Source organism: Dreissena polymorpha, chromosome 4 (genome assembly GCF_020536995.1).
Source record: "Dreissena polymorpha isolate Duluth1 chromosome 4, UMN_Dpol_1.0, whole genome shotgun sequence".
In the NCBI taxonomy this organism is placed as follows: domain Eukaryota; kingdom Metazoa; phylum Mollusca; class Bivalvia; order Myida; family Dreissenidae; genus Dreissena; species Dreissena polymorpha.
The window spans coordinates 109,100,818-109,225,334 of NC_068358.1; the positions used below are offsets into that span (position 1 = coordinate 109,100,818).

The window sequence follows — 124,517 nt, forward strand, 5'->3', positions numbered from 1 at the left end:
TCCACCCCGTGGTATAGCCATATAAGGATAACTTCCCCGCTACCTGTCGGCAATGTTTTTCAACAGACCGGAACCATTTTCGAACTCATCTAAGATATCATTAAAAACAAATACTCTGACCAAGAGTGTAAACAAGATTTTATTATAGTCATGTGCATATAAAGAAAAATGCCCCGCCCCCTGGTGGCCATGTTTATCAACCAAACTGAACCAGTTTGAGGTCGCCGTGGTGTAATGGATACGGTGACTGCCTAGCGACCCGGTGGTCACAGGTTCGATCCCCACAATAGGAGCGTTCTTTATATTCCCCCCCCCCAAAGACACCAAGTACTGGTTCTAGGCCCCCAAAAGGACTCGAGAGCGTTTCAATAAGCCTGAGGCTTTCGTTGCAATCGAGCTAAAATAAATAGGTTTAAACTAAACTGAACCATTGCCTCTAGAGTGTTAACAAGGATTTACTATGGCCATATAAGGAAAAATGCCCCGCCCCCTGGCGGCCATGTTTTTCAACAGACCAGAACCATTTTTGAACTCATCCAAGAAATCGTTCGAACAAATGTTCTGATCAAGTTTCATGATGTTTGGACTATAAATTTGACTTTTAAAGTGTTTACAAGTTTTTTACTATAGCCATACAAGGAATAATGCCCCGTCTCCTGACTGCCACGTTTTTCAACCAACTGGAACCAGTTTCGAACTCATTCAAGATATCATTGGGACAAATCATCTGACCAAGTTTCATGATGACCGGAAAATAAATGTTGTCTCTAGAGTATTAACATGGTTTTATAAAAGCCATATATAGCCAAATAAGGAAAATGCTTCGCCACCCGGCGGCCATGTTTTTCAAGCAACCGCAACAATTTTCGAAATCGTCCATGTAATCATTGGGACAAATCTTCTGACAAAGTTTCATAATAATCGGGCAATAAATGTGGCCTCTAGAGTGTAAAAAAAGGTTTTAGTCTAGCCATTTAAGGAAAAAATGCTTTGCCCCCTGGCGGCCATGTTTTTCAACCAACCTAAACCATAATCGAAGGCGTCCAAGATATCATCGGCAACAATGTTCTGACAAAATTTCATGCAGATCCAGGCCCGTAGTCAGGGTTTTGAAAAGGGGGTGCGATTTTTTCCATTGACGATTGTAATTGAGCCACGAAGTGGCGAAGCGGTAGGTATGGGAGGTGGTGTCACCCTCCTGCAATCGGAGGGTTTGGAGGTCCTCATTATAGAAAATTTTGAAAATAAAACGTACAATCCTGCATTCTACAGACTGAAGTTATAGAGCATTTTCATATGAATTTCACTTTCATTGACCATACTCAGTGACTGATCGACATGAATATGATATAACATACATGTATTCCCCACTACCGTTTTTCAATAACCACCTTTTTCGATCAGTCACGGAAATACATGATTTTATACGGTGTTCAGCCCGACACTAGTATGCAGGGTTGGCACCAATCGACCGCCCCCGGTTTTAACCGGCGGATTTTACCGGTTAAAACCGCCCGGTCAATACTCCCGAAGTGGTCATTACTGGTCAATACTGGTCGATTGAACTATACCCCCAATTTTGATTAATATTCCATGCTTAATTAAACAATATTGATAATATAAATTAAACAGACCAGTTGCCAATAATGTCTTAAGCTATTAATACCCACTATTTTATACCTGTTCATGCAATTTGTAGGACAATCTCTCAAAATTTTGCAAATAAGTCAAAGTTGGTCAATGGGATTTTTCTATTCGATTGAACTTTTTTTCAATTCTAATAAATTATGAATGTTCAGATAATTCTGTGCTTGATTCAACAAGAACCTGTCAATTACTGTGTATCAGTTGTTTCTCATGCCCACTGTCCCCACAGTCTTCTCACTGTCTTTTCACCTATACAGGTTGGGGCACCCAAAACAGATAATAGGGCCTTAAATGGCACCTTTTTTACACAAACCTTACTTGTCATGTGTTCTTGCCTAGATTTCTTTAAGTACTTTTTAAACAAAATAGTGAAAAACTATTTTATTTTCCATTGATATAAAAATAAAAAAACATAATAAGAAATAATTATTAAAAGAAATAAATAATTGAAAAGAAGAGTCTAGAGTAGACCCACAATTGGAAAACATAATTAATTTTTGTTGTTGGCAAAATTAAAAACTTGTATTGCTTATTCATTTGAAGACCAATTGAACTTTTAAATATGAAATGAAAAAACACCCTATTAATACAGAAAGGAGACAAGTTAGAAGTAACTATTAAATTAATAGCAAGTTATTTTCTGTGAGTAAAATGAAATAGCCTAAGGGCAGATTTGCTTCATTGTCAATATCAGAGACATAACACTGCATGCATTTTATTACCAATTAAGGCTTAGGGGCCAGATTTATGACCCTAGAAAACACAGCAGTTCTGTTTGTCCATCTGCATATCAAATAGATATATCAATAGATCAGTGAAATACTATGGTAACTACAATAGTAATAAAACTTTAGTAAAAGATGTGATACACTGAGATAAAGATATTGCCTTAGTCCTTATGTATTTGAAGCCGTTTCCATAAATAATAATGAAGTAATTTTTTTACAGCTTTAAAGATTTTTATGTACCCCACTATAGCAGTGGGGGACATATTGTTTTTGCCCTGTCTGTTGGTTGGTCTGTTCGTCTGTTGGTTGGTTGGTTGGTTTGCGCCAACTTTAACATTTGCAATAACTTTTGCAATATTGAAGATAGCAACTTGATATTTGGCATGCATATGTATCTCATGGAGCTGCACATTTTGAGCGGAAAAAGTTCAAGGTCATCCTTCAAGGTCAAAGGTCAAATATATGTGTCAAAATCGGTCATTTAATGTACACTTTTGCAGTATTTCAATATTCAAGATAGCAACTTGATATTTGGCATGCATGTGTATCTCATGGAGCTGCACATTTTGAGTGGTAAAAGGTCAAGGTCAAGGTCATCCTTCAAGGTCAGATGTCAAATATATGTGGCCAAAATCGCTCATTTTATGAGTACTTTTGCAATATTGAAGATAGCAACTTGATATTTGGCATGCATGTGTATCTCATGGAGCTGCACATTTTGAGTGGTGAAAGGTCAAGGTCATCCTTCAAGGTCAGAGTTCAAATATATGTGGCCCAAATCGCTTATTTTATTAATACTTTTGCAATATCAAAGATAGAAACTTGATATTTGGCATGCATGTGTATCTCATTGAGCTGCACATTTTGAGTGGTGAAAGGTCAAGGTCATCCTTCAAGGTCAAATATATGGGTCAAAATTGCTCATGTCACTTCTGCAATATTGAAGCTAGCAATTTTATATTTGAAATGCATGTGTATCTCATGGAGCTGCACATTTTGAGTGGTGAAGGGTCAAGGTCAAGGTCATCCTTCAAGGTCAAACATCATATAGGGGTCAAGGTCATCCTTCAAGGTTAAACATCATATAGGGGGACATTGTGTTTCACAAACACATCTTGTTTTAACAATAAAAAACTCAAAAGAAGTTTATCAATTACAGAATAATGATTGATTTAATAAAGAATAGCTTAAAGTCTTCCTTTGTGATGTTTAAATTCTACAATTTTCAATCGACCAGTATTGACCAATAATGACCAGTATTGACCGGTTTTAACCAGGTATTGACCGCCGGCCCGGTCAATACTCAATTGACCGGTCAATATGCCAACCATGCTAGTATGCGCGCACACACTTTGTTTACATATGCAACAACAAATTTATAGAATGTAAAATCAACAATCAAAACGGTATAAAATATCATTATTTATTGGAATCTTAAAATCTTGATAAAATTGCATGGTGTACTTTACCATTCCAAAATTCTACCATTCAAAAATCAAGCAAATTTAAAGGAATTATTTGACTTTCTTTCAAAACGATTGTTTTTTCTGCTACTATGGATAGTACCAATGACCTAACATTGCTCTCAACGTGCTTATATAGTGTATTGTACATTAAACACTGATCAAAGTGATATTATGGTTATCTAACAGTATATAGGTGTCTATCGCAACCGTTGTTTATTTTTGGTGTGTTCACTTCATATACACTTATATTTGTTAATGCAGCATCAACATACTAAAATTGAATAATAAAAAAAATAAACATACTTAAACAATATCCCGGAAAGAGAAAACTAATCCATTTGAATATCAACCGTACTTTCGTTATGACAACTGAAGACAGAAATGATTCGATGTACGATGTGAGTCTAAATGTAGTTTTCATGAAGATTCGTTCATACGACACAAAGACACATTTTTGTTTTACGGATCATCTCGGCTTACAAAACTGGACGAGTCATGTAAAATATCGAATATAATATTTTTTTTTATAAAAAACTGGTAGCCAGATGAGTTGTAGATAATTGGTCAGTTATCACATTTTAACTAATTCTTTTGACCTGTTAATTCTTTTCAGCTCAATTCAACAGTGAAAAATGCCCATTATATCACTTTAACAAAACTAGGTTTCTCTAATATGCATCAATACTAAACAGAAATCAACATGGTATAACTGGTTACTTAAAAAAAGTTTTTTTAACAAATTAGTTATCTTTTTCTAAACGAATTTCAGAAACATATAACAATTAGGTCTTCATTAAGACCCTATAACCACAAACTTCTGGCCCTATGGTCTCTTATAAAAATTAGTTATCAATTGAAATGCTATATTTAACCTATGGATAACCCATTAAAGGGATCTTTTCACGCTTTGGTAAATTGACAAAATTGAAAAAAGTTGTTTCAGATTCGCAAATTTTCGTTTTAGGTATGATATTTGTGAGGAAACAGTAATACTGAACATTAACCATGCTCTTATATAGCCATTATATGCATCTTTTGACGATTTGAAAACCTAAAAATTATAAAGCGTTGCAACGCGAAACGATTGAATAATTTGGAGAGTTCTGTTTGTGTCGTTAAATTTTGTGAAACTACGAAGATTGCTTATATAAGGTATAAAATACACCAAGCATGTATACTTGGCGGAATAGCTCAGTTTTTACTTCAGGACTCTGGCAGGACTCCAGGGGTCACTGGTTCGAAACCTGCTCCGGGCAATGTTCCTTTCCTTTTTTAAATTTTATTCTTGATTTTTTACTGGAGCTTTTACGATCCAATGTTTACATTTATCAATATATAGCATTTAATGAATAAGTTAAAAAATGCCAAAATCTGTGAAAAGGCCCCTTTAAGCTAAAAGCTTATTGCCAATGGGGTCCATTAAAAGTACGCGAAAAAAAAGATCAAGTTGTTATATGATCTAACTTACACACATATACTTTGGTGTTTGATTGAGAGAAAACATATGAATAAACTAGCGTTTTGTCTCAATCCGACAACTAAACCAATGTTAACAAAAGATGAAAAACATTACCAAACATGAGGCTTAACTAAATACAGATTATTGCAAATATGGAAACATTTCAATTCAAATAGTTTATACATCAAAATAAATGCCTCAAGCCTTTTAAAAACGCGCACCCGCATCCCTTAGTTCTGTAAATCGAAATATTAAGTAAAACGTACACTCGTGAACCGCTTAGACTCCTCCCATTTCATCTGATTTTTTATGAATATTCAACACATGACGTAAAATAGTTCACGGGATCAATGTTTAAATTAGCAGTTTATACACTTACAGTGCATTCGGAATACACGTTTTTGTTTGCTTCGAATAAACAAAATCAACAATTCCATTTTAACCCATCGTTGAAGAAAGTCCAGAGTAACGCAATACTACATATCGATAAAAAGAAAAGTTTCACGTCGATAAAAATAGCACAGTGTTTAATTATTTCCGTTCGTGCAGCTCTGCATGAAAAACAACAACACAGGCACGAATAAAATGACTTTCAGTAATAAAGCCTCATACAATGCAGAGACTACTTATTAAAGTGGGATATTTAATTGTTTAAATTAACATCTAATGCTCTTGATGAAACAATATTGTAATTATAGATTCGCATGTCCGGGTCCAATGTCAATGTCGATACAGGCAAATATGACGAAAACTGTTTCTTGTGTTGCACATTTGAATTATTATTGATATTTTAACACAATAGGAAATGTAAGTAGCAATGTTATTATATTTTTTTTCCCTATAATTAATTAATTCATTGTGGATTGTGGTCCATGATTGAATTAAAAGTATAAATGTTTGTGACATGTTATTTCGGATAAAATGTTCGGATATTTTAGGTTGTGTAACAGCATCAGGGTCAAATAACGTCTTGATATCTTTATAAGACGTAGAGTTAAAAGATAAACATATGGATTTTGTTATGTTTTGTTTGCGACCAACACAAGTGAGGGATAGTGTGTGAGAAGGGCTTATTTTGCGCTTGATGAAAAATGACTTTTTTTAGATTTAAGTATTTTTAGATCGGATTTTTAGATGCATGGCTTGTTTCTATTTTTAGATATAGGAGGTTTTGGGGATTCCGATAATAATGTCACGTTTGCGCATGCTCAAATTTTGGCCCTCAAAACTGCGGCCATTCTGCTATTGTTTGCATTGATGAAGCGCATCGTGATAAGGTTACAAACATATTCGCGACCCTTTTGAAGAACAAAAAATACTCAGAAATTGAAATTCTTTCAGATTAAATTGAATGAATGAACGAAAACAAATAAGGACGAAAACAAACAACAAATTGATTGATTTTATGAAATCAACATATAGAAACTGATTTGAACCTATTTGTCTGTAAAAACTTACCTTGTTACAGATTAACTAAATCCTCTTGATAAATGTTAATGTTTTTTATTTAATTGTTCACACCAATTTTGACACTCTTTGTTTCAGCATTTTAACCCAATGTTTAATTGCCCCTTTCTTTATCACAAACCAATTATCTCGATATGATCTGATACTGGCCAGACAATTACTAAGAAAACAGTGTGTCATAAACCCAGGGACCTATACTTGTATGACTCTGTATGGGGTCTCTGTATGGGGTCTCTGCATAAACCACATGTGTCTGGTCATTAAACACAATTTATGATACCTCCATGTCATCTCTCTGCATATTAAGTCAAAAACTTACAAGTTGCTTTAATAAAATATTTGAACATATTTAAAAATAGACATTTGTCCGAAATGGATTAACAGCTAGGAACTATTAAGTATATATATTAGCCAGTTTAAACATAATAATAAAGTGTTTACTTACTATACATTTAAAATATGGTACACATTTACTGCTACACAATTAACGTATTTAATGGGTACCTGCAAATGTAAACTCTGCTATAATGTGTAAAGATCGTGCGTTACTGCAGTGTTCGAAACATCATAATGAAAAGTTAACAAGCAATCATGTTTGGTCATTATAGGGATATAAAATACTTGCGTTAAAAAATTAAATGTGTAGATTAATGGTATCAAAAAATGCTAGATTTGTATCGCTCATTATCACTACAGACGAGTTTTCAATATACGTGTACATGCAAAGACAGTTCAATTTGCAAAATATGCAGGTGTTTTTTCAGTTTGAATGCTTAAATTTATTAATATTTTCATTCAATGTTGACGAAACGAAAATTAATTCAATGTAAAAGAAAATTAAAAATACATTTCAAGATTAAAATTTATTGAGCTATGTTAGGGCTTTGTTTTATAACTGATTCAATGCACCCCTTACACTAAATTTCAATCGCGGATGAAAAATAACACTATCGCATCCACACCACTTATAATAATATTCAAAATATTATGTTTTATTATTTTTGAAATATCATTTATTAAATTCTTATTTAAAAAAAGAATATGAGTATTTAAAGTTTTGTTTTGTGAAATTGTAAGTATTAAGTCTTCCGTCGACCTTTACTCTGATACAATGGGCCGCGATCAAGAAGTTGACGGCCAATCTATTTTTAGTAACGTAAAAGCCCTTTTGTGACGTCACACAAAAACCTCCTATAGTAATACTTGGAATTTTTTTGCAGGAAAATGTCATTTTTAATAAATGAAATTGAAATATTTATTTAAGTTTTTCTTCTTAATTTGTAAATACCATGGCAAGTTAAAAGTTTAAATTAATGAATGAAATCTGAATACTGTTAAAACATGTTTTTTCTGCAGATTAATAACGATGTAATAAAATAAACAGATTAACTGTTTAAATGTATTTGATAAAAAATAAAATATTCTTACCAAAATCATAATGAGTTTTGCCATTATTTCTTTAGATTGTCAAAGCCATCACAATGTTACAAAGATTATTCCGTGCCCATGGAGAGTTCTGTGCCTCTCATCCTCTGGAAATTGTGATGGCGGCACTAACAATCATAATCAGTCTGATGTCTATGGGGTCAGTGTTTGCAGTGGATAAGGACAGAGTGTGTGGTTGGAACTATGAATGCGCTAAAGCTCAGGTGAGTTTTTAATCAAGGTCTAAAACTCAGCCCTGTTTTGCGGCATAAATATTATAATTTTTAATCAATGTTGTCATTAAATTTTCCCAGCAATTTGATCATTATTTGGTTTTTGTTAAAATCCCACTCAAGTACAGTAAATTTTCATCTAACACAGTTTATATATAATCTTATTTTTAGTAATCATCAGTACTTGATCACTCCATTTTATAGATAAAAAAAAGGATGAAACACAGTTCAAGGTTCTGTTGTGAAAACCCCCCACAATTTTGCCATCTGAAGTGCCTATCTTTCTATCAAAGGTGAAAAGCAATGATAGTTTTAGTGTTATTTAGACTTTTCTGTCTCATTCTTCTATAGTTGTAAAGACATGATATATCGTCTACGGAATGTAATAAGTCATACAACTGACATTTTTATGCATGTTTTTTTGTTTATTAGGTAACACACATCAGCTTTTAAAATATGAAGAAAATGTTTTTGGTAAAAAGTAATGAAACTGACATTTTTTTAAATTGTCAGGAGAATAAAAAACTGTTTTATTAAAATAATTAACATTTTTCAGTATTCGAACCTTCTGATTACCAGTATTATTATAATAAAATTTGAAAACCGAAACAAAACTCCAAATTGAGATGTCATTTTTAAAACAATAAATAATGAAGAAAGGAGCAGTTACCATTAATTTAACGCTGTAATTTTTTTAATGCAAAAATAATGTACGTCCTCATGAAGCATTTTAGGAAATATGTCCTCCAGAATTATTTGAGTCACGTTCTGAGAAAACTGGGCATAATGCATGTGCGTAAAGTGTTTTCTCAGATTAGCCTGTGCAGTCCACACAGGCTAAACAGGGACAACACTTTCCGCCTAAATTGGATTTTTGCTTCATTTTAACGAAAAAATGTCATAAAAGCAGAAAGTGTCGTCCCTGATTGGCCTGTATGGACTGCACAGGCTAATCTGGGACGACACTTTACGCACATTCATTTAACCCCCTTTTAACAGAACACGGCCCATTTTTAAATTGCCAGTTACGCAAGTTAATTTCATTTAAAAGAGGATATACATGTATAGTCAGGCTGGTGAAATTATGCCATAATATGACATAATTATGATGTTAGAAATGTTCAAAGCTGTTCCTTTTTGCATCATTCAACCCATCAATTCATTGATATTCTTGATTTAAAACTAAATAGATGTTTCTTTAAATGTGCACTATTAACATGCGTTAAATGTTACATGAACACAGATTTTGTTACTCATTTTTATATCAATTTCATCATCCTTTACAATGAGTTTTTAAGTAACATTACTTGGTACTACTTTATTATTGTTCATTTTTATGTCCCCCACCACTATAGTGGGGGACATATTATTTTTGCCCTGTCTGTTGGTTGGTTGGTTGGTTGGTTTGTTTGTTTGTTTGTTTGTTTGTTTGCTCCAACTTTAACATTTTGCCATAACTTTTGCAATATTGAAGATAGCAACTTCATATTTGGCATGCATGTGTATCACATGGAGCAGCACATTTTGAGTGGTGAAAGGTCAAGGTCATCTTTCAAGGTCAAAGGTCTAATATATAGCTTCAAAGCTGCGCAATAGAGGACATAGAGTTTCTGACAAACACATATCTTGTTGTTTTTAAATTTCAGACACAGAAAAAATCTGATGTAATTTTGCTGTCCTTTGCCAGATGTGTGGCTCTCGTGTACATCTATATGCAATTCAGAAATCTAAGACGGGTTGGATCAAAGCATTTGCTAGGTATATTTTGTTCAAAATGTTTTATTAAGAAAGATGACATGTTTTTTGGTATGTCGTATTATGTACATGAAATGATTTGTACAAACATTTTTTGAAAACAACCTGCAATTTTTATAATACCTGGTATTTCTTCTCCAGAAAGTACATAAGAATTTATGTTTAAAATTTATATCGACCATGCCATCAAATATTATTGTGGTGTTGTTATTTTGTGTGTTCAATATTTGCTATAGGCTGTGACACAAGTTGTCATTTTAAAGTTAATTTTAATCACATCTTGGAAAAAGTGGGCTAAACGCATGTATGTCAAGTGCCATACAGGAATTATCAGGGACAACACTGTTCACTTTTATAGTATCAGTGCTCCAGCTAGGTCTAATTGGAAGGGCGCCCAACCTTCCCTTTCGACGCCCAGCCCTGCCCTTCAGAGACCCCGCCCTGCCCTTTTATTTACATAAAAAAAATACTTTTTTTTTGACCTATGATAATTAATTTATAAATCTCTTGTTATATTGTAATTTATTTTTTCCTCATTGTGTATATTTCATTTGAATGGCTTATTAATAATGAGAATAATATATTCTAACAATTTTTAATGACATATAAATTAATATACAACAGGGAGCATTCCAGATACGCATGCGCACTCGGAAGTGCCCTTTTGATAAAAACTGCGAGTCAAAACTGCCCTTTTGACAAAAAAGCCTCCCGTGCCCTTTAAAAATCCTAGCTGGAGCACTGAGTATTGTTCATTTAAAGGAACCCTCTTCTTATCGAGAATCAAGTTTAGGCTTATAGTCTCCTCCCGGATAAGCAGTACAGACTGCACAGGCTAATTCTGGCCGACACTATGCACATGCGTTAAGCCCCGTTTTCCCAGAATGAGGCTCAGTATATTAATCAATTATCAATGAGACATTTTGTTGGAAAGCAATATTTCAACAGTTTTAAGAGACTTGTTCACATAATAACTATGTTTCCTGAAGTTTGTAAGTAAATTCATTATTTTATTGATTATATTTAAAGATGTTTTAAAGTTGATTTTAAGCTCGGCTGTTTTCGGAGAAAACCCGAGGTATTGTCATAGCCAGCTCGTTTTTCGCCGTAGGTGTTGTGCTTAAACCATATCAACAAATCAGTTCGTATTTGGATGGAGGATTAGCCAGTAGAATGTTCATTTGGTATTGTGAATTTTCACTTGTTCTGCAACCCTTCAAAATAACCAACAACAAAGTCAACATGTATTATCAATGTATATAACTTATAATCTCCAAAATGATGTCATGTGATTTTTTTCATTCAATCCAAAAATGTCCAATATAGAGCTTAAAATATTTTTATACAAAAACCTGATTACTATTTAATATATTAAAAATGCTTGTATTACATGGGAAACATTATCTAATGATTATTTTTTTATATAGTTTAAGTATGTTTTTTATTATTATCTTTAGAATGAATAGCTTTGTTTTACATGTTACATGTAATCTTCAGTTTTATGAAACAAAGTTTGCAAGGAATGTATATTTTCATTACAGGAATATCCGGTGTATTCACCATCTTCTCCAGTTTTGTTTTCTGCATTGCGTTTGTGAAGATGTTTGGCAATACAATATCAGGACTTTAGTAAGTAAAATGTTTGTTTTTAAAGATTATTTAAGGTCGCCCTACCTCAAAGGTCAAGGTCACTCTTAAAGTTTAAAGGTCATATTTTGCCAGACAAAAGCTTGAAAATTCTTGTTTCAATTACAACGTTGCAATATATTGAGGAATTTTGAAATAATTTGGCTCAAAAGCAAACCATCATATTAACAATCTGTTGCGGCTCTCTCTATCTCTAAGGGAAAGGCTTTATGTATTGGTCAAAGTCTAATTTGTCCATAAAACAGCAAGATAATTCCAGATCTCCAAAATATTTTACATACACTCAATGAGGTAAATTTGGATTAATGTATTGCACTTTAATATGTTTGAAGGTTGCTTAAATGCAAAATGCTTAGTATTGCAGTTGGGCAAGTCAGGTCAAGCCTGAAGGTCATAGTCAATGTAACTAAAAATAGAAGATGTTTTTAGTGAATAACTTGAGTGAGGATGATCACACACTTAAATTTTGTGTGTAGTTTACTTACATGCAGACCTAGCACGGTCTGACCTAGTACATTGAGGACCAGTCCGGTGAAGGATAATGCAATTTTTACTTACAAGAGATAGCTTAGCATTACATTTTGCAATGACTTCAGAACAGTTATTATCAAGTTACTGTGACTTAAAATAGAAAATCTGTTTTGCTGAACAAGTTGAGTTTTAATGATGATATTGAACTGCTATTTCTCGTGTAGGTATCGGACATGCAGCCTTAGCCTGGGTTTTCATAACTATTGGAAATAAATTACATGTAGTAATTAGATGTTTTTTGTAGTGTTGCCTTGTTTTTGTTGCTGCCAAATTTAAATTAAACAAAAACATTGATTGAAATAAGCATAAGCCTTCTATATGGGCATGTACTATTTTAATGTAATAACATATGGGTCGTGCTATGTGAAAAGGGGGTTTAATGCATGTCTGTAAAGTGCCGTCCCAGGCTAATCAGGGATGACACTTTCCGCTTGAACTGTTTTTTTACTAAGAAGAGACTTTCTTTAAACGAAAAATATAAAAGTGGAAAGTGTTGTCCCTAATTAATCTGGGACAACACTTTATGCACATACATTAAACCCCCTTTTCACAGAGCATGGCTCATATTTGAACCTCTGCCATGGCGTAGTAGATACAGTGTCTGCCTAGAGATCAGGAGGTCACAGGTTCGAAGCCCGATATTTGGAGTGTTCTTTAGACCTCCCCCAAAGACACCAAGTACTAGTTCTGATCCTAGGAAAAGGACTCAAGGGTGCTTCAAATAAGTCTAGGTTTTGATGCAATCAAGCTTAAATAAATAGGTTAAAAAAATGGCCATAACGAAGATCAGGGATGGTGTACTGGAATAACCATGGATTTCTGTTTGTTTAATGGTCTGTATGTAGACGCAATCTTGTCCACAGAAATTCTCCTTAACTTGTTTATGTACCATAATTAAATAATGTTCTTATTGATATGGACTGATGTATCAGCATAAGCCTTTTTTATATTAGCCCCTTTTTAAAAAAACAGGACGTATTATAGTTTCACCTTGGCGGCGGGTGGGCAGGCAGGCGGCGTCCACAGCAGTTTCCGCTCTCTAATTCAAATAGTTTTTATCCGATCTTTACCAAACTTGGTCAGAAGTTGTATCTAGACAATATCTAGGTCAATTTCGAATATGGGTCATGCCGGGTCAAAAACTAGGTCACAGGGTCACTTAGTGCATTTCAAGCATTTAGCATGGTGTCCGCTCTCTAATTGAAGTAGTTTTCATCCGATCTTCACCAAACTTGGTCAGAAGTAGTATCTAGTCAATATTTAGGTCAAGTTCGAATATGGGTCATGGCGGGTCAAAAACTAGGTCACAGGGTCACTTAAACCATTTCAAGCATTGAGCATGGTGTCCACTCTCTAATTGAAGTAGTTTTCATCCGATCTTCACCAAATTTAGTCAGAAGTTGTGTCTAGACAATATCTACATGTTGGTCAAGTTCAAATATCGGTCATGCCAGGTTAAAAACTAGGTCAAGAGGTCACTTAGTGCATTTCAAGCATTAAGCATGGTGTCCGCTCTCTAATTGTAGTAGTTTTCATCAGATCTTCATCAACTTTGGTCAGAAGTTGTGTCTAGATGATATGTAGGTCAAGTGCAAATATTGGTCATGGTAAAGTTATCAAGTTGTCCAAAGCCTTAAAATGGGCGTATCTTGTGACAGTTTGGCACTCTTGTTGTTCATGCATTTTAAAAAAACTTAAGTTTGGCTTATTTTTAGCTCACCTGATCACAACATGCTCAATGGTGAGCTTTTGTGATCACCTTTTGTCCGTCATCAGTCGTGCGCTGTCAACATTTGCCGTGTTAACACTCTTGTGGCCTCATTTATTGTCCAATCATTATCAAACTTGGTCAGAAGATTTGTCCCAATGATATCTTGAACAGGTTCAAAAATGGTTCCTGTTGGTTGAAAAACATGGCCGCCTGGGGATGGGGCATTTTTTCTTATATTGCTGTATATTGCTTATTGCTGTAGAAAAGCCTTGTTAACACTCTAGTGGCCACATTTATTGTCATATCTTCATGAAACTTGGTCAGAAAATTTGTCCCAATGATATCTTGGATAAGTTGAAAAACATGGCCACCAGGGGGCAGGGCATTTTTACTTATATGTCTATGGTATATATTGCTTCAGTAAAACCTTGTTAACGCTCTTCAGGCCACATTTATTATCTGATCTTCATGATACTTGGTCAGGAGATTTTGGTCAGGAGATTTTTCCCAATGATATCTTGGATGAGGTCGTAAATGGTTCCAGTTTGTTGACAAATATGGCCGCCAGGAGGCGGGGCATTCATCCTTATATGTTTATATTTAAAACTTATTAACACTCCTTAAGTCACATTTAATGTTCAATCTTCATGAAACTTGGTCAGAACATTTGTTTTTATAATATCTTGGATGAGTTCGAAAATGGTTCTGGTCTGTTGGAAAACATGGCCGCCAGAGGCTGGGGCATTTTTCCTGATATGGCTTTAGTAAAACCTTGTTAACACTCTTTAGAGGCCACATTTATTGTCTGATCTTCATGAAACTTGGTCGGAACTTTTTTCCAATGATATTTGGACGAGTTTAAAAATGGTTCTGGTTGGTTGAAAAACATGGCCACCAGATGGCGGGCATATTTCCTCATATGGCTTTAGTAAAACCTTGTTAACACTCTAGAAAAAAAATACCGGTATATAGTCCAATCTTCATGAACTTGGTCAGAACATATGTTTTAATACTATTTTAAATGAGTTCGAAAATGGTTACGGTTGCTTGAAAAATATGGCCACCAGAGGATGGGGCAGTTATCCTAATATGGCTATAGTAAAACCTTGTATACACTCACATTTATTGTTCAATCTTTATGAAACTTGGTCATAACTTTTGTTATAATTATGTCTTGGGCTGCACAAAACAGGCCAGTTCATTAGCATTTCAGGCCATTTTGTTTAACTTATACATTCTATAAGGGATGGGGTTATTGTTTTGTCAATGTAGTGACACATTCTAGTATTTTGATATGCCTTATCAACCTGCAAATGTGAGTAACTGCTCAGAATGTGCTTATTTTTTGTAGCGAGGTGCTTCCATTTTTCCTATTCTTGATTGACCTTACAAAAGCCAGTACGCTGGCAGTGTTTGCCCTGAGTTCCACAAGCCGTGAGGAGATTGTACACAATATAGGCACTGGTCTTGAGCTTCTGGGCCCTGCAATCACGCTTGATGCAGTTGTTGAAACTCTTGCTATTGGGCTGGGAACCATCTCAGGTAGGAATCTCTTGCTTTTGAGCTGGGAGCCATCTCAGGTAGGTAAAGGTTGGATGTAAAAGTTAAAAGCTTAAAGTTCGGGTTTATAAAATAGTCCATTTTTGTTCTTCTTCAGCTTCATTTACATCAACCCACTGATCACTGGGATATGAGTCATCAATTTATACTCTACACTACCGTTACTAAGGAATGCTGGTAATCAGCAATGATTAAAATCAGCCCAGACTTGTGCTCTGAACTGTTTAATTGCTATTGAGGATAACGTAGACATTTAGGTGGGCTTGTAACATTTTCAAGTTGTAAAATATAATAATACAAGAGTTTGAGCCTGCTTATTTTGCAATCTGGAATCCCACTGTCCAAAGCGTTCAGATTGCTTATTTTGATGACCGCCTGGAATGCACTTACCCATGGAATGTTGGGAACATATCTTGCTTATATCATCCAAAAATTTAATTCAGCCCATTTAATGTTTTGAAGCTTTTGTAAAATGAACTTGACTTCTCAGCTTTGTTTTAGGAATCATCTTTTTACTTTAAAGCATTACAAAACATCCGGAAAAACAATCTGAAACAGCAATCTAAGATGTTCGCTATTTGTCATGTTACATTTTATAGTGCTCGATAGCAAATTTGTTCAATGCATGCCCCTGGAACTTAAACTGGAAAGTACATTTTAAAATCTGCTGCTCATAAAGGCCCAGAGGTTTGTTATTTGGGATGAAACATTCTATTGTGGTATTTTTTTCCCAAATTTATTGTAATATTGTGAACAACATTGGCTCTGCCCTGCTGGTTAAAGTTTTTCCTTATTGTACCTTGTGAAAAAATATTCTATCTAAGATTACAGATGTAGAATTATTGCCCCTTTATGAAATATATATAGTGGAGCTATCCTACTCACCCCGGCCTCGGCGTGCCGTTTCCGTTTCCGTTAGCGTTAGCGTGCAAATGTTAAAGTTTTCATACTACCCCAATTATTTTCATTGTCCCTTGACATATTGCTTTCATATTTTGCATACTTGTTTACCAACATGACCTCAACCTATAAACAAGAGCAGACAACTCGATCAAGCATTTTTTCATAATTATGGCCCCTTTTCCACTTAGAATATGCAGCAAATGTTAAAGTTTGCGTACTACCCCAAATATTTTAAATGTCCCTTGACATATTGCTTTAATATTTTGCATACTTGTTAACCATCATGACCCCAACCTATAAACAAGAGCAGACAACCGTATCAAGCATTTTAACAGAATTATGGCCCCTTTTATACTTAGAATATGCATATTATTGATAATCTATGTTAAAGTTTGTGTACTACCCCAAATATTTCCTGTGTCCCTTGACATATTGCTTTCATATTTTGCATACTTGTTAACCATCATGACCCCAACCTACAAAGAAGAGCAGACAACTGTATCAAGCATTTTGACAGAATTATTGCCCCTTTATGCATATTATTGATAAATCTATGTTAATAAAGTTTGCGTACTACCCCAAATATTTCCTGTGTCCCTTGACATATTGCTTTCATATTTTGCATACTTGTTAACCATCATGACCCCAACCTACAAACAAGAGCAGACAACTGTATCAAGCATTTTGACAGAATTATTGCCCCTTTATGCATATTATTGATAAATCTATGTTAATAAAGTTTGCGTACTACCCCAAATATTTCCTGTGTCTCTTGACATATTGCTTTCATATTTTGCATACTTGTTTACCAAGACTATTATATATGAAATATATATAGTGGAGCTATCCTACTCACCCCGGCGTTTGTGTTTCCGTTAGCGTAAGCGTGCAAATATTAAAGTTTTCGTACTACCCCAATTATTTTTATTGTCCCTTGACATATTGCTTTCATATTTTGCATACATGTTTACCAACATTACTCCAACCTATAAACAAGAGCAGACAACTCTATCAAGCATTTTTTCATAATTATGGCCCCTTTTCCACTAGAATATGCAGCAAATGTTAAAGTTTGCGTACTACCCCAAATATTTTCAATGTCCCTTGACATATTGCTTTCATATTTTCCACACTTGTTTACCATCATGACCCCAACCTATAAACAAGAGCAAACAACTATATCAAGCATTTTGACAGAATTATGGCCCCTTTTATACTTAGAATATGCATATTATTGATAAATCAATGTTAAAGTTTGCATACTACCCCAAATATTTCCTGTGTTCCTTGACATATTGCTTTCATATTTTGCATACTTGTTTACCAACATGACCGCAACCTATAAACAAGAGCAGACAACTGTATCAAGCATTCTGACAGAATTATGGCCCCTTATTTACTTAGATAATTGAACATTTTGCTTAAATTGCCATAACTTCTTTATTTATGATCAGATTTTTATTAAAGTCACTATCACGCTCACCAATACACACGGCTACTGTATTATGCTATATAAAAACATTCGACAACAAGTAGTACCATACGATGGTTAATTACAATAGGAAGACCCTAAAAACAAGTAACATTGATGTAAAAACGTTATATTACAAGCATTCGGCAAGTTTTAAGCATCTTAATATCTAAATATCGTTCTACGATGTAATCTACTTTCATTTTCGAGTCAGGATCGGATTCATTCGGGTTGCGTTCATTTGCATAATTTATACAAGCCATTTTCGCATTCGCTAAGTTCCAGTTACCCAGAATTCATTTTGATTTCACAGAATGATTATTCATGAGAGCTTCGTCATGCTTCCGACGCTTACCGTATCCAATCTCGTGTTCGCCCGTAAATGGGAGATATGAATGGAATTATTTTTGGCCACAAAAAAATAAAAACGAGCATTTTGTATCTCGTTAAATCAATTCTACCAGACAACATCTAACGTTGAAATTTTGCATTTTGCTAAAAGGAACATCGATTTTTTATGGGTTAGCTTTATTTAACGAAATATTTGATATTTTTGAGCGTGATTGTTACTTTAATACTTTGACAAAACAACACTTACCTGAATACCACAATGGATTCCACCCAAACAATACTCCACGCCCCAACCCAGAATCCCTGCCCCCCCCACCCCCCCCCCCCAATTTTTTTTCCCCCTTTTTTTCTATTTTTGAAAGATCAACTTATAAATGACCACACCCCACATTATACCCCCTTCTCACCCCCCTCCCCCCCCAAATGTTTTTTTATTTTTGTTCCTTTTTTTTTTTAAAGAACGTCTAATAAATGACAACACCCCACATTATACCCCCCCTTTCAACCCCCCCCCCCCCCCCAAAAAAAAAAAAATAAAAAATATTATTTTTTTTCCTTTTTTTATTTTTGAAAGATCGTCTAATAAATTATTGAAATGAACAATTTCCCCATGATGGCTTACGTTATACTGTCAAGCACTCGAATAGTCGAGCGCACTGTCCTATGACAGCTCTTGTTAGAAAGTTTAGTTGAAAGGAAATAAAATAGACCTGTAAGAAAGAAACATCTATGAAAACAATGACTTATTCTGATGAAATATTTATCACGACCAGTGAATTCCAAAATTATTTCTCATTTCTTACTTTGCGCGGCTGCATTTCAAATTTGCATTAATCCATTGTTTATACACATTTAAAATCAAAAACTGCCTATCCGAAGGTAAAGCCGCGTCATTTCTGATGATGACCGAGTGAGGCATTTGTTTTCAATGTTTTTTATCCCCCGCCATAGGCTGAGGGATATTGTTTTGGCGTTGTCCGTCCAGAGCCATATCTTGGAAGTGCTTTGGCAGATTTCAATGAAACTTGGTATGAGTATGTATATGGATAAGATGATGATGCACGCCAAATGGCATTGTACACCATCAGTTAATAACAGAGTTATGGCCCTTTGTATCTTGAAAAAAATGCTTTTTTGAGTGTCAAATATAATACTTTTGTGTCCAGAAGCATATTGGCGGGGGATATCAATTCAACGAATTTGCTTGTTTAATTTATTTTGGTATGTGTGATTTGTTTATGCACTAATAGCAAAAAAGCACATTTTCGCGCACTCGGGCAGGAACGGATTTTTCGAGCCCCCGCAGATAATCATGCCCTCGAAAAACATGTATTATCCCTATATTGCAACACAGTACATGTATTTGCAGGAGTGGACCAACTGAATACCATGTGCAGTTTTGGATGCCTGTCAGTGGTGGCAAACTATGTAGCGTTTATGACCTTCTACCCAGCCTGCCTTGCTCTTGTGCTAGAGGTATACATTGTTCATGCATATGCGGAAAGTGTCGTCCCATTTTAGCCTGTGCCGTCTGCACAGGCTTGTCATGGACGACACTCTCTGCTTATAAGGATTTTTCAGTTTAGGCAGAAAGTGTCGTTCCTGTTTCATCATCATAATCATCATTCCCTTTACTGGTACGCCGTTGGGGTGAAATGATTATCATGTGCAAAGTATACAGGCTTTTGTTGACTGCTCAGGATAATCTGGGACGACACTTTATGCATATGCACTAATCCAAGTTTTCCTACAGTGTGCCTCACTTGAATTTTTTTGCTGGTTTAAACAATATACGTTGTTAAATACTTCAAACATTGTGTACTGTTCTGCATAACAAAGCTGTAAGGGTGGTATACTGGTTTCTGCTGACTGTCAAATACGTGGGTTAAATACGTATCTGAGTGGTGAAGGGTTAAATACATATCTAAGTGGTAAAGGGTTCAATACGTATCTAAGTGGTTAAGGGTTAGTATACGTATTTAAGTGGTAAAGCGTTAACTACTGGTTTGATCTCGCTAAAACTTTCACTGTTAATTGACTTTAATTATGTAGATGATCATTAAGAAAGACACTTTTTGCTTCGGCAAGATGAGGCAGAATTGATACCCTGTCTTTGCTTTTATGTTACCATGAATTGTACTTGTTCGTCTGTGTGTATGTATGTATGCTTGCAATTTGCACGTATGTCATAAACCCTGTCTTTTGAACTTCTGTGTAACTACAGGGCGATCTGGCTTAAACTTTCACAGTTGAATAATCATTATGTTAACCCTATCTCATCAGAAGCAAAGTGAAAATGGCTTTTGCAACCAGCATAAAACCACAATAGCCTGCTAGTTAATCAAAGTCTGTTCAGATTTTATGCTGTTTTCTGCTCATCAGTATCCAATGGTTGGAAAGAAGCCATTAAAACTTGAATCTTGTAAGAAAGGTCTTTAATTAAATTGAACTTTCTAAGGGACTACAAATGCGTCAAAAAATGTATATAAGGTGTAAAGGGTTGAGGCAATTGTAAAGAAAGGATCCTGTATTTTCTGTGATGTAGATGTTTGTTGAAAATGCTGCACTGTGAAATATTGAAATACAATCACCTTATTAATTGTTACCTCAACATAAACATTATTTGAATGCAGTGTTATTAGCAAACAACAACAATTATGATAGATATCAATATTTACATTATTTTGCTTATACTGGTTTGCTTGTTTATAATTTGATGGGATTTTGCTCTATTCACATTTGTTTATTTAAAAAAAATTAAATTAGTATTTTAACACAATTTCTGAATATGATCTTTTATTTTCATGCATTGGTGTTTCGATGTTTTGGGGAAATCTTGTAAAAAAAGGTCTTATTATTTAGACTCCTCAGCCTTGTTATCATCAACAGTTTTAGTTTTCTTTTAACCTTTTCCCGCTCATGACGCAAAGTGAAAAGGGCTAACGGTATGTGCAATTGGGAATTTTGTAATTTTTTCTCGGTTTTGAAAGGTGTTTACCTTTACTTCATAAAGAAGGAAAACAAACACTTATCTAATTTGTAAGAACTCAACTCTACTGTACATAACCATGCCAATACATGTGTTTCCTTAAATCTGTCATTCAGTTGTCCATGGAGATTGGCCGGTTCCAGCATTCAGCCCGTGACTTCAGGGACATGGTGGTTGAGATGAAGCTTGGGCAGGGAGCCAACAAGCCCAACCCTGTCATCCAGAGGGTCAAACTCATCATGGTACTCCTCAAAGCAATTGAGCCTTGTTCTGGGAAAACTGGGCATAATGCATGTGCATAAAGTGTCGTCCCAGATTAGCCTGTGCAGTCCGCACAGGCTAATCAGGGACGACACTTTTCGCTTTTATGGTATTTTTAGGTGGCATAGAGTTTTTAGCTTGGCTGTTTTCGGAGGTATTGTCATAGCCAGCTCTTTGTGTCGTGTCGTCCACGTCATGCCAAAACCTTTACATTTTGTCAAGGTTTTGAACATTGGCTTTAAAATCAAAGTGCTTCAACCTACAACTTTGAAACTTGGTATGTAGCACCCATTTTTGGTCACTAGATCAAAGGTCAAGGTCACTGTGACCTCTTAAAAAAAAAAATTCTGACAAGCTTTCATTTATTCACAACTGAACGGGCAGCCGAGCGTGGCACCCGTTATGCGGTGCTCTTGTTTGACTGTCCGTCAGTCCGTCCGTCCTTCTGTCTGTCCGTCCGTCAGTCTGTCCGTCCGTCTGAAAACTTTATCATTGGTCTTAACTTTTGCAATATTGAAGATAGCAACTTGATATTTGGCATACATGTGTATCTCATGGAGCATTTTGAGTGGTGAAAGGTCAAGGTCACCCTTCAAGGTCAAAGGTCAAATATATGGCTTAAAAGCAGCGCAGAAGGTGGCATTGTGTTTCTCACAAACACATCTTTTGTTTAACCAGGTTTTTAACCAGGTTTTCCGAAGGAAAAAACTGGTTATTAGATGGGCGAATGTCAGCGGGTGTGTGGGCAGGGCGGTCCGAACAAACTTGTCTGGGCCATAGCTATGTTGATCATTGTGAGATTTAAAAATCATTTGGCAAATTTGTTCACCATCATTGGATTGTGTGTCATGCGAAAGAATTACGTCAATATCTGCAATGTCAAGGTTACACTTTGAGTTCAAAGATAAAAAATGGCCATAAATGATCTTGTCTTTGACATTACTATGTCACTCATTATGAGAATTTAAAATTACTTGGTACATTTGTTCACAATCATTGGGTGGTGTGTCATGCGAAAGAATTACGCTGATATCTCCAAGGTCAAGGTCGCCATGACTAAAAATAGATTGAATTTGACACAAAGGGGGTAACTAGAAACAATCAGTAACAATGCACATTTTGAATTGTCTCCCTTTCTCATACTTTTTTTTCATATTGAAATCAAGGTTGCCACAACAAAAAATGAATTGAATTTGATACAAAGGGGATAACTAGGAACAATCAGTAACCCTCTCCCCCCCCCCCCCCCCCGAATTTCACTCTATTTTGACATTGTATTAAGCGACTTTTGTCTTACGCGCCCAGCGACCGCTAAATTTTGAGTATTTTGATAACCAAACATTCCATTTAGTGACCACCTGGTGATAAATTATGAAAATCTGTTTATCAGTATAGGAAAAACTTGATCGCAGAGTCATCGTCAGTTTGACATAAGCGAAGGAAAGCCGCTTCCAGTCAAGAAGCCATAAAACAACACTTTCTCGTCGATAGAATTTGCTTCCTTTGTCTTATTCAACATGCTAATCCAAATGTGAAATAGCACGCCCATAGCTTCGCCTTTTGAATGTTTTACTGAGAATGAAGGTAGAGGTAACTGTTAAGAGCTCTAACAGATGCGGTTAAGAGCTCTAACAGATGCGTTGATATTGATCACGTGATTTACGCATGTTCAGTCCCAATTATTTGCAAGCGTATTTATTCAGCATACGCTTTGAAACAATGAATACATTTGTCTTGGCTTTCAGCTAAATGCAGAGTAGTTCTGAAAAACCAACTTCCTGTACATTTAAAAAAAAAGGCGAACGTTTGTGTTTACGAAATTCTTAAAGCACATTTATTGTCAAAAACTGCTTAATAATAGTTATAAAAGTGCGAGGTAATGATATGTTTTAATTCACTGATATGTGGATTATTTCATATAATTTAAACATTCAACACGATTGTTGTGTCACAGAATCGGTCAGTGAATTTGATATTGACAATTATTTTACTTTTGTCCAGAACGGTCTTTTTTTTAAAGACTATTTTATTAAGAGAACACTTTTGCTTACTCCTTTTTGTGGTCTCTTAAAACAAGATTGACTGTATTTAATTTTATGTTGAACATGCCTTAGTAAAAAATTGAATTTCATGCATTATGAACACTTGTTTGCTTGTCTTATTTGTGCAGAGTGCGGGACTAGCTGTAGTTCATTTGCATAGCAGACTGGTTTCACGGAAGTCAGTACTGGATACAACCAGTCTGTTTGAGGAGCACATGGAATACAAGCAACCAGAAATGTCACTGGTGCAGTTTTATTTGTACAGGTAAGATTGTGAAAATACATGCTTTGTCATGATGTTGTTTTCAGGTTTATGTGAAAGTATACAAATCACTTCAGATGGGAACAGATGTTTAAGTAGATTCGGTTGAACATAATATCCCATAGTTGCAATTATCTAGAGTAGTTATGTATCCTAAGTCTGTGATTATTTCAAATTATTCACAGTTTAAATAAAATATTGTTATTTTTTGTTTATTATAGATCATTAATGTATTATATAATTATTGTTTTAAAAGTTTATTTTATATAATCCAAGTATTAAATAAAGATTGTTTTGTTATTTAAAAGTTCAATAATCATAGAGAACATGTCCTTAGTAATTTGTTTTCTATAAAATGTACATGTATGTGGTACATTAATTTTTTTTTAACAGCTCACAGACTTAAGTGAAGTTTATGAATTACTGTCTGCTAGACTGTTAAAATGTGCTTTAACCGTTGACCACCTAGAAGCAATGCAGAAAAGGCTTTGTGCAAATAGCATAAAACCAGAACAGCCTGTGAGTAACTCGCAGTCTGTTCTGGTTTGATGCTTTTTGCTGCTCATCAGTTTATTTAGTTTGGAGATGAAGCCTTAAAAACTTGAATCTATTAAGAAAGGTCTTAAATTAAATATAACATTCTAAGGGACTACTAATGCGTGAAAATACATATCTAAGCCGTAAAGGGTTAATGTAGAGATTATAAATTAAATTCTATGATACTGTTGAAGATATAGTTTAATGAAGAGTTTATGAATAAGTGTCTGTTAAACTGTTTATGTCCCCCCAGTCTATACTGGGGGGCATATTGTTTTTGCGCTGTCTGATTGTTTGTTATTTTGTTTGTTGGTTTGTTTGCGTCAAACTTTTACATTGGCCATAACTTTTGCAATATTGAAGATAGCAACTTGATATTTGGCATGCATGTGTATCTCATGGAGCTGCACATTTTGAGTGTGAAAGGTCAAGGTCATCCTTCAAGGTCAAAGGTCAAATATATGGGGAGGGACATAGTGCTTACAAACACATCTTGTTAAGATATAATTTTAAGCAGAGCCCATTAATAACTGTCTTCTAGACTGATCAGGATTAGTTTAGAAGAATAGCTAATGAAGTAGATATGAATCTTGCTTATAAATTTACAGCATTTGGCAATTTGTTTCACAGATATAGTTATGAATCATGTTTATAAATGAATGGCATTTGCCAAATGTTGCACAGATATAAATATGAATCTTGTTTATAAATAACAGCATTTTTCCATTTGTTTCACAGACTGTTTGCAGTCCACGCAGACTATGGGCTGACATTGCTGTTGGGGGTTGCCCTGCTGGTGAAGTACGTGTTCATTGATCGCCATAATGACCTCCTGGACATACAACAGACCCTGATGATCCAGAAAACCCTCAGTTCCAGCCCTGTGGCCACTCAGACCGAGCTTGAGAGAGGTAAATAGCAGTCTTTCTATGGGAAAATAGGGCTTAATGCATGTGCGTCAATGCATCGTCCCAGATAAGCCAGATAAGCCTCTGCTATTTGCACAGGCTAATAAGGGACTGCACTTTCTGCTGTTATGGTATTTTTCGTTTAAAGGAAGCGCTTTTTGGCAAAATGCAGTTTAAGGCAGACAGTGTTGTACCTGATATTAGTCTGTATGGACTGCACATTCTAATCTTGAAAAACTCTTAATGCATACAAGTCTTGTTCTGAGAAAACTAGGCATAATGCAAGTTCGTAAAGTGTCGTCCCAGATTAGCCTGTGCAGTCCGCCACATTCCGCCTAAATTGGATTTTGCTAAGAAGAGGCTTCATTGAAACGAAAACTGTCATAAAGCGGAAAGTGTCGTCCCTTATTAGCCTGTGCGAACTGCACAGGCTAATCTGAGACAACACTTTACGCACATGCATCATGCATAGTTTCTCAGAACGCGACTCATATGCATAAATCCCAGCTTTTCAAGAACGAGGCGCAAATAGTGTGCATTATGAATGTAAATCACATATTTATACTATTATGTTGAAATGTTCATATTACAGCTGACGGTGCTCAATATTAAACATAATTCTATTATCCCCTGGACTTAATTAAGTGAAGCTTGAATATATTTTAAGCATCATCTGTTATGGTTGTGTTTTAGTTGAATTAATGTACTGAACATTTTGTTTTAGAATATTTATTTAATGCTTTTTGTGGTTAATAGGGTAATATCAGAGACTTAAAATTGATAGAGAAAAATCAGTCAGACTTAAAATTGATATTTCACTGTTTGAAACTGTGAAGAATTACATCGAAAATTATTACTATATTTCACTGTTTTGCTGTAAAGTGATGTTGATTTTTTACATAATGACTATCATTCCAGCGAATTGCATCTACTGTACTGTTTAAAATGTAAATAAACAGTAACAAAAAGGAGTAAATAAATATATTTGTTGTTGTTGGTAGATTCTTGATTTTTATTCAAACTTGATCATAGCAAACACATGTTTTCACTCTTGGTTGCTATCACTTGTGAAATGAAATGGATGATCTAAAACCAACCATTACCCTGTATATGTTGTACTTTTTAGCTCGACTATTATATATGAAATATATATAGTGTCGGCGTTGGCGTGAGCATGATCGTTAGCGTGCAAATGTTAAAGTTTGCGTACCACCCAAAATATTTCCTATGTCCCTCGACATATTGCTTTCATATTTTGCATACTTCTTTACCAACATGACCACAACCTATAAACAAGAGCAGACAACTGTATCAAGCATTTTGTAAGAATTATGGCCCTTTTTCCACTTAGAATATGCATATTATTGATAACTCTATGATAAAGTTTGTGTACCACCTCAAATATTTTCAATGTCCCTTGACATGTGACCGTGTGATGTCCGGCGTCCGTTGTGCATCCGTGTGTGAGTGTGTCTGTCAACAATTTGTTTGTGTAGACAGTAGAGGTCACAGTTTTCATTCAATCTTTATGAAATTTGGTCAGAATGTTTATCTTGATGAAATCTGGGGTGGGATTGTATTTGGGTCATCTGGAGTCAAATACTAGGTCACTAGGTTAAATAATAGAAAAACCTTGTGTAGACAATAGAGGTCACAGTTTTCATGCAATCTTCATGAAATTTGGTCAGAATGTTAATCTTGATGAAATCTGGGTTGAGATTGTATTTAGGTCATCTGGGTTAAAAAACTAGGTCACTATTTCAAATAATAGAAATACCTTGTGTGGACAATAGAGGTCACAGTTTTCATCCAATCTTTATGAAATTTGGTCAGAATGTTAATCATGATGAAATCTGGGTTGGGATTGTATTTAGGTCATCTGGGGTCAAAAACTAGGTCACTAGGTCAAATAATAGAAAAACATTGTGTAGACAATAGAGGTCACAGTTTTCATCCAATCTTTATGAAATTTTATCAGATTGTTTATCTTGATGAAATCTGGGTTGGGATTGTATTTGGGTCATCTGGGGTCAAAAACTAGGTCACTAGGTCAAATAATAGAAAAACCTTGTGTAGACAATAGAGGTCACAGTTTTCATTCAATCTTTATGAAGTTTTGTCAGAATGTTTATCTTGATAAAATCTGGGTTGGGATACTAGGTCAAATAATAGAAAAACCTTGTGTAGACAATAGAGGTTACAGTTTTCATTCAATCTTTATGAAATTTGGTCAGAATGTTTATCTTGATAAAATCTGGGTTGGGATTGTATTTGGGTCATCTGGGGTCAATAACTAGGTCACATGGTCAAATATTAGAAAAACCTTGTGTAGACAATAGAGGAAACAGTTTTCATCCAATCTTCAAGAAATTTGGTCAGAATGTTAATCTTGATGAAATCTGGGTTGGGATTGTATTTGGGTCATCTGTGGTCAAAAACTAGGACACTAGGTCAAATCATAGAAAAACCTTGTGTAGACAATAGAGGTCATAGTTTTCCTCTGATGTTAATGAAATGTGGTCAGAATGTTTATCTTGATAATATCTGATTTTGGATCGTATATGGGTAATCTGGGGTAAAAAAATAGGTCATCGGGCCAATTCTAGTAAAACCTTGTGTAGATGAAAGAGGTCACAGTTTTCATCACATCTTAATGAAATTTTGTCAGAATGTATTAATTGATGAAATCTGGCTAGGGATTGTATATGGGTCTGACAGAATTTAAGTTGATGAAGCGAGGTTAGTCAGGTGAGCGATTCAGGGCCATCATGGCCCTCTTGTTTGTCTTTGGAACTTTGAATATTTTGTTAAATTTTGTGTTTATATCCACTTTACTTCTTAAGTATTAAGGCTATTGCTTTCAAACTTCAAATACTTTCTTACCATCATGATGTTACTGTACCTGGCAAGTTGAATTTGACCTTGACCTTTGAATGACCTTGACTCTCAAGGTCAGATTAATAAATTTTGCTTAAATTGCCATAACTTCTTTATTTAAGATCAGATTTGATTCATACTTTGACAAAACAACACTTACCTGACATACCACCCAAACTATCCCCCACGCCCCACCCCAGAATCCCCCCCAAATCTTTTTTTTTTCTTTTTTATGCCCCCTTTTGAAGAAAAGGGGGCATATAGTGATCGGACTGTCCGTCTGTCTGTCCGCCTTTCCATCACACTTTGCGTTTAGGTTTCGAAAAATGCTCATAACTTCTATGTCCCTTGAGATATAACCTTCATATTTGGTATGCATGTGTATATTGACAAGGCCTTTCCATACGCACAAAAATTGTTACCCCTGTGACCTTGACCTTGAACTTAGGGTCCGGGTTTAGGTTTCGAAATCTGCGTTTAGGTTTCGAAAAATGCTCATAACTTCTATGTCCCTTGAGATATAACCTTCATACTTGGTATGCATGTGTATATGGACAAGGCCTTTCCATACACACACAATTTTTTACCCCTGTGACCTTGACCTTGAACTTGGGGTCCGCGTTTAGGTTTCGAAATCTGCGTTTAGGTTTTGAAAAAAGCTCATAACTTGTCCCTTAAGATATAACCTTTATATTTGGTATGCCTGTGTATATTGGCAAGGCCTTTCCATTCGCACAAAAATGTTTAACCCTGTGACCTTGACCTTGAAGTTAGGGTCCGCGTTTAGGTTTCAAAATCTGCGTTTAGGTTTTGAAAAAAGCTCATAACTTGTATGTCCCTTAAGATATAACCTTCATATTTGGTATGCACGTGTATACGGACAAGGCCTTTCCATCCGCACACAAATTTTGACCCCTGTGACCTTGACCTTGAACGTAGGGTCCGCGTTTAGGTTTCGAAATCTGTGTTTAGGTTTCGAAAAAGCTCATAACTAATATCAAGCGTTTATAGGGGGCATAAGTCATCCTATAGTGACAGCTCTTGTTGAATCATTTTTTTTTTATTCACTATTTACAGAGGACGACCTATGTACTTCATTTTCCATCGGAGATGAGAGTGATGAAGATTGCATGCCAAGGGAAAACACCAGTGTACAGACCAACACCATTCCAGGGTTGTCCCCCTTACGTCATCTGGTCAGCCTTCAAGAGCCACGTTCCATGGAGTACTGTCTAGAGATGCTTAAATCAGATGTAAGGAATGAGATATTGGATATTTGTTGGATTTAGTGGAATATCAATTTTAATTCACGAGTGATCTCAGAAAATGATTATATATTTTTTATATGATCATGAGTGAATTAAAATCGATATTCCATCAAATCCAACAATATTTTTTTAATTTTATGCCTACAAATGATTATTTGTGTATTTTTGCCATTGAAAGCGAAACTGCTTTATAACTGTTCCGACATTATGTCAATGACACGTGACAATCTTTATTTAAATAGAGAATATTATGTGAATTTTGGATAAAGATCAAGTTTATCATGCGAGACTCAGAACCGGCCGAGCGCTAGCATGGTTCGAGTCAAGCATGATAAACTTGATGTTTATTTATCATATTATTTCCTCCCTATTTTCCATTAATAATTATCAAATATTGCATTGTTGACGATTTTGTTTTTCCGTAGTTGAAAAAAACAGATGGTCCAATTTTTGGAAAAACCCAAGTCTGATAAAAAAATGATGACTGTATAAAGCTCTAGTTTATACCATCGTTGTTATACTATTGATTTTCATCTGGTAATAGGATAAATATTCATCCCAAATCAATGAATGTAATACGAACTGTCGGATTTACTGAATGAAAGAGATGCACAAGTAGACAACTGTTTTACGATTCTATTGTTGATAAAGTCATAGATTTAGTTTAAAAACAGTTATAAAATTAAATCAATTTACAAGACATTATTCTGTATTATTTAATTTGAATTATTTATGTTATTATGCTAAGTTATCGGAAATGAGCCTTTGTTTTACAATTAGTGCGAACAACTGGGTGGGGTAATGAGATTACAATACTACCAACTGACCAACCGGGGTAATGAGATTACAATACTACCAACTAACCAATCATCTAAAAGTGGTGATCCGAGATCTCTAGTCCACAAAAGTCACTTTTGCCATTTCCCTTGACTGACTACTGTTCTCAGTTTTAACTGTATTTCTAAAAACATTTTAACTCTTAAAGGGTCTGGCAAGTTTTTAAGTCAATTTTTCTTGCTGTAGTCAAAAAATGGGTTGTTAACTACAAGCCTGATATAACGCTAATGTTTCTTTTGTGATGCAGGGTGGAATAAGTGAACTTACGGATGAAGAAATCAAGATACTGGTTGCAGCTAAGCACATCCCCTCGTATAAGTTAGAAGGGCTGCTCGGTGATTATGAAAGGGGCGTGTCCATTAGACGACAGCTGGTCCTAGAGGAGACCCACACTGAGGACGCCCTCGATAAACTGCCCTTCTCAGACTATGATTATTCTTTTGTAAGTTGGAGTTCAAGTCTCACTTCTTGACTTGTCAATTTTGCTTTACCCCTTAACATTCAGATACGTTTTTTGATGCATTTGTAGTCCCTTAGAGAGTTAAATTTTATTAAAGGCCTTTCTTCAAAGGTTTCAGTTCCAACCCTTAGATAATGATGAGCAGCAAACAGCATAAAACCTGAACAGACTGCCAGTTACTCGCAGGCTGTTCTGGTTTTATGCTGTTTGCACATAGCCATTTTCACTATGCTTCTTATGGGGGAAAGGGTTTAACTCAGGATTTCTTAATTCAATTTATCTAATATTTTAATTCTATTCATATTTGAATTCATATTGAACATTTGAATAATATTCTTTAAATGTGCTTTTAATTATGTATATTGGTAGAAGTTAATGCAGATTATCAAGATGCAATCAAATAATTTTACTTTTATTGCTATTTATCTCTTTTTATTTTCGTGTTTTGCTTGATTTACTTCAAATTTATTTATATAAAAGCAGCATGAAATTAAATGTTGTTTTATTAGCTCGGCTGTTTTCGGAGAAAACCCGAGGTATTTTCATAGCCAGCTCGCCATCCGGTGTCCGCTGTCCGGCGTCCGCAGTGCTAAAACCTTGACATTTTCCTCTTATATTAAAGTGCTTCAACCTACAAATTTGAAACTTCATATGTGATGCACCTTGATGAGTTCTACACGCCACACACATTTTTGGGTCACTAGGTCAAAGGTCACTGTGACCTCTTAAAAAAAAAAAACAAAAAAAAAAAAACAAGCTTTCGTAGCCGAGCGTGGCACCCGTTATGCAGTGCTCTTGTTTATTTTTTGTAAAAAAAAACTAACAACACAAATGCTCTCAGACATGTTGTTCTCCTTTTTTTTTTAAATTTTAAATTGCTTAAAATTGATAAATGCATCATTCTGATATTCTCAAGTCTGATTTGTTTAACCATTGTCACACACATGCCATATGTACTGTCAGAGTTGAGAGTACATGCTGTGAGGATGGGGTTGTGTATATGATTTTTGACAAATTTACAGCACTTGGACTTAACTCTAAATAAAGTACTGTACTGCTTCAAAGTGCAATAGGGGGCATTGTGTTTCACAATCAAAGCTCCTGTTTTGTCTTTTTTTTTCAGAATTGTTTTAATAATAATGTTGTTGTTTTTGTTTTGTTTTTTTAAATAAGCAATAAAAAAAAAATGTTCGATAAGTTGCTATCTTTTTTTGTCAGGTGGACGGTGCATGCTGCGAGAATGTGGTCGGGTACATGCCAGTTCCTGTGGGGGTTGCTGGTCCCCTTCATCTGGACGGGAACCAGTACATGGTCCCCATGGCTACCACAGAAGGCTGCCTGGTTGCCAGCACCAACAGGGGATGTAGGGCTCTGGCAGTGAGTAAATTAAAGATTCTAGTTCAGTTCAACATCATTTGCCAAATTCAAACTTTACTTGGTTTACTGTTGCACACAAAAATCACCACCAGTGTATGTTTTTGTAAAGCAAAATTATCATTATTAGCTCTAACGGTCCATGGTTATACATCTCAGGCATTATTTGTTTGTTTTAATTGATTTTAAGTACGTCAGGCTAATCATGGACGACACTTTTTGCCGAGACTGGATTTTTTCATTTACAAAAGACTTCCTTAAATGAAAAAAATCTGTTTAAGTGAAAAGTGTTATCACTGATAAGCCTGTGGAGGCTTCACAGGCTTATCTTGCCTGACACTTAACACACATTAATTAAGCCCTGTTTTCGCAGAGCTGGTCTCATTTATAGGTTTATAATAAGTTGTGGAGTACAAATCTTTTGCATACAGTAGTCAGTGCTCTAATTGGTTCCCATTCTGTCTCCCACAGCAAGGAGGTGGTGTCCATAGTGTGTTGCTAGGCGATGGGATGACAAGGGGACCGGCTGTGCGCTTCCCAACAGCCAGGAGAGCTAGGTGGGTTGGGATATAGTTAAGTTGTTGTTGTTGCCAAATCTATATTACATCCTTATTGGATTTTGTTTAAAAAGTGGTAAGTAACAGATTTGTTGTCTTTAAAGTAATCTTACCATAAATTCCAACCAATTTTTACTTTTCGTGTGTAGTCAGATTTGTTGCCTATAAAGTGATCTTACAATGAAATTCTACAACATTTTACTTTCCTGTAAATGCTTTATGACACAATGTTTACTAATACATAACCAATCTCCATTAAAATCATAAGTAAATTATTTTACCTCATATGTGTCAAAAAAAGTACGTGCAGCGATATTTAAACCCTTTCCCAATTATAAGCAAAGTGAAAATTGCTATGTGCAAACAAAATAAAACCAGAACAGCCTGTAGGAAACTCGCAGTCTGTTCAGGTTTTATGCTGTTTGCTGCTCATCAGTATCTTAGGTTTGGAGATGAAGCCTTAAAAACTTGATTCTAGTAAGGAATGTCTTAAACTGAATATAATTTTCAAGGGACTACAAATGCCTGAAAATATGTATCTAAGTGGTAAAAGGTTAAATATGTATCTAAGTGGTAAAAGGTTAAATATGTATCTAAGTGGTAAAAGGTTAAATATGTATCTAAGTGGTAAAAGGTTAAATATGTATCTAAGTGGTAAAGGGTTAAGGGTATGAAAAGATGGGTCCATGCCTATGTATTTAAACAATGTTTAATTCTTTTTTATTGGGATCCAATTTGGCATGTATTTGAAATCTTAATTTTTCAATAACAAAAGTATAACAGCAAAACTATTACTTGTAATGAAAATACTTGTGTATGTAACAAATGTTTATAAGAACTTAATCTGGCGTCCTATAAGGGCACGTTATTGTTTGCTTATCTAACATAGATTTTTTTGTGAGGAATGATTCTCCGATATAAATTAAAAAAAAGATTTTTTCCATACATAATAATTTTGGGTGAAATTATTTGCTGGAAAAAAGTTTAAGTACCATTTTACAATTACTTTGTATACATATTGACGCATACCTGACTGGCCCCCTTTTCACAGTGCACAACCCATATTTAATCATTAAAGTAATATCAATTTGAAGGTTATGGCATTTGGGATACAATAGAATGTACATGACTAATGACAACAGAGAGCTATATTTTAGCCTTTCTCTTGGAATACTGGGCTTAGTGCATTTGCATAAAGACCTCCTTTAAATGAAAAATTCTATATTAGCTGAAAGTCGTCCCTGATAAGACTGTGTGGACAGCACTGGCTGAATTGGAATGACACTTGACGCACATGCATTATGCCTAGTTTTCCCAGAAAACATCTCAAATATGTTCACATTTGTCCAAACTTCATTTAGTGTGATATCTGTTTGCAGTGTGCTGAAGTTGTGGTTGGAGGATGGTGAGAACTTCTCCAAGATTTGTGATGAGTTTAACAGCACTAGCAGGTAGGCATTGTGATTGATGATGTATTTTATATATATGAGCTGCACTGTGTGAAAAGGGGGTTTAATGCATGTGTGTAAAGTGTTGTCCCAGAAATGCCTGTACAGTCTGCACAGGCTAATCAGGGACAACACTTTCGGCTTTTATGATATTGTTTGTTTAAAGAAAGTCCCTTCTTAGAAAAAATCCCATTTAGGCTGAAAGTGACGACCACACAGGCCAATCAGAGCCAGCACTTTATGCACATGTATTAAACCCACTATGACATAGAGCACGGCCCATATTTGTAGGAAATCAGTATAAAGCACTGTTTATGAGGTTGTCACAAAAGATGTAACTGTACGTCTACAGTTTACCAACCTGGCACTGAGATTTAAGTGTGAATATAATCAAATACCATTATCATGCATTATCTTGAATGCATTATTTTTGGTAATGGAAGCCAATTGAATCGATTAAAGTTCACCTCACTAAGTAAGCTGGAAAAGCGTATTTAACCCTTAACCACTTAGATACGTATTTTTACGCATTTGCAGTTCCTTAGAAAGTTACATTTAATTAAAGACCTTTCTTACTAGCTTTAAGTTTTAAATGTTTCACTACCAAACCTAGATACTGATGAGCAGCAAAAAGCTTAAAACCTGAACAGACTGCGAGTTACTCGCAGGCTGTTCTGGTTTTATGCTGTTTGCACATAGCCATTTTCACTTTGCTTCTGAGTGGGAAGGGTTAAAGTGTTGCAAAGCGGGCATGAACAAACCAAATTTAGATTTAGGAAACAATGCAAGCACACAATAAATGACAATGGATTTCACCAGTGCCCAGTTGCTGTTGTCAAGCTTTATGTATGCATGTGTATGTGTGATTTATAAGGTCCTTCCCACCTGCTGGAACCATATTAAAAGCCATTACTTGTATAAACCACCTTCTTCTGATGAACACAGCTTGTTATATTCCTATTTAAATAAATGAACAAATATTGTATCTATGCAAATCATTTGAAAATCTCATTTAAAAATCAAATCATCTGTTTGCAGTTCTACATTATCATGACCTTGGAATAAAACCTTACTTTATCCAAAAAAATTGTGTGCACCCTTGCGGCTTTATTCTGTAAGCCATGTCCTTTACATTTGGGGATGCTTGTTTATTTTTAAAAGTCAATTCCCTTTTAAATACTTATTTTAACCCTTGACCACCCAGACACGCACTTTGATGGATTTGAAGTCACTTAAGAAATGAAATAAAATTGGACAACTGGGCTCAATGTATGTGTGTAAAGTGTCCTGACAGATTAGTCTGTGCAGTTTGCACAGGCTAATCAGTGACGACTCTTTCTGCATAAACCAGATTTTCTTTTAAAAATGACTTCAAATACCATAAGGGGAAAAGTGTTGTCCCTATTACCCTGTGCAAACTGCACAGGCTCATCTGAGAGAATACTGTACGCATAAGTGTTGAGCCCAGTTTTCGGAGTTTTTAAATGACGTATGTGTTAATTTCCAGGTTTGCAAGGCTACAGCGAGTCCAGGCTGTTCAAGCAGGCCGTCTGCTCTACATACGCTTTGTGGCCCGAAGTGGAGACGCCATGGGCATGAACATGCTCTCTAAGGTAACATATAATAATAAGAAGAAGAAGAAGAACAAGAAAATAGAGGAGTCATAATATCCTCTTATGAGACCACAAACCTTTCATGACTGTATAGCAAACAGGTTAGCTCCTAATATGTCTCATTTGTTGCTCATTGAAACATTCATTGTGTCTCATTTGTTGCAAGTTGAAATATTCACTGTGTCTCTTTTGTTGCTCGTTGACATATTCACTTTGACTCTTTTGTTGCTCATTAAAACATTCACGCAGGGGTGTCAATTTTCTGGAAATCCGATTTAAGCCGTCCAGGGTCGATTTGAGATGAATGTTAATCTGATGAGTTTGTTCAAGGGGGGAGGGGTAGGGACTAATTCTTTGAGTGCACGATCATTTGAGAACAAATATTGTTATTGCCTCATCGGCATTCCGGACATTTGCAATCAATACCGACTTGCTTGGTGTTTTATTTATTGATTTGTGATTGGTAAGTGGCTGGCACTGACGTGAGAAGTAACTGACCAAACCTCATCGCTACTTTCCGAAAACTGCACAATTCTACGAATGTTGCAAATGTTTGCCATCTTTTAATTATTTATTAGCAAAGTAAAGCACTATCATATTCTAAAGGAGTATGTCAACCAAATTATATATTGATTGCGTATTTGCTAGGTTACTGGTTTTCATTTTCTGCAGTAAAACGATATGCATATTTTATTTCTTGTGCAAAAAGATGTATCTCAACATGTTTATGGACAGTCGTTTTTGGATACGGCATTGTCTGTCGATTTTTTATATATTTTCGATATTTTGTATAGAATGACAAATACACATCCCGTGTTATGGATAGTCTATTTGATAATATTTCGCATTGTACTTACCAGAAATTGCACCTAGTAAGACTATAAAAAAGAACAATAAGCTAGGGCTCGGGGGGTCTGTCCTTTATTCTCCAAGGGCCTTAACTTAATTTTCCAGATTTCAAATATTTGGGACAATTGACAGCCCTGATTCACTGTATATTGTAGGGTGTGGAGAAGTGTCTACACAAGTTGGAAGGGGACTTTCCAGACATGGAGATCATTAGTCTCAGTGGAAACTTCTGTACAGACAAGAAACCCTCGGCCTTAAACTGGTAGGCAGATTTCTGTCTACGTATTCTCAAAGTCTGTTTAGGAGCTACCCTGAATGAGACAACAAAACCTTGCATTACTGTATAGCAGTGGAAAAGTGGGAAAAGGTTCAAGTGATGCATTGATACGTGAAATAATGTTAAAGAATCAAAACAAACATTAAAAAAATAAATCCAGACAAAGTGCCTTTAGCATAACATAAAAATTATAAAGAATTATTTGTTCCAAAATCAAGTTTATAATATATAAAGTGTTTAAATAGTATATATAAATCATTGTATATGTGATACAAAAACTTGTTGAGATTCTAACTTTACAACACGTGTACAGGATAGAGGGGCGTGGCAAGTCAGTGGTATGCGAGGCAGTGATTCCTGCCAGTGTGGTAAAGAACACATTGAAGACCACCACAAAGGCTCTCATAGATCTCAACATCAGCAAGAACCTGGTGGGGTCGGCCATGGCTGGAAGTATTGGAGGCTTCAATGCACACGCTGCTAATATTGTCACTGCAATATTTATAGCCACTGGCCAGGTGAGATATCGTCCGTAAGCTGAACCCTTTCCCACTTAGATACGTATTTTGACGCATTTGTAGTCCCTTAGAAAGTAACATTTAATTAAAAACCTTTCTTACTAAATTACATTTTTAAAGGCTTCATTTCCAACCCTTAGTTATTGATGAGCAGCAAACAGCATAAAACCTGAACAGACTGCGAGTTACTTTCAGGCTGTTCTGGTTTTATGCTGGTTGCAAAAGCCATTTTTACTTTGCTTCATATGGCGGAAAGGGTTAAGTCATGCCAGGTCTCATTTCAGTTCTTTTTAATTCAAGCTTAATTTTTACTGTTCCATTTTTACAATAATGTGCGTAAAGTGTCGTCCCAGATTAGCCTGTGCAATTTGCACAGGCTAATCAGGGACACTTTCCACTTTTATGACATTTTTTGTTTAAATGAAGTCTCTTCTTAGCAAAAATCCAATTTAGGCAGAAAGTGTCTTCCCTGAATAGCCTGTGCGGACTGCAGAGGCTAATCTGGGACGACACTTTACGCATGTAAATTATGTCCAGTTTTCTCAGAACGCGACTCAAATTATCCGTATGTGAGGAAGACAACAGTCTGCACAGGCTAATCTGTGACAACACTTTCCGCTTGAACTGAATTTTCATCTAGAAGAGACTTCCTTTAAACTCCAAATTTCATAAAAGCCTTTAATGCCATCCTAGATTAGCCTGTGTTGATGGCACAGGCTCATCTGGGATGACACTTTATTCATGGATGTTAAGCCCCATTTTCCCAGAGCGTTGCACATTTGTTCAATGTTACTGTCTGACCATGATCCACATGTTGTCTAATGTTTCCGAGGACCCTGCCCAGGTTGTGTGCAGCAGTTACTGCCTGACCTTGTTCCACGTGTTTTCTAATGCTTCCCAGGACCCTGCCCAGGTTGTATGTAGCAGTTACTGCCTGACCTTGTTCCACATGTTTTCTAATGTTTCCCAGGACCCTGCCCAGGTTGTATGCAGCAGTTTCTGTCTGACCTTGTTCCACATGTTTTCTAATGCCTCCCAGGACCCTGCCCAGGTTGTATGCAGCAGTTACTGCCTGACCTTGTTCCACATGTTTTCTAATGTTTCCCAGGACCCTGCTCAGGTTGAGTGCAGCAGTTACTGTCTGACCATGATCCAAATGTTTTCAAATGTTTCCCAGGACCCTGCCCAGGTTGTTTGCAGCAGTTACTGCCTGACCTTGTTCCACGTGTTTTCTAATGTTTCCCAGGTCCCTGCCCAGGTTGTATGCAGCAGTTACTGCCTGACCTTGTTCAACATGTTTTCTAATGTTTCCCAGGACTCTGCCCAGGTTGTGTGCAGCAGTTACTGCCTGACCTTGTTCCACATGTTTTCTAATGTTTCCCAGGACCCTGCCCAGGTTGTATGCAGCAGTTACTGCCTGACCTTGTTCCACATGTTTTCTAATGTTTCCCAGGACCCTGCCCAGGTTGTGTGCAGCAGTTACTGCCTGACCTTGTTCCACATGTTTTCTAATGTTTCCCAGGACCCTGCCCAGGTTGTATGCAGCAGTTACTGCCTGACCTTGTTCCACATGTTTTCTAATGCTTCCCAGGACCCTGCCCAGGTTGTACGCAGCAGTTACTGCCTGACCTTGTTCCACATTTTTTCTTATGTTTCCCAGGACCCTGCCCAGGTTGTGTGCAGCAGTTGCTGCCTGACCTTGTTCCACATGTTTTCTAATGTTTCCCAGGACCCTGCCCAGGTTGTGTGCAGCAGTTACTGCCTGACCTTGTTCCACATGTTTTCTAATGTTTCCCAGGACCCTGCCCAGGTTGTGTGCAGCAGTTACTGCCTGACCTTGTTCCACATGTTTTCTAATGTTTCCCAGGATCCTGCCCAGGTTGTATGCAGCAGTTACTGCCTGACCTTGTTCCACATGTTTTCAAATGTTTCCCAGGACCCTGCCCAGGTTGTGTGCAGCAGTTACTGTCTGACCTTGCTGGAGGAGGGGGGAGTGTCAGGGGAGGACCTCTACATCTCCTGCACCATGCCTTCCCTAGAGTTGGGCACAGTTGGGGGAGGCACCATACTGCCCCCTCAGGCCGCTTGCCTCAAGGTAATAGCAAAATTTTTAAACTTTTGAAGTGGCATAATGTTTTTGTGCAAAGCTATTGGAAAAACGTGGCATAATACATGTTAGTATAATATCCATCCCAGATTAGCCTGTGCAGATTGTAAAGGCTCTTCACAAATGACACTTTCTGCCTAGACATGATTGTCCTTTGGAAGATACTTCCTTTAAACAAAATATTTCAAAAAGTGGAAGTGTAGTCCCTGATTCGACTGTGCCGACTGCACAGGCCAATCCTGGACGATCCTTTACGCACATGCATTAAGCCCAATTTTCCCAGAGCGAGTCGCATTAAAAATTTTCCTGTCTTCTAAAGTGAGAAATGAATTGGTGAGAAAGCTTTGATACATGTGTCGGCTTGTTTGGTGGACTTTATCATATAAGAGTAATAGACAGAATACCAATGATGATGATGTTTGTTTATTTTGTAAGTAACAAAGTTGGTTAACTTATTACTTTTTTAAAGACATCTGTAAAATAAAAGCCTAGCCAGTTCTTGATGCTTATGGGAAACTTCTGGAAGAAGACCATTTTTATTCTTAAGCTTATCACCTATAGGTTATCTAACATGTTTAATATGTGGAACCTTTGTAAGGAAACAATCTTTATTATCGCACGCCAAAGGTGGAGGGATTTAGAATTGGTGTTGCCTGTCCGCGAGTTTGTCATTGGTGTTGCCTGTCCGCGAGTTTGTCATACCAATCGGCTTACAGTCTGTCGGTCACAAAACTTTTTAGGGCTAGATCTATATCTAAGAAACTAAATAAAATATCAATATGAAATGAGAAGTGTCATGCACAAAAACCATAACCCTACACTTTCTTTAATAAGAGTTATTGCCCTTTTTTGCCTGATGTAACTTTTCAGATACCCTATTACATTTGAACTTGAAACTTCATGGGTGTATAGATATCAATGAAGAGAATTGCAATGCATACAATTAATTACCCTACACTTAATTGTTTGTTTATGATTAAACATTATATGAAGGGATTTGCACCCATTCATAGACAATATTTATTTGGTGGGGATATCAGTTCAACAAATTTGCTTTTGCTCTAACTTATCATGCAATAGCATATCAAAAGTGTTAATTATGCGAAACCTATGGAATAAATTATCTTAACAAATCCCTTTCTGTTCCAGATGTTGGGTGTTCATGGTTCAAGCCCCAGCATGCCCGGTGATAACGCTCAGCGTCTGGCGCGGGTCGTGTGCGCCACTGTGCTGGCCGGGGAGCTGTCTCTGCTGTCTGCCCTGGCTGCTGGACACCTCGTGCGCAGCCATCTGAGGCACAATAGGTAAAGAGGAGGTTGACTGGCATGTCAAATATTCTAGGACAAGTTCAAGCTTCAAATTTGAAGAAGTTTTATCATATACCTCAACCTCAATGATCATTGAATTCCCATTCAATATCTATTGATTTTTCATTTTTTCTTAATATTTGAATTATATTGATAATAAAAGTTCATTTGTTGTGAGCTTAATAAAAGCCCCTGTCAGATTCTTGACGAAGCACTGATTTTTTACAAAATTAATTGCGTCACCAATGATTAAGACATAAAGCGAAACCAAACTGATAAATTATATAAGGATGTTTGTTATGTAAGAGTAAAATAGAACCATCATTAAAATATAATGATAATTGACCTGATGATATTTCAATGTTTATAAAATGCATAGAAACAATTGTAAATTTTTTCAAGTGACACATCAGCCTCTTCAAATTTAAAGAATTTGTGTCTTTATTATTACCGGTATTACAACATTATTGTCTAAGTGCACAATTCTGGGTATCTTCAGTTGGTCTTTACAACAAATTAAAAATACGAAAGAATATTGAGGACACTATTCAGAAAAATTCTTTGCTGGAAGGAATCATACTTAAAAAATAAAAAGGCTTTCCTCTTAATACCTAGTGAAAGATATTCGTTTTAATAATTGATTTTTTTTTTATATTTTAGTTTATCCATAGTTTGTGGACATGGGTCCATATTTCAAAAAAATAAAATTAAAAAGCTTTCCTCTTAATACCAAGTGAAAGATATTCGTTTTAATAATTGATTTTTTTTAAAATATTAGTTTATCCATAGTTTGTGGACCATTTGGACATTTTATAAAGATGGTCCATATTTCAAAACAAATAATGTTGTAGATATGTGTCCATAGAGCTTGCATTTTTCATTCATTCATTTTATAATTTTTTTCTATGAGTACAGAACAGAACAGAATGTTTATTTACGACTTAAGCATTAAGATTACAAATAGGTGGCATGTTATTCTTCTTTGTTATACTATTTCTAGGTTCAAATTGTTGTGAGCTAATATTGAATCTAAATATTTTTTGTCCCCTACCGGTTTTACCGGAGGGGACTTATGGTTTGCGCTCTGTCTGTCGGTCTGTCAGTCAGTCAGTCAGTCAGTCAGTCAATCAGTCAGTCAGTCAGTCAGTCAGTCAGTCAGTCAGTCAGTCAGTCAGTCAGTCAGTCAGTCAGTCAGTCAGTCAGTCAGTCAGTCAGTCAGTCAGTCAGTCACACTTTTCTGGATCCTGCGATAACTTTAAAAGTTCTTAATATTTTTTCATGAAACTTTAAACATGGATAGATGGCAATATGGACATTATGCACGTCATTTCATTTTGTTCGTATGTCAAAAATTATGGTTGCTATGGCAACAAATAGACTATAATTACTGCTGAAAATGGTGGTTTTCTGGATCCTGCGATAACTTTAAAAGTTCTTAATATTTTTTCATGAAACTTGAAACATGGATAGATGGCAATATGGACATTATGCACGTCATTTCATTTTGTTCCTACGTCAAAATTCTGGTTGCTATGGCAACAACAACAATTCTGACAATGGTGGAATTTCTGACAATGGTGGAGCCGGTAGGGGACTATATTGCTTGGCAATAGTCTTGTTTTTTTGTGTCACTCTTAAGCTTTTTTACATTATCAAAGAAGCTGATAGAAATAAATTGACTATGAAACAACTGTTTCTATTGCTACATCCATTGCTGGTTTATTTACATGTATATTTTCACTATATTGTGTGATTTTTCCAGTACTATATCATAAGATGATTTTATATTGTTTGAGTTCAAGGTAAACATAAATGAATGAAATACTCATGAACTGTAAAAATTGGCCAAAATCAATGTGCGTAAGGTGTCGTCCGCACAGGCTAATAAGGGACGACACTTTCCTTCTGAACTTGATTTTCGGTAAGGAGGAACTACCTTGAAACTAAAAATACCATAAAAGTGGAAAGTGTCTAGAAACTAACACTCTTTTCTCCTTGTAGATCAAGCATCAGTATGCACTCAGGTCAAAGTGTAGACAACTTACAGGCAAAGCATTCCAGTGACATTGAAACACTCAAGTCTACTTTAATTCAGCCCAAAGGGACTGGAAAGGGACCCCACCAGAAAGATCAGGAGGAAAGTAACACAAGTAGTTTAGAAGACCCTCCTGATACATGCAGAGGTGGTTCTTTAAGTCAAAGTGATGAATCTGCCAGCAGCTTGACAACCGTGAGCTCCAAGAAAGGATGTTTTAGTCTTCCAAATGACACTAGTTCAATAAATACTTCACAACAATTGAAGCACAGAAAGCAGCATTCCACTAGCAAATACAAAGACAACGAAATTGGAGCATGCATTAAACATGTATCATGATGAAGTTGTTTAGGAATTTTTATAGTTTAGGAATTTTCAAATTGAGTGTCATAGGACAAAATGTTCCAGTTGTGGTCATTTTCTTTAATGCCCCATATGTTTGGTTGTGTATTTAAGCTTATCTGAGCAAAACATTTATAAGGAGCTGTTGTGATGGCCATTGGTCTGTCAGTCGTACTCTAAATTTACCTGGATAACTAACACTCTTGAGGCCACATTTATTGTCCCATCTTCATAAAATTTGATCAAAACATTTGTTCCAAGAATATCTCAACAAAAACTGGCAGTCATCCTCATGTGGCAATGGAGAATCCTTGTGAACACAGTCAATTTTACGTCCAGTCTTCATGAATGTTCCGAAGAAAATTCATTCTAATAATTGCTTCTGAAGTTTTGAAATGGCTCCCGTCCATCCTGATATGTTCATAGTGAAAGCGCATTAACTTTATAAGGACTTGTTTTTCTTCCAATCTTCATCATAACTTCAGCTCTGTAGTAAATGTATGGTTCAAAAGCATTTTGTGATATAAATATAAATTGCTTTTAGAAATAACCGATATACCATCTAGATGAAGTTTATTCATATCATGAAATGAATTATCTGTATGAAGTCATCTGAATATTATTTGTGTGTATAACATAAAGAGTTATATTTCCAAAAAACATTGATTTTGTTTTTAAAAAAAGACAGTATTTGCATGCTTGATGCATGGTGCTTTTTGGTTTTCAGTCAAGCCTATTTACTCTGTAAAAGAAACACTTATGCCCAATCAGCATGAAACTGAATCATAACATTTAATCTCATAGCATTTCAGCCGAGAAATGGTTCTGGATCAAGGGTAATGTCAGAAGCCACAACTTTGACAAAAATATCACAAAATATGTTGAAAACTTTTCAGTTCCTTTGGGTCTCCGTTGAGTGAAGTAACCCCTCTTGTGCTTGGTCTTTGAAATAGGCCTTAAAGAGTAACCATATGTGTACTTTGACTAATTTAACCCTTTCCCACTTGAAAGCAAAGAGAAAATGGCTGTGTGCAAACAGCAATAAACCAGAACAGCATGCAAGTAACTCACAGTCTGTTCAGGTTTAATGCTTTTTGCTGCTCATCAGTATCTTAGGTTTGGAAATTAAGCCTTAAAAACATGAATCTAGTAAGAAAGGTCTTTAATTAAATTTAATTTCTATAGGACTACACATGCGTCAAAATACTTATCTAAGTGGTAAAGGGTTGAACATGCTGAACATCTTCAACCTGAAGTGCTGTTGATTGATTGACTTAATTAACCCATTTATGCCTAGCGTCTAGAAAAAAGGCATAAGCAAACAGTGTAGACCCAGATGCAACGCCAAAAGAATGATGCCGAGTCTCATCATGGTCTGCGCTGTTTGCTTAAAGGAATTTCTGTAAGAAATATTCTATATATATAAATAAATATACTAGACATCCCTAATTTTGGAAATAAATTGATCCAATTTAGAATGATGGGAGAGTCCACTAGGCATAAATGGGTTAATTAAAGTTTGTTGAGTTCATAACAGAAGCAAATCATGCATAATTGTGTCCATTTTGTTGTAAGATAGATAATTTATATCTTTGAAACATGTTGTTCATGTTATGTAAGATAGATAACTTGTATCTATGAAACATGTTGTTCATGTTATGTAAGATAGATAACTTGTATCTATGAAACATGTTGTTCATGTTATGTAAGATAGATAACTTATATCTATGAAACATGTTGTTCATGTTATGTAAGATAGATAACTTATATCTATGAAACATGTTGTTCATGTTATGTAAGATAGATTACTTATATCTATGAAACATGTTGTTCATGTTATGTAAGATAGATAACTTATATCTATGAAACATGTTGTTCATGTTATGTAAGATAGATAACTTATATCTATGAAACATGTTGTTCATGTTATGTTACTTTATAAGAAAATATTGTATAATGCTTAATAAAAATAAATACTACAGTGATAAATAGACCCTGATTATTTTATTAACAGTACAGAATTTAATAGTATGTAAATCATTGAACGATAAGTAACATGGAAATAAACGCAGGTGAGGAATTTAAATTGTGTGCTTTTAAAACTAAATTCAAAGCACTAAGAAATTAGTTCAAAATCTAAATCTTTGAAGAAAACACAACTTGGACGCAAAAAACTCAAAACATTCACAAATTAAAGATTTCAATCCGAGACTTTATCTCGTATATTTAATAAATCGAAATAAATGATATAACTTCAAAGCAGTAAAAAAAATTAAGGTGAGACTAGGTTAGAGCGTTCTTAGTTCATGGCTTCTATTGTAATTGACTTCGATTTCCCCACATTAGGCAACAGACAGATGTCAGGTTCAGCTATCAATAAAACCCAACGATAAAACATCTTCACATAAGGATCATTCGACTGTCATCTTTTGAGCGTGATAAACCAATCAAAGGGGATTAAACAAAACAAATTTTGGTACACTATAGCTACAGTGGAAATAATGACAAAAATTCATAGTTCTATCAAAACAACATTCCTTTTTAACGATCATATCCACATTACTATCACTCAACTAGTAAAGCGAAATCCACCCAAAAGCTAAATAGGAGTTCAAAACATAGGCATCCGGAAATATGTACGGATATACATACGGACAAGAAAAATGAAAAATGCCTCCCAATCCGTGGGGTTACAATAACTGGTTTACTTGATGCTTTGACAATACAGGGCCTCTTTGAGCCAAAAGCAATGTAAATTATGAAAAACGATGGTCGAACAATAGTGAGTAAACAACAATGTATGTATGTATTCACTCGCTCGCTGTCTTCCTTTTCCGTTCCTTCATCTATTGCTCACTCTTTAATTTATGTATTTATTGTGTATCTTTTTTAGCTCATCTATTTTTGGAAAAAAAAAATGAGCTATTGTCATCACCTTGGCGTCGGCGTCCGGTTAAGTTTTGCGTTTAGGTCCACTTTTCTCAGAAAGTATCAATGCTATTGCATTCAAACTTGGTACACTTACTTACTATCATGAGGGGACTGGGCAGGCAAAGTTACATAACTCTGGCATGCATTTTGACAGAATTATGTGCCCTTTTTATACTTAGAAAATTGAAAATTTTGGTTAAGTTTTGCGTTTAGGTCCACTTTTCTCAGAAAGTATCAATGCTATTGCATTCAAACTTGGTACACTTACTTACTATCATGAGGGGACTGGGCAGGCAAAGTTAGATAACTCTGGCGTGCATTTTGACAGAATTATGTGCCCTTTTTATACTTAGAAAATTGAAAATTTTGGTTAAGTTTTGTGTTTAGGTCCATTTTATTCCTTAAGTATCAAAGCTATTGCTTTCATACTTGCAACACTTACTAACTATCATAAGGGGACTGTGCAGGCAAAGTAATGTAACTCTGACTGGCATTTTGACAGAATTATGTGCCCTTTTTATACTTAGAAAATTGAAAATTTGATTAAGTTTTGTGTTTAGGTCGATTTTATTCCTACAGTATCAAAGCTATTGCTTTCATACTTGCAACACTTATTAACTATCATAAGGGGACCGTGCAGGCAAAGTTATGTAACTCTGACTGGCATTTGGACGGAATTATGGGCCCTTTATACTTAGAAAATTGAAAATTTGGTTAAGATTTATGTTTTGGTCCACTTTACCCCTAAAGTATCATAGATATTGCTTTCATACTTGGAACACTCATAAACTATCATAAGGGTACAGTAAAAGGACAAGTTGCATAACTCTGGTTGTCATTGTTACGGAATTATGGCCCTTTTTTGACTTAGTAACTTTGAATATATGGTTAAATTTTGTGTTTCGATCCACTTTACTTCTTAAGTATCAAGGCTATTGCTTTCAAACTTCAAATACTTTCATGCTATCATGAGGTTACTGTACCTGACAAGTTGAATTTTACCTTGACCTTTGAATGACCTTGACTATCAAGGTCAAATTATTAAATTTTGCTAAAATTGCCATAACTTCTTTATTTATGATTACATTTGATTGATACTTTGACAAAACTACTCTTAACTGACATACCACAATAGACTCCACCCAAACCATCCCCCGTGCCCTCCCCCCCCCCCTAATTTTTTTGTTTTTTTTTAAGATCATCTCACAAATGACCACCACACCCTCACACTATACCCCCACCCCACCCCCAATTAACTTTTTTTTTTAAGATCATCTCACAAATTACCACCACACCCTCACACTATACCCCCCCCCCCCCTGATTCACCCCTCCCTCCTTTGTGATTGAAAATGAGAGTCCCTTCACCTTTAAAAAAATAATAGATGAGCGGTCTGCACCCGAAAGGCGGTGCTCTTGTTAATAAATGACATTGCATGTGACAAAAGAATTAATAGTGTGCCATGACGTACGATTTTGCTCTGGATAACCATATAAATAGGCCGTGCTCTGTAAAAAGGGGGCTTAATGCATGTGCCTGATGTCTCAGCCCAGATCAGGGACAACATTTTCCGCTTTTATGATTTGTTTCCTTTAAAGAAAGTCTCTTTTTAGCAAAAATCCAGTTAAGGCGGAGTGTCGTCCCTGATAAGCCTGTGCAGACTGCACAGGTTAATCTGGGGCGACACTTTACGCACATGCATTAAATCCCCTTTTCACAGAGCACGGCCCATATTTTATTAAGAAATATCGAACGAATCGAAGGCGCAAACATCTGATTTAGATGTTTCAATGAGTTTCGATGTAAGTGTATAGTGGAAAGCTAATAAATCCTGATTAAACCATACTTCTGAAGTCACGTTTCTTGGAAAACGCTTCCAAGTTTCGTCTTTCAGACGGTTTGCAAAACTATACTGCACGACAAAGTGCTACTTTTTATGTCCCCCATTATAGTAGTTGGGGACATATTGTTTTTGCCCCGTCTGTTGGTTGGTCTGTTGGTTGGTTGGTTTGCGCCAACTTTAACATTTTGCAATAACTTTTGCTATATTGTATTTGAAGATAGCAACTTCATTTTTGGCATGCACGTGTATCTAGTGAAGTTGCACATTTTGAGTGGTGAAAGGTTAAGGTCAAGGTCAGAGGTCAATATATATGTGGCCAAAATCGCTCATTTTATTAATACTTTTGCAATATTGAAGATAGCAACTTCATATTTGGCATGCATGTGTATCTCATGGAGCTGCACATTTTGAGTGGTGAAAGGTCAAGGTCAAGGTCATCCTTCAAGGTCAGAGGTCAAATATATGTGGCCCAAATCGCTTATTTTATGAATACTTTTGCAATATTGAAGATAGCAACTTGATATTTGGCATGCATGTGTATCTTATGGAGCTGCACATTTTGAGTGGTGAAAGGTCAAGGTCATCCTTCAAGGTCAGAGGTCAAATATATGTGGCCCAAATCGCTTATTTTATGAATACTTTTGCAATATTGAAGATAGCAACTTGATATTTGGCATGCATGTGTGTCTCATGGAGCTGCACATTTTGAGTGGTGAAAGGTCAAGGTCAAGGTCATCCTTCAAGGTCAAATATATGGGTCAAAATTGCTCATGTAATGTCACTTCTGCAATATTGAAGCTAGCAATTTTATATTTGAAATGCGTGTGTATCTCAAGGAGCTGCACATTTTGAGTGGTGAAAGGTCAAGGTCATATAGGGGGACATTGTGTTTCACAAACACATCTTGTTATAGTTAAACATTATTACAACTACCTCACATAAACGCAGTTACGCCAACATACAACGCGCATGCAAACCTACTCACGAACACATGTGCGCATTAACACACACATGAGAATTATGTATGTTAGTAATCGCTTATTGTTCGTGGATAACACACAAAGTTCATTTCTCTTCATTTAACAGTGTGTAACTAATCGTTCGATTACACGTCATGCGCATATTGCCATAATGACGTGACTCGCATTAACTACATTTTGCTACATTGCGAATAGGGCAAGTACGTCCGTCCCTTTCTATTAATGTCAATTTATCCGTATAACAACGTGGAATAAAATGCTCAACAACAACGCCATAAGTGAATTCCAGTTCAATTTAATATCTAATATAATTCATATTTTCAAATATATAAGTACAGTCTGACAACTACATGATTGGATCTTTCTCGATCTAATCACCCCAAAATCTAAGCCAAGAGTGTCCTTTCTACACCAAGCATCTCGACATAAAACTAAAATAATACTATTCCTTATAACATATTTGATTGGTCAAAGCGTTTTACTGACTACTCTTTGATTTCTAATTGGCTTGGTCAAAGAGTTCCCTTACTATGTGCTACTTGCCAATTGGCTACCCGCTAAAGTACTGTTCCAAAATGACACTCCCCGGCAATGGTGTAACCAAATTATTCACGTGTTTACCCATTTATCGGATATTCCTTTCAGACATCCGATTTGACTACTTCTGGAGATAATAAGGTATTATTGTAATCGTCTTCATCGCATAGTTTAATGGATTTAAGAGATAATTTAATAAGATTAGAATTCCAGCGGCAGTACTTTTGACCATTTTATCAACTTGGATACCTTGTTCAATACAAGTCGCTGAGTAACAGATTCATTTGTCTAGTGTATATTATTTTTGACCTTTCAAATTGTTGATTTAGCCTACTTTAACAATGAATGTAAAGGTATGTCTGGTTTTTACTTGCAAGAGATCTTAATTAAAGAATTATAATTTTCAAATCCTATAATCATGGCCAATATATCACAAAGATTAATTATTAAATTTCCAAACTTCATTTATTTTATTATTGTTTCTAACATTAAAATATTTTTTTTTATAGAACCCTTATTATTATGATATAAAATGTATCATTAATTACAACAGTTATTTTATTTATAAATATTAATGTAAATAAACTTTTAACATTTTCTTACATTATTAAAACATTATTCAATTTCTGAAATGCATACATGATTTTGTCATATTATTAAACATCTCTTGATAATTTCTGACATACAATTATGATAATTAAATTTACTTATAAATTCCTATCACATTATTAATATTATCTGTACTTAATTTCTATATTGTTATATTATAAAACATAATATTTATGTTATATGAATAAACAATATGTTATATGGATAAATAACTAATTAATTTATTTATCTCTACGGGGCTGTTATGTTACATGTAGTTACTATTTACAATTCTGGAATTGTTCATGGGAGACAAACTGTGTATATCATCTTTAATCAAAAGGATCAGAGTTTCCTTGCCATATTGATATCAATTACCTATGTTCACTCTTCACAGATAATTTCAATTTCAAAATCGTGATCTAAACAAACTCAATTTTAGCTCCACTGGCCAGAGGCCAGCAGGGCTTATGTCATGGTCCTGTGTCCGTCGTGCGTGTGTGCGTGCGTCCGTGCGTTAACTTTTTCTTTAAACATCTTCTTCTCCTAAGCTACAAGTCAAATTCTGATAAAACTTCTCACAAATGTTCCTGGGGTGAACCTCTTTCAAATTTGTTCAAATTATGCCCCCGGGGTCAAATTTGACCCTGCCCCGGGGGTCACAAAATTGAAAATTTGCTTATATAAGGCCTATTTTGTGAAAACTTTCAAAATCTTCCCCTCCATAACCATTGGGCCTATGGCTATCAAATTTGGTATGTAGAGACATCTAATAGTCCTTTACCAAATTTGTTCAAATTATGCCCCTGGGGTCAAATTTGACTCTGCCCCGGGGGTCACACAAATGAACATATGCTTATATTGGGCCTATTTTGTGCAAACTTTGAAAATCTCCTTGTCCATAACCGTAGGGCCTAGGGCTACCAAATTCGGTATGTAGTGACACCTAATAGTACTACTACTACTACTACTTCTACTACTACTACTACTACTACTACTACTACTACTACTACTACTACTACTTCTACTTCTACTACTACTACTACTACTACTACTACTACTACTACTACTACTTCAACTACTACTACTACTACTACTACTACTACTACTACTACTACTACTACTACTACTACTACTACTACTACTACACCACCACCACCACCACCACCACCACCACCACCACCACCACCACCACCACCACCACCACCACCACCACTTATTCTACCATGTCTACTATTACTACTTCTACTACTACTGCCACTACTACTACTACTTTTACTACTACTACTACTACACACCACCACCACCACCACCACCACCACCACCACCATTCACAGTGACAAAAAACGTATTCACACAATGGCTGGTACTACAACTTATAGCCCATATAGGGGGGCATGCATGTTTTACAAACAGCCCTTGTTATCCATAACCGTATGACATAGGGCTACCAAATTTGGTATGTAGTGACATCTAATAGTCCTCTACCAAATTTGTTCAAATTATGCACCTGAGGTCAAATTTGACCCTGCCCCGGGGGTCACAAAAATGAACATATGCTTATATAAAGCCTATTTTGTGCAAACTTTAAAAATCTCTTGTCCATAACCGTAGGGCCTAGGGCTACCAAATTCGGTATGTATTGACATCTAATAGTTCTTTACTTAGTTTGTTCAAATTATGCCCCTGGGGTCAAATTTGACCCTGACCGGGGGATCACAAATATGAAAATATGCTTATATTGGGCCTATTTTGTGCAAACTTTAAAAATCTGCTTGTCCATAACCGTAGGGCCTAGGGCTACCAAATTCGGTATGTATTGACATCTAATAGTTCTCTACTTAGTTTGTTCAAATTATGCCCCTGGGGTCAAATTTGACCCTGACCGGGGGATCACAAATATGAAAATATGCTTATATTGGGCCTATTTTGTGCAAACTTTAAAAATCTGCTTGTCCATAACCGTAGGGCCTAGGGCTACCAAATTCGGTATGTATTGACATCTAATAGTTCTCTACTTAGTTTGTTCATATTATGCCCCTGGGGTCAAATTTGACCCCGCCCCGGGGTCACAAAAATGAACATACGCTTAAATAAGGCCTATTTTGTGCAAATTTTTAAAATCTTATCGTCCATAACCGTATGGCATAGGGCTACCAAATTTGGTATGTAGTGACATCTAATAGTCCTCTACCAAGTTTGTTTAATTAAGCCCCTTGGATCAAATTTGACCGTTCCCTAGGGGTCACAAAAATGAACCTATGCTTATATTGGGCCTATTTTGTGCAAACTTTAAAAATATCCTTGTCCATAACCATTGGGCCTATTTCTACCAAATTAAGTATGGAATAAAATCTTAAAGTTCTCTACCCCTTGGGTCAAATTTGACCCTGCCCAATGTCACAAAAATGAACATATGCTTAAATAAGGCCTATTTTGTGCAAAATTTAAAAATCTTCTTGTTCATAATTATAGAGCCTAGGGCTACTAAATTTGGTATGTAGTGACATCTAATAGTCCTCTACCAAATTTGTTCAAATTTTTCCCCTGGGCTCAAATTTGACCCTGCCCCAGGGGTCACAAAACTGAACATATGCTTATATAAAGCCTCTTTTGTGCAAACTTTAAGAATCTTCCTGTCCATAACCATTGGGCCTAGGGCTACCAAATTTGGTATGTAGTGAAATTGAATAGTTCTCTATCAAGTTCGTTCAAATTATGCCCCTGGGGTCAAATTTATATATATAAATGCTCACCCTTCCACCTTTAAGCGCCCAGTGGGAAGAGGGATAGAAAAAGAAAGTCACATGCTTGAGTACATTTCAACCCATGCGCATTGCACGCTTTTTTCGCATAAAAAACAGTGGAGCGATACAGGGCCATCATGGCCCTCTTGTTATAGGGATATCTTGGTTTGTACAACTAAAACACGATCTTTAAAACAATGTATACACACTGGTAAACAACAAGAAGAACAGGTTTATAAATGTTATTTATAAACGTATATCATTGTTCCATATAAACTTATAATTAAGGCCATCTTCCGCATATATAAAGCGAAAAGTATCATTACTATCGCTGTATACGTTCCCACAGTCGATTTTATGATGTTTCTACATGCATGTATCACAACTACGTTTAATGTTGTTTGATCGTGCATGCACTCTTGCAAGCATTTAGCGACTTGAACCTGTTACCGTTTCCCCCACAACCGCCGTATACAAACTCCTTACAGACTCCGTTGACGAAGTACCAACTGGGCATATATGCCTCGCAGTTCCCGCTTACTGCAGGCAGATTACAAACTATGCATTTCCGCTCGCATTCCTCCCGCATCTTGAAGTTATTCCGGTTTCCTTTGCAACCGCCGTAGACGAACTCCTTGCACACTCCGTTCACGTGGTACCATCTTGGGAATAAGCCATCGCAAGGTCCTGTATCTGACTTCAAACTACAAACTGGAACATATAACAGTTTTTACTTGAGCGTCATTACACATTTTATTTTGATTAACTGTAGACACTAAATGTTACACTCAACTCTTTACATCAATACAGTTTGTGTGTGCACCTTTTATTTTCAGAGGATTGCCAGCGTCAGAGCGTTTGAACTTAAAGGCTATGTTCTCATATTAAGTTATTATTACTTTCATAATGCAGTCTGTGTACTAGTATATTTAAGTTCATAAAAGTATCGTTTTTCCCTATCCTGATATTCGTTTTGGCCAAACCATTTTAAATTGATTTCGAAATTGAACATTAAACATGTAAAAGAATACAATTTTAAACAAGCCGTCGTTTCTGCAGTGGAAGCGTGGCCTCACTTAATGCATTGCATTCCAACCCGCAAGGTATCAGGGTCAGTTCGCGGCCAGTAAACTAATCGTTATATAATATAGACGCTATCACGTGAACTAGGTGAACTGGTTTTTTAGACCAGAAATATTTTAAATGAAGATATTCAGCGATATAATTATGGTATGTCATTAATAGATTCTTAATGTGTTTTCAACAATACCATGATACATATTATTTGTATGCCCCCGGTAGGATGGCATATACAGTTGAACTGTCCGTCAGTCAGTCAGTCTGTCAGTAAGAGTGTCTGTCCGTCCGTCCGTCCGAAAACTTTAAGTCCGTCCGTCCGATAACTTTTTCAATATTGAACATAGCAACTTGCTATTTGGCATACATGTGCATCTCATAGAGCTGCACATTTTGAGTGGTGAAAGGTGAAGGTTAAGGTCATCCTTCAAGGTCAAATGTCAAATATATGGCGTCTGTTCGTCCGTCCGAAACATTTAACATTGGCCATAACTTTTTCAGTATTAAAGATAGCAACTTGATATTTGGCATGCATGTGTATCTCATGAAGCTGCACATTTTGAGTGGTGAAAGGTGAAGGTCAAGGTCATCCTTCAAGGTCAAATGTCAAACATATGGCGTCTGTTCGTCCGTCCGAAAACTTTTCAATATTGAAGACAGCAACTTGATATTTGGCATGCATGTGTATCTCATGGAGCTGCACATTTTGAAAGGTGGAAGGTCAAGGTCAAAGGACAACTATATGGCATACGTCCGTCCGTCCGAAAACTTTAACTTTCGGCATAAGTTTTTTATGCACCTGAAGGGTGGCATATAGTTTTTTAACTGTCCGTCTGTCTGTTCGTCAGTCAGTCAGTCTGTCTGTTCGTCCGTCAGTGTGTCCGTCTGTTCGTCCGTCCGTCCGAAAACTTTAACATTGCCCATAACTTTTGCAATATTGAAGATAGCAACTTGACATTTGTCATGCATGTGTATCTCATTGAGCTGCACATTTTTAGTGGTAAAAGGTTAAGGTAAAGGTCATCCTTCAAGGTGAAAGGTCAAGGTCAAAGGTCAAATTTTGCAATATTGAAGATAGTAAATTGATATTTGGCATGCATGTGTATCTCATGGAGCTGCACATTTAGAGTGGTGAAAGGTCAAGGTTATCCTTCAAGGTCAAGGTCAAATTTTGCAATATTGAAGATAGCAACTTGATATTTGGCATTCATGCATATCTCACGGAGCTGCACATTTTGAGTGGTGAAAGGTCAAGGTCATTCTTCAAGGTCAAGGTCAAAGGTCAAATTGTGCAATATTGAAGATATAAACTCAATATTTGGCATGCATGTGTATCACATGGAGCTGCACATTTTGAGTAATGAAAGGTCAAAGTCAAGGTCATCCTTCAAGGTTAAGGTCAAAGGTAATTTTTTTTGCAATATTGAAGATAGCAACTTAACATTTGGCATCATGTGTATCTCATGGAGCTGCACATTTTGAATGGTGAAAGGTCAAGGTCATCCTTTAAGGTCAAGGGTCAAATTTTGCAATATTAAAGATAGCAACTCGATATTTGGCATGCATGTGTATTGTGTATCTCATGAAGCTGCACATTTTGAGTGGTGAAAGGTGAAGTTCAAGGTCATCCTTCAAGGTCAAATGTCAAATATATGGCGTCTGTTCGTCCGTCCGAAAACTTTTCAATATTGAAGACAGCAACTTGATATTTGGCATGCATGTGTATCTCATGGAGCTGCACATTTTGAAAGGTGGAAGGTCAAGGTCATCCTTCAAGGTCAAAGGACAACTATATGGCATACGTCCGTCCGTCCGAAAACTTTAACTTTCGGCATAAGTTTTTTATGCCCCTGAAGGGTGGCATATAGTTTTTTAACTGTCCGTCTGTCTGTTCGTCAGTCAGTCAGTCTGTCTGTTCGTCCGTCAGTGTGTCCGTCTGTTCGTCCGTCCGTCCGAAAACTTTAACATTGCCCATAACTTTTGCAATATTGAAGATAGCAACTTGACATTTGGCATGCATGTGTATCTCATTGAGCTGCACATTTTTAGTGGTGAAAGGTTAATGTAAAGGTCATCCTTCAAGGTGAAAGGTCAAGGTCAAAGGTCAAATTTTGCAATATTGAAGATAGTAAATTGATATTTGGCATGCATGTGTATCTCATGGAGCTGCACATTTAGAGTGGTGAAAGGTCAAGGTTATCCTTCAAGGTCAAGGTCAAATTTTGCAATATTGAAGATAGCAACTTGATATTTGGCATTCATGCATATCTCACGGAGCTGCACATTTTGAGTGGTGAAAGGTCAAGGTCATTCTTTAAGGTCAATTTCAAAGGTCAAATTGTGCAATATTGAAGATATAAACTCAATATTTGGCATGCATGTGTATCACATGGAGCTGCACATTTTGAGTAATGAAAGGTCAAAGTCAAGGTCATCCTTCAAGGTTAAGGTCAAAGGTAATTTTTTTTGTAATATTGAAGATAGCAACTTAACATTTGGCATCATGTGTATCTCATGGAGCTGCACATTTTGAATGGTGAAAGGTCAAGGTCATCCTTTAAGGTCAAGGGTCAAATTTTGCAATATTAAAGATAGCAACTCGATATTTGGCATGCATGCGTATCTCATGGAGCTGCACATTTTGAGTGGTGAAAATTCAAGGTCATCCCTCAAGGTTAAGGTCAAAGGTCAAATTTTGCAATATTGAAGATATCAGCTCCATATCTGGCATGCATGCGAATCTCATGGAGCTGCACATTTTTAGTGATGAAAGGTCAAGGTCATCCTTCAAGGTCAAAGGTAAAATATATTGCTTCAAAGCGGCGCAGTAGGGGGCATTGTGATTCAAGAACACAGCTCTTGTTTATTAATTTAACAAGAAATATTCCACCATATTGACTAATGTATTAAACATGAGCGCGATGATTCTCGATACTGTTAATAATCGAATCAAATAGCAATGCCCGACAAACCACTAAAACAGGTTTGTTCGAAGAACGCGCGTATAAATATTGAAAATATGTACGGATACTTCGTGTGTTGCGGGTTTTATGTTTTAATTTCACTTCCATTCTTCTTTTGGTTTTTTGTTTTGTTTCTATAGGTTTATGACCAGCAATTTGAAATAATGTAAAATAAGCCGCGAAAACTCCGCGTAACATCCCGTACTGCGTGTAATGCAGCTAAGAACTGCACAGAAAAAGACACTCGCTATCTTTGATCTCATTCATTAAACTCTTTACCTTTCACCAACTCCAACTACCATCAACGCCGTATATCTTTTTAAAAGATATTTCTTGTTTATTTTAATAATATGCGAATTCCTATCATATATATCCTGCATACATATCCTGCATACATATCCTGCATACATATCCTATTTGAACTGTTATACAATGCTTGTCAAATTTGAAAAGAAAACAATGCATAGGCATATGTAATAACAGAATAATGTTTGAATCGATCCTTATTTCTTGATGTGAATTAGCGGTAGAAATAAGATAGAGAGATTCTCAACAGAAACGACACACACGATATTGCCGATAAGTGTGTTATTTGTGTACAGAGCATTAAACAGGTATCATGTTAGAATAATCTATGTGCATTCATTACATATACAATCGTAGTCAAACAATTCATATTATATAAACAAATCTCAGTTACCTTCAACGTTTGCCATCACATCGGACGCAATGCAGACGCAAAGAAGAAATAAAGCTACTGGTGTAGACATGGCGTCTACAACAAAACTAAATTTACACAATCTCTCTAATAAATATACACACATAATCACCATAAAATGCAAAAAAATTTCTTTATATATATATATCCATTAAAATATTTAAAAACAGCTATTAAAATTCATTTTCTGTTCACTAGATCCATTTTTGTTACAATTAACTATTACAAACGTGAATGAACTGACGCATATAAATATGCAGAGGTTTAAATAGTTTAGTTTATATAAAAACAAAGACACCTTATTAGTTAAACAACTATATATTACATGATCTCGTTTATTTACTAATACACTTACCGATTAAAAAAAGTGTTGAAGTAATTTAGTTTAAGCAATTGCGTGTGTTTTATAGCCGCCCTCTTTCTCATGTCCGTGTCACTTCGTGCCGATCGCTGACACATATTTGCGGTTAGTTTCACATCCGTGACATGATGTAAAACATCTTGCTCCAACCGACCAATTAGTGAAAAGAACATGAATTTAAAACATTGCTGCGACGTCGCCCCTTTGTTCTCGTCTTACCTTTATTGTAACATTTAACTGGTGGCTGTCCAAAATAGGCATGTTATTGTTTTATTAATAATGTTAAGCATTTGCCTTGTAATTTTTAATTGTGTTCCCTTTATTTTGTTATTGTGCGATTGTTTTTCTAAGTATTATTATTGTGTTGTTTTTCATGGTTGTACTGTCATTTGTATTGGTCATGTTATTATTTCCGTTTTATTATTATTATGTGCAGTTTTTATCGGTGCGATTCACATTCGGGTTCACCAAACATTAAATCATGGTGGTTTGTTCATTGTAAATATAAGAAATGAGTAACTTAGTTACAGTATACTTAATACTTTTGATGAAATTGTGTTACAGCATACTAAATACTTTTGATGAAACTTTATAAAAGACTTTAGTGCTATCCTAGATTAGCTTGTGCGGACGGGACAGGCTCATCTGGGATGAGACTTTACTCAGGGACATTAAACCCCATTTTCCTAGAGCGTGGCACATTTGTTCAAATGTTACTTTCGGACCATAATCATGTACGATACTTTACGTACATGCATTAAGCCCCATTTTCCTATAGCGAGGCTCATTTCAATTTTTTTCCGTCTCCTGAATTAAGAAATTAATTGTTAAGAAAGCGTTAATACGTGTATAAGCTTACTTGATGTACTTATTTATATAGAGAATATTTGTTGGATTCGGTGGAATACCGATTTTAATTTAATTCACGAGTGATCATTGAAAATATATTTGTTCTATGATTATGATTAAAACTGATATTCAACTGAATCCTACAATTTTTTATTTTATTTTATGCTTACAAATATGATAATTTTGTATGATACTAAATCTTTACCTCCGCAAATGTGTTCGTTCTCAAGTTTACCGGTATTCTGTTGATTAAAATTATGAAGATAATGATGCTGATGGGGCAAATTTTACTTAAATGAACCTAAATGGTGGAACTTATGGTATACTTAATGGTTTGTGTAATTGCTTGATTGACTTCGTATCAAAACAAATTTACGTTTAATCCATTTATGACTAGCGTCTAGAAAAAAGACCTTGGCAAACAGCGTAGACCCAGATGAGACGCCGCATGATGCGGCGTCTCATCAGGGTCTGCACTGTTTGCTGAAAGGAATTTCTGTACGAAATATTCTAAATATAGAAATAAATATACTAGACATCCCTAATTTTGGAAATAAATTGATCCAATTTAAAAGGATGGGAGAGTCCACTATACATAAACGTTTAAAGCAAAATACACATATTCGTATGATTGGTGTTGAAATAAATTCTTTCATGCTTTAATCATTTGTCATTGTTTTAAATTATTTATAAACTGAAAATTGACAAGCAAGTCCAACGTGTTAAGAACATACGATAGATCTTATTTCATAGTTTATTGCTTTCAACGTATTACACGTCGGATCTGATCAAGATATGTCGCCGCTATTAAGAGATGAATGGAATCAGGGCGAAGAATGGGATATCGTCAGCGACACGCCATATTGACCAAGGCAAATCATTATTGTTCGTTATTTAAAAGTGAAAGAAAGGTTTTGATGGCAAGAGAAATAATCATAACCGTATACAATAGTTTGCTTAAACCTCTATCACTGCATTTTTAAGAATAAAATGGGTAATAGTGATTATAATTTAGGATTTTAAAATGCGGGGTTCTATTTTCAGTTAGTATGCTGCTCACTGAGAGAAGAAGCAAATGAGTCGCGTTCTGAGAAAACTGGGCTTAATGCATGAGCGTAAAGTGTCGTTCCAGATTAGCCTGTGCAGTCCGCACAGGCTAATCAGGGACGACACTTTCCGCTTAAACTGGATTTTCGTGTAGAAGATACTTCCGTTAAACGAAAAACACCATAAAAGCGGAAAGTGCAGTCCGCACATGCTAATCTGGGATGACACTTTATGCACATGCATTAAGTCCCATTTTCTTAGAACGCGTCTCAAATGTATTTGATGAAACCTTCATTTACAAGGATATTTGCGCTCGTAAGCACCTGCCCACATTAATACAATTAAACGTTAAAAAAGCGCATGTGTTGTAATACAACATAAATTGATGTTTATTTAATTATCTGTTTGTCTCTAATAAAAACAATATGTTTGTGTTCGGAAGCGTTTGGGGTCAACGGAAAAATACTTGTCTTTTCGCTTGGTAAGAACATAGTGTAGACTTACTCGTTTTACTACAGAGGTATCACCAGCTATCGCATCTAAAGATAATATACCATTACTAATTACCAATCTAGTATAACCATTTTTGAATAAGTTTTGGTTTGTAATTTTGTCGAGAAGTGGTCTGCACAATTTCCCTATAAACCGATAGTATTTTTTTTAAAGTTGATATCTCGTTGACCGTTGTCGTTTCTGCTATCGATACTAGTTTCTGTGAATATATGACTAAATGTTCTTCCGACTTAAACAGTAACTAATCATAATAGATAAATCAAGTAATTTCAAAGGAGCGTAAATTAATTAAGTTTAACTGCAGCAGTTATTCACCAGAGCGCAACACTTGGCAACGTCGTGCTTGGTACGTACATGTAACTTGGCATACCAAATGTTCTGAAGCTGTTTGCTACAAAACACCTTTTAATATGAGTATACAGATGCAATCAGTTCGCAGTTAACCTTGTTTATATACAAGAATCAATTTGCGCTATCACAGGAGAATACTTATTCACTCGACATGGCTTTGACATACATATAGGATCTGGGAAGAGTTGTCATATCATACCCTATTTTATTAAACGAGTTCAGGAATTTTGATGTTAAGTGTTGAATATATGTAGATAGCATATTTCAAAACAGGTAAGTTGTCATGCAATGAAACAATATATTCCCATGGTAACTTGCTTCACAGTTATTTATATTATATCTTAGTACATATTTTTAAAATGTGCCACATCATATGTCATATAAAAGGAAAAGAAATTGTGCAAAAATGACACAATAATAAGGAGTGGTTTTCCATTCTGAATTCCTCAAAGCTTTTGAAATATGCTTATGTTTATAAATGGATGCATTTTTTGATCGGTTTACCAAAATATTAATAAATAAGTTTATGGAGCTCAGTTGTTTCCAGTACACACATTCAGATTGTCTAGACACCTCAGAGTTCTTCAACCTTCCCGATTTATGTTTATATTTAACGAGATAAAAAGTATTTAAATACTCTTCTTAATAATATAATTGTCGTAATTGTCATGCAAATCATACAGTTATTACTATAAATAACAGATCTAACTGTCTTTGCTTACTGTTTATTTGAAAGCCACGTTTATCATTTATCATAGCCTTTGCTCATACGATAGCGTTAGAAGCCTCGTGCATTTTAATAGGGACAAAAACATTGGTGGGACGGAAAACACGGGTGTTTAACATTTACATTTATTGGTGGAGAATTATGTATACCACTGTTCAAATAATTTTAAATTGTGTTCCTTTTCTCTTCTAAAAACATTTAAATTGTCTCTAAGCCACCCAAATGATGAAGCCATTTGCAACGTGTTAGATGCATTCTTGTCGTGACCAAATCCATGGTGCTCCATGAGACTAACCACGTATGAGAGAGGTCTATTGTTGATATGTGCCAGCCCTCCCTGACCTGGTCTAGCCCAGCTAATAATGATTCCTTCCCTGCTGTGCCTCACAATGTTATCTATATAGACTGGTTCGTATGATTTTGGGATGTGTTCTGCGACCTCGAGAGATATGATCCAGTCGTACATGGGAATTCCGTATTGTGGTACGGTAAGATCCATGAACCTGACGCGCCCCTCGCTCGTCTCTTCACAATAGGGGGCGCCGTCGTATGCGTCATATGAAGACACGTCACCCAGCTTTAAGAGCTCGCGTTTGTAGGCGCCAGGACCATCACCGAAGCTGCCGACTTTTTTGCCTAAATCATAGACAAACAATTGCATGCTTTGAAATTGTATAGCTGACGAAAACAACAGTTAACCCTTTTATGCCTAGCGTCTAGAAAAAGAGCATTGGCAAACAGCGTAGACCCAGATGAGATCTGAGACGCCGCATGACGCGGTGTCTCATCAGGGTCTGCGCTGTTTGCTTAAAGCAATTTCTGTAAGAAATATTATAAATATTACAATAAATATACTAGACATCCCTAATTTTGAAAATAAATTGATCAAATTTATAAGGATGGGAGAGTCCACTAGGCATAAATGGGTTAATACGCGAACTGTTTGACGCTGGGTAAACGCGTACGAAAAGTTAATGAATCAGAGTGACAATATAAATTACAATCTCAATCTGCAACATTAATAATAAACAGTGCCTAATGACGACACTGGAATGATGCCAAATCTTGCTAAACATGTTAATTTCAATAGAACGCCGTGGTTTTCAAATATACAACGACTTGTAGAGATAAGAAGCTGGCATAAAATATCTTCAATCAACGAAATATTGGTTACCCTTTAGAAATGTGGTAAGTTTCTTGATAAGAGGCATATCGGTCATGTGTTCTCCACCGTCCTCGGAGCTCGCTTTCTTGCACCAACCGCCGGCCGAGTTGGTCTTACTTTCCTCTTTCTGAAATAAGTTTCGTTTTGAGAAAACTTGGCTTAATGCATGTGCGTCAAGTGTCGTCCCTGCTTAGCCTACGCAGGCCGCACCGGCTTATCAGGGACGACACATGCTGCCTTAATTGGATTTTCGTTAAGAACAGATTTCCCGTAAACGAAAAATGTTTGAAAAAGAAAGTGTCGTCCTTGATAAGCCTGTGCGAAATGCACAGGCTTATCTTAGGCGATACTTTACGCCCGTGCATGCAGTCCAAGTTTCACAGAACGTGGCTAAATAATAAATGCTAATTCATTGTTTTGTGCTCTGGCACCTTCCTAAATTTCTATTAAACCATTCTCGTTTGTGTTGTTAATGGTGTGTTTGTTTTAAAATGCATTCGTTATTTCAATATATGTTTGTGTTAACATCTTTTGTTAACGGGTATTTATTAATATTGAATACGTTATAAATTTTTATTCACTTTATTTTCATAACAAGATTTAAAATAATATGATGTGTATTTCGACAGATGAAATATTTATTATCGTTTTATTAAAACATACAATGCACACTATTTTCTTCGTTAAGACATAATCTCACAAACGTTTTAAAACATGACATTTTGACAAGTTCCTATTAACATTCATTAAATAGGTTAGGAAAATTCAATTTAACTCTCTACCGTTTTCTTATAATTCATTAGACTCAAAATGTCTGTGCAAGTTAGTTAGCTTTCACAACTCAATGGTACGATAAATAAACTTTTCGAAATGGTATTTCTTCTTGATAGTTCAGAGAAAATAAATATGAATATGTTAATACTATCGTAAAAGCTTTGTGTAGTCAATATCTTTCATTCTTAAATACGACAATAATGTTATTCATTATTAAAGTGCCTGCCTTCCGTGCATTTGAACGTTTGCATCTGTTTATCTGAAAACGGTTATTGTCACTTAAATCAGATATAAGAGAACATGTAGTCGCCGCTTAAGTGAATAGCTATACATTTGAGCCGTGCTCTGTGAAAGGGATGTGCGTAAAGTGCCGTCCCAGTTGAGTCTGTGCAGTCCGCACAGGCTAATTAGAGACGACACTTTCCGCCGAAACTGTATTTTTGCCAAGGAGAGACTTTCTTTAAACAGAAAATACCATAAAATCGGAAAGTGTCGTCCCAGATTAGCCTATGCTGAGTGACATTTTACGCACATGTATTAAACCCCTTTTTCATAGAGCACGGTTCATTTTAATTATATCCCGGACATAACACTTGCTTTTGTTTCAAGACGTATGAACGAACAGTTCTCAACTTACTGTTGGACGTAGCTAAATGACGTAAGTTAAAGGGAGACTAATAACAGGGAAGTAATAGAGACTGCTTACAAGCCATTCTAGGCACTTCACAAGTCAATATGCGCTGTTCACAAGCCAATCTAGGCGGTTTACATGCAAATCTGTGCGGGTCAGAAGCCAACGAAGACGACTCACAAGTCATTTAAGACTGTTTACAAGCAAACAAAAACAATTCAAAGGACAATCCTGGCGGTTCACAGGCCAGTTTGGTCGGTTCACAAATGCGCCGCGCTCTGAAAAATCAGGTATAAATGCATATGAGAAAAGTATTGTCCCAGATAAGCCTGTGCAGTCCACACAGCACGACATTTTCCGATGTTCAAAATTTTTTCGTTTTTTAAATACAGTTTTTGTGGAAAGTGTCATCCCTGATAGGCCTGTGCGAACTCCGAAGGCTAAACTGGGACGACACTTCCGCACATACATGAAGCTCGATTTTCCAGAGTGCGGCCCATAGATCTTATAAACCCCGTTTCGACTCATAGATCTAACTAACCCCGTTTTGACTCATAGATCTAATGAACCCCGTTTTGACTCATAGATCTAATGAACTCCGTTTTGACAGTCATGCGCTGTCCCAACTTATCTTGTCTGTTTCATTTGATTCATTAGCTCTAGACTAAATCCACGTCGAAGATATGTGCCTTTTGGCATCCGAAAACTGTGTCTAACTGTGCTAATACGAGGATTGCTTATATAAAGTATATAAAAAACCTCTCATTGCATGAGCACGGATGGCCGAATGGACTAAGCGATAGACTTTTACTTCAGGTTCGAGCCCAGTGGAAGGTTACGTTTTTTCTTTCTTTAATTTTATTCCAATTTTTAACCGGAGCTTTTTAGATCCAATGTTTACATTTATCAATATAAAGCATTTAATGACAAACTTCAATACAAGTCAAAATCTGTGAAAAGGTCCCATTTAAGCAAATGTGTAAATTATTACAAATTTACTTTTTAGTCAATATGCTTGAATTTATACAAGTTAAGACATGTACATGTAATGACAAACTTCAAAATTTACAATACTACGTGAACTGGTCCCTTTAAGCCAGTTGACTTAAGTAAGTAAGAATGAAATCAGCTTCAGTGATAATACACCAGATATATTTTGTGTAATGGTTATATAAAAAATAAGACCTCAGCTTCAGTGATAATACACCAGATATATTTTGTGTAATGGTTATATAAAAAATAAGACCTCAGCTTCAGTGATAATACACCAGATATATTTTGTGTAATGGTTATATAAAAAATAAGACCTCAGCTTCAGTGATAATACACCAGATATATTTTGTGTAATGGTTATATAAAAAATAAGACCTCAGCTTCAGTGATAATACACCCGATATATTTTGTGTAATGGTTATGTAAAAAATAAGACCTCAGCTTCAGTGATAATACACCCGATATATTTTGTGTAATGGTTATATAAAAAATAAGACCTCAGTTTCAGTGATAATACACCCGATATATTTTGTGTAATGGTTATATAAAAAAATAAGACCTTTCTGTTCATTGAAATAAAAGAACAGCTTTAAATCAATTAATATAAGTCTCTGACAAAAACGCAAAAACTTACAGAGATTTAAAGGCGGGTTATTTTTCTGGTCTCATTTTATCTCTTTTTATAACGAAAAGCACTGTATAAAATTGAGCGAAGTAATACAAATGAATAAGTTATGATTTAAACGACTGTTTCGAAATTTGGAAAAATAACAAATATCCAAGAATTATCCAATATTAAACATATTTAAATTATATTTAAACAAGAGAAACAAACAAACTCGCTTGATAAAGAAAAATGATAAAGGGAAAATAATTCATCAAAATCGGTAAAAAAATTTAAGCGTTAGTAACGCTTCACATCTTTACTTTGAAACAATATATATCTTTAACACAATACATTCGGCGTATATCATGATTCTGAATTTAAAGGTTGACACTTCAAATATCTAATTAATTCAATAGAAACAAGGTTGAATTGTTGTAGTGGTTGTCAATTTTTTATCCCTTATCAACCGCATTGAATGTTTGTTTATGTATTAAATGTCAAATGCATGTTAAAACAGTTTATAAATCAAAACGTAGTATACATCACATCACGTATATTTCCTTGTATTTGCACAATATTAGACATGTACAAAATATGGATGATTACATACATATATATTAAAACTGCACGTTTTTGGAAAGCAAATATGAATGAAACTGCATCAGATCTTCCTCACATGGTATAAACTATATTAATATTAAATCACAATTGAAACATTTGGTATTTTTCATATCAACGTATTCACTTCACATGTTGTTTTTTTTTCAACACGTATATAACTAGGATAGTTTCCGATATGACATTGGAGTCAAACTGCATTATTTATACAGTACAAGCAATTGTCGTTAGCGTATTCTGGAGAGGAAAGTGAACATTACTTTGTCTGGAATGCTGTCTTATCACAGCGTTTAATCGCCTCCAGCGACGGCTGTGGATCAGGCGACGACTGAGATACTGTATACATGTCGGTGGAAAGCGGAGTGTAGGGAAGGTATTTCCCTATTCTTTATATTTTACGTATTAGTTTGAGCAGGATTGAGTGTGTTCTTTGAGAGTCTAAGTAAGAAAGACTTTGTGAACGTACACACAATTACCAATTTAACAGTTCTGAGAGGGGAATAACGTCCGCATCTCATCGCGCCATTGTTACATTGTCTCAGTCGAATACATGAGCAAAATTTTATTTTCGTAGCCGTTATCATGACCATCTAATAAATAGTCACATCCGTTAGCATGAGCCGTTTTTCAAAACCCACTTGAATTTAATAGTTGATAAAAAATGTGTTCATGAGGGATGCGGTAATTTGGAATAACCGAAATAACATGATTAAAGATTTCACTAAAATGTTTTTTATATTTATCTTTGGTCTAAATCCTGTGAAATTTGAGTTTGACTGAGAGAGTGGTGAATTTTGTTTGATTTTTTTACCACATTCTAACGGATTTCTTGAAAACTAAGCAACTAGGATGGTAGGGATTACGTTCACAAAGTTCCTCTCACTTAGGCTCTCAAAGAACACACTCAAACCTGCTCAATCCAATATGTATATTATAAAAAATAGGGAAATACTTTCTCTCCGCTTTCCACCGCCATGTATACAGTATCTCAGTTGTCGCCTGATCCACAGCCGTCGCTGGAGGCGATTAAACGCTGTGCTTATGCAAAACATATACTCGATGTATAACAGATGATCCAGATCTCGCGGGAGGTAATAGCCGCAAATACATGCAAACAATTATCAAAAAATGATGACACAATATTTATAAATTTATTAATGTGCCGTGTTCGGTGAAATGGGGTTTAATGTATGTGCGTAAAGTGTCGTCCCAGATTAGCATGTGCAGTCCGCACAGGCTAATCAAGGACGACACTTTCCGCATAAGCTTGATTTTTGCTAAGAAGAGACTTTCTTTAAACAGAAAAGATCAGAAAAGCGATCCGCAGTCCGCACAGGCTAATCAGGGACGACACTTTCTGCTTTTATGATATTGTCTGTTAAAAGAAAGTCTCTTCTTAGAAAAAACAATTGCTATTTACCTCACAATCCATGCGTCCAAGCTTCTGCTTCATTTCGTTGAGGTCTTTAGACAGTTTATTCCTTTCATCCCTCAATGTATTTTGAAGCGATACACTTTCATCGTCATTTGCGACTTCAATGCTTCTCCGAAAGAGAGGCTCTCCATAAACGGGTTCTGGCGGTTGGACGCACGATGTTCCACCAAGCAAATCACCAGGTCGTCGCAAAATCACAACCGACAACAACACTACTGCCCCTACCATTCCAGCAACAACTCCGGGGTGAATTCTCGATCTCATGACGCAGGTATCAATAACACATGTAACAATAGATGATTAAATGCACAATATTTACGTTCCATACACGTGTCATGTACACTGATTACTGTCCGTTTCCATTCGCAACGATCCACAGAATTCTGCTTAAGTTAAACAGATATTACTGTGCGAGGGAAATTTCATAAGTCATGTAAATGGCTGGTTTCCATTATTTAAGTCCATAACATGTAAATTCAAAGGGAGTAAATGCATCTGGCGCTTGGACCGAGTTTATCACTTTGTATATACACAAGCATTAGCATGAATAAATTAGAGTTTTACGAATATTTAAATCACAATGTATCAACAAATCTTCAATCAATTAATTTAAATGACGTTACTTTTTAAACTCCCCTCTTAACCATGTTGACGTACGTTTAAATTGACCACATAATTTTGTTATCGCCTGCCCTACGTTTGCTTTTATTAGTTTCCCGTCTTATCTGTTACAGCCATGTTTAGATGGGCAATCGTGACAGAGGTTAAATGGCAATCTATGTCAAACATTTGCGGTGACATTTAGATTAGGAACCTGAATAAACGATGTTTGAACATCCATACACAATATTAAAGGTGCACCGTTGAAAGCATAATTATGGACCATGCTCTGTAAAAAAGGGGGTTTAATGCATGTTCGTAAAGTGTCGTCACAGATTAGCCTGTGCAGTACGCTTAGGCTAATCAGGGACGAAACTTTCCGCTTCTATGATATTATTCGTGTACAGAAAGATTTTTCTTCGCAAAAATCCAGTTAAGATGGTAAGTGTCGTACCCGATTAGCCGTGTGTGGACTGCACAGGCTTATCTTGGACGACACTTTACGCACATGCATTAAACCCCCTTTTCACAGAGCGCGGGCATACGCTTTAAATGTTGGATAGGTTAGGTGTTAGATATACATGTAGGTAAACAAATGCAAGAACATATTCATACGTGAACATAAATTTTATGAGTCGTGTTTTAAGAAAAGTGGGCCTTATGCGTGTGCGTAAACAGTCATCCCCGATTAGCCTGTGCAGTCCGCACAGGCTCATCATAGACGACACTTTCCGCTTTTATTGTATTTTTAATTTCAAGGAAGTCCCTCCTTACTGAAAATCAAGTTTAGGCGAAAAGTGTCGTCCCTGATTAGCCTGTGCAGACTGCACAGGCTAATCTGGAATGACACTTTACGCACATGCTGTCACGTAGTTGATAACACAAGTCTCTTTATGAACACACAACTCTAGAGGTATTTAAAACGCAAGTCTCTAAATAATTTCAATTTCTTTTTAATTCCCAATTAATAAATTTATACAATAACCAAGATACTAAAAGTTCTGGGGGCCGTTTCTGGTACAATGCGTAACTTTACGGACGAAAATGTACGTACGTATAAAGTTACGTACGCTATTCTGAATGCGTAAGTGCGTTTCTATAAACCGAACGTAGCGTAAAACTTAGTTGCTATGTTTGAATAATCTTTAAACAGAAGTCTGGTGATTGCGCGGACCTTATAGAGAACATTTGAAGAAATTCATAAAGTAGATTTAACTTGCTTTCTCTAACAAACTTTCGGTAGACTAAATATTTATACATTTATCCTTAAGAAGTACCTTATAAATAGCAAAGTTCTTTCCCTTGTTTGCGAAATTGCGATGAAAAAAGGGGTCAATTGTAAAAAAAAGTTCAATCTCTTGATTATTTTAAAATTAAGTGTGGCCAATCTTTGTTGTGCTGTATATGCTCTTTGTTAAAACAGAAGAGATGATTCTTACTGAAGCAAATCTTTTACGAAGGTTAGTCAGATATATTTCAAACTGGAATTGCTGGAGCAAACTGGAAAAAAATGGATGGATAATACTGAGAAGACAGGCATGTGTATTGTAGCTTACACATCTGAATTTACAGAAACATAATCAAGGAGTTTCCTGACAGGAATTCAATTTACTGGAAGGGTATCTTTGATTATGTTTAGTGCGTCACTGAATTACAAATGGAATGTCCTATAATGAGAAGAAAATCAGCAATGGCCTCTGTAAAGAAGGTAGTATTTTTTAACATTTCATTTACTGATCAATGATAATGTACAGTAGTATAGTATGGTTTTAGAAGAATTAACAAACTCTGTAGCTTGTATTCACTTGTAGCACTTCTAGATAATTTTATAACAATCAACATCATGTTTTTACCGTGTTTATATTTATACTTGTGTGCAAAATATAAAAAAAACAACAACAGATTTTTACTCATAAATTCATTTAAAATGAGAATCTTTTTTCTGTGATAAATTAACATTGTCCATGAATGCTTCTATTAATTTGAGACAATAGGCATTTGCAATTATCATAAAGTATGCTTCTTCACATATATAATTATATTATATTTTTTGTTCAATATTTATAAAATGCATGGATTGGTAAAAAAAACGCTGGGCTGTGAAAGCTTGTCAGAATTTTATATTTTTGTAGAGGTCACAGTGACATTGACCTATAACCTAGTGACCCAAAATGGGTGTGGCGTTTAGGGTTTTAGCACATTGCCTACAGCGGACGGGCGGACGTTGGACAACTAGCTGGCTATGACAATAGCTCGGGTTTTGTCTCTCCGACAACAGTCTCGCTAAAAATACAACTTTGAGCATCTTACAACTGTAACTTACCAAAAAACAAATCTCATTGGTTTAAAAGTCATAGTGTTTTGACAGTTTTTGTATAAAATGACATATTTGGTACATTTCAATAAATGTTTTCAGTATATTAACTTAAACAGTGAAAACTTTTCAAACCTACTTTAAAATTATCCATTATTAATATTCAGATAACTTAAGTTTTAGTTGTTACAATAACCATTGCGCAAAGTTAGCCAAGTGTTTCAAGCTTTGACCTTTACTTCCAGTTAATAATTGCAGCGCTTAAACAACTGAAGCTTGATTGGTCATTGTTGACCCCGTACTACTTAAAAGTACCCGGGGTACCCTTAAGTACACTTCAATGTACCCTGGGTACAGAATTTTATTCCTGCCTAAAATTTGATGTCATCAAACGCACTTCTGAATACGAAACAAAATCCTCTTTGAACAAAACCTAACTCAATATGCTTTTTTGATGTACGAGTTTAGATAATATCATCGCGGAGGCCATTTCACAGAATGTAAACGGAAACATTATTTATTTGAAAATAGAGCCAACAACAGCAGATTTAGCCTAAGTATTCCTGGGTATGTTTAAGTATATTTTCTGTACCCAGGGTATATTGTAGCATACATAAGAGTACCCAGGGAACTTTCAAGTACTAGTCCGAAATTATATATATATGTTATATGTTATAGCAAATTCAATTAAAAAGACATATTACTTCTACTTCTTCGGCGAACACAATTTAAGATAAAACAATGAAAGAACAATCAATTTGAATTGCTACCTTGTACAAATTGAAATTATAAATGTCTTATACCAGTGGAAATAGTTTCAATAACCGAACTTTCTTACATTCGCTAAAAAAGCCCACTGCAAATGAGAAATGGAATGGTGCATAATATACAAGTTTAACCGTTCACCCGTGTGTAACTGCGTATTGTGGTCGTTTTGAGGTGTTCAGTCACGTCTGTATACATCTATTTTGTCAATTCAAATGTTTATTCAATATATTCAATATTTGCTCATCTCTACTACAAAAATGGCATGAATAGATGTTCACTGCTAAATCCCTGAAATATGATAAACTTAGAGACTATAGTAAAACACTTCACTGAAAAAAGTTACATTCCAGTACAATACGGTCGAAAAAAAGACTGAAAAGGCCGTCGATTTTGATTTGCGTCAAGTTCTTGCATGGTTTGTTCATGATATTTCCTTTTTATTGCATAAATCGATTGCGCTTATAAGGGCCTTTAAGAAAAGGTATGGATTGGGGGTCTCTATGTGCAAAATGTTGCATTTATTTTCGCTTAAAGTTGTCGCTTTAACATTGAATTATATAGGTAAACTATTTAGTATATTATAACTTTATCAGCGGAATAGTTAGCTCCTGACCTGTATGTGTAAACTGGTCTGAAACGACGAAATATTGAATAAAACCCATATTCGCTTGACGCGCATTATAATATATGATGCGTATTAGAGTGCCAGTAATAACACTTTGAAACAAGAACTATCTCTATAAAGATATACGGCGTTGATGTTAATTGTTTGTGTTGGTTTAAAACGATCGTCATATAAATCAATAAGATCATAGATTTATAATTTATGTCGGGGATTTTTCCTGAACAATTATGTATCATTTTATCTACACATTTTAATGAGGAGAAGCGTAGTTCACAATCTTATCCTACTCGGAGAAAGTAAAGGCTAAATGGAGACTTGTATTTATAAAATAAAGCTTGGAGATAAAGATGTTGTGTGGCCCGCTATTTATCAATAGACCAGTTTCACAATACGAACACTGTTGCTATTTTTAGATATCACGTGACGAGTCGAATCTCAGAACGAGGCGGAACGTGACAACTTTCTTTTCCTATGTTATGCGAATGGTGGAGAATATCGAGCAGTTGACGTTATGTTTTACATTCGGGACGGTTATAACATTATTACAGTATGTGTTAAGTCAATAAATTGATAAATACTTCTTAAATAAACATTATAACAACCATAATAATAATTCAACTACATACTATCTAGTACAATTAGAAAATATTTTTAAATTTTATCTCATCTTTATACAAATACGTATAACCCATTAACACATCAGAGTAAAGGTGGTCTGAAGACCTAACATCGATAATTGCTCAAAACAAAGATATATATATATAAGCCGCATAATAAAAAGTATTATATGATTATAATTCTCAAACGTATGGGTGTGTTGGTGTGCGCTATTTTTCATGAACTGTCGAACTTGTAAGCGGTGAATCAACCATAAAACAAAGCACTATAAACGTGAAGTACTTGACACTATTTAAATTGTATGTTAATTTTCTTTTACATTAAATAAATTTTATTTAACAGTGTATGACAATATTGAAGAATCATTATATACAAGTGAAGCACACGGACGTGGTGGAAATTGAACTGTCCAAACATGTATAATGTCAGATAACAGAGTGAGACTAGCGGCTGCTCGATTGATGTCACGTGATATTGATCTCGTTTTCGTTGCGCTAATACTAATTCAGTATTGGCCAAACTGTAAACGATGAAAAGAGACAATATGGTATACCACTTAATTTCAGTAATGGTGATATCAATCTCATGAAACATGTGCACGAACACAACCGTGTGTGAACAAAGGAAACAATGGCAATTAGTAATGTATGCTTTGAGAATATGATCAGGTTCGTGTTGTTTCATAAATATCCATTGGAAATGCAGCGCGGCAATTTTTTATTTATTAGTGCATACATTATTAGATAAACACATGTCCATTTATGAATTGTTTGATGTATGTATCATGATATGTTTTTAGCTAATTATTTGTTTACCAACACAATACACAGATGGTATATACCATTATGCTTTTTTCGCAAAGTGGTTCATATTCGAGGCGTACAATATCAGATCGGCGTCAGACGACAATATTATATTCGTAGCATTCAATAAAAACATCACCTGTTTCAAGTAATTGTTTACAATGATGAGCAGACACGCATGTGCTACAATGCTCTTACGTTACATAGGACATTTTTAGATTTCTATATGATATATCATATAACTGTTATGCAACATATGTGTATAGATTATTGGGATGTCGCATTATATCAAATATCACCAACACATTGTCTATATATAATTGAATGATTGTATTGTATTGTATGTAATTGAGACTAAAATAAAGAATAAATCTTCATGTCTTACTCTTCACTACGATGGTTATTCACAAAAAGCCTCTTCGATTCCTTTCTTAGGCATACCATCATAATTATAAGTTTAATAAAGAACAACAAATCAACTTCTTATGCGGTCCCAATTGTTTTATTCCGTTCAGTTTTGTATCACTTATTCTAGTAAATGTACATGAGGAACGAATGTAATGGTAATTTTTACAAAATCTTATACATCTAATTATAGCAACAATTGAGTATTTGACTTTTATTAACACTAAGAAATGACAATGCAATACCACTACCACGAGAAGACACGGGGGTATCTTAAATTATGTGGAAATGACCAGACATCCGCAACATGTGGTTTATGACCCCTTGTTGTTATTTAGTATGTGTCGGCACAGTATCTGATCATAACGAGATAATGGGTTTGTGCTGAACACAGGGACAATTAAACAACAGATATACCAATAAACAAGATTATTGATAGATCTTTGATTAAACACCGTGATAAAAAGGCTCAAACTAACAGTGTCAAAATTTGTGCAAACATGTGAATAAAAAATAGTACTTTAATCAAGAAAATGTATACAATGTATTGACACCTAAAATGGGAAGTAGATATTTACTGACGATGTCATCTTGTGTTGACAATATCGTAACGTCAAAAGCGTGATGGGTTGAAATTAGATGCGGCATTGCGTGGTATTATAAACGGCATCACGTTCCGCCTCGTTCTGAAATTCAGCGAGTCACGTGACTTCGCGCTCTTATCGATTTTGGCTTATTGTGAAAAGGGTCTATTGCCCTGTCTTTCACACAACTTGAGCGATTCAGACATTTATTAAAATTGGTTTAGCCACTCGTAAAGAAGCCGTATATAATGGTGATAAACGATCGGCATCGGTATATGGTCTTGATGCACGAATTGTCTCAAATCATTACTATAATTTGCAAATAAATGTTGTAAATGCCAATCATTTATGTACAACATTAACACCAAACGATGAAGAGGTTTCTCACGATTTCATTTCACGTTTTACTTTACCAAAATTAACCCTGCTTTTTCACTACTCTTAAAGATAAACAATTTTTCCTAAAACCCAGTTCCTCTGTTTGGTTTAGTAATCCACAGTGTCTATAAATAGATATTTGTTTATCTACAAATGCATCAGTTTGCAATTAATCCCAACAAACATCGCTTTAACGGGACACTGTTTGACAAGTGAAGTGCCCTGTGATGTGCGGATGTAGAGTTTAAAACATCCTCAACATAAGGTTTCCTGACCTATCTTATCAGTGCACACTTGTTACCAATTGTACAAAAGTAAATTCTTTGCGAACAGAAAGAGTGTCATAATAGCTTCAATTGATATAAAACCAAATGTTTTAGGCAGTACTTTAAATAATTATAAATGCTTGCGAAAGAAAGTAGACAATTTGCAATCAATAAAAATACATGTTTAATTTTCCTATAATTTTGTTTAAAATGTATCACTTTTTTTTCCCGTAATAGAAATTCAATTGTTTGACAGAACATAGAGAACAAATTTAATAAACGGCTACACCGAGAAACGCAAATTACCACACTGCTAAAGTAAAGAAAACGAACACTACATGCATGATACTAAGCTACAATTCTTAGATGTAAATATAAGACCCAAACATTCACACTTAATATCATGTACTGATTTCTATAATATATTTGACAACCCTAAAAACATAATTTAACATAATAATTCTTGATGCTAATTAAATTAAAATTGTGTTTAGAAGGGATACAGTCACGGCCGTTAATCACGCGGGCCATCTCTTTTTTGCGATGCATTATTTAATGAGCTACATCCGAGGTGGCGCTAAGGATCGGATGGTTTGAAATTTCAAGGATAATTCTACAGAGCGAGTAGATTTTATAACAATTTAAAAACAACAACATATTTTGCATTATTTTCAAAATCGGGCATTGCAGTGGGATTAAGCGAAGATTAGTTCATCCACAAATGTACAGAAACATATAATCACAATCCATTTGGAAACGTGGGGACCTTTACAAGTTGTGCCATGGTGGAGGTTTGAAAGCAACTTTTTGCCTGTGTGACTAGAAAGTGTCCAACAGATTGATACGCTAACGTTTCGTTTTACATATACTAGTTACTACATGCAACAACACATGGACCTTTTGCAGATCTAATATCTGTGTTACTAAAAATTGTTGTGAAGCCATGATCTGATCCAATGGATGTGGCCGTATAGTCATGATCACTTACATTTGTATGAGTACAGCAAGACCAACAATAAATACTTCTGGAGTCTCCTTTGAAGGTGGTCTGGCCGTGTCAACGAGTGAGCGCCTAGCAGGTGTTTGACTAGGAGCTGTTTACTACGCTTCATAGTTCAATATAGTTTGGGGGCCATGGGCGACGCTTAAATCGAATCAAATCTGGTAATTGTATGCCATCACTAAAAAGTGAAGTTTTTTTTTTCAAACAATTTCCGAAGCAGATTGAATTTTTCCTTTACAACCTATTTTGACTACAAACACAAAAATCAATGTGTGTCTCTTTAATTGCTTTTAAAAAGTCATTAGATGAACGAACAAATATATAAGAAATGTTTTCATTTTACTATGATTCTTTTTTCCGGTTAAACAAACAACTGTTTTGTTTCACAAAGGAAACACTTCTCCGACATTTTCTTCGTTTGCGTACATATTGTTAGTCATGCCTTTGATACTGCACGGCGCAATGAATGTATCACGTAGCTCGGCTATCATCACGTGGTTGGATAAGAAGGCAGGGATTTGATCCAGCTATACTGGTTCCAGTCAAACTCTGCACAGAGTGTGTAATTTTGTGACCCGCTAAGCAATTTCGCCGAGAGTAAAGTCGAGATAACGAATAACAGGTTACTGCCTCATCTTTTTGTAACATATCAGGAAAGGTTTATAATAATATAACGGCGAGGCTTGCCGAGCCGTTCTGATATGAACGCTAATGACTTTCGAGCCGATATGTCTCGAAACTGAGCGGCATTGGCACAATTACGTAAAGTAATAAAGGGTATACAACGCGAAAGATAACTGTCTCGGCATGAACGTCGCCATCTTGTTTGTCACGTTATTACCCCCTCTGATTGTGAAACAAGAAACAATCCGTACCTCGAACGCGTGGCATTCGGTTAATGTGTTCTGTATTGATAGAGTGACCATCACCTTGCGTGTTCTAGGTCATGTCATAGACTATTTCTGCCTCCGGAAGCTCGTTAACGAATGCTAACATTTATAAATAACCTCATTTTAACTTACAGGCACTGTCGAATAAGGGTCGAAAAACAATGAGTTCCGCTTAATTCTTTTCGCATAATGAAGTTAATAAGATAAAATATAGCGAGACAACAATCAAGTATATAGAGGATAGTTGTTGGATTCGTGTGAATATCGATTTTAATTCACGAGATATCATATAAAATGATGCGCCACTCATTAAAATATTTTTTTTTATATGATCACTCGTGAATTAAAATCGATATTCAACCGAATTCAACAAATTCTTTTTATATTATGCTGGAAATGATTATTTTTGTATTTTTGCTCTTCCGGACAATCCAAGTCCATGTTGGGCGCCCCGTAATGTCATTACATGTATGTTCAATGGAAGGTAATCCGTATGTTTTAATAAACATTCAATGCAGAGTAGTCGCCCTTGATAAAACTGGGGGTCTTAATGGGGAAACCAAATATATCTAAAGATATTTGAGATAAAAGAATAAAAATTTTTGATAACTTTCGTTGTTAATTTTGTAATGTTTGAAACAGTGATTTATCAGTTTTAATTCACTGTTATTTCTCTACAAACCACCGGAAATCATAAAATATACAAGTGCAATGAACAACAACAACTACAACATCAAGATTGATATACATATATCAACAATTACTCTACAATGCACTTCAGTTTCTTGACGTGCGTAATTGGATATAAGATGGACATTAAATTTGTTCTTTCTTTCCGCCAAATATTCGTTCCTTCTCCTTACGTTCTCATGCAATAATATTTAAATGCCGTCACTCAAGAATTCAGTAACAAGAATAATAAAAGTTATTATTTCCAGAGGATGAAATTCGTGAAGAGTCTTTTTCGATTTGCGTGTTTCGCATGAATATTGCACGAGCAACGAGCACAGAAACGAACATATATATAAGAATAATTATTGATTGCGTGACGCCTTTAGATAAGGAAGCTTTTAAAACGAACTTTCCTTTTCGTTATTCATAAACGAACATATCTTGACCTGTATATATGATATATGGAATGTCATGAAGTTTGAATAGTACCATCGTTATACTAAACATTGGTGTTGTTGTGAGTAAAGATGCATTTATGCAGATCTGATATTTGAGATACATTTTGCTTCTTTTGCATATTAATTACTATTCCGATTCTATTGAAATAGCGATAGTTAAAATAACGCATGAACGTTAAATGACTGAAAATTATAATATACTTTATTTTCAATTAATACCACATCGTGAACGCATAAGCTACATCAATATCAAAGCATTCTGGTTTCTGTTCAAAAAGATTTATAGTCCTAACGAATCACATCAAACCACCAGATTAGCAAATACTCAAGACTGCGTTTTCTTTGTTCCTATTGTCAGAGAAACAGAATACCGTGGACATAGGGATTTGAATCTTGATCACGCTTGTGAAGTATTTCGCTACTGTTAGTGAAAGACACGTTTGTGTTATAAAGGAGTTTCACTCAGTTTTTCACATTTTTAATTTGCTGACTATATCTAAAATATTTATGACATTTCTTTGATTTCATTCAAAAGTATTAGTAACGTTTCGTCATTACTGAATATAAACCCGAAATGCATTTTTACAAAAATATATATTCGGAAAATTATGCTTATGGTATTGCATTAAATAAACATAAAATGCATTTTTTTCTGCCCTCCTGTTTGAGGAATATTGTTTGTCAAATAAGATTATTTGCATGATGCAATGATATGCAACTTTTAACCGCAAAAACATATACACTTATCCTATATATTGACATAAGTAAGCAACAAAAGAAGCAGGATCGTGACGTATATTCTTGTGGTTATATATGGTATTTGCATAAAACAGGCTTACACATTAACACTGTATTATTAGTCGATAAAGTGTAATATATTTCCTCTCCAACCATATAACATTTGCATTTAAATGTGAATGGCGTCGTTATTTGAGCCTGTTCAATTCGGACTGCCATTAGCTGCCCTCAATAAAACGGATAGGAGTAGATGCACATAACAATGTTCAACTATACGTTTGATAATGCTTTTGATCTGAATAATGAGATGAAACTATAAAACGAGAAGAAATACGATCTTTCCTGGACGTCACTTAAATTCAGTATCCTTTTAATATAATTGCATGAAGTGATAAAATACATTCTTAATTCATCGTGTATGGCGTGTCCAACGTTGCAAAATTCAATGACTCCCTATGTATATATATATATATATGGTAAAATCGGATATATGTATTGCATAACAGATATATGTTGTATAATTTCATATTTATGTTCAATATTTTCATATATATGTTCTAAAAATTCTTATATGTATGCAATAGTTTTATATATATGTGGTATATTTATGATATTGTGTTGTATAATTTTCAAAATATGTGTGTGTTGTAAACTTTCATGTTTGTGTGCACAAATTCCATATGTTTGTTGTAAAATTTTCATATATATATTCTATAATTTGCACCATGGGAAATATTTGTTTCTATTGGAAAATATTCAAAATAAAACATATGAGGCCCTTTTCGTTTATACAAAGCCATGCCCTTGGAAAGGGGCACTTCCCGCAATTCAGTCATACCGATTTGGAACGAAGGTTTTCATGTGACGGGATCACAATCATCCCTAAACGCCACATTTATTGTCCAATCTTCATGAAATTTGGTCAGCAGATTGGTCTCAATGATATCTTGGATGAGTTCGAAAATGGTTATGTTTGCTTGAAAAACATGGCTGCCAAGGGGCGGGACATTTTTCCTTATATGGCTTTATATGGCTATAGTAAAATCTTGTTAACACTCTAGAGGCCACATTTATCGTCCGATCTTCATGAAACTTGGTCAGAAGATTCATCCCAATAATATCTTGGAGGAGTTAAAAAATGATGTCCTTTGGTTGAAAAACATGGCCACCAGGGGGCGGGGCATTTTTCCTTATATGGCTACATTAAAACCTTGTTTACACTCTGGAGGTCACATTTATTGTCCGATCATCATGAAATTTTTCAGAAGATTCATTCAAATGATATCTTGGATGAGATCGAAAATGGTCTCGGTTGCTTTAAAAACATGGCAACCAGGGGGCGGGGCATTTTTCCTAATATGGATATATATTGCTTTAGTTATTTTGCAATAAGGCAATGGACAATCATCATTATTTTTAGTTAGTTTATTTGATAAATGTAATTGATATAAGCTCTTGAGAGTTACAATCCTTTTGACAACCCTTTTGAGAAACAAGTTATTGCCAGTGAAATTCAGCAGCACAATTAATGAATGGCAATTAATTTGTTTTTTTTTACAAATTGGGATAACTGCTTTGATGTTCATCCATAGTTTTTGAAAATAAAAAAGGACTAAAAAAATGAAGAATTACTTTGCTAGTATAAAACTAAATCATTTTCAAAATGAAACGCCAACAGGCAACACTTGAATCCATTTGGAACAAGAAACAAACAACTTATTAACCAACTGAAAATGAGTCTGTTGCTGCTATCACAACCATTGGATTATGTTCACATTGTACTTTTTAAATTCAGGAAAAGAAAATTTATTGAAAACTTTGAAGTTATTAATTATCTTCGACTACTTTATCTATTCTCAGCTCTCCGGCACCTTCGGCACCCTCAGCAACCCTACCCATCCAACAGGGTGACCCAGTAGGATTTCCAACAAGGTTAAATAGGAGGCCCACCCATCTAACACTGTTAAAAAATGTCTGGATAAAGATTATGTCTCCCAGCACTTTCGTGGTTTGAGAGACATTTGATTTACCCCTGTGTGTCTGTCACACTTGATGTCTGAACTCAAATTCTTTTATGCACTTCATATTGAGGGATTAATTTATTTGCCCATCGATATGTAGAGAGAAAATTACCAGAATCGATTTGCTGTTGGCATACATGGTAAAGTCTTCTTGGACCTTGTGTAGTACAATCTGATCTCAGTTCTGAAATTTAAATATAATAGCATACAGGTGACAATATAACAGCAAATACATTTTTAACACATTTAATAAACACACATTCACAGATGGGCATGAAGGATTTCTTTGCCTTTTGAGTTTTGTAGTACAATTAAAAGAATACTAGCGTTATAAATAAAGTTATTGGCTGATCACAGATGTTATTACAATTTTATTATTATAAACATCGAATTAAAAGTAAAAACAGAAGCAGTTCAGATGATGTACTCAAAACCGTTCAAACGATGTACTCAAACAAAAAACGTTCGGACGATGTACTATTTTCCAAATTCTAAAAAAGCTTAAACAACGTGGAAAACCTCGCACGAAATATTCTAGCATGTTAGAAAGCAAAAACTGTTGTATTTATCTGTTAGTTTGACATCTTGAATAGCAAACGCGTCAAAATAAAGTTTGTTCAGACGATGTTCAATTTTCATTGTTTATTGTCTCTGAATGTTTGAGAAAACTACAGAAATCTAAGAAAAGCGAAAATTACCAGAGTACATAAGGAGACTAAGCGGGTACTTTCGCATAGTTATCATTAGTTAAGATATTATAAAATATGAGAATACCTTGATTTTCGTCATTAAGCGAGAGCTTTTTCCGCCATTTAGTGCGTACGAGTACGATGTACTTTTGTGATCTCGTGATCCCCCGCAGTGTCTTGGATGAGTTCGAAAATGGTTCCGGTTGGTGGAAAAACATGGCGGCGTCTCATCTGGGTCTACGCTGTTTGCCAAGGCCTTTTTTTCTAGACTCTAGGCATAAATGGGTTAATATTGAACAAGAATGACAACTCTTGCTGACGATTCCGTAGATTTAATTCCCAATCAATTAAAAAAGGTTGCAGTGGCATAACGGTTTTAGTCTTTTATAAATATCCCTCAAAATAGCGATGGATCGGCCGATGGACATAATTCAAATAGAACCATTTAAGTTCCGTTTCGAAGTTTATATCCACATGAACGTTGTAGCCCGAGTGCAGTCAATATTAGATGCTATTTTGTTGTTTAAAGAGTGTCTTATTTTTACATCTCTCAAGGCGCCAAGCAAAACCAGTTTATCGCTAAAGTTGAGAAAAGGATCATATCGCATTATTTACCAGATAACTTGTTGAAGTGCTTGTATGCGCTAACTAATTATAGGTATAACAACACTAATAAACCATGTCATGTCTTCCAATTTGAACTGTTTGTTTATCAACCCATTTATGCCTAGCGTCTAGAAAAAACAGGCCTTGGCAAACAGCGTAGACCCTGATGGGACGCCGCATGATGCGGCGTCTCATCAGGGCCTGCGCTGTTTGCTTAAAGGAATCTCTGTAAGAAATATTCTAAATATAGAACAAAGTATACTAGAAATCCCTAATAAATAAATTGATCCAATTTAGAAGGATGGGACAGTCCACTAGGCATAAATGGGTTAAATACGACGGTTTAGTGCTTCATTTGTTATTTAAATTAGTCGCATTAGCTCTTTGAAAACGCGAAATTCGCTTTTTCCAAATAAATTGAGGAATATTTAAAATGAAGTAATGCAATATCCGTGTACTTTTAAAACTGCGTCATCAATGTTTAATCGCACAGAATCTTGAATTTTGAATTTTTATGTGACGTGTGAACAGATAATCAATGCGTCCTTTATGATGACAACAACAACTCTGCGTGAAGCGGTAATGGAGTTGCATCCGTAAGATTCAGATGGAATTGAATTTGTCTGTTTTGTGATTGCTGCATTGACAAGTAATTCCCACGATTCGAACGTATTAGTTGAGATTATACAATTACAGGATCTTTGGTCCTCAAAAATGCGGCCAAAGTAGCAAAGAATTTTATAAAAATAATGCGTGTATGAACAAGTTTTCGTCAAAGATTAATATAGAAAAAAAATACTCTACTGAAAAAACAACTAAAAATGTAAAGGTGACTTCAGTTTTTTTCTAGGGAAAACATACGTGTTTCTTGTTGAATGAAAGTTTATTACTGTGCAATGGACTTGGTTGTCCTGCTAGCGCAGTGGTTGCCACACTGCTTCTCACCTAGTCGACAATACGTTTATGGGTTTAGTAAATTGCATTTAATGAAAAAGCAAATATGACATACATGATTTTTTTTGCCTATGACATGCTTCAATTTGTAACTGGAAAGCGGTTAAGATATATTTTTCATCCTCACTACATTTATACACAACTGCGGGACTTAGGAATCTGATGATTTCAATACTTGATGTGAATATGAACCATAATGTCGCTGTATAGTTTAAGACAAGTAGGCGAGATAAAAGCACATCTGAATAAAAAATGCACAGTACGCTTGTTGTCATATGGTGAATGTATGTAATTTGTATACATGTATTCACTTAACTAACCCATAACTGTATAGTTTACTTAAACATAGGGAAACATATCATATATCATCAAAGGTAATGTTGGAAACTCTTCAACATATCGCGAATAACACACATTGTTGTAAAATTATCATTTAAATTATCAATTAAAATATACTTGTTTCAAAACAGTTTATTTTGTTTGCAAAACACTGCATAGAATGTGTGGATTTTCTTGGGGATGGGATTGTGGAGGGGGGGGGGAAGCTAAAGCGTCAAAGCCGCTTACTTATACTTTAACACTATTACTCTTTACTCAAAGATGAAGTTTCTTTACTCTTGTTATAACTTTCATTGTTTCGGATTAATAATTGTTAAATCAAATTAGTTGGGCAACCCAAACCGTGTGTATGATTGTTTTCGAATTTTATGAGTTATTGTCTTCCTGGCACTGCATTATGTTGGGACACGAAGTGGGTCCCATTACTGCTACCAAATTAAATTAGTAGACGATTTGCCCGATATTTAAGATTTTTTATGTTGGTGTGTTTGTGTGTAGTCTTGTTTTGTGTGAGTGGTAGCCGGAGTATCCACAGGGAACCACAACTGGTAGCCGGAGTACCCACAGGGAACCACAACTGGTAGCCGGAGTACCCACAGGGAACCACAACTGGTAGCCGGAGTACCCACAGGGAACCACAACTGGTAGCCGGAGTACCCACAGGGAACCACAACTGGTAGCCGGAGTACCCACAGGAAACCACAACTGGTAGCCGGAGTATCCACATGGAACCACAACTGATAGCCGGAGTACCCACAGCGAACCACAACTGGTAGCCGGAGTACCCACAGGGAACCACAACTGGTAGCCGGAGTACCCACAGGGAACCACAACTGGTAGCTGGAGTACCCACAGGGAACCACAACTGGTAGCCGGAGTACCCACAGGGAACCACAACTGGTAGCCGGAGTACCCACAGGGAACCACAACTGGTAGCCGGAGTACCCACAGGGAACCACAACTGGTAGCCGGAGTACCCACAGGGAACCACAACTGTCCGTCCTGTGACCACTAACCCAAATCATACGCTCAGGGAACGGGGGTTGAACCCGGGTCGCTTAGGTGAGAAATGAGGATAGCAACCACTGAGTCAATCGACCAGACCAGCCAAATTAGTGATACAATTATTTTTTTAATGGAATATCTTTATTCTTGAAGAATGTGTGAAGAACTTTCGACTGATAAATGCAATAACATACGTTTTATGTTATGACAAAATCCAGATTTGTATTTAAATCGGCATTATTGTAACACAGTACAGAGTAGAAAAAGTTCCCCGAGTAATATGTTTTATGTACAATGTTTCTCATCGGTCCGGTTCTACTAATTTGTTTCAAATAATGGTCACTATACGCATGTGCTTTTTCGGTTATAAGTTTTTGATTGGAAATGAGAACATGTATTCATGTTGTTCTTAAATATGTTAACAAATGTGTCACAAAATTAGCGAATCACTATCGATTAGTTAAACGTACTAAATAACCCTTAACACACTAACAATAATGTGTAGAGAAATTTAATTAAGCATCGCACCAAACTAGAGTAATTATGACCTACTTTCCACTCAGCACAAGCAACCTCCCGAATGGCCATCCTAACGTATAAAAATGCACATAAATTATAACTCTTAAGTATGGTATCTAGAGCATTAACAGGACAGCATTTTAAAAGGTTATTTACAGTTGCATCATTAAACCATCGAACAGATGAGAAGGTGCGCAACACTGAAAACACGGGGTTAACAGTGTAAAAAGAAAGTAATTGGGTACAGACTTTGATTTGGTATATTTTAAGCTGTCTTTAAGAGATTTTCTTATGTATTTTTGTTTCACTGATATTCACATAAAATTGATTTCATAGTTACTACCCTTGTTAATAATTGAGCCACTAATTTAAGTTCGTCAAAATATCCATGAAAGAAATCAAAAACGGTCCAGTAAGTTAATTAGGCAATTCTGGGACACACGCCGGGTCCACACGCAATGAAGGGCCTGGCGTGAAAGGTACTTATAAAAAGTAAAAAACAAACAAAATAGATCAAGGTTGTTTACTTACTAGATATCAGGCAAAGGCAATCTTTATTAAAAATGCTTTTTTTTTCAACAATATGAATAGAAAGTTCGTGTACATGACTATATTATGTTTGCTTTGTTCACAAGTGGTTCAGCAATTAATATACGATATGGTTATGATATTCAAGTATTCCGTGTATCTATTTTATTAAGAGAATAAATTAAGAAACATTTTTTGTTAATCAATACACTGTTGAAATTCTTGTAAACGCAGAAAAAAACAACACTTGCGTTGCATTTAATCTTTCATTGTGTATCTTTAATACAAGTACATCAAAGTTGTGCACGCATATATTCATATCTAAAAAACATAAAACTCAATAAAAAGAACAGTCTTTAAGTTACTGGCATAGTCAATATTCAATATAATATATCGTAACTTCCCGTGTAAACATATGAACTTCTTATTTAGGAAACAATAAAAAACCTCATTTTTGAAAATTGATAAATTCAGTGGTTCGACATCATCGATAACACTAATTAAATACACAATCGAACGATTTACATTCACCATTAAACAAATAGATCCCCAAAATAAAAACTAAACCTGACTTGGTTTTTTGAATGAAAATATCGAATCATATGATGCAAGATCATCCATATAAAAATCTTTGTCGAATGTGCAAGTCGTTTGAAACACCTTATACATGCAAGCGAAAGAAGGAAAGTTTTTAAATTGTTTTAACAGAAATATTTCACACTAATCTTTCTACATTCTAAAATAAACTGGAACTATTTAAGCAACATAATACACAAATGCATTTTGAACACAAAGAATGAGAAATGTAAGGAATAACATAATTCATAGAATTGTTTATACAAATGTGACGTATAACACATTCAGAATAATTTACTTTCCATGTTATTAACATGTGGCAACATAGAAACATACGGTAAGGTTTGTTCAAACGTTACCCTCATGACGATCCTTTAACCCATTTATGCCTAGTGGACTCTCCCATCCTTCTAAATATGATTAATTTATTTCTAAAATAAGGGATGTCTAGTATATTTATTTCTACATTTAGAATATTTCTTCCAGAAATCCCTTTAAGCAAACAGCGCAGACCCTGATGAGACGCAGCATCATTTAAAAAATAGAAAAAGTGCTCAACCGCTGATCATAAAAAAAACATTGTTTTAAAATTTAAATAATTGTAATGGAAACAATAGTAATGTTCAGAGCGCAATCCGATTTCCATTTATACCATTTGTTTATGTTATATATGTGTTCAATACTATGTGAAATAATAATACATCAAATCATTGTGATGCAAACACTCCTTCAAAACATTTTACAATAGATGAGTTATCATTTAAATAAATCAAAAGCACATTAATATTTGAATTTGTAAAACAATTGAAGATTTCAAGTTAGCACAATTTATTGTTGTTTCCGACTGACAATTTCTATTTCGTTTTCGTCGGACTATTATTTTAATATTTGGAAGTTAAGCTTGCATCTCTTACATAGATCGTATAGTCTTTAAGTAACGCTGTTAGGCGTTCAATGACATGGTGACTAGTATTTAAAATGTATTTATTATCTACTAACAGTGTATACTTGTATCGTTGACAATAGTGTTGCTTCATCATATGAAGAAAAAAAAGATATATGCATTCAATCATCACTGTTCAGCAAGGAACTCGATAATTTAACTACTTTGCCTTAAAATTCTGATTGATTTGGTGATATTCAATCAATTACTAATGGTAATATCAGATAATGTTTGTACAGTTATGAACATGTTGCTATATAAACTTTTTTTTGTAGATGAATTCCCAATTATTGTGTAGAGGTTATGCTTGTACATAAAGCGTCGTTGTTTCATCGAAAATAATACCATTAATTTTAGGGTATTTATAATGCAGAACAAATATAGTTATGCAGTAAGGGTGTCACTTTTACAGATTTTTCTCAACGTTTAAACGAAATGAAATGAACGAAACGTTACCGTTTAAACGGTATCCCTATGTCCGTTTAAAAAGCATCAGTACCATCGCATTTCCAAACTGAAAATAGTATTTTATTTCCGGAAGTAATATTCAGTGCATATCCCATTCGCGCAATGACGTCATATTAAAACCATAAAATATTATAAAACGAAACACGCAAGGAGCGCAATTTGTAACATTAGGCAATACTTTCATGTTTATTAGAACACGGGTCTTCATTCAAACTTAAATCTGAAAAAGACTCTATTGGCAAATATCAGGACTAGCAGCAACATATTGGTTTTTACGTAGGCCTTTTTCAAGGACATCATGATAGGATGTCCTCCCGCTCAGCAAATGTTACTGTCACATTCCGCATCAAAGCTAATCGGAACAGACAAGCCAGTTGAAGAAACGCACGTCTCCGATATCGGCTTGGCGGGTTGACGTTTTGTTATTTGACTGTTGAACACTGTTAGTGGATTTAAGTCAACGCAGGTAAGAATTTATCTACTGAAAGTAAAAAATAATTCTGTTTCGTGTTTAAAGTATGTGTGCAGTTACTTTAACGTTTTAATTCAAATTTAGTTCAGTGGTATATCAAAATCATACCGCTGATAATAGACAAAAACACTGTTATATGATAACATATGATATGTTTGGATACATTTATGATGGCATGCGTGTGTTGTATTACAGTTTAACTTGAAAGAGTTGTGTGTTATTAATTTATGTTCGTTTCACGAAATGGTTTGTCGATTTGTTATGTGACTTTTTATATGTTTTTTTACAAATATATTCTATACATCGGAACATAAAATCCAACAACAGAAACACATTCGGAATATTATTTTTTGCTTTTAAAGGAATAAGTTTTAAGGAAGAAATAAATATGTTTTTTTTCAGAATACATAAGGCTTGAAGCCCATGATTACACATACATATAACACGCACTATAGGCAATAGTGGTCAATGACATACAGGCATATACATATATAATGTTTATCAATATAAATTTAGAATTAACAATAAAAAGAATTTGCAACTCTTAATACATGCATATTGAAAATAAACAGCTATTTTAACATGTATGTATATTTATAACACGGTATTTCGTTACGTACTAATCTAAGGTTGGAATGTAATATGCATATTGTAGAGTCGTATCTTATTCAAATACACTTGAATGTTCTAAAAATGTGTATTTATAAAGCGTTTATTGCTATGACTACAAATAGACAATAATATATGGAGAGAAACTATTGATAGTACAATTCAGTTCTCAATTTAGCTGCTTTGAAAATAAATGTTTTTGCGTTGTAAGTTTGTAAGTGGTCGATACATTTTAACATATATTTTGTGATTCCAATACTATCTATGTATATATTGTTTTCTATTACTGTTAACAATGTTTCAAGCTCAGAATGCCAGTTGTTTATTCAAATCATTTGCCGCTTAACCCACGTATGCCTAGTGTCTAGAAAAAAAGGCCTTGGCAAACAGCGTAGACCCAGATGAGACGCCGCATGATGCTTAAAAGAATTGTAAGAAATATTCTAAATATAGAAATAAATATACTAGACTTCACTAATTTTGGAAATAAATTGATCCAATTTAGAAGGATGGGTGAGTCCACTAGGCATAAATGGGTTAATAAGTTTACATACACACTGTATCCTTGTGTTGTCTTGAACTTATGTGAACTATCACACGCTTTTACACAAAATAACAAGAACATAGCCTTGGTCACAAAGAGTGTGCTTTTTGCGTTTTATTACACTTTTGTAGCGTGGAACCTTCTGTGAGATTAATTACCAATTTCTTGAAGAATGGTATAGACACAATCGATGTCTTTTGTTATGTGAACGTTTTACACAATTTGACATGAGTTTGCATGTTAACAATAAAAAAGTTGATAAAAATGATAATTAATCGGAATCAAAAAATTAAAACCAGCGCAAATTGTAGATACGGTAATACAACAGATTTAATAAAGATTTAAACACAGTGATATTGGATGACTCTAAATTAAGTACTTTGTATTGAGTAAATAAATCATAACATTACTTTTTTATTACAGTTACTATGGCATTTAATTCTTCAGACGAAGGATCTAATTCAACGATCGTTAATGATGGCATTTTAAGAGAGCTAAACTCCTACGAAATGCACCGCATCGCTGCGCCAGAATTATTAGTGATGGACAGGGTAATAACGCCCATCTTTTACTTTGTCGGGCTAATAGGAAATCCATTGAGTGCTAAGATATGGCTTTCTAAAAAAGTCCGGAAATCAAATTCTTCGGCAATTTATCTCGGATCAATAGCTATCGTCCACACAATCTTCATATGCATACATATATGGATGGAATTATTGCAGGCATGGGGAATAAAAACATTCAACAGACCCAATCTGTGCGAGGTGTTTATGGTGCTAGCTATGACTGTGCAGTATCTGACACCTTTGCTCATTCTTGGGTTTACGTTCGAACGATTTATTGCCATTTGTTTCCCATTTCTCAAAGCCAAAGTTTGTACCGTTCGGGGCGCAGTGTATGCAGTTGTATGGCTGACACTATTTGCCCTGGCCATTGGCCTTCTACAAGCGTATCTGTGGTCATACAATCCATTCAATGACATTTGTGATCTTCGTCCAGGGACAGTGACATTTAATTCGATTTGGACATGGGCGTCGGAAATGCTAATATTTGTTGGCGTTCCATTAACCGTCCTTGTGTTCAATATTCTTGTCATAAGGGAAATCAAGAGGATGAGCGTTCTAACGAGCTCACAAGGCGTGGATGCAGGTAGAGGAACCAATCACACATCGACTGTGACACTTTTATCGGTCTCATTTTATCTCATTTGTACGTTGTTACCTGCAACCATTGTGTTTACCATTCAGTCAAGCATACCATACGGAAATTCCATGACGCCCGCGTATAAATGGGTGAATGACGAGTCTTGGGCTCCGTATTTGACTTACTACCACATCCGGAGAATAATCGAAGAAATCTGCATGTCAAACTATGCGTGCTATGTCTTCATATACTACGCCACTAGCACATTTTTTAGAGAAAACGTTGACAAAATTTACAAATATGTCTGTAACATACCAAGAAATAATTCAGATTCTTCTTTATCTGTAGTTAACGCGTATAGGAGACCGAAACATGTTGTAAGATCGGATGTTTAATTCCATCGACATCTTACATATACGTTTGATGCGCTCATATATAATATTAATGAAGCATTAGTTAAATTAATTGCGTTGCTTATAGCTTTACCGCATTTCATAGAAACTCATTTGACTCATATATAACCATTTCTCAAATATCAAGTTGCAACGTTATATAACACCTGAATTTTCTACTATTTTTACAAGCCGTTATCAACTGTATATTTTTTGTATTAAATCTCTTTTAAACTTAGAACCGAACATTTCTAACTTTATGAGAGATTATCTTTTTCCATAATTGGTATTTGTGTATATTATTTCTAGGTGCACTTTTGTCAATCAATATCGGATTTTAAACATTCACTTAACTTTGTTGAAAATTAAGAGCTTTTTCCTTTAATATTACATTCTCAAAAAATCATATATTTTATCAAAATGCATAAATAATTCGATGTTATTATATGCGTATTTATGCAATCTGTATTTATGTTATTTGACGATGATCTGGATATGCTTAAGTCGCAAATAAACTGATCTGTTCTTCATTTAAAGTAGTATGCTCATTTTAGGGATATCGATATAGTAACAACAATGTGTCAGCAAAAGTAGATGTTAATGACAACATCAACAATTAAACGTCTTAGCATTTCTCTGGCTAATGTTAACGCTTATTATCAATAATTCACGGAATTTGTTTTCGATATTCGGCAACAGGTCCGTCAGAATGTACATGCATGTTTTCTGACTCTGGCATGCCAAAGGTTAGATGAATTCATTTCAATACATAGGTCTATTACACATTGTTAGCAATCAAAGAAAGCTACACCGTGAAATTAACCCATTTATGCCTAGTGTACTCTCCCAACCTTTTAAATTCGATCAATTTATTTCCAAAATTAGGGATGATAAGCATATTTATTTCTATATTTAGAATATTTCTTACAGAAATTCCTTTAAGCAAACAGCGCAGACCCAGATGAGACACCGCATTATGTGGCGTCTCATCTGGGTCTACGCTGTTTGCCGAGGCCCTTTTTTCTAGACGCTATGCATAAATGGGTACATTTGATAAAAGAGTTTCACTGAAACCATATGCATTCTAAGGGTAAAATTAATGGTCGAAGGTATATTAAATTACTATTAAAACTTTATATTGCGATATATGTTCGCATCCTCAAGCGACATGCCTTTTTGTTTATTATCACGTTTGGTTCGTGCTTAATTCCTAGAGAAGTGTGATATTCGGCTAGTCATCAAACAGGTTTTTAATTCCCAATGCTTTTCATGAGCCATTTAGGAGGTGATTCTAGTTTGAATTACTTTATGTTTATAGTTGGTGCTCTATACAAAGTAATAGTGGGTAAGAACAAAAATCTATATCTTTATAGTTTTTAGTTGTTCTTGTTTACATGAGTTCATTTAATATATAGTTTATTTGTATTAAAATGTTCAACAGCGTTCAACAGACGAATACAATTTGGAATTTTAAACTAAAGTAATCAAAACGACAGTTCATGTATTCAAGTATTAAACGAAAAACATGTATACAATTTTTTAACAGCCATAGTCCTACCGATCAACACTCATCCACTGTACACGTTTATTTCATAACATTTGCTGACCATGACCATTTAGGGTCCGGAACCTATACCTGTTTATAAAAAAATATGTGTCACAATATTCATTTGAGTAAAACTTTAGCCGCATTAGAAGGATATAGTTCTTTTTAAGCCTGTGACCCTTTAAGTATGGAAGGGAATCTATTGCCAAACAATTTTGACACGAACATAAAAACACAACTACACATCAAACATGCACACACATGAACACAGCTACACATCAATCATGCACACACATGAACACAACAACACATCAAACATGCACACACATGAACACAACTACACATCAAACATGCACACACATGAACACAACTACACATCAATCATGCACACACATGAACACAACTACACATCAATCATGCACACACATGAACACAACTACACATCAAACATGCACACACATGAACACAACTACACATCAAACATGCACACACATGAACACAACTACACATCAAACATGCACACACACGAACACACATGAACACACATGCACAAACATGAACACATATTAACACAAATACACATCAAACATGAACACACATGAGCACAACTACACATAAAACATGCACACACATGAACACAACTACACATCAAACATGAACACACATGAACACACATGCACATGCATTAACACACATGAACACAACTTCACCTCAAACATGCACACACATGAACACAACTACACATCAAACATGCACACACATGAACACAACTACACATCAAACATGCACACACATAAACACACATGAACACACATGAACACAGCTACACATCAAACATGCACACACGAACACAACTACACATCAAACATGCACACACATGAACACAACTACACATCAAACATGCACACACATGCACACAACTACACATCAAACATGCACACACATGAACACACATGAACACACATGAACACACATGAACACACATGAACACACATGCACACACATGCACAAAATCGGAGTCACCGCCTGAAAACAGTAAATTTAAAGGTGAAAACAATACGGCAAAACGTAAGTTCAGACTTACAACAAGACTCTTCAATAAAATGTGCGTTGATAATAAGCAAAATATATTTGAATAAACTGTTTCAATTCGGCCAAATAAGTTTAAAGCCACAAATGTTGAATTTCAATTTTATCAACCTGGTCTTTCTTGTTGAAGTTTCATTTGCATTTATTAAGCCGTACTAATATAATATAACTACTTATACATGTAAATATGGCACGCATTGACTGTGATATGTCATAGTAATTTGCATTTCCACATTTTGATTGCAAATACTACATCTTTTCGCCGTTACCAACCCTGCATTACGAAAGTGTCGGTATCGTATAACTAATAATTGAACTTACAATATTAACTCTTTACGTACAGTTCAACAAAATTACACATGTCCAGTACACCCAATATTTATGTAAATTACAAATTATGCGTTTGTACCTAACCAATTATACATGTGTCCATACTTAACATGTGTGTCCAATATTTAGAAAAACACGAGGATCATCAATGCTGGAAACGAAAATAAACATATATACACATACATTATAATGGGTTGGAATGTTGGAATATAGTGATGCTTAACTGTTGCGACTTAGTTTTTTGCAATAATATGTGTGCTTTTATCGTTGAAATATGGTCCATACTATTTTTTTGTGTATTAATGAGTAGGAAGAGCGTTCTGTTGTTATCTGTGTGTTATAACGCTTCAAGCTTTAAGATTTTAACCGATTAGATCATAGCCCTTTAGTAGCATGTGCAACATGTCGTTGTTGCGTTCAGTTTTACATCGGGACCCTGCAAAAGTGTATTTGTTATATAAAGAGATTGGTCTTTGTAACTATACTTTAATCGTATAAAATGGAATTAGATAGGACATTTAACATAAGCTGTTTCATAACTAAATTAAATAACTTTTGGCAAACAATACTGACGGAAAAATGCAAAGCATTTACAGAAAGCCGTTTTAGTCAGTCAATTTAGGATTAAATATTATTTTGTTTTCGTTTATGCGAATATGTACGCAATGGTCCAACTAGCTATTTCCATGATGCGCACTAGACATGTTGTACAATTTTGTTTTTCGTGCTTTCTTCGCATATTTCTCGTGGCGTAATCTTATTCTTCATCCAAGATTGAGACAGATTTACAAAGCAAATAAATTGTCTTAGACATTCCAAAACAACAATCCACTATCGTTTTTCCTTATATTTCTCTGAACCGATTATTTACAAATTTCCCTCGTTTATTAAAAATAGGTACTACTTAATACTATTGCTATGAAGTACAACATAAACGGAATAATATTAATTATTTCCTGACCGATTTATTTAGTTTACAAATAATGCACGTCTTGTTATTTATACTTGTAAGCAGTTTATGCTATTTTAAATTTCAAATAAAATATACTCTTAAGTTATTTTTTTTTCTCAACTGCAGTATAGAAATAACATTTTCATTTGCGGAAAACGTGTGTGCCCTTGCAAGTGAAGCTTGAACGATAACATGTTTGCAATCAAAATGTACTATTTTATGTTTTCAATACATATGTTAAGGATGTTCAAAGGTCTTATTGTCCATCTGGCTTTTTTCAATAAAGGATATAGCATGGGCCATGTCTTTGTTGACAGTTTGAATATCCTTCAGCCATTTTTTTATACATATGATTAATGACAATAGATATGCATTCTGTTGTTAACCGATGGGAGATAACAACACCTGTGTGATTGTTTTTTCCTTGAGCCATATGTCACACCATATTTACAATCATATATTCATGTTTAGCTTGATCAATATTAATGTTCATAGTATTGAAATTTGTAAATGCATGATTTAGCATCAATGAAATTGGATTTTTTTCTTAAAGGGAGATTATACGATTTTGTCAAATATTTATAAATTTATATAAAATGTGTATAAAGTTATTATACATATGTTTAAATATAAATTAAAATATAAGTTAGAAGAACATGTGTCGAAAAATGCGAAATAAGCCAGATATTTAATTCTGAAATCTAAAATGTCTGTACAGTTGAATTCGCCAGCATGTATATCATGCATGTTCTATGTGAATCTGAATTAAGTTTTTCGGATCATTTAAATTTCTTGCAGCGATATCTATTCATACGACACACGAACACTAACTCCATTCCGAATAAAAAGACGAATGCTTCGGTTATTGTAGGAAAATATGTACGAAATATCTTCGTCACAATCGGCTCGGTGCGCTAATTTGTCTTTGCTGCATTTTATGAAATTCGTCGTCAATGTATAATTTTTCTTGCCTATGTTGTGTTATTGTAACATATTTAATCAATATATTACAATTTAACACATATACAAATCGTATAATCTCCCTTTAAACTTAATAAAATACATTTGTTTGCCATCCAGTATTTTTTGCTTTTATGTTCAAGGGACTCGGCGAAAATGAATACCGCAATCTTTATAAATCACCTCGGTTAAGTTTGTATTGTTAAATTATTGTTTGATTATCTATGATATGTTTTTTTAATTACTGAAGCAACACGGAACAAATAAGTAACAACCAAGTTTCTTAGGTATATCGTTATTCATATCCTTTAGTTAGTGGGTTGGACGTTTTAACAAATATTAAGAGACATATACAAGCAGCAAATGGATGAATTAAACATTTGAGTCGCGTTCTGAGAAAACTGAGCAGAATGCATGTGCGTAAAGTGTCGATCCAGATTAGCCTGTGCAGTCCTCACAGGCTAATCAGGGACGACACTTTCCGCCTTAACTTGATTTTCGGTAAGGAGGGACTTCCTTGCAACTACAAATACCATAAAAGCGGAAAGTGTCGTCCCTGATTAGCCTGTGCGAACAGCACATGCTAATCTCTAACGACAATTTACGCACACGCATTATGCCCAGTTTTCTCACAACACGACTCATTTAATCAATATATAAACAGCCCTTGAAGTTACTTTTAGCTTCAAAATACGATCACACCTTGCATTACTGAAAAAGGTGCATGGTTGTATTTTTTATGTTTTTGATAATATTCAATGAGTTCAGATCTGTCATTTATTGATTTGCACTTTAACCTGAATGATAAAATGAACTTATAATTGGAGAAATCCTCAAATCATGGTGAATATGCATTAACCGGACGGACTCAGTAAAATTGCGGAATTACATGCAGACAAAACTGAAAATCGAAATTGTAATTTCAAGACATTGCTTAATCGGCAGGTATATCAAACATTCAGCAATATGTACGATTTTGATAAGTTGATAAAGCAAGCATGTGCTTTGATCGATAGAGAAAATGCTGCAGTTCACAGTATATCCACAATTGCTATTAGCGGTCCTTGTTCATGGTAAACACAACCGATTCAATGCCATCCACAACACTCGGTAGATTTACATAACGCTTATAATTCGTGCACCCATAACAGGTCATGCATCAACCAATAAGATTACTGCTAGTGAACAAGTAATTGTACAGATAACATCAATCTCCACGCAGAGTTGTCGTTCCTTGCTCTCACATACAACTCTGCACAAGGCTCAGCACGCCATTTTGTCTACCAAATAGCTAAAACCGAACAAACGCATACAATGTATATTTGTGTGGATATTTAAGATCAGATCGCATGCATTTAATTAAGAAATATGACTTTTAAATGTACGATAAATCGTGCAAAAACTTGTGAGTTTTAATGCAACTCTTTGGAACTATTTTATTGCCCATTTACACAGATGTAATCATTCCACGCACTTCACAAATGTAAACAATTGTACATATTTTTTATTGAGTGACGTTAGGCATTGTTTCGACGTTTTTATGTATGTTGGTTTCTTAACATAAAAAAACATATCAATTTTATAATAATTAATTAAGACTGATATAAGATATCATTTTATGGGATGGTTTTCTTTAATGCATTTAATGCAATGTAACCGTCGTGCAAGAGATTGTTTAGTATACTGTAACCTCAATGATGAACGCTTGGAATGATCATGACATGAATTAGACGCTTTCATAACAATAGTCCGTTCTGAGCCCAACACAGAGGTGAATGTAATGTGACCGTCGTGCAAGAGATTGAGATAACATATCACTGACGTCATCAATTAATAGGCTACAATACAATGTACTGTAGTTGCAATGTCGCGGAATAAATGCGCATGTAGATTTATTTAAGTCACTTAGATAATGTGTTCGAAACGAAGCAAAAACGTGCCACAAAACAGAATACAACATCTGGCTCTTCACAAATATAATTTCCTTAAAATAGAACACTTGTTAATAAAATATGCCTGTGAAAAGACATTTCATTTATTTGATAAGGAAGGCAAACCATGTCCCTATTTAAATAAAAATGGAATTTAAAATTATAGTGTGTTGTGCACTAATAAATAAAACTTTAATTTGCTTTTAATTGCAAGCGCTGGGTATTAATCATTATATTATTTAACATATTACATAAATTGATATTAAGACATATTTATTCTCGAACTTTTATACGTATTTAAATTATAAAGCCATACATAGTCAAAGTGTTTTGTTATGTATAAATGTTTGTATAAAGCAGGTCTTGGATAGCCTCGAATACAGTGTTAAAAACGTTGTGAATAAGATAAGTCCATCAATACAATATTAATTGACATATAAATAATGACTTGCAAGAGAAACATTATTGTTAATTTTGCTAGTCTTTTATAAAAAGGATTTTAAATTAGATACCGAGACATCGGAGTTCCTGCCTTGGAATGCCCAAAGTATTTTAAAGAGGGAAGGTGAACTCAACCGTTTGATTAAACCAATTGAACAGTTAAACACACTTAATAACAACACGTGTGTTATATACTTTGTAATTCGTAATTTGTAATTTAACAACTTGAAATAATGCATTGTGGGCAGTAAATCTACATGAAGTCAAAGTTCTCTACAGTTTATTTTTTTATAAACGAAAAACATAATTGAACAGTTAAACACACTTAATAACAACACGTGTGTTATATACTTTGTAATTCGTAATTTGTAATTCAACAACTTGAAATAATGCATCGTGGGCAGTCAATCTACATGAAGTCAAAGTTATCTACAGATATTTTTTTATAAACGAAAAACATAATCAACATAATTATAACATAATCATTTGAGATGAAATGCACTGTGAAATGTAGTTGTATAGTGACAAATTACCATACGACACTTATAGTATCAGGCATAAAACAATAAAACAATATTTTGAACATGTTTGCTTATTGTCAATAAATACTTGTCATGAATAGATATTTACGTATACATTAAACAACTTTTTTTCCCATGTGACGTTTAGCTTGCGTTTATAAACTTAACTTTTGACACTTCATACATACCTCACAGGAAAGCGCATCTAAGGGTCTGTATACTATTGTGCTTCTGTTTTCAGTATTGTTTTTAAATAAAACGTGTTTATCCCCCCCCCCACACACACACCACCCCCCACACACACACTGAAATAAATAATGGATTTCATGCTTATCACATAATTTGCTTGAAGTCCAATATTCAGCTGGGGTTTAATAACAACTTCAACTCTTTTGCAGAGACGTTGTGTATGAACATTGTGATACTTCAATACCTCATATTTATGTCATGTTTCCTATGGCATTTCATATGGCATTGACCATTGAAATGTTGACCAAAAAATCGAAATCGCGTTTTCCTGTCCTTCCTTAAAATCACCATACGAAGCATAATCTACATATCTTACTCAAACAAAATTATCAACAGACTGACCTTCCAACAGACAAGTGCAATACGATAACATCCCGCTTCTTCGAAGAGGGAAACGTGATTGGCTACATCCCCCACATAGTTGAATCCATTAGGACGTATTTAATGCTATTATCATCATTATAAACCAAACATTTTTCTTAAGTGCTCTTAAATTATATCGATTGTAGTCTTAAACGTCATAAGCTAACGTCATACAACGAACTGGCGATGGGCTGAAATTGAACGTAGTATTCTTGCAGCTTTGATATGAACTTGTAGTAATACGTATCTGTCGTTGTGTTATAAACCTCCTCTGGATGCTATATTCTGACAAAGGGGATTGTTTGAAATATTGATTTGATTGCGCATGGATTTATTTGTAAAAAATAAAATTGATTTTTTTTAGAAAAGTAAATCGATCGCTTTTTTTTCTCCTAGATGTTTTCCACACGTTTCGTTCAATGTTGCAGTTTTAACTGTTAAATATTTATGTCGTAAAGAAGTGGAACAACAAACGAATCAATAACTTCGTTTAATTAGAAATAAACCATATTGTTTAGCCCTTATGCATTGTATACGAATATATATTGATATCGAACATTAATTGTATTACATATAAACATGCATCGTGGAAACTCACAGTTGTGTTAAGTATTTAACTGATGTTATCCTGTTTCTTCACATGTTCACCATTCTATAGTTTTGCATTACATGATGTGTATATTTATTATTTGTATATTTGTACGTGATATCGCGAAGATTAATGTTTTTTCGTGGTACATATAAGTGTTTTCGTTGTAGCTGTTAGTGCAAACCGTTTCAGCTCTCATGTCCTTACCTGTACATTGTGGTAGGAACATCTTCAATGGGTTCGGAGCTGTTTATTTGCCCATGCAGTCCTTGCTCATCTCACAGTCAGATCCTATATATATATAGAGTCGCCGTCCCGATTCGTGTCCAACGTTAATACCCATTTTGGAGTATTATGCGATTACTCGTACATTTTTAAGTAAACGTTTTGCTCAACAGACACAGGCCATGTGTTTGTAAAGAGTTAAATTGATATTTTCGATAAGAGCATTACAATTACAAGCGTCACGTCGCTTTATTCAGTGATGACGTCAACATATCGTAAACACCAGCATGTAAAATCTTATCAATCCCATAGAGTTAAAGAATAATGTTAATCGCATTCATCATTTCAATTCACATTGATTTGTAAATTATATTGAAGCTAGCTATTGGTGCTGTCGAAAAAGATTTACATTCCAATAAAAGGAAAATTTTTAACTACCCCTACGTACTTTCGTTAATTAGATCTCGTGTATCATTATAAAGGTATAAACATGGACTTGGACTTCTTTGCGTTTGAAAATACGCTATAAGTTGAAAAAAGCTTGTGAAGTAAAGTAACACATTTTAAACTTGTAAAAAAACATCACTTTCATAAATAACACAATATCGACTCAGATGGATGTTTTTTAACTGCATTTTAAAATCCGGTGCATTTAAGCAGTTACACAGAATTATGAACACTCTTGAATATATTATGAAGTATGTTTTATATTCCATTACATTTTATGAAAAACATAAATTATTTATCATCTAACCATTTAGAATAAAAACAAACACATTTGTTTAGGTGTCATGACAAGCAGGGTATTTTATTTCTTGAAACACACGCACGGAGTGGGTGTTTGTATCTGACAGGGCTTTCTACACATAAATGCAAGAAACAAATCTTCTGACGATCGTATGTGTTCAATGAGCAACAGATATCGACCCCAATGGCACCGCTCAGTGGAAGAGTCTCGAGACGTCAGTAAACGTTGCGACATCCTTCTCATATATTTAAGAACTGAAACGATACTAAATCCATTCTGTAGAACACGTCGTTATACGTATCATTTAACATGCTCATGCGTTACATGTGAATACTTGAATATTATTAATACCCATCAGACGTCAAGCCTAAACTCAAAATCATACAATTGCACAATTTAACTACACAATTCAAAATCACAAGCCCAACCAAGGACGCCACGGCCCTAACAACCGTCCGTCCGCCGCCCATGCCCAAAGCGCACCGAGGACGCCCCCTATGCCCATCCACAACGCCTATTTGCGAAAAGTACATAAAGTGAAGCATAAGTTTTGATAAAAGCAGCTGCGATAATTACAGGATTTATTCATTACCATCAATTAAGAGAAGTGCACATGACTTCACGTACACCCCAAACAATAATCGGTGGTAACGAACGATTCAGGTGTAACCGCGAGCGGGATACGCAACCCTACTGCTCATTTTTTATTTTTCTTTTAATGGCAGGGTGACGTATGAGGACCCATGGCTCAAGACCGGTGTCTAGGTGCCTTCATCACCTCCTGAAACCTCTAATTTTAGAGAAATCTACAAATAATCAGCTGTTACTATATCGTAAACGTTAAGTATTCTTTTTAGAAAACCATGTAAATCTAATGGTAAAATGTCCGGAACCAATGCCCCTTTCTATCTCAAGTCAGTCATCCGTCTGCTCTCATAAAACTCACTGAAACACATAAAACATAATATTAACATCAACACACAAACAGAGCATAAATAAATAAAACGATTTAAATAAAGTCTTCGCTCTACCCTGCTTGCCTGTCGAATGACTAAACCTACAAATCTGTGCACGAGGAAATCTTGATTTCCGCACCATTGGACATATATCACCTTCAAAAACCTGTATAACCAGTTTATTCATTCACACAACGATAATAAATACATGTATGTGTATGTGTACTCATAGGCTTTAAGGCTTATGTATTACAAACTACAACCATATTCGAGGATTAGAAGATGTTTGTATTCCATACGTGACAAGGTTATATTTGCATATTGACAAACAATTAACCCATTTATGCATAGCGTCTAGAAAAAAGGCCTTGGCAAACAGCGTAGACCCAGATGAGACGCCGCATGATGCGGCGTCTCATCAGGATCTGCGATGTTTGCTCAAAGGAATTTCTGTAAGTTATATAGTAAATACAGAAGCAAATATACTAGACGTCGCTAATTTTGGAAATAAATTGATCCAATTTAGAAGGACGGGAGAGTCCACTAGGCATAAATGGGTTTTTAGAAATGTGCAAGAAGTCTGATATAAGCAGGGGGTATTACATGTTCCACTGGGTGTTATCGCACGAGGTGGTCGTGTGATGAAGTGCTATACGAATGCGACATAATACTTTGAATATCAGTTATTCTAACAATTTTCTCGTATACATAAACATTATTATATAATTCATTAATTAAATATATGTACATACCTTTCTAGCTGAAACACAATGAATACGTCTGTGTACAATATATACGTCAATAGATCGCATATTGTTAACATCACTGTCTAATGGGATTACTTCTCGGTATCATGTTTACGGTCATAGTCGTTTGAAAGTATATTATTTAACTCGGTTTCAAGAAGATGCTATGACATTAAAGTTCAAGCGATTTGGTGATTTTAGTATTTTATGGGCAGGTTTTTACTTATTATTTGAAGACATTTCAGTTTATTTCCAAGTGTACTTTACTGTAAACAATCTTGTTAGCTTTGTATGACGAACACACTACAGTGTTTTGTGTCGTTTACAAACAACAACAACTGGTTTTACCATGTTCTTCATTTATCTTTGGTAAAGAAAAAGCGGTCCGTCTTTCATTAAGAAACAATACATACGGGCATTGGTAATGTTGACATTATTAGTAGTTAAATATATGTGTTTTCGAGAACTGGTGAAGGACATTTTGTAAAGAGAAATCCAGTCCCAAATGTATACAGATGTTGTCATAGAAAAAAACAAAGCATATTATAAAAAACATACGCTACTTTTGAACATTAAACTTTGAATCGCGTTATATTTCCAACGCGTCGTATTCAAATTATAATGAAGTGTTCATAATAAAGTCTTGATCTTAGGAAAAGGTTAATCGGTAACGGTACATCGAGCATTAATAATATATTTTAAATGGAAAAACCTGAACTTGCAAAAATGCGAATGGAACAGCATCAATAGACCGTCAATCAATGAGTCCTGTTTGTTCTTATATGTATCTTAATTTATTGTCGATGGTTCTTAATTGAAACATATACATTCAAACTAAATCAATCGCTATATTTTTTATTATGTTTCGACAACCATGAAAACGACATAAACTATGTCTATACGCATCACGATTGAAAGACCAGAGTAAGTATGATAGCAATATTATCGATTGTCGGGAAATTGTGTTTGCTGGGGACGATAATCCATTATTTTCATAGTGCTAATAATTTCATCTTCCATGGAGAAATATGCCAGTTTGCCTAGATGATTTGTTTCTTACAATTCTTCAGTTCGACATGAAACCTTTTCTTTATGTCACTCATGAAAAAACCAAACAAACTATGCTTCAAAGGAAGAAGGTGTTATATAGAGCATGGAAGGTTTTAGAAAAACGGTTGGATGGAATCCGATTCCTGTTTGTTTAGTTATAACGTCATTGTATTTCATTCTTTTAATACAAATTCTTAGCGAAAATGGATGGTTTATTCAAAGCGCCACTTTTAGAAACCATGAGCAAATGTAAATAATGTGTACACTAAGAAAAGTGGTATAAACAGTAAAAACAACTTAAGTTCTGAAAGGCTGTATTACTCCTAGCAAATTGTTAATGAATGTTATTTAGCGTCGAATATTTTCCATTATTCATATCTGATGTTTCATGTAATAAACATACATGAATTGTATACACCAAATTATTTTCCTTTTCATTTTACGTAAGGACGACCATTTTACATTTATAAGTGTTGTCATAAATCGTAGATTTTACATTAAAAGACTTGGTTTAGCCGGACCGATATGATGCCAATTTAGGCTTTGTTTAAAGCTGTTGTTCCAAATCATAATTGCTGAAAGCGGAAACGGTGACCAACTGGTTATAAAAATGATAAATGTAGATGCCCGATGATTTGATGTCAGTACTTAAATAACAAAATGTAAATAGTTACTAACAAGTGGTATGTTAAAAGGAGCACTTGCATGTACGCAATAACGTTTTGAGATGCAGTTGAATTAATAACATTCTTGTATGCATAATGAGAAAACATTATTTAACCCATTAATGCCTAGCGTCTTGAAAAAAGGCATTGGCAAACAGCGTAGACCCAGATGAGAAGCGGTATCATGAGGCGTCTCATCTTGGTCTACGCTGTTTGCTTAAAGGAATTTCTGTAAGAAATATTCTAAATATAGAAATAAATATACTAGACATCCATAATTTTGGAAATAAATTGATCCAATTTAGAAGAATCGGAGAGTCCATTAGCTATAAATGGGTGAAATACGACACAATGATTCTAGTTCGACAGCAGCAGATGCTGCAGCAACGAAACGAAATGATCGAACAAATTGATGTTTAAACAATAACATTTCAACGAGTAAACAGACTACACAGTTTTTTTACTGCAATCATAGGACGATTATAATAATTACAAATGATTATGATTATTTTTCTTCTTAATAACTTAAACTATTTGTAATATAACCGTACTGCGATTGTTCTCAGAATGTAGGTCAAGATTTCGTCTCCTGCCAAATTAGCATTACTTTGGGTGCAAAGAAGTCCATCTTCTCAGATTCGACAAGTACGATGTCGTTCCATCAATTATCATCCGATTCTTGGAACAAATGTCTGATGATAAGATAAAGGCATGAAAGCAATTATGACGCACAGATGATGCACTTTTCATATTTGATATCAGTAGACACATAAAAGAGATAACAGCAGACGCAAAAATATTTAATCGAGTTCCGTTATAGCGTTCACATTTTTTTTTCTTAATCTCCAATATCAAATCTGCATAAGATCAATGCCTTGTTTGGATCGTAATTAAACATGTTTTAAGGTCATATTAACGTCTAATGGAAAAGTTAAAGAGCTCGTTTTTGCAGCAACAGCTACATAGGACTGATTCATGCATGCTGTATCAATTAAATGTATAAATAATGTGTGACACTAAAATATGAAGAAGTGAAACTCCAGCTGCCAAGCAGTATAGCACTGTCATCACACTTGGTCCTTTAATTTTGGCAAGTGACAAATTGACTCAAGAAATGTTTGTGTCCGATGAACGATTGAAAATACATTTGTCTTTTGGAAACATTTCAAGTTTCAAATATACTTGTTTAAATGAAAAATACAGTCGATATGACTCTTCAATAGCTTGTTACAAGTACAGCGTCATACCATTTTGTCATTTTATTGACATAACTTGTCTTTCTTGATCTACAGCCTCTGTGGTCCATCTCTATCTTTTTGCAATTGCTGTTGATACTTTGTAAGTTTATGTGAATGACATCATAATTGTTTATTCAACTCAATTCTACAATCTGAGATGTTGTCAATAATTTATTTTTCGAGTACAGCAAACATATAATATAATTCGCATACATAATAATGAATAATATGAATTTGAAATGCCTTATAAAAAATACATTTTCCTCATTTTTGGGCAAAAGTCATACTTTTCTGCATGTGGAACAAATATATTTAAACAAGTGCTATTAAGTTATGGGATTGTATTCATCAACGTTTAAAGTCTAAACAATTCGTATACAAGCTTAGCAATCAGTTTTCTAGAGGTAGTAAATCATGTTAAATTGTTCTGAGAAAACTGGGCATAATACATGTGCGTAAAGTGTCGCCCTAGATTAGCCTGTGCCGTCCGCACAGGCTAATTAGGGACGACACTTTCCGCCTAAACTTGATTTTCGGTAAGGAGGGACTTCCTTGAAACTAAAAATACCATTAAAGCGGAAAGTGTCGTCCCTGTTTAGCCTGTGCGGACTGCACAGGCTAATCTTGGACGACACTTTACGCACATGAATTAAGCCCAGTTTTCTCAGAACAAGACATAATTAATGAAAATTGATCTTTATGTAGTTCTTTTCAAATTGAATGTGGACGTTTTGTGATAAGACTCATAGGTACAACGTTTTTTGACTTTTATGAAATAACTTGATTTTCTTAAAAGAACGCTTCTGCGGTGAGGTCTCTGTAACTGTTTCCTGACCCATTTCCTTCATACACAACATGTGGCTGTGTCATCGTCACATGTTCGTGGAAATGTCTTGCCTCTCTAATCTATTGTAATGCAGAATGACACACGCGACTGTTATTTTGGCCGCTCTGTCAGGTTTCACAGTATGTCCATAATGTAGACATGGAAACCTACGCTTGAGAACGCCAAAAGCTTGCTCGATCACCACTCTTGTTCGACATAAGTCTATGTTAAATCGTTTCTTTAGGTCAAACAACATACGTATAATATTGCAATGTTTAAGCATTCAACTTAATGTTAATAACTGAATCTATTTAGGTGACATTACTTTATATCTGTGAGTAAATATTAAACGTTTCCATGATGATTAGCATTTATATATATATATGTTATGAATTTTAGAATTGTGTGTTTTTTCCATATGTTTAGATTAAACATACTGGTCAAAGAAATTAATATGATATACTATTATCCATTATTGTTTGATAGCATATATTGAAATGTTCTGCATATTTCTATAACCAAAAATACCTTATGTATTTGTTTTCTTAAATCTAGGGAAACAACATATAATTCTGAATAAATGTGACTTTGTTTTAAAGATACATTTAATAACCAAACCTTACAAGGGCTGTCAGTGTTTTGATATGGTGTCATAAGATACCTCTTGCATCCATAGCCCGAGTCACCAAGCAGACGACCGTCGATTTCACCTGTTATAATAAGAAAGAATAATCCTTTTGCAGCACTGCTCCGTTTAACAACGATATAAAGCACTATGTTGTTTAATAAATGCACATTTATGACATTGTTATAACGTTATTGTTGTTATATGTTGTTTATGATTCATTTATATGATTGGGATATTATTAACTGTGATCGTTTTGAACGATGTGATATAAATGAAGTTCAATATTTATTGTTGGTATGAATTATTTATTGGGCTGCTGCGACTCCTATTCAATTGTGTCATTGCGTTAATAAGTTGTGTTTTAAGTTACTTTCATTTTTCAAATGTAATATTAATACATGTTATCGTTTTAAAAGCTGTTATATTGTGATATTAGTAACTGTGATCGTTTTGGATGATGTGATATAAATGTCGTTTTGCCTATAAATGGTATTGTTAAATTTTATTAATTAAAAGCCCCGTGAATTGTCCGGTTCAAAGTGGTGGCCCCAGATGTTTTCATGACTGTGTGGTTGATATGCATTTGTGTTTCACGTCTATTAAATGTGTCGTATGTCATACCGTTAGGCTTTTGGTGCTATGCAATTAATATTGGGCCAGATGCTATTATAATATTTATCTTCTGCTGATGCAGCTGAAGTTTCTATTTATATATGGGCCGCGCTCTGTGAAAAATGGGTTTAATGCGTGTGCAAATAGTGTCGTCCCAGATTAGCTTGTGCAGTCCCCACAGACTTATCAGGGGCGACATTTCCGCCTCCATTGTATTTATCGTTTAACGAAAGACTAATCTTGACGAAAATCCAGTTTAGGCGGAAAGTGTCGTCCCTGATTAGCCTGTGCGGACTGCACAGGCTCTTCTGTGACGCCACTTTACGTACATACATTAAACCTCCTTTTCCCATAGCGATGCTCATATATATATATTTGGTACAATTACTTCAATGCTGATTTACTCAAAAGTCGTCACTATTGAAGACATGCTCTTCTCACTCTTCACAAGTTTTAACAACATTTTTATACCTACAGTATATAAAGATGTTTAAGTTTGATTTTTAATGAACATTTGAAACTTGTTTTGCAAAATTAACATACTGCCGGACTGCGGGCGACTTTAAATTTGTTTAAACCTATTTATTTATGCTCAATTGCATAGAAAGTACTTATTACTTATTTGAAACCGTTTCCTGGGACTAGAACCAGTACTTGGTGTTTTTGGGGTAGATCGAAAGAACGCTCTCACAATGGGGATCGAACCCGTGACCTCCAGGTCGCTTGGCGGAGACCATATCCATTACACCACGGCGACATTGACTTCAAATAATACACTGATCTTCGGAATACGCCATGCATTTTTGCTTGATTATCACGTTATACCTCTTTTGACGAAGTAGAATTCAAGAAGGACATGAATATATTTGTTGAAGGATGATAAACTCGCGATGAAGTATGCGTCCATAATTGTGTGAATGTTGCTTTTATACGATTAGCTCATACAGAATGTTTAATAATAGCCAAATGTCTGCTTATTTCGAAACAAAAATATAAATGTTGGTAAACACAAGCCAAACTGCCGCGGTTACGTAAGAAATGCAAATGTTGGACGTATAGTATGATTTATATAATTTATGTTTTCTGATTTCATGCTTTTATTATCAATTCACACGTTTGTATTTATATTTTATCAAATATATAAATAACGTTTAACTATTTTCATGAGACATTTTGACAGTTGTTGCTAGCAGTAGGCTATGATTCAAGCATAAATCCGTAATTAAATTAAAATTCTACTTCGTATATACGCTTAAATGCATTTAAAGATAAACACGCTTTCGTTATTTGCAAAGAAACTTTCTCACGTTTATCGGTGTTTTGCAGTCTTGTATATCAATTCTCATGCACATAAATTAATTTTGATATTCTCATCCTGGATTTGACAAAAATCTGGTAAATTTATACTTTCATGTATTATACTATCTTAACAATGTATGAGTGTCATGACCATATTGCGTTATTTAGACTGATTAATAATTAATTGATATATGAACTTGCAAGTGTGTTACTTTGTATCTCTATCTTTGATCTGATTTAATAAATATATATAGCTAAAAAGACAACTGTTTTGGTTTAAACTGACATTACGTAATATACCCCCACGCTGCGTTGTCTCAGGAATAGCAGCCATACGCATAGCTAATTTCAAGAGAAAAATCCAACAGAAATAAATGCAAACTGCGCACGTGGACATTGTATCTTGCAGACAGAGATTTATAGTGGAGATCATTCGTAAAGTTTTTATTCAATAGCTTGGGGGAATGTAGAAGTAGTTCCATAAACTTTATATAATGTTATGCCGAGAAACCGACAAAACAACTCACCAACCGACCGACAGAGTGACTCCAATATACTGTCTGTTAAACATGGCTGGCGGTGGTATACATATGGGTGCACATATATTGTCGAATATTTTATTCAACTCTTAAATGTACATAATGAAAACATAAACACGTTCTGTTCATAATAATTCTGAAAAGCCCACAACTAAGGCTTTACTTAGACACAATCGGGCTACTTGTGTACGACTTGCAGCTTATTCCTTAGTGCAATGCTCTTTGTTGCGATGTACAATCAATTAAAACAAAGCTTGATATGGTTAATTGGCAAAGGACTTATTTTTACCAAACTAGCTTATTTCCTCGGACAGAAAACATTTACACCATAATCTTTTAAACTAATTCACTGCGATCAGTATCAACAACAGCTCTTTACTATGTTTACGAAGAATAAACCCTTTCGCCGCATGTAATAATATGTAGATCGTTGATAAAAAAGTTTTGACCCTCAGCGTGTGGACAATTTGGCTCTAGGGACATGATGTTAACACATTGTGTTGTAGAAGAAAATGCTATGTTACATACAAAATATAAAATCAGTGGCCGTGTGTAATCAGAAAAATAGTTAAAACTATTTTTCTATATAAGTCTTCATAACCTTGTGATATCCATTGTGTTGCCAGTGTTTACCCTATTGGCATAATCCGAAAGGGCCATAGTTGTGTTGCAATTGCGATAAAGACCTTTTAAATCTTGAAACAAGGTACAATATGCCCTGGTATATAATGTTGTTTGCATTGTGCCCTTTTCACCTTTCACCTCCCCATAAGATTATACGATTTTGTAAAATATTTAATAATTTATATAAAATGTGTAAAAAACTTATTAAACATACATTTCAATATAAATTAAAATAAAAGTTAAGAAGAACATGTGTCGAAAAATGCGAAATAAGTCCAGATATTTAATTTTGAAATCAAAATTGTCTGTACAGTCGAATTTGCCAGCATGTAAATCATGCATGAGCGATTTAAATCTAAATTTAGTTTAACGGTTCATTTGAAATTACTGCAACGATATATTTTCATGCGACACACGAACACAAACTGAAAACACGAATGCTACGGTTATTTTAGGAAAATATGTACGATATATCTTCGTCACAATCGGCTCGGGGCTCTAATTTGTTTTTGCTGCATTTTATGAAATTAGTCTTCATTGTTTATTTTTTTCTTGCCTGTTTTGTGTTTTTGTAACATATTTCATCAATATATTACAATTTAAAACATATACAACATCGTATAATCTCGCTTAAATGAATATGTCATAGTGCAGGATGAAAATAAAAATTTGCCTTAGAAAATGTGTGCACAAGTTTCGGGCATGTTTAATGTGTCAATTGTGCGTTGAACAAGAGCTAGTATTACAATGAGCAAAGATCAAAATAATACATTTTATAGCGTACAGTAAAGAGTCGATTAACAAAAGGTAACAGCATGCTAAATTGCTGTAGAAGTAAAATGGGTGATATAAATACGTTATGCATGTTTTTATTTATAAGCAGAACTTACAAAAATATAGCATAACAATGAACACAAGTAAGAAATACCCGTGAGTAAATTAACATAAACTATTCACGTGCTCATGCACAAAACTATATTTTCTTTCTAAACTAAACATAATAAGATTTTATGTTTACATAAAGAAACACGTTAAACGTTAAGTATAAACATATACAGCATAACGGACAATGACAACGCTGTGCACAGTATTTTTACGTCTTGTGTTTATATAACATGGTTAATTAATGTATTTAAATACACATTCTTTCGAAGCTATTCGCGTACTCTTGCATAAAGACTATGAATGGTGTCATGCTCAGCGTGCATACTTTTACAGTAAATAAGTCAATTAACATAAACTAGTTACGTGCACATGCACAACAACTATCGATGATGACTTGCTCAGTGTGCAAACTTTTATACAAAAAAAGTCGAGTCAATAACCTATAATGGCGTATACATTTCATCACAATTTTTAAATACGGACAGTAAGTTTATATAACGAACATCTTGCTTATGTCCTTTTCATAAAACAAAAAAAGATTAATAACTATATACAGAACATTTAAAAAACTTTACGGAGTTGTTAATGGTATCCATAACATATTTTAAATGTATGTCTTTATCAACAAAATTATACATAATACTTATTAAGCAAGTTTGTGCATATCACGTTCATTAAAATGTCTGTCAATGTGCCTTATGCATAAATTACTTATGCCGAGCCTATGAATGTTCTCGATTTTTTCAAATTATATATGTTGATCAAAATGCATGGATTTGCATAATCAACATAGTTTCGAATACAATACAAATAATTGTACACACAGCGATATAGAAAAAACACAACGCTGATTAGCAAAATCAACAATGCAATCATTTACACTAAGGTGTAAAGATAACACTGTGTCCATACAGGTTTAAAACACAAGGAATCGTGGTTTACGCATGCGTTCGTGAGATAGTGTTCAATGAAAGAAAAGGTTATTTATGTTATGCTATAAACCTGTATATCAGCTTCGGCCAGTCTGCTCCCATCCAATGTTTGTTCTCTTCGTAGGAATTAGCCGGACTTCACCCTTCATTGATTTGTTGAATAGTTTTCCGTCCCACAACCAAACAGCTTCATTTTCAGACAATGTCCTTTTAATTGTCATCAGTACCTTTAGATTGATGTTTGTACAGTCTTTATTAATGTAAATGTTTTATCCTTTAACCTGCTTTCTCTTGGTCATTAAGATATTCCGTTTATTTCTCGCCACAAATTTAACAATAATCGGCCTTGTATATCCGTTTTTGACCTTGTCTAACCGATGTGATATATCAATGTTGCCGACTTGAAAATTGAGCCCTTCGATTGTCTGGTTTAAAATGTGCTACTACTTTCTGTGTTGTAGTTTCAGACTATTCGCGTGATGTTTGACCACTTTGTGTAGATTGTGCTTCTTCCGGTATACCAAATATACGGACATTATTTCTTCGGTTGTGTTATTTTGTGGAATAAAGTTAATCAGACTGATAATGAACATATTCTTGAATGTTAATTAAATCTGTTTTTGCTTGTTAACGGTTTTGTTCAACTTGTTTTTCTAGCAGCGTGATTTTTTCTTTGAGTTTGTTATTTTCCTTTTCCTTTTCAAATTATTTTCCTTTCGTAATTTCGATTCTATTTTCTACTGATTTTAGGCTCGTTCTTAGTTTGATTAAAGCTTAAATCTTTTCTGGAGAACAAGTTTTCTAGTTTTGTAGTTTTGTCTGCTAGTGCGTTTTTATGTCTGCCATTTCTTCAACTTGTGCCTTGTCAGCTTCAAATATGTCCGTTTAAAATATTTCACCTTTCGTTTTCTGATTTAAATCTGGGTCCCCTTCTTTTTCTGCGTTATTTTATTCTCCTGTATGTTAGTGTTGTTATTAGATTTAAAGCTCATGTCTAGCTCACTACTGCTGGAACCGTGTTTTCTTTAAGATGCATCAGGCATCTCATCGTTATGATCGCTGTACTTTTTTCATAACTATACTGTCATTTTGCTTTTGTATTTATAAAACTGGGCATGATTTACTCGTGCGTTGAGTCGAGATCGAGATACGTGCTCAATGGCCGCCTTTATCCAACTACCCTTTTACATTCTTATTATTCGTTTAAAACAATTAATTTCATTGGCTGAAATCGAGGTTCTCCTCTGACGTACCTGGGGAAAATCTTACCAACCAATCCGATGCAATTACGCAGGCGTTTACGCGGGTTAAATCCTCGATTTCATCGGGCATCCTGCTATAAATTCAGACGCTGGAGAAGGAAAGGGAAAGGAGGTCTACAGCCACCGATAGTTCTGCTTCGACGAGAGGTCTAAGTTATTCAACAGCCAACGTCAACGCGTATTCAAACCAAAGGTAAAGCTTAATTGTTTTATTGTTTTGCTTATAAATGGTATCGTTTAATTTTGTAAAATGCGAATTAATTGCTATTCTTTTCGTTCAATAAAAATGTGTGTTTACTAATGCACAGGGTGTTCGTGAGTTTTGGCGGGTATAGCGACATTCGAGGTCCGCTTTCAGGAGAGAACGCACGTTGTGGTTCAATATATTTTTAGCAGTAATTATTATACTCATTTTTAGTTTGAGAATATTAGTATTACTTCAGGTTTCAACGTACATTTTTCATATATAATTGTGCTGTTGGATGGGCGTGTTTATTACCGTGTATTTTTTCTATTTGACTAGTACGGGTTTCGCCCAATACTCGGCAACATGACATTTGACAAACGGGCACAGTTTTCAAGAGCTTTTTTTCTAGACATTCGAAAAAGAGGTTTTATCTGCTTGTTCCTGGGCGAGTCATGTTGCATTTGATATAAATCCTAGTTTAAGAAATAATGTGTTTTTTGGAGTTTCTTTAAATGCTATGCTTTGTTTGTGTGACAACATGTTTTAAATAGTTAAGAATGATTTTTTGTCCCTGGGTTTTGAATAATCTCTAAATGTACTTGTCTACTTACATAAATCCTGTTGGTAAAACGGCAACAATAAAAGCGGACCGCCTTCTACATTTGGTGTTTATTGTAATGTTTGTTGTCACTTGTTTGCCAGTAAGCAAATAAGTTATTTATTTTCGGACTAACGAAGTGAAGGAGGAAATAAGTATGGAGAACATGTCGTGTAAGGACACATCACTTCCTGAATGGTCAGAAGTGGGTGGGGTAATGTGAAAAAATAATTACTTATATTAACATTCTATATTAAGTAAGGAACACTATTGCCATTTACAATAATATATACTTCTGTGATAAATGAACTAGTTCTAATAAAATCTTTAAAAAAGAATGAATATCACCTGTTTTCACCGCATAAACCGCTTTCTTCTTGGGCCATTAAAGCCACACACCCTGAAATGAAATACATGACATAGAAAATTTAAGTATAAATAAGAAACATATTTTATCTATGCCAATTATAATATATCTGGTAACAAGGTAGAAATCAATCTCTTTTGCGCTTGTAAACTGAAAAAAATCGCTTTTGTCGAAAATGGACGTATACGTCTAGAAATCCTACTTTTGGTTTTAAAAACGTACCGTTTGAAAAATAATAAATTACTTTCTAACTATGCTATAGATTTAATTTGTCATGTAAAATGTCAATTAAAATATATCGGGTGGTTAAAAGGTAGAAATCCGTCTTTTTGCGCTGTATAACTTAAAACTAATCGCGTTTGCCGAAATGAACGAATACGTATAGAAATCCTACCTTCGCGAGTTTAAAATTAAAAAAAACTTGCTTACTAGGCTATAGATTTAAGGACAATTTTCACACTTTCAATTTGCATGTATATGTATTGATTAACAGGTACTTCATTTCAAGGTGTGTGGCTTAAGTCCTTATTTTCTTATTTTATTCATAAATCCACTGACACCAGCCGGAGCCTACACCACTAGAAGATAATGTTGGAGTATTATAAATTATAACGCACTAGAAACACTAAAAAAGGATCTTTTTTGTAAGAAAAAAACGAGTAAACAACTAAGAGTAAAAAATAGTAAACTTGTAAAAGTATGGTTGGCCAGAAACGGCTATTTTAAATTGTTTTAATTAAATAAACAGAAATATTGAAAATATTAAAATAACATCCCTTAAAATGTATTGATTATATTAATGTATATAATGATATATATAAATGTGTTTGTTAGAGTGGTGTTTTACAGTTTCCAAAATGTTTCAATCAAACTTATATTTGTCTTTTCTGGGCAAACATACTTTTGTCATACTATTTTGTTAACTAAAGTTGCGAACACTTTTTCTTACAAAAGGATCCTTTTTTAAGTGTATCTAGTGTGCTCTATGTAATAATACTCGATTAACACTATGTTCTACAGTGGTGTATGTTCCAGCTGGTGTCGGTGGATTTATGAATACAATAAGCAAAAGAGGACTTTGAATGCCCAAGAAGAAAGAGGTTTATAGGTGAAAAATGTCCTTAAAATACTCTTTTTATGTCCCCACCACTATTGTGGGGGACATATTGTGTTTGCCCTGTCTGTTGGTCTGTCTGTTGGTATGTTCGTTTGTTTGCTCCAACATTTACATTTTGCCATAATTTTTGCAATATTGAAGATAGCAACTTCATATTTGGCATACATGTGTATCTCTTGGAGCTGCACATTTTGAGTGGTGAAAGGTCATCCTTCAAGGTAAAAGGCCAAATATATAGCTTCAAAGCGGCACAGAAGAGGACATAGTGTTTCCGACAAACACATTTCTTGTTGAAAGATTTAATTAGAATTTGTTCAGGTTTCACTAAAGTATGTTATTTTAGTTGTGCATATTGTTCCATACTTTGTATGTGTGCTAATATAAGGAATAATTCGTGAACATTACCAAATCCACTTCTGACCGTTTTAAAAAGTGTCCGTTATGCTTTTGTTTGTTACAAAACATATATTGCTTTACTTAAAGGCAACCGACGCAGAAAACATTAAAGGTCGCACAAACTGGTCTTAAAAGATGAAAATCTTTTCATAGACCTGTTATCATATGGAGCTTTTTAAAGAACTTATTTATGTACTAAGAAAATGCACTTGTTGAATTAAGTATTAAACACATTTGATCGTTTTGGGGAATGTATTAATGTTTAATTTTACATATCATATATAACTTGCATTAATTTTTTAAGACAGTGGCCAGGTCTATTATTTTTATACTCCCGTTTTTAAAAACGGGACGTATTATAGTTTCACCCTTGGCGGGCGGCGGGCGGCGTCCACAGCAGTTTCCGCTATCTAATTCAAATAGTTTTCATCCGATCTTCACCAAACTTGGTCAGAAGTTGTGTCTAGACAATATCTAGGTCAAGTTCGAATATGGGTCATGCTGGGTCAAAAACTAGGTCACGGGGTTACTTAGTGCATTTCAAGGCTTAAGCATGGTGTCCGCTCTCTAATTGAAGTAGTTTGCATCCGATCTTCACCTAATTTGGTCAGAAGTTGTGTCTAGATGATATGTAGGATAAGTTCGAATACAGGTCATGCCTGGTCAAAAACGAGGTTACGAGGTTACTTAGTGCATTTGAAGCATTTAGCATGATGTCCGCTCTCTAATTGAAGTAGTTTTCATCCGATCTTCACCTCATTCGTTTACGAATCAAAGAGAAAATTGTTTATGTTGATGCGAAATGACTTTTGATTCTCCATCCTGACATTTGCAATTATTAGCTCGGCTGTTTTCGCAGAAAACCAGAGGTATTTCATAGCCAGCTCGTGTCGTCCGCCGTCCGGAGTTCGATGTCCGTCTTGCTAAACCCTTTACATTGGCTCTTAAATCAAAGTACTTCCACCTACAACTATTAAGCTTCATATGTAGATGCTTCATGATAAGTTCTAATCGCCACACCCATTTTTGGCTCACTAGGTTAAAGGTCAAGGTCACTGTGACCTCTAAAACAAGCTTTCATTTATAAAAAACTGCACCCGCAGCCGAGCGTTGGCATCCCGTTATGCAGTGCTCTTGTTCATTACTATGTTTACATCCTTATGATCACAAAGGATATGTACACATGCGCATCTGTGCATAATGCAATGCTAAACAAAATATTACTATAAAATACAATTTCATAATTGTCTTACTATCGCAATATGTGCGTATATGCCAATTAAGTAGAACGTAATTATCATAACACGATTACAATCAGATCCAGACCTGCTTCCTCATGTCTAATTTGAAAGATAAATACTGTTTCACATGTATAAAATTCAAGGTTTTTTCAGAGTTTTATAAAGCGCATCCCAACGTTTTTTTCCATATTTTTAATGTAACTGTATCATTTCTCATTTTTTGAACAGACAGCTTTCAAAACAAAACTAATTATACTTACCCGATATAATCGAACAAGAAAAGATCATTTCCAAGCGTAAAGAAAAATAAAACAAACTTGCCCGAATGAAGCCGTACATACTGGAGTACACTCCCATTATGAATGATAACATGAGCTAACATGGTATAAAACACTTGAGTGTAATCGTCTTTACACGACCTTAAGAATAATCCCCTGGCATATACGTGTATCTAAGCAAAAGTAATACTATTCAGTAAATGTGTATATATTTGAATGATTTGCAGGACAAAGATGCTGTTCGTGCTGATTCTAGCGATTGCCCTCACATCATGCGTCATGTGTGAGAGAAATGCTCTGGGCTTGGGTGCCAGAACGAACGAGGACATCGAACAACTAGATCACTCTCGCCGTTGGCTTGTGGCTCTTTTCAAGGGTGCCGTGCTGGGCTATCAGGGCGGCAGAGCCACCGGTTGGTGGAAAAGGGGAGGCGCTGATGTAAGTACAACCAAGTTATGTTTTGGTCAATTATGTTTTTTTGTGTATTCGGATTATCGCAGTTTTCTTCTGTATTTCAGTCGAATCACAGCAGTCAGATAACCTGCTCGCATTTTCCTACGATATCTAGTTTCCCAGTTTTAAGTACACATAAAAGTAACTTACAACATCACTACTTGAAATAAAGGTAAGGTGTGATTAGCCGTAGAAAGGATATCATAAAGAAGTAAAACTAATCACCCCATAAGTTATGCGGTCGCGCCGGGGATCAAACCCGCAATCCTCAGATCTGTAGTAAAGCGCTCCAGTAACTAAGCAAGGCGGCCCGAATTAGTCAATTATGTCAACCTTAAAATCGAGCTTTGGCGCCTTGTGTAAATTGCATAGTTTCTGCGATACATGACTCGGAAAGAACGTCCAGACACAGTCGAATATTGTAAGAAAGGATTTTGTACAATTAAGACCTTTGTATAGTAATGGAATTGTTTTTTTAACGAATGAGTCTTCTTGTAAAACAATATTTAATAATGCAAATCATATATCCGAATATAACGAAATACACATATTACATATGCGTTTAACTTTATATAATTTCTAACATAGTTTATAAATCAAGACTGTTATTTAACCTGTAACGGTCAATTACAAAAACATTGCTTTGATGAGTAATCATTCAATCAAATGGTGTGTGCGTGTGTTCGAGTAAACCTGATAAAACATTGGACATTGCAGGGGAGGATGGAGCGTTTCAAAGTGATGATTCAAGCGAATCCGTGCGCTTTCAACATTTACGATGCAAACGGGGATGGCGCGATAACATGGGAAGAGTTCGAAGCGATTTTTGGAGAAGGCGAAACAACACACAAATTGGCCGAGGCACTTGACGAATCCGGTGAGTTAATCTGGTATATATTTCAACCTCATAAGTCTTGCTCTATGAAAAGGGGGTTTAATGCATTTGCGTAACGTTACGTCTCGGATTAGCCTGTCCAGTTCGCACAGGCTAACAAGGGTCGAAACTTTCCGCTTGCATATAGTATTTTTCGTTTAAAGGAATACTCTTCTTTGCAATAATCCTGTTAAGGCGGAAAGTGTCGTCTCTGATAGCCATGTACGTACGCACATGCAATAAACCCCCTTTTCACAGAGCGAGGCTAATGTACACAAACTCAAACTCTCGTACACAATGTAACACGTGTTACACTGATCGGTCGCATAGAAATATTCCACTTATAATAATGCGCCTACTAGCGGAGCATATGTCCACTATTTGAGCTGTACTTTTATTATGATATACCATAATATATCATGTACATGTATTGTATAAAGCGATGTATATTTCCTTTAACTGGTCAGTGTTAAGATCGACAAACGATTTTTACAAAGCCGCAGTTCATATACTATATTAAAACATCGAAGATTGGCAATTTTAACTTCAATATTGTTTATTTGTTTTTAATACGTTCTTTTAATGCTCGAAATTAAGCTCTTTAATTTTTGTTACACAATTGTTGGGACATATTCGAGCAATATGTTTTTTCGATGAACATGTATCTTTTAATATCTCGGCGTTTAAAATTAGGACGTCATCAGGTCGCCGTCCGGCGTCAACAAAGTGCGAGTTTGTATTACGTCATGGACGACTAGTTAATTTATTTAGTTATTAATTGAATTTCTTACTATTTAAGCTTAATTCAAGATGTTTGCTTTAGCAAAATATAAGAAATTCTATGTATATGGCTTAAATTAAGTATACATAACGATATCTTTTTATATACATAACCATTACTGCTGCTTAGTACTGAAAATGCATGAAGATGATCTTAACATTTAATAATGTTTTGACTCTAAAGCGTTTTTATCAAAGGCGAGATGTGGGTGGTACTTTTGTAAGTTTCATTTGATCGTGCCTCAATCAGTTATTGCCTGTTGCTCTGGTTTGACCATTATGTAGTTTAATTTGCCGTGAATTGTCCGGTTCAAAGCGGTGGCCCCAGATGTTTTCACGACTGCTTGGTTGATATGCATTTGTGTTTCACGTTTATTAAATGTGTCGTATGTCATACCGATAGGCTTTTGTGTTTTGCAATTAATATTGGGCCAGATGCTATTATAATATTTATCTTCTGTTGATGCAGCTGAAGTTTCAATTATGTATGGGCCGCGCTCTGTGAAAAATGGGTTTAATGCGTGTGCGAATAGTGTCGTCCCAGATTAGCTTGTGAAGTCCCCACAGGCTTATCAGGGGCGACATTTCCGCCTCCATTGTATTTATCGTTTAACGAAGACTAATTTTGACGAAAATCCAGTTTAGGCGGAAAGTGTCGTCCCTGATAAGCCTGTGCGGACTGCACAGGTAATCTGTGACGCAACTTTACGCACATGCATTAAATATACCAATATATTTGGTACAATTACTTCAATGCTGATTTACTCAAACGTCTGCACTACTGAAGACATGCGTAATTAAGATACCCATTTGAAACTTTTTCCAAAAAATTAACATACTGTTGGGACTGTGGGCGATTTTAAATTTGTTTAAACATATTTATTTAAGCTCGATTGCATTGAAAGTACTTACTACCTAATTGAAACGCATTCTCGTCCGTTTCCTGGTACTAGAACCAGTACTTGGTGTTTTCTGGGTAGATCTAAAGAACACTCCCACAATGGGGATCGAACCCGTGACCTCCCGGTCGCTACGCGGAGACCATATAGATTACACCGCGGCGACATTGACTTTTAATGATACACGTTTTTCCGAAATACGCCACGCATTTTTGCTTGGTTGTCACGTGATGCCTCTTTTGCAGGTGACGGTATGGTGGACGAAAAGGAATTCAAGAAGGACATGCATAAATTTGTTGAAGGATGTTAAACTCGCGATGATCTATGCGTCCGGAATCGTGGGAAAGTTGCTGTTATACAATTATTTCTTACAGAATTGTTAATGATAACTGAATGCCTTATTATATCGAATGTTTACTTGACAGTTTGACAGTTTTTGCTAGCAGTAGGCTATTGTTCAAGTATGTATCCTTAATTCATTTCAAACTATACCCACTATGCACACTTAAATGCCTTTCAAATGAATAATGTATAGTCTCACATTAGCCACTTAATCATTTGTGCTTATTAAACAGAAATACGCTTTCGTTACACATTCTTACGTTTATCGGTGTTTTGCAGTCTTATTATTGTACATCAATCCTAATGCACATAAATTAACTTTAAGATTCTCATCTCATGGGTAGCGGGTAAATTTATACTTTTTTTATGTACTATACCATCTTAACAATTGATGATGGTCGATACCATATTGTGTTATTTTAACTTATAAATAATTAATTAATGCATTAACTTGCGCAAGTGTTACTTGGTTACTATATATTTGCTTTGATTGAATAAATATTTAGCATAAAACTTCTGTTTCTGTATCAATTGACATAACTTTATATACCTCCCCCACACTGCTTTGTCTCGGGAGCAGCAGTCTATAACTATAGCCAATCACAAGAAAAAGAAATCGAAAATAAATGAACTGCGCACGTGTACATTGTATGTTGCAGACCGAGACTTCATGGTGGAGAAATGTTTGAAGTTTTAATTTAATAGCTTACGGAATGTAGTAGTTTCATAAAAAAATATAATTTTATGCGAAGAAATCGACATAAAAACCCATCGACCGACCGATAGTGACTCCAATATACTGCCTGTCGAAAAATGGCTTGTGGGGGTATAAACATAGATGTACATATATTGTTGAATATTTTATAATCTCTGTATAATGTACATAATAAACACAAGAAATTACTGTTCATATTCTGCAAAGCCGACAACCTAGGCTCTTAGTAACAATTTGGCTACTTTTGTACGACTTGAAGCTTATCTCTGGGTAAGGCTCTTGGTTCATGGCGATGTTCACTCGATGCAAAAAGGTGATACGGTTTATTGGCATGTGCCTGTTTATTAGATTGGTTGTTTTCGAAGAAAACCAGAGGTATTGTCATAGCCAGCTCGTCCGCCGTCCGCGTCGTGCTCAAACCTTAACATTGTCTACAACTTTGAAACTTCCTATGTAGATGTACATTCATGACTTCTACACCCCACACCCATTTTTGAGTCACTAGGTCAAAGGTCAACGTCACTGTGACCTCTGATATAAAACTTTAATATAGGCTCTAAAATCAAAGTGCTTTTCTTCCGACAAGCTTTCATTTATTCAAAGCTGCACCACAGCCGAGCGTTGGCAACCGCTATGTGGTGCTCTTGTTTTGTTTACCAAAGTAACTTACTTCCTCGGACTGCAACATTTACGTCATACTCTTTAAAGCTAATTCACTATGGTAAGTATAAACAAGAGCTCTTCATTATAGTTACGAAGAACAACCTCTGACGCCGCATATAATATGTTGTCAGATGATTAAAAGTTACTCTATCGGCTCGGCCAGTTTTGACCGTGACCCTACGCGTGTGGCCAGTTTTGACTCTAGCTAGGGACATGATTTTAATAAATTGTGTTCTACACCAAAATGCTATGTTACATACAAAATATCAAGTCTGTGGCTGTGTCGATTGAGATAAAAAATAGTTTAAACTTGCTATATACGTCTTCTTAACTTTGTGACCTCCACGGTGTACACCATGTTTACCACATTGGAGTAATGTAAAACGATTGAGGACTACTATACGATGTTACACACCGAATACAAAACATACTTATATAATGGTTTTAGAGAGGTTCCTTTGCTAATAGTTTATATAAAAATCATAAAGTCGTACAAAATCTTACGTATAAAAATGGATATAACTGTTGACATTTTTAATGAACGATGAGTTAAATGGCACATGAACATCTTCATTTCATACGAAACAATCCCTGCAAGAACAAGAACACGCCTGATTACAGGTTTGTGTTTAGGGCAAGACAGATAGGAAAACAGACAGAAAGACACACGGTCGGATGGACAGACGGAAAGACGTCAATGGTGTTTCCTGAATACCCCCTGTACTTGGTAATGGAGTATAATCCCTCCTTATCGGGAATTACGAGCCATGGTTGTCCTTAGGCAATCACTAACTTTCACGAACACCAATTATTGAAGACTTGACCTGATGAACTAATTATGTTACCACGTTTGACCCAGATTCAAACAAAGCCTTTATATCGTCAAGATAAACATTCTATTCAAGCTTCATCACGAGTCATAAATGTCGCCTCTCTAGTGGTTGAACGCTTTCTTATATTTGACCATGATGACCTTGCTTTTGGACTCTCCTGACCCAGATTGAAACTTATTATAGAGATTGCCCAGGGAAACATTCTGACTCACTAACCTAAATTGTTTGCAGAAATAATAGTTTATTTTTTTACGAAGTTTTTTTTAAAATCCTAAATGGCAAAATAGTACAATGCTTCACTTTGTAGACGCGATTATATTGATAAATAATAGGGTTACTCTCGTTTATTCCATTTAAGAAAGTTCTGTATACAAATACATTTTTTTCTTATTAGTCTATTAAAAGCAAACACAATGTCTTAGCAACATATATGCTTAGTAAAGAAAGGTATATATTTTTTTCTTAAAGAACAAAATAAATATATTAATATAATGTTTGACACGGGGATGATTTATAGTTTATATTTTAAAACATACGTGAGTTTTAAAAATAAGGACAACACATACATAATTTGTTCCAAATCAGGAAGGGGCATATTTCTGTTGCGATTGCGATAAGTATCTTTTAAAAATTGAAAAAACAACATGCCTTGGTATAGAACGTTGTCTGATAAATGCCCTTTTAACCCATTTATGCCTAGCGTCTAGAAAAAAGGCCTTGGAAACAGGGTAGAAACAATGAGACGCCGCATGATTCGGCGTCTCATCAGGGTCTGCGCTGTTTGCTTAAAGAAATTTCTGTAAGAAATATTCTAAATATAAAAATAAATATATAAGACATCCCTAATTTCGGGAATAAATTGATCCAAATTACAAGGATGGGAGAGTCCACTAGGCATAAATGGGTTACTGCCCATTTAAAGTTACGCCACCCCATACGCAAATCGAGGTGACCTAAATCATAATTTGTAAAACACTTTTACACACACGGAAACATTTTTGCGATTTTAAATTGTTCCTGGGCATATATATTTATGTAGAAAGAACGGAAATACAAATTGTACGAACATAAAATGGGAGTGTGTTTAAAAAATTCACGGAAAAACGCGAAACATCATCATCATCAGCATCATCACCGAACTTGTTTTGAATGCTCATCACCCACTTTCGAATTCGACTTAAAATGTCATAAGAAAATTCTAACCAAATGTCATCGAATGTTTCCACTTGTTTGATTACATGATTTTATCTAAGATTTCACCAGGTGACCTTGTTTTTGGATGCACATAATTCAGACGTAAACTCAACTTAGATAATGCCAATGTAAACATTCTAACCAATTTAATTAAGACTGGGGCCTAGTTTTTAGACGCACGTCAATTAGATTCCAACATGTCTCTACATTGCTGACGAGCTAAACGTTTACGAGGAATATCGCACATCGCACACCGACGATTACTTAATAATCATAAAATAAGGTAGAAATTACATGACAATTATTGATCGTCGATGTTTATAAAAATTGTATATTGATGGTGCACTTTTTGTTTACAAACGTTTATAATATATAAGTTGCCTTATAATAAAGTAGGAATCTACGGACAGCTTTAACAAAGAATCGGAAGTCTTAGTCTTCGCATCGGAAACTGTCCGAACGATAGAATTTCTATGTAAGGAACGAAATATGTTAACTATTCAACAAATAATTAATTCAACTACCAAACAAAGCTTTAGCAAGGCGGCTACAACAACGTATTCGTAAGTTAAGAACTTACACAACAACGCATCGAGCTAAATAACTCGGCAAGGGGAAACGGGTCGACAGCTGGTGGTCTGTTTTCGATGAGGTCATATTTAAGGATAAGCGTTAAAGGTCCATTCACTATAAACGTGTGCACACTGACTCTCACGGAGCTGTAGTCGTCTGTTTTAATTAAAACTGTCTTACCACTAAGCATCGCA

At 35.0% G+C, this 124,517-nt stretch overlaps 4 protein-coding genes across 6 annotated transcripts; 2 read left to right on the forward strand and 2 right to left on the reverse strand.

Annotated features, from left to right (window-relative positions):
• Window positions 1–5,817: 5,817 nt before the first annotated feature.
• LOC127878002 (3-hydroxy-3-methylglutaryl-coenzyme A reductase-like) lies at window positions 5,818–45,211 on the forward strand. Of its 3 annotated transcripts, none has more exons than XM_052424357.1 (20): window positions 5,818–5,934; window positions 8,231–8,416; window positions 10,072–10,183; window positions 11,722–11,809; window positions 15,421–15,611; window positions 19,724–19,830; window positions 21,460–21,585; window positions 23,775–23,911; window positions 25,184–25,356; window positions 29,308–29,483; window positions 30,583–30,777; window positions 32,014–32,172; window positions 32,641–32,726; window positions 34,106–34,177; window positions 35,682–35,787; window positions 36,792–36,898; window positions 37,227–37,431; window positions 39,368–39,526; window positions 40,688–40,842; window positions 42,847–45,211. In XM_052424357.1, exons 1-20 carry the CDS (start codon window positions 5,914–5,916, stop codon window positions 43,217–43,219), a joined length of 2,934 nt encoding a protein of 977 aa, XP_052280317.1. In that variant the 5' UTR covers window positions 5,818–5,913; the 3' UTR covers window positions 43,220–45,211. The 3 variants fall into 3 exon arrangements, with proteins under 3 accessions (XP_052280317.1, XP_052280318.1, XP_052280319.1); XM_052424358.1 differs by lacking the exon at window positions 5,818–5,934 and adding an exon at window positions 5,949–6,107; XM_052424359.1 differs by lacking the exon at window positions 5,818–5,934 and adding an exon at window positions 6,474–6,577.
• Window positions 45,212–53,076: 7,865 nt separating this feature from the next.
• On the reverse strand, window positions 53,077–58,057 carry LOC127878003 (actinia tenebrosa protease inhibitors-like). The gene is made up of 3 exons (XM_052424360.1): window positions 57,962–58,057; window positions 57,589–57,663; window positions 53,077–53,559 (listed from the first exon to the last, which is right to left on the reverse strand). Exons 2-3 carry the CDS (start codon window positions 57,656–57,658, stop codon window positions 53,240–53,242), a joined length of 390 nt encoding a protein of 129 aa, XP_052280320.1. The 5' UTR covers window positions 57,659–57,663; window positions 57,962–58,057; the 3' UTR covers window positions 53,077–53,239.
• Window positions 58,058–61,565: 3,508 nt separating this feature from the next.
• On the reverse strand, window positions 61,566–68,335 carry LOC127879737 (uncharacterized). The gene is made up of 3 exons (XM_052426756.1): window positions 67,663–68,335; window positions 62,629–62,746; window positions 61,566–62,090 (listed from the first exon to the last, which is right to left on the reverse strand). The coding sequence occupies exons 1-3, from the start codon at window positions 67,939–67,941 to the stop codon at window positions 61,594–61,596; spliced, it is 894 nt and encodes a 297-aa protein (XP_052282716.1). The 5' UTR covers window positions 67,942–68,335; the 3' UTR covers window positions 61,566–61,593.
• Window positions 68,336–112,838: 44,503 nt separating this feature from the next.
• Window positions 112,839–120,858, forward strand: LOC127876670 (uncharacterized). The gene is made up of 4 exons (XM_052422037.1): window positions 112,839–113,006; window positions 117,225–117,435; window positions 118,168–118,327; window positions 120,249–120,858. Exons 2-4 carry the CDS (start codon window positions 117,232–117,234, stop codon window positions 120,311–120,313), a joined length of 429 nt encoding a protein of 142 aa, XP_052277997.1. The 5' UTR covers window positions 112,839–113,006; window positions 117,225–117,231; the 3' UTR covers window positions 120,314–120,858.
• Window positions 120,859–124,517: the final 3,659 nt, after the last annotated feature.

Coding starts and splice junctions, on each gene's coding strand:
- LOC127876670 (XM_052422037.1), top strand. CDS start 117,232: ATGCTGTTCGTGCTGATTCTAGCGATTGCCCTCACATCATGCGTCATG. Junction 117,436..118,167: donor GGAAAAGGGGAGGCGCTGAT/GTAAGTACAACC, acceptor TGGACATTGCAG/GGGAGGATGGAGCGTTTCAA. Junction 118,328..120,248: donor CGAGGCACTTGACGAATCCG/GTGAGTTAATCT, acceptor CCTCTTTTGCAG/GTGACGGTATGGTGGACGAA.
- LOC127878002 (XM_052424357.1), top strand. CDS start 5,914: ATGCAGAGACTACTTATTAAA. Junction 35,788..36,791: donor GCATGAACATGCTCTCTAAG/GTAACATATAAT, acceptor TGTATATTGTAG/GGTGTGGAGAAGTGTCTACA. Junction 36,899..37,226: donor AAACCCTCGGCCTTAAACTG/GTAGGCAGATTT, acceptor ACACGTGTACAG/GATAGAGGGGCGTGGCAAGT.
- LOC127879737 (XM_052426756.1), bottom strand. CDS start 67,941: ATGAGATCGAGAATTCACCCCGGAGTTGTTGCTGGAATGGTAGGGGCA. Junction 62,747..67,662: donor TTGGACGCATGGATTGTGAG/GTAAATAGCAAT, acceptor AACTTATTTCAG/AAAGAGGAAAGTAAGACCAA. Junction 62,091..62,628: donor ACTTACCACATTTCTAAAGG/GTAACCAATATT, acceptor TCTATGATTTAG/GCAAAAAAGTCGGCAGCTTC.
- LOC127878003 (XM_052424360.1), bottom strand. CDS start 57,658: ATGTCTACACCAGTAGCTTTATTTCTTCTTTGCGTCTGCATTGCGTCC. Junction 53,560..57,588: donor TGTGATGGCAAACGTTGAAG/GTAACTGAGATT, acceptor TATATGTTCCAG/TTTGTAGTTTGAAGTCAGAT.